This window comes from Hylobates moloch, unplaced genomic scaffold (assembly GCF_009828535.3).
Source record: "Hylobates moloch isolate HMO894 unplaced genomic scaffold, HMol_V3 SCAFFOLD_13, whole genome shotgun sequence".
NCBI classification, from domain to species: Eukaryota; Metazoa; Chordata; class Mammalia; order Primates; family Hylobatidae; genus Hylobates; species Hylobates moloch.
Window position 1 is genome coordinate 30,894,173 of NW_026652288.1, and position 143,517 is coordinate 31,037,689.

General features: G+C 46.1%; 3 protein-coding genes and 1 long non-coding RNA gene across 6 annotated transcripts in view; 2 read left to right on the forward strand and 2 right to left on the reverse strand.

The window, feature by feature from the left end:
• GALNT14 (polypeptide N-acetylgalactosaminyltransferase 14) overlaps positions 1-5,703 on the reverse strand; it is a 231,735-nt gene extending 226,032 nt beyond the window's left edge. The window contains exon 1 of one of the 2 annotated variants that reach the window (XM_032172611.2): positions 5,224-5,703. In XM_032172611.2, the coding sequence (XP_032028502.1) occupies positions 5,224-5,352 (129 nt within the window). In that variant the 5' untranslated portion in view covers positions 5,353-5,703. The remainder of the gene's footprint in view (positions 1-5,223) is intronic. The other variant, XM_032172613.2, reaches the window with a different exon arrangement.
• A 34,776-nt stretch (positions 5,704-40,479) lies between these two features.
• Positions 40,480-82,862, reverse strand: CAPN14 (calpain 14). 2 transcript variants are annotated; one of them, XM_032172614.1, is made up of 22 exons: positions 82,803-82,862; positions 70,350-70,626; positions 68,193-68,262; positions 67,270-67,388; positions 66,999-67,135; positions 65,594-65,768; positions 64,604-64,666; positions 62,367-62,452; positions 59,517-59,591; positions 58,243-58,406; positions 56,957-57,120; positions 56,443-56,451; positions 54,317-54,522; positions 53,362-53,398; positions 52,798-52,854; positions 51,457-51,514; positions 48,325-48,389; positions 45,938-46,006; positions 45,172-45,247; positions 44,452-44,568; positions 44,012-44,067; positions 40,480-42,134 (listed from the first exon to the last, which is right to left on the reverse strand). In XM_032172614.1, the coding sequence occupies exons 2-22, from the start codon at positions 70,572-70,574 to the stop codon at positions 42,108-42,110; spliced, it is 2,055 nt and encodes a 684-aa protein (XP_032028505.1). In that variant the 5' UTR covers positions 70,575-70,626; positions 82,803-82,862; the 3' UTR covers positions 40,480-42,107. The 2 variants fall into 2 exon arrangements, with proteins under 2 accessions (XP_032028505.1, XP_058282789.1); XM_058426806.1 differs by lacking the exons at positions 66,999-67,135; positions 68,193-68,262; positions 70,350-70,626; positions 82,803-82,862 and having other exon boundaries at positions 41,473-42,134; positions 67,270-67,292.
• A 1,165-nt stretch (positions 82,863-84,027) lies between these two features.
• Positions 84,028-94,406, forward strand: LOC131381013 (uncharacterized). Its single transcript, XR_009209408.1, has 3 exons — positions 84,028-84,061; positions 91,074-91,125; positions 94,154-94,406. It is a non-coding gene; the product is annotated as an uncharacterized LOC131381013 (long non-coding RNA).
• A 4,842-nt stretch (positions 94,407-99,248) lies between these two features.
• Positions 99,249-133,004, forward strand: EHD3 (EH domain containing 3). The gene is made up of 6 exons (XM_032172616.2): positions 99,249-100,201; positions 111,260-111,436; positions 114,852-114,949; positions 125,960-126,372; positions 127,003-127,167; positions 130,812-133,004. Exons 1-6 carry the CDS (start codon positions 99,975-99,977, stop codon positions 131,337-131,339), a joined length of 1,608 nt encoding a protein of 535 aa, XP_032028507.1. The 5' UTR covers positions 99,249-99,974; the 3' UTR covers positions 131,340-133,004.
• The last annotated feature ends 10,513 nt before the right edge of the window (positions 133,005-143,517 follow it).

The window sequence follows — 143,517 nt, forward strand, 5'->3', positions numbered from 1 at the left end:
AAAGATCCCTTTGCCAAAATAAACAGGGGCCAGACTGCCTTTGTAGGACTAACGAATTAGCCACAAGATTAGAAATGATGGTTTACGAGTCATGCAGCTGGAGGCCACAAAATTCTAAACCTCCCCAGTTGCTCCTAGGGATAACATGACTATTGTGAAACCTAAGATTGGCGCTTGAGATATTTTTCAGATCCTATACTGGGTGGATCAGCTAGTGCCACCCAGATTGATAAACTGGCCCATCTGGTCTTGTGGCCCCCACCCAGGAACTGACTCAGAGGAAGAGGACAGCTTCGACTCCCCATGATCTTATCTCCAACCCTACCAATCAATACTTCCCACTCCCTGGCCACATACCCGCAAAATTATCCTTTAAAAAAACCCAGTCTCTGAATTTTTGGGGAGACTGATTTGAGTAATAATAAAACTCCAGTCTTCCATTCAGCCGCTCTGCGTGAATTAAACTCTTTATTGCAATTCCCCTGTCTTGATACATTGGCTCTGTCTAGGAAGCGGGCAACAAGAACCCGTTGGACGGTTACAAAATTCCCTGGACAGAGTCCAATATGCACATACCGAGCATGAGTAGATTAATAGGGTCTCTCTCTAAAATTCATGACTTTTTTTAATGAGAAAAATTATCTACTAAATGAAGAATAAAATATCAGTGTCATATACTTAAGGCATTGGTGGGATGCAAATGTTACAGAAAGACAAGCTATTTTCTAATGGTGTTTGTTATATTTCTAGTACAGCACCAATACACTTACATGGGCCAGAGGCATTTTATTCAAAGCCTTTACATTTCCAATACCTTCCTCGAAAATTACCCTCAGGCCTACAATTCTTTTGCTTTTACTAAGCCCTAAGCACCTGGACTATATTTAGTTTCTTGGAAATAAGAGACAAATTTGCTGATATTTTTAAAATTTTAGTCAGTTATTGTATGATTCTCCAAATGGCAAACAAATGATAGGAAGAGAAGAAATTAAAACATTTTTCAGCTACTTTTAAGTGACATAGTATTTACCATTCAAATACAGTCTGAATTAAAACATTGAATTTGTTACATGATTTTTCAGTTAGAAATTAGAGCTTTGCTGGATAATTGGGGGGGAGGCAATAAAAGAATGAAATTAACATTAAAAAGTCAAATTTAAAGAACTCTTTACTTGAGCTATTAATAGAAAGAACCAGCCCTTCTTGAAACTAAGAAAAAAGTCTAATAAATTTCCTTAAACCAGGAGTGTAGCATGCCTTCTTCACTTCACTTGCACTGGGGCCCAGCAACCAGAGATTTCATTTCATCCCGCCCACTTTGGAGATCCTGTCACTAGGTGAGTGGAGACATTTCCTAAGACCATGAGGAAAAGAGAACAAGGGCCTGATGGCCCAGAACCAGAACCTGCCTCTCCGAAGGCAATCTGCTCCACAGAATCTAAGGATCGGGTGGTTCCCCAGGCCAGGAGCCCTTAATACAGATCTCTCCAATCTCTACACCTTTCCCAACTTCTCTGAATACATTCAAAGGAAGGGAGCCCACTCCTCTTGCTTTGGAAGAAAAGCTGACTCCCTCACCCATGCTGGGAAGATGCCTAGAGGCCTGCGCAGGAAGAAAACCTCGCCAAGGCTTCAGCATGTCCAAGGCAAAGAGCTGTCCCCATGATCATATGCTAGGAAAACCTAGAGCACGGAACTCACTCAAAAACCAATTTTTTTCCCTATGATAGATAGAAGTCTCATCTGAATTCCTACTGTTGAAAAAACAATCTCTGCCCTGGCAAATGGCCTCCTAAACCAACGCCTCTGCAACCACCCATCACAGGGACTCTCCTCATCAGGGTGTGCTCCGTCCAGTGAGGGGAGCCTCCTGTGCCCCACATGGTGCCTTCCAAGGGCAGGGGTGATGTCCGTCCGCACTAGCTCCTGCCTTAGCACCTCTCTTACACAAACCCCCTGGGAGCTCTCCAAGGGTGAGGATCTAGGGATGAGCCACGGGAGCTCTGGGAAGTGGGTGGGGAATTCCTGCTGTCAATTCAGGCAGTCTCTGGGTTTAATGGCATGGAAAAAGCAAGCAGTGGGCAGTTTCAGGAGGGATCCCATTCCATTCTTGTCCTGATGCTGCCACTCGGACAGCTTGGTTAGCTTGGGCCAAATTTTTCACCTCCTTAATGTCATCTGCATAAAAGTACTATCTTGTCTCCCTTGTGCAATTGTGAGTATTAAATGAACTAATATACGTAAATGGAGTCTGTGAATTTGTAAAGCACTATAGAAATGCTGGTGGCTGTTATTTAATATGCACGCATAGGCTCACATGGGTTAGGTCCATGAGCACACTCAAGAAGAAAATCATTTGACCATATTTACATGGAGCCAACCAAACCACAATCGACAGACTTGGTATTCTTCATCTAGCTCCCAAATGCCACCCATCAATAGGCTGCTTCAGAATCACATGCAGCCCTGGTAAAAACAGTAATTCTAGAACCTTCTCCCAAACTCAGAGTCATAATCTCTGTAGTAAGCCCAAAAATCTGCATGTTAATGGAGCTCTCCAGGTGATTCTGACATGCAGCCAGGCTTTGGTACCGCCTGTGCTCCTTTGGACATGTCATACAAATTTCCTGTCTATATCAGTCACATGGAATAAAACTGTTGTGGCGTTACCTAAGGAGTCTCTGTCTTTCTTCCTCTCTTCTCAAGTACATACACACTAAGATACAGAGTGACATACATACAAGGGAAAAACAAGAAGGAGAAAAATACTAACAAAAAAAAAGAAGACACCTAATAGGTGTCAGGATTTTCTAAGTCTATAAAAATTCATGGTTATAGAAGGATACAGAAAATGAGGAAAAGAAGGAATAAGATGTTAAGACAAAAAGCAACTGGTTCAAAACTAGAAAACCTCCTCTTTTGTGACTACACAGTACGATGTCCTGACTTCTGCTACTAAACCACTCCCCACCTCAAAGTACCACTAATTTGTTGGTAATTCTGCCTCATCCAGGAACTGCCTCATCCCCACCCCCATGCCAAAGGACAGGGATACAGCGTGCTCATCATAGCAGCCCCCAAACCCAGCACAGAGCCTGGCATACAGCTGCCTGTGATAAATGTGTGCTGAGCACACGCCAGGATAAGAGGCAGGAGAGGAGGAGGGACAAAGAGTGCACAAAGAAGGAAACAGGTCTCTTGTCCCAGATCCCTGGTGTAAACTAAGAATAAGCAAGCTTAAGGTAATGAGGGTCGAAGCAAAACAGAGAAAGTTCATGTCCCTGCAGGCATCATGAACTACATCACAGGGAGCAGAACCACCTAGGGAAAAAGAAGAAAAGCTCTCCAGATCTATGGGCAGGGGCTGAGTGAGAAAAGTGATCTGGTGCTATTAAAGGCGGTTTGAAGTCATCAATCTGGCCTCACCACCTCACTGCCTGACCCTTTCCAAGGGTCCTCCTCACACCCACAAGATCCTACCCCACCCAGCCCCTACACACCTCCCTAGACTTTATCCCTCCAACCTCCACACACTTTGTGCTCAAATTATGCCAAACTCACACAACGTGCTGTGTCATTCCTCTGAGCCGGTTTCGTGCAGTTAACCTCTACCTGGAATGCCCTTTCTACCTACTGACAAACCTGTTTATCCTTCTCAGCTCAACCCTGTTATGTCCTCCTCCTCCAGGGAGCCCTCAGGCTCCCATGACACCCAGTGCACTGAACCATCTTAGCCCTATGCATACCTCACATCCTGGTCCAATGATGAGTGAACGCCTTTCCCCCCAGAGAGTAAATTCTATCTCTCTCTACCCATAGCACCTAACGCACTGCCTGAGCACACAATAGATGCTAAATAAATGCTTGTTGAAATCAACAAAGCATTGGCAAGATTCCAGAACATAAGTGCTAGAAGACTTGGTTAAAAAGGGGAAACCGAGAGGCAACTTGATATACCGGAAACCCTGCGCGTGGAGGTTGGAGTTCAAACCAGTAGAACGACTTAAGGTAAGTGACTTAAAGACCCTGAACCTGTGTTTCTGGTCTATGAAACAAGCATATTACCACCCAACTCCTCCAACTACTTATGAGAAAGGCACCTACTATGCACCTGGCACACAGTAGGCCCTCTGTACTGTACTGAACTGGTGAGACGCCACCTCCCACCCACATCTTCCTGTTTTTCAGTCTCCCATTTCCGACCATAAGCTCCTCCAAGGCTTTTGCCCAGGCCCCTAGATGACTGTTCTGGACCCAGTTTATAAAGATTGCCTGGCTGGCCAGGAAATCCCCTAGAGGCCTCCTTCGGTGTCCCCGGGCCAAATCTGTGAAGAGAAAACGAAAGGCTCCCATGTCACGAAAAACTATGATCAAATAAATTATTATGCCTTTTCTCCTACTGATCTGCCTTTTGTCAACTGATTTTCAGTGAACCTTCGGAGAGCCACGGGGAAGTTTTCCGTTTGCCCCTACAGGGCTCTGAATCTGAAGGTAAGAGTGAGCCTATAGGGAGAACCTTCTGGCTCCCTCACAGGAACTGACTGGGCAGGAGTTGGAAAAGCCACTTGGATTCCCATTTCCGCAACTCCCCGCCAATACCAAGGCGTCTGTTTTCACAGGCTCTTTCGTGGTGTTCTGGGCACATTCAACTTCCAATGCAGCTGAGAGGGTCGGGAACAGTTAAGAGAACAGGAGTGGCAGCCGCCCGGGAGGCTGCAAGGCGCTCGCCCGCAACGCACAGGCGCGCGCGGCGCACCCGGCCTCCGGCCTCCCCAGGTCGGGCCTGGCAGCTGCGGGAAGGAAGTCAGCGCAGCCGCCACACTTCGCCCGGGCGCTGGCACCGGCCGGCCGTGCCGCCCGACCCGACCGCCGGCGACTCTCTGGCAGCGCCCGGAGACCGCCAGCCCCTGGGCCGCCCGGCCGCAGCGCTCCCTCCGCCCCGGGACCCTAGCGCCGCAGCTCAAGTTGGGAGCCCCGCTCCGCAGGCGAGCGCGCGCCCACCACCCACACCGACTGCCACTTACGCACACCGCGGGTCCGGAGATGTCCCCGAGCGTTTTAAAATCCAGAAACATCACATGGTAGCCACATGCGGCGGCTGTTACCTGCTCGCAGCACCCAGACCCTCCCCCTGGTTTCCCGGGAGCCAGCAAACCCGGCACGCGGGCTGCGCGCCCTCCCGCAAGCCACTGCTCCGCGCCAGCGCGCCGACAAACCGCCTACCTTAGGGGTCTGCACTTCAGGTCCTGTCGGCACCTCCAACTTCCTCTTGGTTACCCAGAAGAACAGCAGCACCGTGATCCAGAGCACCCCGAAGACTGGCAGAACCAGCCGACGAGTCAGGCGCCGCATGGTCCCTTTTGCCGCTTACTCTCCGCGGCGCTACGTCCCTGGGGCACCCCCCGGCGGTCAGGGTTGGAGGGGCAGGAGTCCTGGCGAGCGCCTCGCTCTGGGGAGCTCTAGACCAAGGATCCGGATGGAGGGGCGGCAGGATCCTGCAAGGCGCCCTTCCCGCTTCGAAAAGAAGCAAGCCTGGGTGGGGGGCGCAGGGCGACCCGAAACGTGGCAGGGAAGGACTGAGGGCAGCCAAGCTGGACGCCCCCTCCAGCGGGAGAAGCGCGGTGGCTGCCGAGATGTTCCCCACGCCGCCACCGCGGCTGCCGCCGCTGCCGCCGCCTTGCCCGCTGCCGCCGATAGGGAAACTGACTCGAGCAGCGAGAGGGAGGAATCCGAGGCTGTGCCAAGCACCCTGGGAGGAGCACGAGGGCGGAGGGAGTGAGCGGGGAGGGCGGGCCCCACAGACAGGCCGACTCAGAGCTAGCCCAGGTGGGAGAGAGCTGGGCTCTGAGAGGGGGCGCTACCGCCGCCCGCCGACCGAAGCGCTCGGTGCTGTTGCGGGGCCGCCCGCGCCGAGTCCTGGGCGCAGCTCCCAGACCATCGTGGGTTGGGGCAAGGCGGGGCGGGGCGGGAGCGGTGCACTGGGGATGCCCGCCACCCCCAGCTGCCAGCTGGGACCCAAGGGCCGGCCCGCGCCAGGCGGCGCTGTGCCTGGGAGGACTTTCCCGCTCATCGCGGGGGCTGCACGTGGCGCTCAAGCCGGGGTCCCACCCTCAATGTGCTCGTCCTACCACAGCCAGCGCTGGGATTCCAGGGCGCCGGCAGGGCTGCTGCCCCAACCCCGCGGTTCACTTGCCTGGCCACTGAGGGCCAAGGCCGCGTTCAGCCAACTCTCCAGGGTGTTTCTGTGCCTGCCTGCAGGTGCCTGGTAACTTTTTCTGCTTAATGGAAGGAAAGCTGAGCTGGTCTAAATTTAACTTTAAAAATACCCTTTAAAAAATTAAGGCGCAATTATCTCCCATAAAGGTTTTCTCTCTCTGTAAGCATCAGGGCTTTGTGCTTGCAAGAAAAGAAGTCCAAAGTTGGAGCAACCACTTGGTATTCTTGGAAAGTGATCCTGGGCAGGAGGATACTGGGTGCAGAGGGTGATCTTTCAAAAGCCCCTTTTCCCAAGGGACTTTGGGAATTGCATCCCCCTCCCACTTGCAGATTAAAACCGCTTGGATCTAGAAACAAAGGAAATTCTGACTCCAATTCCCATGTAGGCTCAAGTAGGCTGGAATCACGGCCAGATCACTGACCAGAGAGTACTGACCTAGCTGTCACACTCACTGTGTGAGTCTTGGGTTAAGTCATTTACCTTCTCCCAGCCTTCGATTCCTCATCTGTAAAATGGAGGGAAAATACCTCTTCTGACAAGCAAATGAGTAGTGGTGAAAACTGAATGCAAGGTGCTGGTGTTAATCTGAGCACTCAAAGTGGGGAAACCTTGCTCTGTCCGGGGAGCAGAGGCAGCGGGAACCGTGCCATTTTTGTTGGAGGGTTGCTTGCTTCATTGAGTTTCTTGGGGAGGTGAGAATGATGCACCCACTGTGGCAGCCACCATCCTCCCTGCCCCTCTCTCCCCATAGAGCTCAGTGTAGGGCAAGCGCCCATACCTCCGCGCAGGTGAGACAGCTGTAAATCAGGGCTCTGGAATTCCTTCTTCAATAAGATGTCTCCCCAAAGACATGTACTGAGAAATGGAGGCGTCTACTCAAAGCCTCCTGTTTTTGGTACCTTATCTTTCAGCCACAGGGAAGTCCTGCCTCGACCTCAGAGAGTTCTTGACTGGACTGTAGATAAGAAATTTGGGGTTGGGAGCCGCAGTTGAAATTAAACAGCCCAGAAAAGGTGAGCAGTGTTGCCAGCCCTTTCAAGATTTACCTCACACAGAACCCCAGGGTTGATCTAGCATTTGCCTTTATGAGAACTCTGCACACTGAAAGGTGGGAGTAGGCTCCCCAGCCAATGCTTTGTCCCAGCAAAGGCCCAGGTAGATGACCATCATGGGAGGGTTAGGGGAAGCAGCAAGATAACTCACCTCTGCAGCATCCCAAGCACCTTGGACCTCTTTCAGGAGCCTCACCCTGGACCTGCAGGTTCAGGCCTGCAAAGCGTTCTGCTGCAGGCTCTGCAGGGGACCCCCAGGCAAGCTGCTGAGCTGCTGTTGGCTCCAGGCAGAAGCTGCAGCACAGGAGTCCATTGCTCAGCGCTTTGTAATGCCGCTTCTGAGTAACAGATGGCAGACAGTTACACAAGAACACCGCCAAGCTTTTGAGATGGTACGGCACCACCACACTGCTCACCACACTGCTGAGATGCTGAGGTGCCTCATTCTGACTGTTTGGCATATGGGGAAACTGAGACCCTGGGGTGAAGGCAGCTCCATGCAGGGACTGCAATGTCTCGGAGAGTGGGAATTTCCTTCCAGGAATGATTTTCTTCTCAAATCATTATTTTGTCCTCTACTCAAGTGAGGAAGATTTCCTGGGCCTATGGAAGCTGTCAAGGGAATCCAGTTTTGCTAGGTGTCATTAGCTGATCCATCCAGAGATCATATCAGTTTGGGTTGTCAAACCAGTAAACGTCATTAGGACTGAAGTAGATTTCAAGTGGGACTTCAAACATCTGGAAGTGAAGTGAGTGTCCGTGCAGGGCCTAGTTCTGTAGGTCTCTCCAGGGACCCAGTCTATCCAGGGGTCCCCCATGCTCAGGAATATATTTGAAACTCTTTAATAACCAGCTTTAAGCCTGGGCAATATAACGAGAGCTTGTCTCTAAACAACAACAACAACAAAAAAATAGCCAGGCGAAGTGGCAGGTGACTCTAGTCCCAGCCACTTGGGAGGCTAAGACAGGAGGATTACTTGAGCCCAGGATTTTGAGGCTGCAGTGAGCTATGATCTCACCACTGCACTCCAGCCTGGGTGATGGAGCGAGACCCTGTCTCAAAAAATGAATAAATAAAATAATAAGCTTAAGTAATGCAGAGTATGGTTGATCCCAGCGGGGGATTAGCTATCATTGGCGATTAATCCAAGTTACTTTTTTCTTATCACAGCCAATATGGGGAGGAAAAGTTCCTAGCAAAAGATTTAACTTGGCAGGAAATGAAAAAAATAAACACTCTGAACTAGGACTCTCCTGGTGCCCTAAAACAGATCTACCTCCTCAGTCTTGATATTGTTGAGCCAAGCTCCTCATTTCTCTGGGTCTGTGGTTTCCCATCTGCAATGTCATGTTCTCTCAAAGACCCTCCCAACTGACGCACTTAGGGTTCTGACCTTTCTTGTCCTGGATCAGGACCTTCTTTACCACTCCTGTTGTTGGTGAGTTCTGTGTAAGCTGTTCTCTCCTCACAGCCGAAGACATTAGAGAGCAAATTGGGTACTGGAGCAGATGTGAGTCATTCATGTTAGTATAAAAACTATGGAATGAAACCCATTATGGCCCGGAAAGCAGTGTAAAGCAGCATATGGAGCAAATGCAAGCTGGAAGCAGGAGGAAGCTGTGAAGTCCGATGCATATGCTCTGCGGCGGCTTTTGCTGTGGATTCTCACACTTCGCTTCTCGTTTCCTGTAGCCGTCTCCCCGTCATTCTCGCTCAGCCCACTGCAGAGGCTGCAGCCTTTGTTCCTTCTGGATCAGATTCTCCGAGTCCCTCCTCTCTGCCCACTGCATGACTTCAGGGAGGCTGTGTGTGCGCGAGTGGCTGTGTGTGTGCTTCTTGCCATCTGCACGCTTATTAGACCTGTCACAACCAGCGAGACACCCTCTGTGCCAACCTAATGAAATTTCACCCACAGAAGCCCAGACAGTTTTCTATTGAGGTCTTTACCTCTTCTGGGCCATAGGGAAAGGTAAGCGGTAGCAGGGCAGATTGCAGCACAGTGAGAAGATGAGCCGCACGCGTGCTGGCCCAGCCCTGGCAGGGTTCCCCAGCAGCAAAAAGAGCGGCAGTGAAAATTCAAAGATCTGTCTGTCTTTATTCCACAGTCATACAGATACAAGTCTTTGGGCTGACTCCTGCAGTTGACTCTGTTCAAGTTCTCCACTGTAAATAATACATCAGCTCCCCTTTCCTCTGTGTTCCTCTCCATTTTCCTTGCCACTGTAGATCCTGTCAAAACTGCATGTCCTGGGTCTCCCGCAAGGCTTTCTTATAGAGCGAGTGATGGAATAGTTTAAACCACGTGGTGAATGAGGATGAGCTATTACCAACCCCTTACCTCATCTTTCTGCCACATTGGTGAATCTTTGTCAGAAGAATAAAGCCAGCTGGATTTTCCTCTCAGCTTTGACAGGTAGATGGGTGGCTTTATCTAAGGGATCTGACAGTCACCTTTCTGGATCTTTCTCTTTCCATTAAACAACTCCTTTCACCAGCCCACTACCCTCAACTCCTCTCCCTCCTTTTATTCTTATATTCGATTCCTTGAAAGGGATCTATATCTTTGCATTTCAAAAGCCTGCTTCTTTTATTGTTTGAAATGCCCCAAACTTTCTTTGTTCCTCACCCAAATGCCAAGTGTAAAACTTAATACTGCTACAATGATATGTCTTTGCTGTTTGTGTAAAGTGGTTTGATCTTCAGTGATGGTGCCCTGTGGTGATCTGAGAAATTTCCCCCACCTCCCCCCAGCCCCTATAGAATATGCAAAGTTCTAGCATGAAGGTGCAACCCAGTTTGCCTAAAGAAAAGTAAAAGAGACCTGCGCAGTGGCTCACGCCTGTAATCCCAGCACTTTGGGAGGCCGAGGAGGGCAGATCACCTGAGGTCAGGAGTTTGAGACCAGCCTAACCAACATGGCGAAACGCCGTCTCTTTTTAAAAATACAAAAATTAGCCGGGCATGGTGGCAGTCACCTGTAATCCCAGCTACTCGGGAGGCTGTGGCAGGAGGATGGCTTGAATCCAGGAGGCGGAGGTTGCAGTGAGCTGAAATCGCACCATTGCACTCCAGCCTGTGCAACAAGAGCGAAACTCCGTCTCCAAAAAAAAAAAAAAAAGAAAAGAAAGAAAAAGGAAATTATTTCCCTTGAATTATCTAGAGGAGACTCTGAAAGAGGGCAGCACAGGCAGAAGAAATAGAAGGATCTAAGGACAGATGTCACTCCCCAGGTCCCCAATTTCAGACAACCAAATCTGAGAGCCACTTGCATTATCTCTGACAAAGACAGTCTTTCCTGTTAGGCTTAAGCTTAGAGGCATGAGTGAAAGGTAGAAGTGGGCAGGAGATCTCAAATCCAAGAAGAAATAGAACTGTCATGGGGCATCTCCAGTCTGGCTAGGACTTCAACAGCAAGAGGAGCCAAGCATACTCCAGGAGTGGACCTGGGACAATCCAGTATAACCTCTAGTGACTGACAGCAGATTTTGTCATCAAGTCACTACCAGATATTGCACATTGAGCAGGGTGGCTTTATGCTCCAGTTTGCTTGGGAAATTCCTGGTTTATTCTGATTTTTCTGGCATAATTATTATACTGCCTCATTTTACTTTCAAGAAATTTCTATTTTAGACAATAAATTAGAGGCCACTCTAATCAGCAGGAGGACTTCTGGTGATGGTTCTAGAAGGAAAATTGCTTTTCTTAGATGAATAAAAATGTGGGTTTGCTATTTAAGTTGTTTTGTGTGTGTGCTGAGCTTGGGATACTCTAAATGTTCATGTGGGGCATTATTCTAAGTAAACAATAGTCAAGATGCTTATCCAAAGAAGAGACAATTTGGACAAATGAAGCCAGCTTTAAGTAACTAAGGAAGTAATTAGGTTGTGCATATCAGTCAATGACAGTCTTATCCTATCCACCCAGCTGAAGATGTTTTACCCACTTTGCAGACCATGGAAGCAGCCAGGTAGCAGCACACTGTTTCTTTGAAGGGCAGGAGATTCCTGACACCAGACTCCCGTCATTCTTCCAACAACCTCTTCCTCTCACTCACATACCTACATGGGCCATGAAAGTAACATGAATGAGTGAAATGGGATAGGGTCGGGGGAAAAACAGCATAAACACAATGACAACAATGAAACTGCTATTCAAACTTCATGTTGAGGACACAGTAGGGAGTAGTGGAGTCCACACTGGACTAGGAAGGAATCAGCTCCAACTCATCATTGCCAGTGCCAGTAAAGTGTTGCCAGAGTTTTCCAACCTTTCAACAAAAGCATAAGTCCAGATGATGATGTGAAACCTCCTTGATTTTAGCTGTCATCAGTTAATTCAATCACCCCCACCACCAGCCCACCAAAACATTGGATGAGCTAAATAAACACGTCTGCAGTCTGAATCCAGCCTGCTGCTTGCCAGTTTGCAACTCTACTCCAGCCACCAATGTTTCCATAAGCACTGAAGTTTTCCCGGTTTCCATCTTCTAATGTGGGAACAGATCTACCCAGCTAGGACAAAGGGGAAAGAGTGCACCAGATTATATTAGGAGGGGCCTTGGACTCTAACGTAGTTCAATACTCCTCATTTTGTAATTGAGAAAAGTGGATCCCAGAGAAATTGCACGAAGTGCCTACAGCAAGATGAGTTCATTGGTAAACTGTGGGCTATAACATATCTACATTACCCAACATTGCTCCCAAGTGACATCCCTCACTAGGTTTCACAGGACAAGTGAATCAGGGAGCTGAGGCATTTCTACGGTGGGGTGGGGAGGCTGCTAAGCCCAGAAGTTTCTAGGTAATGAGCAAAACAATGAACAAAGACACTGTGACCAAGACTCTGGGCAATTTGCTGTGATGAATACAAATAAATAAGGCCTATTCCAGCTCTTCTAGAAAATGTAAGCTGGTGATTTGAACAAAGGCTTGAGTGTTAAAAGATCTGGTCCTTCTTCTTGGGTTTCTGTTGAGTAATGTTCAGTCCTAGATAGAGGCGCTTCAGTCCACCTGAGAAATAGCTACATTGCAACAGGAAAGTCATTTTTGCAGCTCTGCACTGCACCTGTCTTCAGTTTCCCTCTCTAAGTGCTGTGCAAATGTTAATTAAACATAGATTATTTGAGAAGTGCTTTCAGCGTTTGAACTCAACGGGGCCGCGTCAGATGATGATATTAGTATCATTCCCCTGTTGGCAGAATGCTGTTTTTTAAAATAAAAACTCTTTTCCTTTCACAGTTTTTGCCACACAATTTATTTTGCCCATCCTCTGGCTATTTCACCTTTTGTGTCATCATTTTCATGAGACAAGTGAAAATAATATTTCTCTTATGCTCCAAAGAGCCAAATCCCTTTTTCTAGCTTGATCCGAAGAAGGCCAGTTGGAGCAGTAATGGGAAAACACAGTCCAAGTGTAAATCCTCAGGGAGAAATAATGCATCTCTTTGGGGAAAAAAATAGCTTATACTTATGAGGTAGGAGATTTTCTATTTATAAAGGTTTCCTATTTCTTTCAATTGCCAGGATAACTGCATTCCAGAAAGGTTGGGCTTCTGCCGTATAAGGCAGAACTGCTGTCTTAGATCTGGGATGTAGATTTAAAAATGATGAGTGACAAGCATCCCTCTCCATGCCCTGGACCACTTGCCTGGGGGTTTTAAAGCAGAGTAGATCAAAGGGTTAAAATCCATTACCCAGAGAGATGGAAAAGTTCCTCTCAGTGATTTCTTCCCCCATCACTGCTCTCAGGCCTGAATTCCAAATTGATTTCCTTAATAACTATTAAAGATCTTTTTAATTAAACCAGGCATCCTCTTCCTTAGCAAACTTTTCTTGATGACATCTTTGGTTAATTAAAGGTTTAAGCTGCAAAGACATATTACATAAGAACAAGGGAAGCTGCTTTATGGTGTGCCGGTGAAGGATCCTGCTGATTCTTGCTGCAGAAACCAAGGCCAAGCCAGACAGCTGCTCTTGTTTTCCTTTACAGCATTTCCTTTCTTTTAGAGGCCCCAGAAAGTGTTAATAACAAAAATGGTTTGGTGAGTGGGGGTTAATTTTTCTGTTTCCTGAGGTTCAATTTCTCCTTTCATGCTTGCCTGGTAAGTGTTCATCAAGTGTTTTTCATTAAAAACATCACTCATTTTTATCACGATTCACTGATGCTGACAAAACGTTTTTACCTTTTCATCCAAAATTCCTGAGGTAGTTGATACATTTGGTAATCAAAGAATAACGAATAAAAACCTGTTTTCACCCATCAATAACATGCAGCCACCTCTGTAACAGAATGTACCAAGTTCTAACAAGAAGGAAAAATCATATTTTTATATATATATATGATTTTGTGCATATATATATATATTTGTTGTTGTCATTGTTGTAAATTACCCTAATTCATTTATCTTTTTCTTTTTCCTGGTTCATTTTTTTTCTGCCAGGACCCCTATTTTAAAATGGTAGAACAGAGTATGGTGTAGAGAATGTAACTATGGAATAGAACTTTTCTTCATGAAATGCTAAATATCTCTTAAATTGGGAACCAAACCCATGACCTTGACTTTGTTGTCATCATAGTTTAAAACACTGGGTCTCAAACCTAGATATACATTAGAATTTTCTCTTGTTATTGCTAAGAGTCACATGCCACTGCCTCACCCTAAGCCTGTTGAAATTTTATGGATGATGTCTCTAGGCACCCAAGTTTGGGAACCACTCATCTAGTCAATACCTTCAAGTCCAATCAGTTCCACCTGTAGGCCTCCCTGGAAATGGGAAAGATGGCATACTGTTTCAATATTTCAGTCTAACAGACAAATCAGACTGTCAAAACAAAGCAAAGGAAAATAGAACATCACCAGTATTGCAGAGGAAAAGTGGCTCCAATTCTGACGAGACATCAAGGAGGAAATTTAAAAGATTTTCTTTTATTTTCTTCTTAAACTGGAACCAGGAGCATAGACAATCCCATGTCATAATTAGTCACATAGAGAGACCACTCGCAGACTGTCACTGGTCACGTGTTCTATAGCTCTACATCAGTGGTTCTCAAAACAGAATCAGTACCACTGGAAGAATTTATTTTACAGGCCACTTTATTATAAAAATTCTCAAACATATGGGAAAATAGAACAATAGTATATTCGACACCCACACATGTAATATACCTAGATTCAAAAACAGTTAATGTTTTGCCATATATATGTACGTGCCCACATGTGCATGGGTTTATAATTGCTGAACCATTGAAAGGTAAATTACAGATGTCATAATATATAACACTTAAATAATAACCCTAAACAACCCAGAAGTACTTCAGCATGCATTCCCCAAATTAATAACATCTGCCAACATAAGCACAGCACCATTATCACACCTAAATGAATGTAAAATAATGTCCTATGATCATATAACACCAATTTATAAGAAACTTAAAAAGACAAAAAATAAAAATAAAACAGCAAAGTTTCCAGGGCCAGATTCCTAAAATCTTTGATGCAGTTAGGTGATGCTTCACAAAATGCTACTGTACATGACTAACTAATGAAGAATGCTTGTCTTTCCAGTAACTGAAAAGAAGTTCATTTTTTTTTTTTGTACTTGAAAATTGCTTGGCTATTTGCGTGGTACTTAACAGTCACAATTTTATTGGATGCTCTTAGTGATGCTACCCTAAGAGAGATAGAGTGATGATAAAACTGGGGCCCAGAGTTATTGAGACCAGCCCAGGTTTTCTAGGTAGCTAACAGTGGCGCCTGGATTCCAACACTGGCGTAATGGAAGGAACACCAGGCTGGGAGTCTGAAACCGGAATTCTGGTTTTCTCTGTGCTCCTAACTCTGCCTATGTGATTTGGGGCATTGGACCAAACCTCTCTGGACTTTCATGTCTTCTTCTGAAAAGTGAAGAACTAAATCAATGGTCTCCAAGAGACTTTCTATCTGGATCTTTCTTTCATTCAATATATTTCTGACTTCTTTACTAAAGCTCTTCATTCATCTCCATTTGTTCCCGTAGCAAATTTATACAGGGGCTTATTGAGTCATAAAGGAAATACCCAATATTAGAATATTGGTGAGAAAGACATGAATTTGACGAAAATCTTACCACTTGCTATGGCCAAGTACAGCAGAATGCTGTATGCATGCTGTCTTAAGGCAGCCCATTAGAGAAAAGAGTGAGTCCCTACAGAGATACAGGAGCCCAGGCCTCCTCTTCCTTACTCCCTTAAAGGAAAGCTGCAAAAATCGAAGAGCATATCCCTATCAAAGTCAACAACTCCTAAACATAAAGGATAAGTTCCATTAACTACTCCCATTTCTTTTCACAGGTCATCCCTGCTTCCCCAGCCTTCCCTGTATTACAAGAGTTCAGTGTTTCCCCAAACCTTTACCAGGTCCATTTACATCTCCCAGCACTGGTCCACCACAGACCCAAGGGCTGGTGGGTAAGGACCAGAGCTATTTAAAATTCTTCACTTGGGGAGACTTTCATTTCAGATGTGTTGTGTGAATTTTTTACAACCAGAACAAAGTCATGCATTGCTTTGTGATTAAAAATAAATAATTAAAACCCTTGACAGCTGATGGGTTTTTCTTTGGACTCTCAAAGACAATCTCCAGGGTGCACCAAATGACCCTGCAGTTTTCACTAGTGTGTGGGGTGTGTGCGTGTGTGTGTGACAGAGAGAGACACACACACACACACACAGAGAGAGAGAGAGAATTCGGGGCAGAGAGGTGGTATGAGATCCCATTTATACAAACTGAATGGAAATGGCCCACTGATGCTAATACAGCAACAATAATAATGTTTAAACCCTTAGATATAGATCATGTGTACATTAAGAGGCAATATGAAAACTAAGGTTAGAAAATCATGGCAGAAACTGGGCCAGTAGTGGAAGGCGTGAGAGAAAGATGTGGAGTAAAGAACCAACTGTCCTACTTCATATTATCTCTCTCTCTCCTTTCTCTCTGTATCTCTCCTTTCTCCTGGCCTCCCATGACCTCTTTTATAATATCGTCTCTCCCTACCACACATTGAACCCCCTCATAACTTCACTCATGACACGCCCCTGCCACAGGTTCTCTGAAACAATAATGGTGCTCATTGAACAGGTTCTTTCTTCAAAAGTCCTCTTTTCTCATTAGGACGTTCACCATCACCAGCCGACTTTGTCCTTTAGGGATAGAATTTGCCAGCAGTCAAGGTGACCAGCTGAGACAAAGCCCAGCAGTGACAGAGGGGAGTTAAGATCCAGAGCTTTCTCTCCACAAACGAGTCACACTCCCTAGGAAGGAACCCTCATCATGGAGAGCAGATCAGGCTGTGACCTTATGAATCACCGGACTGATGCCCTGATTCTCCAGCCTGCCCTCAGGAGGTCTCTGGTTGGTCTGGCTTCAGTGACATCTCCCCCTCCCACACAGGATCAGCTGAGATGGTCACTGTCCCTCAAAACAATGGAGCTGGAAAGGACACGTTTTAAAACCTCAGGACTGAATAAAAGGCATTCAGAACGATGAAGGTAAAGAGGGGCCAGGCAACGCCAGACAAAAAGGTGGTGCTGAACACAGTATGGAGTCAGCTCAGCTCATAAGGGCTGGAGTCAGAGGCTAGAGTTCTGATCCAAACTCTGCTATCAACTGACAGCAGACTTTTGCCAAATGACTGAATCTTTCTGGCCCCAGTTTCCCCAGTTTGGAGTTGGCCAGAGAGACCTCATTTTCTACCCTGGGATTTGCTACGTATTAATTGTGTGACTTGAACATACTATGTAACCTTTCTAGTCTCAGTTTCATCATCTGGTATTAAAAGTATCTTTTTGCAGGGTTGTTGTCAGGCTTTAGAGATAATGTATGCCAAGCACCTGGTACTGAAGGTAATCAATATACTAGTCATCCATTACTGTTGCTCAGGACTATGTGATGAAGATGAAGCTATCACTTGCAGGGCAACCATCATATCTTTTGCACCTTTATACCCTCACATCTTAGTGACAATGTTGGGCATATTGAAAATGCTCAACACTATGGTTTTTCAATAACATCTTAAAAAGTGAGCATTGCCTTCCACTTTGGCACCCCTGCAAGAGGAAATATGAAGTGGGCTCTGGAAATAGAGCACCAACCCCACCTCTCACTGACTATGTCACTGCTGCAGCTCTGGTGGGCATGTGACTTTTGTTTGGCTGCCTCTATCTGAGCCACTTTCTATCTTGGGGGAATTCCCCCACTTTGATGAGAGACTGAAACAACCTTTGCCAACAGAGTTGAAAAATACCAGCTACTTCCTTTCCTAGCCTCCCTTGCAGCTAAAGCCCAGATTTATACTCTGCCAATCAAGCCTTGGCACCAAACTTTTTACCTTAGAGCTGGTGAGACAAAAGAGAAGTGAGACTAGTGACAGAGTAAAGGTCTAATTCCTGGTGCAAAAGAAGCACAGTGCTGGCAGCAAGAGCAGAAGCAGTCCAGCGGAGTTCCTGAATAGAAGTGGCAGTGGTGCAGATACTGGCATGCAGTTCTCTGTGAGAGTAGCCGTGGTTCCCTCGTCACACCAGTTTTGCAGTCCGGTGTTAGGATCCCCTCTGGAAGCTTAGCCCTGGTTCTCTGTGAGCACCCCAAAATCTTTTTAATATTCTGTTCCTGCTTTATCAGCCAGACAAATTTTCAATTGCTTGCAAATCAGCATTTTTTTTTCAAGACAGAGTCTCGCTCTTTTGCCCAGGCTGGGATGCAGTGGGGTGATCTCGGCTCACTGCACCCTCTGCCTCCCAGGTTCAAGCAATTCTCCTGCCTCAGCCTCCTGAGTAGCTGGGATTACAGGTGCGTGCCACCACGCCCAGCTAATTTTTGTATTTTTAGTAGAGACAGGGTTTCACCATATTGACCTGGCTGGTCTCAAACTCCTGACCTCATGATCCGCCTGCCTCAGCCTCCCAAAGTGCTGGGATTACAGGCGTGAGCCACCGCACCCAGCTACAAATCAGCATTTTTTTTTTTTTTTTTTTTTTGAGACAGTCTCCCTCTGTCGCCCAGGCTGGAGTGCAGTGGCGCAATCTTGGCTCACTGCAAGCTCCGCCTCCCGGGTTCACGCCATTCTCCTGCCTCAGCCTCTCCGAGTAGCTGGAACTACAGGCGCCCGCCACCACGCCTGGCTAATTTTTTGTATTTTTAGTAGAGATGGGGTTTCACCGTGGTCTCGATCTCCTGACCTCGTGATCCACCCGCCTCGGCCTCCCAAAGTGCTGGGATTACAAGCGTGAGACACTGCGCCCGGCCAAATCAGCATTTTTTTAAATTCATCAAGGTACTGAATCTCTCTGAAGCTCAGTTTCCTCATCTTTAGAAAGGGGTAAATTCTTTGGGCATAGGAGATAACATATGTCAAGTGTCTGGCACCAGGGTACTTAATACATATTATTTCCCTTGAACACAAGCGCAGCAGCAGTCATAACCCCCAGCTACACCACTGCATATATTCCTTGCTGACATTTGAGTACTTGTGTGCCTCAAGGATCCATGTAATTCTAAAGAGTTCCCATTTTATTGGTTGGTTTTTTAGCTATAGTGAGATCATAAAGCCAGAAATAGATCAGACCCCAGGTTTACATGTAGAATCATTCAGAAACATCAGAGTAATCTGTATAAACTAAATCCAAGAGGTGGACCAGCTCTTGCCCTCAATTCAAAAAATCACAGCTCACATCTCCATGTTTCCCTGAACGCTCCAACCAAAACGGAATGACCCTGGCACAAATAAATGCTCTTTTAACGCTTTCAGTAATAATTCTTTCCAGTTTCGAGATTTGCTAACACTGGAACAAGAAACAGCTGCAGAGTTATTATCTCTTGGCATCTCTTTCGCTCCCAGACTGGGTTTTGCCCTTGTGAAGGCCCCTGTGCTGCAAGGACATTGCCATCAGGTGGTGGTGAAGAGCCACACTCTCTGACTAGGGAGCCCGGGCCGGAATTCTAGGTAGCTCATAGCTAACTGCTGTAGACCCACCTTTTGGGTTTAGAAATGGAATCTGTTAGCTGCAAAAAAGGAAAAACCCTCAAACTTATGCTAAAAGGGACAATTCATTAGATGCGTGACAGAGTGTCTTACAGTACCCAAGGGCAGTAGGATGGCCAGATGTTGAGATTCCTGTCTCCATTTCTCTAGGACTACGTGAAGCTTGTCCCTAATCCTCTCAGCCACCCACTTCACTCTTTCCCCTGGATGTCCACATGGATTACTCTCCTCTTTCACCTTCCTGCCCTCTTTATCTGAAATAGCAGCTTCTCAATCTCCTCAATCTCTATTGCCTTAGCAGCTTTATTTTCCTTCATAGCACTTATTACTGCCTGAGCATATAATATGTTTATTTATTTCTTGTCTCTCCTTTGCCTCACTAGCATGTAAATTCCATGAGGAAAGGAACTTTGTTCTATTCACTGTTGTATCATCTGTGCCCAGAAGAGGGTATAGCTTACAGAAGGGACTCAGTAAAACTTTTGAATAAGGAATGAATGAATGAATGAATGAACGAACGAATGAATGAATTCTCCTTCTCTCTAGTCCTATTCTCTGTTTCTGGGTTCTCATGAAAAAAAACAAAAAAAACAAAAAACGGCTGCATAACACTAAGTCACTGTGACTTCCTTTCTCATCTTATCCAAGCTTTCAATACTAACTAATTTACTTTCTTAGAGTAAAATCTTGAAGACAGAAAGTATCTAACTGGCTTAGTGCAGCTTACAAAAGAGTTCCTTTGGAGTGCACCAGAAAGCTTATGGTTCAGGAATAGGGCTCAAAGCACTTGACAGCCAGGACTGTGGGAAAAAATAATTTGCATCCTTAAGTAAAAAACCATTATGTACTTTTTTGTGTAAAATAAACTTAAGAAACCATCAATAATCTTTGGAGAACTTGGACAATCACAAATTATTTTTGTTATAACACACATACACACAATTAAACCAAAAAAATTACACGAAACATACATGTCTGTGTCTTTCTTCCTGAATTCCTAACTTTCTATCAGAGCCCTTCTAAGTGGATCTTTTCAGGATCCCTGATTAGAAGGCTAGCCTCTACATGGGGTCTGAACCCTAACTCTGCAATTGAGCCTCACCTGTGATTGACTCTTGATGCTGTGGTTTCCTTTTCTCCAAAGGCAGCATTCCAATATTTAGCTGCTGGTCTTCTGGTTGATTATGAGATGAACTATTTTCATCCATCACTGCACCCACACCCATTATCTGTGTTTTTTTCCAGTTAGCTTTAAAATGAGACAAAGCTTCTACTTGGCTGTAAAACTCTGCGTTTCTCTTTGACCCATTCCTCACCAAGAAGCAAATTATTCTAATCAGTTTTCTCTTCTGTTAAGCTAATGTTGGGTGCGATCACTGTTGCATTAATTAATTAACAGACTCTTGGTCTCGTTGCCCTGGCAATGCCCACCAAAGCAGCAGAACCTTTCCAACAGGAGAGCACATCAAGCAGTCAATGAACTGTTTTCTTCACATGTAGAAGCCAAGCGCACAGAGCACCTGCTACAGAAATGGGCTCCCAGGGCATGCTCAGGAAACACTTGCTGAGCAACATGTAGGCCAGCAAAGTGGGTGCTGAGTCTGCAGCCTTGAACATCGGAAGGCATTTAGAGCTGGTGGCTGACACTGTCCAAGGGGAATAGCAGCCAGTGTGATCTTACAAGAGCCTCAGTGTGGTACCAATCCCTTACAAATCATCTAGAAAAGCATGGAAAGAGGGCCTACAAGCCCTTAGGTAAGGCCAGGCTGCCATGGGGAGGAAAACCAAACCAATTCATTTCCTGGTCATTTCCACTACCAGTTCCCAAGGCTCAAAGAAGAGTCTCCACTTGGGACCTTGGTTTTGGGGGCTCCACCATAGCATTGTTCCTCCGTTGCAGGGCATTAGCCTGACTCACACTAGGTCAGATGTCCAATCAGGAGAATCTCTCTGAGTCAAGTGTGAGTAATGGAGAATGCCACTGTATACATACCCACAAGAACTAACTTTCAGCTTACTTACAGATGAGCATGATATTTCCGGCTCATTTCTTCCAAGGCTGTGTTCTTGGTTCCTTTGGGAAAGTTGGGCCTTCTCAGGCACATCCCCAATTCATGTTGAAATGATTTGCCCCATTGCATGTTCAACCACCAATTGCTTCTCAAATTTCTTTTGAATATAGAGAACAGAGAGGGATACACTTAAGCTAAGCTAGCCCACTTAAAGGAGAGTTTATTGAATGGATACAGAACTCAGTTACTTGACCCAGCCAGGCAGGCCTCTTGGAAACAGAATCCAAGAAACTAGCAGGCCCAGGGCCCAAGCCACTGCTCTCCCTGATGCAAACAGTCCTGCATCTCTGCCTCTCTCTGACCTGGGCTATCTTCTCTCTGCATATCTGCTTCCTCACCCCTTGTTTCTGCTCCCATAACTTCAGCTTGGGCTTGCCTTGGAGCCAATTCTGGCCCCATTTCTATATACATCTTAGGCTCAGGTTCTGATAAATAACTCTCCTAGTTCCTCGCTATTCTGATTTCAGATTTTAAGAGAAGAAACTGGATGGCTCACTTCTGCTCAGGAAACTGCTCTAGACCAGGCAATCGTATGAGAAATAAGGGACAAGAGCACATTGCAGTTATGACTGCCTTGGACAATCTCCTTAATTGGGGCTGCCGGCAATTGCCTGAGAAGGAAGCTTGGTTGTGGGCTCAAGAACCCCCACCTATGTCAATGGCAGCTTCTGGGATTAGAATCTCTTGATTTTTTTTTTTTTTTGAGATGGAGTTTCACTCTTGTTACCCAGGCTAGAGTGCAATGGTGCGATCTCGGCTCACTGCAACCTCCACCTCCCAGGTTCAAGCGAATCTCATGCCTCAGCCTCCTGAGTAGCTGGGATTACAGGCATGCGCCACCACGCACAGCTAATTTTTGTATTATTAGTACAGACAGGGTTTCTCCATGTTGGTCAGGCTGGTCTCGAACTTCCGACCTCAGGTGATCAGCCCACCTTGGCCTCCCAAAGTGTTAGGATTACAGGTGTGAGCCACCATGCCCAGCCATTCTCTTGACCCTTTTTATTTCCTGTAGTCTCTGGGTACTGCTGCCCTTCATTCAATTCTTCTTCCATGTTTTCTTTTCACCTTTTGAACATCCTTTTCCAGAATGTGTTCTTTATTTTCCCATCACCTCCCCGTTCCAAGCCAGATCTACTCTTACATTCTACGTTTAGGTTTCAGTGTTGAATGGAGGGTATGTGAGCTCAATCAAGAAACTCTACATCTCTCACCCCATCCATTCCTCCACATTCCACTTACCTAATCACAGCAGTCACCGTCTCACTCTCTGAAACACTGTGTCTTCAAAATTCTCATCGACATAGTACTCTAGAGCCATCTGTTTCCTGAAGTCTGTTCCAGAAGTCATTTTTCAGCAAAATTTACTTTCTTAGAATATTTTAGGACCTAAATTTAGTGAAGATAGTTGTATTGCAATTGATCAGTATAGTTCCTGAGTCCAAGTTAAGCCATGAACTAGTGTTCACAAAATTTTCAATTCTGACTTATTAACTAGAGACCGGTTGCCTAATTCTGATTCCCAGGACATAATGAAACCAGATGCTTTCTGAATGGGTCCAAAATGAGAGCCCCAACTCAAGGTAAAAACTGCACATTCTTTATCCATCATTCACCAAATGTTTATTTATTCATTCACCAAATGTTTACTGAGCAACTGGTATGTGTTAAGTCTTACCAGCTTAGGTGAAGAAGACAGAGTGAACAAAACAGACAAAGGCTTGCTCTTATGGAGATAAACATTAATGAAGTATCTGTATTACTGATCTCAATCCAGAGACCCTACACCTCTCACCCCACGCTTCCCTTCACACTCCACTTACCTAGTCACAGCACTTACCTTCTTGCTCACTGGAAAATATTTGTCTCCAAACCTCACAATGACATAGTACTTTATACACATCTGTCTACTGAGCTCAAGAGGAGACTTTACTAAGCAAGTGAGATTTGTACTCAGTGCTGAAAACAAAGTTAGCTAGTCTAGCAGCTGGGATGGGAAGAGAAATCCAGGCACATGCAAAGGCCCAGTGGCCAGAGGAGGCATGTTGCCTTCAAGAAATTGCAAGGAGATCTGAGTGAAAGGCCATAACACAAGATGAGATTGGAGAAGGAGGGGAGGCAGCCAGACCCAACAGAGCTCTCAAGGTCATGTTAGGAGCTCTAGGCTTTACCCTAATAGCACAGAGACGCAGTGCTGTTGAAGGGTTTTAAGTGGGAGTGCAGGCGAGTAAGGAGTACAGAGGCATGATGTTATCACGCTCCTGTGTTCAAAAGCCCCCTTTAGCCACAAAAAAGGAGCAATTTTTTTTTTTTTTTTTTTTTTTTTGAGACGGAGTATTGCTCTGTCGCCCAGGCTGGAGTGCAGAGGCGTGATCTCCGCTTACTGCAAACTCTGCCTCCTGGGTTCGCGCCATTCTCCTGCCTCAGCCTCCCGAGTAGCTGGGACCACAGGCACCCACCACCACGCCTGGCTAATTTTTTGTGTTTTTAGTACAGACGGGGTTTCACTGTGTTAGCCAGGATGGTCTCGATCTCCTGACCTCATGATCCGCCCGCCTTGGCCTCCCAAAGTGCTAGGATTATAGGCATGAGCCACCGTGCCTGGCCAAAAGAGAGCAATTTTCTAGAAGGGTCTAGATTGGTGCGGACAGGCCAAGAAGAGACTAGCTTTTTGGTTAATAAAAGCAAGATAATGGAGCCGGGACTGGAACAATTGTGGCTGAGATGGGAGAAGGGGATGGATTTGTGAGATATTACGAGTAAAACCATCAAAACTTCTAAGCTGCTGAGAGAGCAAAGGCACATAGGTAAGAAATGATAGAATTAACCCACTTTAAATGACATAGAGAAACTGGTTGGAGCAGAGGGCAGTGTTAGCTTTAACTAGGGAAGGCTTCATAGAGGACATGGCATTTGAACTGAGACTTATTGAAAGATAGATTTGGACATGCTGAAATGCAGGGAGGGAATGGGATTTTCGAACTTCCCTTGGGAATATGTTTGAAGGTTCAGATGATAGGCTGTTGCAGTAGTGTACTTTATACATAGCCCTCTAATTGCCATGAGGGGTAAAACTTGAAAAAATACATCAGGTAATACTGAAAGTGTACAGAGGTACTCATTTGATATCTGCCAGTGTGTGTTGGTTACCTCTTTTGCCACAGGCATTGTGAGTACACACAAGTTGACACCACACAGGCCATGTCCTAAAAATGCTTATGGTCCAAGCTCATTGCTTTTGCAGCCCATGAAACAGTCTCTAAAAGCAGAATTTGAAAACCACTAGCATCAATGACACCTAGGAAGCTTGTTCAAAGTACAGATTCCCCGACTTCTCCCAAGACCAACTGAATGTGGCTCTGTAGACCAAAGGCCCAGAGTCTTCCTTTAAAGAAAACTCATAGGGGGTGCACATGCCTCCTCAAGCTTGAAAACGAGAGTGAGAGACAGAGAAAGAAACAAGTATTTTAAGAACAACCATGTTCCATATGTGACATTTACATATTATTTTAATTATCCCAATGATATACCATGTTTATATTATTATTATTATTATTATTATTATTATTTTGAGACAGGGTGTCAATCTGTTGCCCAGGCTGAAGCTCAATAATACAATCATGGGTCACTGCAGCCTCCATCTTCTGGGATCGAGCCATCCTACTGCCTCAGCCACTCAAGTAGTGGAGACTACAGCCACATGCCACCATGCCTGGCTAAGTTTTTTTTATTTTTAGTAGAGACAAGATCTTGCTATGTTGCCCAGGATGGTCTCAAACTCTTGAACTCAAATGATTCTCCCACTTCAGTCTCCCAAAGTGCTGGGATTACAGGTGTGAAGCACCATACCCTGCCTAATGATTATGTTATTATTTTTATTTGACAGATAAGGAAACCTTGATACAGAGAAGTTAAGGGATTTACCTAATGATATAGCTCAAATATTATAGAGATTTTGAAGGTGAGATCTCCTCTCTCACAAAAGAAATTTTTTAAAAATATAATCTAGCACTCAAAAACTGAGAGCAGACCACTATCCTTTAGTTCACCAAGAGAACAACATTGGTCCACATGATGAAAATGTCCCCAGGGAGATGTATTTGGATTTCCCCAACACAAATAATTAGGTGTGATTTCTATGATTGTCTCTAGAAGAAGGGAAAAGGAAAGGAGAGATGGAGCAGAAAGAAGAGGAGGAACTGACTTCCAGACTGGGCAACTGAGCCAGGTGGAACTGAAAGTCACCAGAAGAGTCACACAGGAAATTTACATGGGCTCACGTGGCAAAGTCATTGATTTGCATGGGGAACTGCCCCTCTAGCACAAAGACTCAGCTGGAATTTAGTGGGCTTGAATCGCAGATCCAACAAAGCCACTTCTAACAGGGAGAAACAGCAAGCAAAAACATCAACACCCTTTCTTCCTCCTCCACTGCCATTTAAATATAAACTTCTAGGTCAGGCGCTCCCTGGTTTTTCCTGGATTGCAGAGCATACCCAGCAAAGCAGGCACAAACCCAGAGAACCAAATCTGCAATTAAGCCATTGGGAGTTATGTGGAGAGGATCGCCAGGTAGAATAAACAGGCCCCAGGACTGGAACAGATGAGAGCGGAGGTTTAATTCCGCTGTGCCGGGGAAGATTGGCAAGCATGTCCCAACTGAAGCAGATCATTGCAGCGGAGGTAAAATATTTCATAGGATATTTTCAGAGGGAAATGCATGCAGGGGAAACCATTCCAAATTTTTTTTTAAATCTTTGCATTAACAAACTAGGTAGGAGCATGTGGGTAATTGATGCATATGCATGAGAGCATAATTAAGAACTATAAGACCTGGAAGATTTTCAAGCTCTATGGCAATTATAAACTATGAAAAAATACCCTTCCTTGGGGTTTAGGGCTATTATTCAAGCATCTCCTCTCATTATGGTAGCTGGAACTTACATAGTACTGTGCAGAAACGGAATAAACAAACAGAGAGCTGTCATAAACTAATAATGATTCCTGGCTTTGTGCTTTTTTAAGACTCTTCTCACACATTATCTTATTTGATCTCTGTATGTATCAGATTCCTATTGCTGCTACAACAAATTACTACATATTTAGAGGCTTAAAATAATATATTTTTCTCTTACAGTTCTAGAGCTCGGAAGTCCCAAATGAGTCTTACGGGGCAAAATCAAAAAGTCAGCAAGAGTGGTTCCTTCTGAAAGCTCCAAGGAAGAACCTATTTTTGCCTCATCCAACTTGCAGTACTTTACTTTTGACCCATTCCTCCATCTTCAAGGTCAACAATATAACATCTTCAAGTCTCTCTGTTTCTGTCATCACCTCACCTTCTGCCCCTCTAATCTGCCTCCTCTTATAAGGACTCCTGTGATGACCCCAGACCCACCTGAGTAATCCAGGAGAATCTTCCCATCTCAACATCCTTAACTTAATCACATCTGCAAAGACATAGCCACAAGTTCCAGGGATTAGAACATGAACTTCGTTGGGGTCCATTGTTCAGTCTACAACACTACAGAAATCCTATGAAGTAGATACCTAAATCCAGTTTTTCAGATGAAGAAACTAAGATTCAGAGGGCTTCTTGACTTGTGTCAAGAACCCTTGTGGCCTGTGTTGGGGTAATTTTATGCGTGTGCCCCTTTAATATTTACTGAGTGCTCTCTCTGTGGCAGACACTGCACTACACAGTGTAGAGGAAAGTCTACCTTGAGAAGCTTCTATACTAGTGAAAAAAGTAAACCGTTATTTAAAAATTCACTTAGATATACACATACTTGTGTTGTAAAGGAAAGGAATGGGGTATTAGGAAAGAAAAATAAAAGAGCGGTCATTGTGTAAATTTAAGGGTAGGGAGGTCAGGGAAAGCCTCTTTGAAAAAGCAGTGTTTATGCCAAGACCTGGAGAAGCATAGGAGTAGATTGTCAAAAGGAAATGGAACAGCATTTGGTTCTGAGGGAACAGCAAGTGCAGATACCCTTAAGTGGGGAGGAATGTGCAACTTCAAGAAGAGCAGCATGGCTGGAGTATGGTGAGTAAATGTCATCTCCTCCTGGAAGCCTTCCTGGCCCGGGCTTATGAGCGTTCCTTGGGTTTGCATGACCCCTGACACTCCTTATCAGATCACTGTGCTAATTCTAACTCCCTGGCTATGTGGGACTCCTTGACTAGACTGTGAACCACAGAGAGCCAGGACGGGATCTATTCATCCCTGAATGCCAGTCTTGCACAGTTCCTGGCATAGAGTAGGTGCTCAATAAATACTCATTGACTAAATGTGTGAATGAACAATATGCAGATCCCTCCTTCCATAAAACTCCCTGTGCTCAAGTGAGATCAGGCCACAACATGACTGACACTTACAATTCTGCTGTGCAGAAAAAGCATTACTCCTTATTTTTCTCAACAACTGATCTGATCTCCCTCCAAGCCTCCCCTCCTCTTCTCAATCCTGCTCTCCATCTGTTAGATAGTGTGGGGGAAAAGACAGTATTTAGTGAATCCAATTCAAATTTTAGTGTATCTATTAGCAGCCTCTTTACATAACTTCACACTCTTTGGTTTACTCAGTCTTTCAGATTTCTGACCCTTTCTCACCCAGGTGGAAGCCAGGAAAATGAGGGGGGCTCTTCAGCTTGTGATGCAGCATCCCCCAAAGCCCCTGCCCAATAAAAACTTTGAGTTCTTCCATCTTTGAATGAAAGCTGTTTGGAGACAAGAACTGTGTCCTGTCAGGTACTATGGATAGTAAAAAAAAGTATGGAATGAACCTCCCATGTTTCCTATGTTATCAATATTATTATTAATTATGAGTAACAGACCACGTCCCAAGAGAGTCAGCACCCTGGGACTAACTAGTAAAAAAGATTAAAATGGCTGGCAAAACAATTTTTCTTAATCTTGTTCCCCTTACCTGTAAAACAGGAGAAGAAATGCTGCCCTGTCCTACTGGGAAATATTCTAACTGTGTTCAGTTTACAAAATCATTGTGAAAAAAAAACATGTTGGGGAAGGAAGATTTAAAAATACAGAAAAGTAAGCACAACCACCCAGCCCCCTACCCCACTGCACCCCAATATGATTTATCCTCCCAACATTGTCATTTTGCTATAGATCAAGATCCAACAGTCATATCCCAATGATTCCCCCCAGATTTCTAGAACTTTCATGTCTTCTGATAGTGCCTCCATCTCCAACACTGACTCTCAATCTTCCTGATTTTGTTACCTTAAGCAATATACTTTAATTTTCCCTGCCTCAGCTTCCCTAGCGATGTCACTATTGTTAGAGATAACTAAGTGAACCTGCCATGGCACAGGTCAGAGGGTAGTTGTTCAATGCATGTCAGTTACTTCCAGGTTGGGAAGCCTACCTCCTCTGCACTCAGGTCATGTTCCATGAATTCCTTCCTCCAGCCTCTGCTCTGGGCCTGGAAGGCCTTGCCATCTGAGACTTCTCCAGGAATCCTTCCCCTCTTCATAAGCCCAGGGCAAGTTTCTCTCCACAAGCCGTGTCAGTATTAATTCTTCAGCCCACACTAATATCTTCCTTGCTAAATGCTTACTGCATCCATTCTAAGCAGAACCACACATTTCAGGGCTTAATTCTCTTCCATTAGTTCCACATGCCTTGTTTCCTCAACTCGCTATAAAACTCATGAGGACTATGTCCTGGACATCTTAGTGCAGAGAAGCCTGAGGGAGCCTAATCCCCACTCGTTGACTGGCAGTACTGTGGATCCTTCTGTCCTGGGACCCACAAACTCAAACAACAGGCTCACAACATCAGAGTCCATCAGCCCTCAATCACACGGGCTCCGGCAGCAGTTGGAGGCCTCTCTCAAATGGAGAAGGTGGTGAGAAAGCTGATTTGCCCGCAAGTAAATAGCTGTTGTAATTATGGAAGATTATTCTCAACAGACCAGCAGACGGAAACCAATTTGCATAACAGACGCGGTTATTCATGGAAATGTTTGTGATTTGTCTACCAAAGCAGATGAAGACCCTAAATTAATGTGTGTATGCCAGCGCCAGTAAACCAAACACTCGCTTCTTTATCCTCTTCTCTACAACATACACACATTGCCCTCAGGTTGAATTCAGCACCTTCAGATCCACTTTCAGGATTGGGGGAACAACCCCTGAAGAAAGCCCAAGTTCCAGGGAGAAGGGCAGGAGGAAGCACACAGACTTGTATAAACTACTTGGCATTTTCCATTGTGCTGGAAGCTCAAGGTTGCCACTGCCTTTCTGATGCAAATCTTGTAAGAGTCTGATGAGTCCTGCAAACGTAAGACACATCTTAGAGCAGGATGGAACAAACCAGAACTGACAGAAGTTGTCTGGTAAGTTCTGAAACACTAGTTTTCACATACATCAGAATCACTGAAAAAGCTTTTTGTGAAAACATGGATTTTCATATCGTGGCCCCAGAATTTCAGATTTAGTGCTGAATTAAGGTGCTTCCCTCCATGCCCAGGGGACAAGCTGTTCTAAAATGCCACCAACACAAAGTTATCTGTAAACCTGAGAAATATGACATGACGCAAAAGTGCAATGTGTTCAAATGAAACCAGTGATCTACGGATCCTGGAAGCTGACTGGACACAAAAAGATGTCCAGGCATCTTACAACATGTAAATTTACCCAAAGGCATGGAGTCAACTCTTTTAAACCAAGTACTCAATTAAGTTAAGAGCCTGGTTTTTAAGCAAACTGGCTCCTTCATAGACCACTTTCCTTAGGAATGGGCTTTAGTAGTGAGAGCTCTTATAAACAATTAAGAGACCAGGCTACAGTGAACAAATAGATAATCTCCAAATGAAACTTCTTAAATATAGGGTTTTAAGGGGGAATTCACACTTGAACGGAAAGACCTAGGGTTATCTTTAAGGCTTTGTTTCTTCTAAAGATTAGCTCTTAAATGCCTATTAACATTTAATTTTTTGCTTACTTTAAAAAAAAAAAGTCTTTGTAAGGAGATGGAGGGAAAGGTTTCAGTTTCAAAATTCCAAACTCTTAAACTCAAAGGATGGCTCTGCTTAAGCTCCATATACACTTTCTATTGTTTCTGGCTTAAAGGATATTTATATAAGCCTCCATGAGCTCCCGGCAACATTAAAGGCAGCAGCTATTAGTTAAATAAACAACACATGTGGTGCTTTAAGGGCAAGGCAGTCTTCTGGAAGCGCTTTGATCAAGCCTAATGCGAATCCACACTCCTGATAGGGATTAACTGTCTAAAAGGAAATCTTCGCAGGAGTAAATTCTGCTGTGGGAGTGACTAGGAGTGAGCCACTCGGAAGGAGCCATTCGAGAAATGCAATCAACATAAAATGAGGTGTAAACCCGGACAGGGTGGACTGCCATGAAAGGACGATGTGTTAAAATGAAGAAGGTGATGTCATGACAAGCACAAGCAGATGGATGAAAGAAGCTGACAGCTGGTCACTATGGAGTCTTCGAAAGCAGAGCTCATTGTGCTTGTGAAGGGCTGGCCAGGGGAAGAAGGCTGTGCACATCTGGCAGCACAGATATTTCATCACTGTTCTGCAGGGGATCAGGCTTGTCTCACTCCTGGGTCCTTAACTCTGTTTAGCCATCTAACAATGTGTTTGCTTTTCCAGGTACCCAGGAATGGCCCTTCTTGGAGGGCAGACATAAATATCTGGTCATGTTAAAGGGGCATCCTTCATTGACGATTGATTGATACATTACAAGGATATGAACAGGACCAGTGGGGACCCAGTTTTCCAGAGGCTAGTCACTTCTGGGTGCCCTGATCTGGACATCTGTGAGCACCTGTGCTTGAGCTGTGAAGTCCCCATCACAATATGGCCCCTCAGAGGCTCAATCAGATACTAGATTGCTTCTCTTCCCCACCTCCCCACTGTTTCTTAATAAGGGTGGGGTTATTTCTATACTCCCAATATGCTTTGTCTAAAAAAGCATTTGAGTGCATTTAATCTATTTTGTAGAAAGTTGCAAAGGCAAGAGGAGAGATGCTGAGCAAATCCAAGAAATGACTGGAAATTGGCTACTGAGACCATTTGGCTGGGCAGGATGAGGATACAAATGTGAGATGGAGGGAAAACATTTCAAATATGAAACATGAGTGCAGTAAGCATCTGAGAATCCTATTCTACGGCTGAGTTTTCTCCCCTATATTATGAAGGTGGAGACACTTAACTGATTTAGGAATAACTGGCCATGCCTAGTTCTGTCTTCCTATCTCCTAGAAGGGAGCAGCCACAGAGAGCCCCTATTCTGCTCTGCCTCTCTGGGGGAATGCTCCTCCCCCTGCCCCAAGACCTCTTTCCAGGCTGGGCTGCATGGCTGATGGGGTTTGGAATTATCAAGCCCACATGCCCACTTGGTTAACAGACCTAATGCAATATCACTAACTTGGTTCTATCAGTAGTAAAAATAGTATTTGAACTTCAGTTTTATTTCTCAACTTATTAAGTGTTCTTTACCACCACACACTCACAGGAAGAGATATGTGATTTATTGAGGACCCCAACAGGTTTTGCGGAAAAATCACAGGGTTTGAAGCTAGGAGTCCCATGTTTGAATTCTGACTCCATCACTTCCTAGTCTAGGAGATTGGGCAAGTCATTTGGCTTAGCAGTTCTCCACAGGTGGTTTTTGTACCTGATATTCCAGGATCCTTTTGGGGGCCTGTGAGGTCAAAACCATTTTAGTAATAGTACTAGGCTGTTATTTGCCTTTCTTGTTTGTTGGCATTTATGCTGAAGGTGTGCAAATCGAGGCAGTGGAACCACACCATACCACTCATTGTGTTCTCTACCACTACCCACTTGCAGCAAAAAAAAAAAAAAAAGCCAATTTCATTTCAGAATGTCTTCAGTGATGTAGTAAAAATGATTACTTTTATTAAATCTCAACCCCTGAATACATGTCTTTTCAATATTTTGTTGTGAGGAAATTACACATAAAGTGAGCAATTTTGTAACAGAGTGCTTCTGTTGAGAGCCCTCCCAGGAACAGCTATCCTCAGCATCTAGAGGACAGATTTCTAGCAAGTTCTGCAGCATAGCACCACAGTGGCTTCCCTGCCATTCCATGAGCCACACCTCTGCCATCTGCAGTCAAGTCTGGATCAGCTCTAAGTAAAGGGCAGAGACCACTTTCCTGGTCACTGTATCTCAGCTGTAGGGTAGTGGATGCCCCGATATCTGCTATTGTATTGTTTAGCATCCCCCTTTCATTTTACTATCTAATCCCTCATTATTGCAATGCTCTGTGTAATTTTAAAGTCTTTATATTAAACTTCCTTGTTCAACTTCCTGTGTGGTTTCTGTCTTCTGACTGGACCAGGTTGATGAGATGGTTTCCTCTACAAGGAGCCTCCAGGCTGTCCCTGTGTCTAGCAGTTCCCTGAATGTTCATTAAGATTCTGTGGTAGCAAAAAAGAGATTTTTAAAGCCCCTGATCAAGGGCCTGGTCTTGCATAGTGTGAACCTGGGTGGAGAACACCTTGTCTCATTCACCGAAGACCCCATTTGCTTCTTGGGCTGTATCTCTTGTGCCCATTTCTTCTCACAAGATGAATGAAAAAAAAAAATGCCTTCCCAGCTGCATGGGATAAAGCTAAAGCTGAATAGTAGCTCTGAAATTGGCTAAGCTTCTTCTTTCTTCTGCTACCTCTCTCAGGTCCTTCCTGAAGATGAATGGCTGGAGTGGGATAGCTTGGCCGGCCTCGACACTACAAGCTGCCCCTCTCCCCACCACACTCAACCTGGGCTTCATCTGGGTCTCTGATGGCATGAGGTGGGGTGGTGCAGCCATGAAGATAGGAATTAATGGCAGACTTGATTGGAAAGACACCACCCAGGGCCTTCTGGGGTTCTAAGAAACCAGAGAAAGCCCAGGAAGAGTAGGTCGTGAGGACCTGTCACTGCAACTAGAGTAGGTCACTTATTAATACATTCTCTGAACTTCTTCCCATTTCTACTTGTGCCAACATTTCTTTTGCTAACCTACCAGCTCGATTTCTCTGAAATGCCCTATGTCCTGTTACAACCACTTGTCTTACAACCACCTATCGCTCTCCTGATGAGTTCCGGTGTAATGCTCTGTCCCTTTCCCATGCTGCTCCTCCTCCCTAGAGCATCCTCCTTTCCCTGGATACGGCTAAGCTTTCAGGTCCAGTACCACATCCTCCAGGAACTCTTCCAGGACTCTAAGGTTGATCTGAGCACCCCAGGTGTATTCCTCACACCATGAACTGGGCAACCAGACTGCCATCTCCTTAAAGACAGGAACTGAATTTTCATCTCTATGCTAGGAGCTAGCTCAGTGCCTCTGTGCCTATATTTTTTAAAGAAAAAAGTACACAAATAAAAAAATAAAGGACTACTTGTCTTCTCTGTGCTTGAAGTTGTTCAACGCATGTCTGCTGCTACTGGAGGCTGGCTAAATGTCATCAATACTAATGAAGAAACCAAGGCACAAAATGTTTCGGTGACCTGCTTAAGTCACAAAGCCAATAAGTGACTGAGGCTGGACTCTAACAGGTGGCTTCCCGTGGATGACATTTGGAGGAGCTACAGGAGGGTGATGTTCTTGGAACATAGGTCAGGCCGGCCAGGAGGGCATGAGGGTCTGTCAGGTGGTTGCTAAAATTACTTCACTGTCTGTCCTTTTAGGACTAGGGAGGGAAACCCAGGGTCACTGGGAAGCTGTCCTTGGCATGTGGCCATAGGCATTGCTCAGTGTTCTCTCTGGGGGGTGGTCCACTGTGATGAGGGCTGGTGGGAAGGGGGACTAATAGGCCTTATCAGAGGAACCAGCAGGGACTCCCTCCCCCTGCACCCTCACACACCTGTAGACACAACACTCACATCTCAGAAGCCAAGCCAGACAATTGGAAGCAAACAGCTCTACTGCCCTGAGCTCCAGCTCCCAGGTTCTGGCCCCAAGTGTCATGCGGGGAAATGACCTTGCTGTAATGGTATCCTCCACGTCTACTACCAACTAGCTGTTCTGGTGACCAAACAGATGGGCTCAGAGACCAAAGGGGCTGAGATCACATAGGTGATAGGTCAATTTAAAACATACAGCAAGAAGCATGGGGAGAGGGACAGGGTAGGACAACACACTTAGAACATTGTACGAGAGGACAGAAGGAAAACATATGTCACCCTGAGTCATGCCATGCTTACATGTCCTGAACTCCACCAGCACTTCCTGTTCATGGTGTGATTATAAAAACCAGAGCCGAGGTCTGAGCAAGGGGCACAAAAGACGGATGGTGCCTGGGGCCTAATCCCATCAGAGAGACATGGGACAAGTACAACTAACCACAGATGTAACTTGTCAATTTATCTACTGAAAGCCATGGGTGTTTATCTGTATTTCTAGGGTCTCATAGCATTGCTAATGGGTGGCTCACTGAATATTGAGTGCCTCATGGGTCTCGCGTGTGGTTGATGTATCCTGAACACTTGGTGCTTCATGTACCTCATGTATATTTAGTGTGTGTCATGAATATTCAGTGCCCACTCAGCTCCTTCATCCCTTCCTATCTGTGCATACACACACATACATCACATCCTTTATCTATGCCTAGCATGGCTCACAAGCCATTTGCTTCTACTCTTAATTTCAACTATCCTCTTGATTTTTTTTTTTATTTACTAGAGCAGAATCCAACATTCCAAGCCCAGCCAGTGCACATTACACCAGGTCTGTTTACTAGAATAGTAACCCCCAATTCTGAACTCCACTTTGCAATCTGCAAAGGTCTTTCACACTCATAATCTTATTTCATCTTTGCCACCGTCCCATGAGGCAGGAGTTAACATCCCAATTTGGAAGATGAGCACACTAAGCCTCAGAGGGTAAATGACTTTCCTCAGGCCACAAGCACACATCCATTTGGTGGCAGAGAGGACATGTGCCCCAGTCCTCTGGCCCCCGGTCAAGCGTATTTCCAGTTTTACCAGCCCACCTCTGGGTTATTTTCACTCCCTCAAGGACCCCCAACTCTTGTAGCAGAACTTGCAGAATTCAGACCTTTTCTTCTGGCTCCTGAGCCTGGTACAGTCTGATCTGAAGAAGCTATCACTTCTGGTACCCTGGGTATAAGACACACACACACACACACACACACACACACACACACACACACACACACCAGAGAAAGGAGCTGCAGCAATGAGCAGGCCTGAGCAGCAATCTCACAGGGCCTATTCCAGTCAATGCCTGCAGACCTCACTGCATGGTCTTTATTCCACAATGGGAGTCCACAGGAGGCTTCCCTGCAGCTCTGTCCCTTTGGAAGCTTATCTGCTTAGGCAGGAGGGCAGCAGTTTGAGCAGAAGAGCATCCACACCCTGAGAACACCATAGTCCTATCAGCATTAAACCCCAGGCCAAGGCACTCTAACAATCTCTGAGTCCTCCCTTGTCAAGGAAGCCAAGGACCACGGAAAGAATGTTCTGTATGAGTCAACCAGCAAAGCTGCACCCAGGGATCCCAAAGCCACTTGAAACAGAAGCAAGCGTTTGTGCACGAGACAGCCTTCCGCAGGGCCTGACGCAGAGCCACTTCTCCAAGAGTGTGCAATACTAAGGGTGAAGGAGTGGAGGGGGCTGGCCTGGGGTCCCACAGCCTGGGCCACCAGGGCTGCTTGTGCGTGTGCTGCTGCTGCTGCTGGCTGCACAGCCTCTGCAGAGCTGCCTCTTGCTGTTGCTGCCAATGACCCAAGGGGTCTCGATAGCTGGACGAGAGGAATATCACACTTGGTGAGACTCCCCCTCAGGTGAGACTTGATGTGAGGCTAGTGGAAGTCAAACTAAAAACAAGGATCACTTTACTTATATCATTTGGCCAAAAGATCCCTTCTGGGAAATGATTTCTTTGTGTAAAAGTCCTCAAATAGATGTTTCCAAGCAGAACTGAAGCTTGGATTTCAGGCACCAGAGGATGGTAGCCCCCAGTTTTCTCTGGTTCTGAAACCCCTTGGCTTCTCCCCTATTGAAGAAAGGTCCTCCCAGACCATTGGAGAGTGGAGGTGGGACTCTCCTGTGGAGTTAACATGGTTGTGAAGGGTAACAGTGAACCACATATTGAGGCCCGGCATGATGCCAATCAGCTTATGTGTGTGATGGCACAAGATCCTCACAGGGGCCTCTGGACCATAGAGTCGAACACTGGTGACTTGCCAAAGGTAACTGACACAGCTGGACTTAAGCAGGCACCTTTGTAAAGGCCAGCCTGTGCTCTTGGCAAGTTTGCTATCTCCAGCCAGATGCAGATTTAGAAGTTATACAGTCCAATCCCTCTAATAGCACACATTGCTTTTTGAAATAGATGAATTCAGAAGTTAGGGAACTTGTTGAAGCCTCCACGGATGGCTTTTAAGAACCAAAAGCACCAGACCCCTTGTCAAAATGAGGCCTGCCCTTTCCATCACCCCACCCTACCTGTCTCGAGCTATGTGGCTTCTGACATAATTTTCTTCTGCAAGCAGGAGAAACTATGCAAGCCCAGGCTTAAAATGAAGAGGAAGACAGGAGTCAGCATGGGGCTTAACAACCAGGCCTCTCTTGAGCCTGGGTCTGGCCTAGGACCACCTACCTCCCCCACCACTCACTCTGTGACTTGCGACCTGAAAGAAAAAGGTTCAGGAACTTGACCCAATGGTTGATCCTCCCAGGAGAAGGAATTCTGAATGGGTAAGAGAAAGTGATGCCCTCGTATCTTGAATTTCAGGATATGAAGAACGTGTTCAGAGGGCATCTGTGATGGTTTGAACTGCCCCTTCAGTCAGGATCTGCCATTTGGCATAAGAATGACTCTAAACTTTAGGCCACCAGAGAGGGACCCTTTAGTGAGAAGTCACATGTCTCTTTAGGCAAACCTTATATATTGATATTTTCAGTTAGCAACTTGAGTAGAGACTGACTTTTTAAATGACAGGATTCAGCTGAATTACTTTAAAGTCATTCATTCATTAAATTGGTAAATATTAAACATGAGTTATGTACTAAACCAGGTGCTGTGATGCCAGGATGTATGGGCTGGGTGCCGCTATATCCCTCAAGGAGATGCACTTAAGCTGAGTGCTTAAATAAATGAAATAAATTTCAGAAACAAATGTAATATATAAAATAGAGTACAGTACATAAATTAAACACTAGTCAGAAAAAAGAGGCAAGGAGAGACAAGTGAATCCATGTGAGGCTGAAGTTGGCCTTTTGGGCTGAGTCAGGCTGGCAAGGTACTCCATTAGCCAGGGTTTCCCAGACGAGCTTGTGCTGAAACTGTCATCTGTGGTCCTGCATTTGGAAGACGCCCTGGTGTGGGGATCGTGCACCACCTAGCGTTGGCATAAGCCACTGCACATACCACAAAAGTGGGAAGGAAGGTGCCCTCCCCACAAAGAAATCTGTGGAGCGCACTGTTTTTAAGTGCACTGCCAAATGCCATAAATGCTGACATATGTTATCTCATCTAGCCTGCATTAGAGCCCTATGAGGTCGATATTGTCATCACCATGTGACTGATGAAGCTGTAGAGATTCAAAAAGCTTAAGCTATTTGATCAAGGTCCCCTGAACTAAGGGCCAGTGTAGGGAATTGAACCTCCCTCCCACTGTACTCTGTTAACTTCCTAGCCTTTCTGGCGTAGAGGAAAGGATTGGGCGTCTCATGACCAGGCTTAGAATTCTTGGATGATGGCTCAGCCTCTCAAGATAGGACCCAGACTCCATGGCAGATCCCGCAGGGATCAGTCCTTGCCTGCCCCAGTGGCCTTGGTTTTCTTACAACAGAGATAATTTCCAGCTTCTCTGAATCTCTTGCTGTGTTCCAAGCACTCCGTTTCATCCCTTGCTTTAGTATCCTCTTTTTTTTTTTTTTCACGTAGAGTGCCATCTGTCTGGGACATCACTGTCCCTTTATTTTCCTATCTAGTGCTTCTTTCCCTTAAGATGGTTAAAGGGAAACCTGCCAGGAAGCCTCCCCTGGCCCTCTCAGGTTGTGCCAGATGCCTCTCCTCTGTGTTTCCACAGCACTGTGTGCATTCCCAGGTCACACTGCACCACAGACCACCTGTCAGTCATCTCCCACCCCCCAGGAGACTGAGCTCTGTGTCCCCAGTGCCTAGCAGATGCCTGACCCATTGCAGGAGCTTGATAAATGTCTTCAGGCAAATGAATATTTGAATGGCTGGATAGATGGGCAGAAGGATGAGACTGGCCCAACTGGCCTCAGCATTCCAGGGTCTCATCAAGTGCCCTATGCTGGCCAGCCAAGTTCACCAGCAGAGCCAGCCAGGATAGAACCCTAGGGCGACAGGATTCACCTAAATTACTTACAAGTCTAGTGGAGAAAGATTGTGTTCTAGACTGTATTCTTACCCTGCCTTCTCACTGTTAGTGTCACTTCACTTCTAGCTCACAACCTAATTCCCAGCAGTTTCTGGAACAACTGCTGGTCAGTACTCAGTCTCTCGGGGTTGCTTGGTCTATGGTCCTGAAAACCCCTAGCTGGCAACCTGGAGCTCTGTTGAATAAATGGGCTGCTTCTGAGGTGAGAGGGAAGCAGAGGACAGAGCTTTAATAATGAGATGGACACTTTCTCAGAGGTCCCTGCCCCTGAGTCCCTGCATTGGAGACTGGAGTGGCCCTCTTGGTGCCCCACTTCAAGGAAGTAGTTTGATACATTCAGAAAGAGGATGTGGAGGAAGATGAGGAAAACAGAAATAGCGCATAAAACCATAGGTGTTTCACTATGTCCTCTAAAAACCAAAATAAAAATAAGTAATAGTAGCTGTAGAAATTACTTGTTCTACCTAAGGGGAAAAATTGGAGCTTCATTCATTGGGTGCCTACAGCCTGCTGGCATTATCTAATCTTCACAACGACCCAGGGATGGAGGCATTTGGGCTCCATTTTACAAATGAATAAACTGAGGTCCAACGTCACACAGCTAGAATGCATCTTCTCACCTCTCCTCTCTTTCATTTCTGTTGGATTTTGTAGCCCCTCTGTCCTCAGGACACTGGAGAAAAGATGGTAACCCAGGACCTGAGACCAGTGACCCCAAAGGGCCATCTTTGCAGAGATCCTAAGAGTTTGATACACAGCCTGCTTCTCCACGATGCCCACTTTTACCTACTCATCACCCACAACACTCATTTCCTCCTTTCCTTCATTATAAATCTAAATACATATACTTCATTGGGGAAACATCAGGTTCAAAATCCTGGAAGCCAAAATCATTTCTCTAACTCAATACAGCAATGGCAGGAAAACAGTGCTACTTACAGTCAGCCAGGAACTGCCTTGCTCCAGGCCACATCTGCAATCTAGAAGGTTCTCTTTGGATAACCGAAGTTTTACACAAAACATGAAAGAAGAAACAAAACCAGGGATAAATAAATGGTAGGTATTTTCATCCCCTCTTGTTCAGGTAGAGTCCTGTTTTCCTGAGATTGTGACAGCCTGGAACAGGCCTCACTTTGATATGCTCTCCCTGCGTGGCCTGGACTTGACAACCCAACCTCTGGATTCCTTGACCTCACCCTCCTTGGCACTGGCAGGTGATTCCTCGCTCCTCCTTGGCTGCACTTTCCACTTGTTCTTGTTCATGGCAGACTTTCTGCTTTCGATACTCCAGAACTGCTGATGCTCAACTCCCTGCCCTTCAGCTGACTTCACCCTGGTGCTTGCCCAGTTTCTCCTGCTCCAGATCTCTATTCCCCCCACCACCACCTGCTTCCCCTGGAGTGACAGAAGATGGGGAAGTGAGGTAGGAGTGGGGAGATGGCTCTGCCCCCTGGTCTTCAGTACTCAGTTTTGGGGGTATAGGAGAGAATCTGGAGGAAGGGGGTCAGCAAAGACAGGTCATCTTTGAGTTGCCACAGTGCAGATACCTAGACTCAGGAGAGTGAGGCTAACACCTGAGTGATGTAGGACCGTTCAAACCACCCACTGAGAAGCCAGCAGAGGGGCTCTCAGGTTTAATCAATGTGGAGATAGATCTATCTGCACCAACACAACCAGCACACTATAGTCTAAATGTCATGAATAGGATCATGGTGTCACCCTCCCATCACCCAAAAATATCTCCAAAACTGCCTTCAGGTGCCAAGGCAAAATTGTTTTATTAAAACAGCTATTTGCAATGGCAGATTTTAAAGGCAAAGATACAAATAAGTAGATGGATATAAAAATCTGTAAAAGGCTATAAATATATGATCATCATTTATAAAAACAACAATATCTCCTGTATCTGGCACTTTATGGAAACCCATTTTACATTTTATCATTTGGAATAAATGAAGGGTTTTTTTTTTCCTAAATAATATACTTTCCTACCCCTTAAACTATGCTTTCAAAGTGCTCCTTTCTTTTGGTACAGTACCCATCTGACAGGTGCTCAAATCGCCTTTAGTTCTCTGCCAATGGACACACTTTTATCTCTTCATTCAGCTTCCTTCCTGAGTCTGCTATGGAGTTGGAAATAAAACAGCCATGTTTGTTAGAATTGTTTGTAAATTAAGATTAAATAGAATACAGGTTGAGTATCTCTTAACTAAAATGCTTGAGACCAGAAGTGTTTCAGATTTCAGGATATCTGCATTATAGACTTGTTAGTTGAACACCTCAAACCCAAAAATTCAAAATCCACAATGCCTCAATTTCCTTTGAGTTTCATGTCTACTCTCAGAAATTTTAGATTTTGGAGTATTTCAGATTTGGGGTTTTCAGATTTGGGATGCTCAACCTGTAGTAATAAATGGCTCTGAGGTGCTAACTTATGAATAAATTGCACAGACTTTGGAAAAAGGCCATTGTTCTGGTTTTGCACCTGTATTCTGGGTTGGGAGGGATGACATAAACAAGGTGTATTGTGGTAGTTCAAAAAATCAGATATACCAACCACCCGCTGATTGACTTTATAATTTAGCATGGGTTTGTTCTTGTTCTTTGAAGTAGGTAGACAGAGAATTTCTGGACGGATTTGAAATGGATCTGATAGTCTATATATCAAGCAAACAGACTGACACCTGTCACAAGAAGGAAGCCCTTTGAGAACTCAGGTGTTTTAAATCTACTAGATTCCCCCAAATCCAATCATATGGAGATATTGTCAGAAGAAGACTACCCCATGATCTCAGATGCCAGAGCCAGCCCACCCCAACTGGACTCTGCCAATGCTCTTATTGTCTGTGTTTCTGAAAGCCCACTATATCCCTGACCCCATCCCCAAAGAGCTGAAACTTAGCCTATGTCTCTATCAATTTGCAGATGCTGGGACTAAATGTCTAAGGATGTATCATTCCCATTTCAGACCTTAAAATCTAGATGATTACCCCACATGTGAGAACATGTGGCATGTCTAAAGTCACTTGAGTTTGCAGCCACACAGGCAGTGTTGTATAGAGGCTAACCACACCAGCTCTGGAGTCAGAATGCTTAGGCCATGTCAGGTAACATCTCCGCTTGTGACAAGGTTGTGGCCTCAGGGAAAGATGGCTAGATTTTACAAATCTGAGGCAATCTTTACTTCCACCCTTCTCTTTCTGCATGCTGGCCATGCATGGGGAGAGCTGCAGAAGAGAAACCTTCCCAGCTGAGAAGGTGACGGCTGGTGAGGCGGTCCTGAAGATCAGTAAGTAGGGTGGGCATGGGTTGGTCTCAGCCAAAGGCTGCTCTTGGGCCACATGCAGAGTCTTCAGTGAGGGGAGGTGAGACTCAGCCTTCTCAGGAGTACAGTGCCATCGTCATCCACTGGACATGTTGGGAAAGCAAATGATGGTCAGTTCAGACGCACGTCTCATCTGGGCCTCCCCACCCCACACTCCTGGGGAGCCGTGGAGACAGAACATTAATGGATGGTTTAGCCAGAGGGACCCATACCATCCATTAGGAAGTATAAATCAACCTGAAATATACTCAACCTTGACTTCTCACGGTGCCTATGAATGATGACAGCCAAATACAGACTGATTCTGTATTCAGTTCTCAATGAATTTTTTTTTCCCATGAATTCAATTTGGCATGCTCGTGCCAGCTCTGTGCAGGTGTGCAAACTGGCAGGGTAGCAGAAATCCATTAAAGCATATTCTACATGTTTACATTTATGGGCACCTTGGTCTGACAGCTTTATGTGGGTGTGATGAACAACCCCTCTAACTCACATAGAGGGGACCTCTGGGGAAACCACTCCCCAGGCCAATCCCTCAGAATGATAAAGCTGAGAATAGTGAAGTTACCAATGGTGTCAGAGAAAGCCTCAGCGTGAAATCCAACAAGGTGGCTGCCATTCCCTGCAGACCTTGGGTGGTCCTGATCCTCATTGAACCAGAGATGGTCACAGCTGAAGGCAATCTCAGAGACCACCTAGTTCCACTCTTTTCACCTGTGGGGCAGCTGAGGCCCAGAGATTTAATGTAATTTGCCTAAGGTCCCACAGCTAATTACAAGAAGCGTTGTGGCTTCAACCCAGTTCTCAGACCCCAGTGCAGTTCTCTTCCTGTGATAGCTCTTTGCCCACTGGACCCTGCTCAGTTTTGGGCTGTCCTATTTCGGGTGCCACATTTGTGTTGTCATATTCTCCCAGACCTGAGCCTGCCACTATGGAAGGATTGTCTGGGATCAGGAGTGATGCCCCAGCACTCAAGTGTGGGGCTAAGCAGTTCAGGGATAGGCCCTGAAAATTCTGGCCATTGGCCCTCCAGTGGAATCCCACTTGACACCAAATCTTGGAGGGATTGAGGGGTGACACAGGCTGCAGGTCCCTACAGCTTGGAAAGCAATTCCATAAAATGGTCATTTGACATCAAGAAAAATTTTCCAGCTTTGACTGAATCATTTCTAAGAGGCCATATCAGAGGAAGGGTTGCAGAATAAAAGAGCAGAGGATTGAACTCCAGACTCCAATGTCCTCGCAATGAACATTACATAGCGCTACACCTGGCAGCTAGCAGCTGCTCAATAAATCAGTGCATTTTGAATGATCAGGGAAGATAATCAGTTTCATACATAAATTTGTCTTCTAGACATAGCACCTCATTCATTCAACACATCCTGCCGTGTCTGCAAAGTGATATGAAAGAGGAGGAAATGGGCTTGGCCATGTGACTTGCTTTGGACAACAGAATGACTTGCAAGCTTGCCAGATTGGAGCCTTGGTTTCAGAGGCCTACCGTGTTTAAGCTCGCTTTCCTGCGTTTCTCCCATTTCCCTGGGAAGAACAAACCTAGGCAGAGTTTCCTCAATTCAGGTACCCAGCAAAACCCTCAGCCAACCCACAGATATATGAGCAAGCCAGCTGAGATCCACTGACTCCCAGCCATGTGACTCGGAAGCTAATAAGTGCTTGTCATACATATGCTGCTGAAGTTTTGTAAATTTGTCACATGGCATTATTGCAATCAGAGTTATTGGATACACCTTTCATATGTGCCTGGCACAAACTGGGCGCTCAGAAAATATTTGATGGGTGAATGAATGAATGAATGAATGAGTGCAACGAATGTAGTGCTCAATTTCAAATTCAGCAGAATAACGGGTCCCCAGAGCCCTTCTCCTTCACAAGAGCATGGTCCTGCAAAGGCCACCTCTACCTAAGATGACATGAACCACCCCCTTGGGGCAAGTCTTACCTCTGGCTTCTGGAGGTATATCCCTTTGCCATCTTGGGTTAAGTTTTGGAAGACATCTGTGAAAATGCAGCAGAAAGAAATACAGCTAATGTGTGTATTGGAAACATTATGAATTAGTTCCTCTCATATATCTCACCTTAACCACATCCATTCTGAAAACGAGAGGGAACCTAATGTCAGCCTACATGTGACCACATGCAGCCACACCTATGATAAGTGAGCCACTTCAAGCCTTTGTCTCTGGAACAAGGCAGGAAACAAATGAGTTTGGGTATCTGCAGCCAGGGTTCACAGGCACTTGGCTGGAGGTCCCCACAGCTTCCCTGGTTTGCTGTTTCTGAGATGGCGGCTGTCCTCCCTTGTGCTTAAACTAGGGACAGGTGGGAAGTCATGGGGCAGCAGAGGAAGACCTGGCCCTCCCCAGCTTCCCACCGGCTCACCCTCCATGTTCTCTACACGCAGCATCAAGTGGACGAAGCTGACAAAGTCCATCTGGAGGTGGGGGCCGCCGTAGCGGATGAGCATCAGCTGACAGATACCATCACTGAGCACGATTCCTGCATTGAGCATAAGCTCCTGCTGTGGATGTTGGGGGCTTGCACCCAGCTCCCCTCCTGCCCAAGGCCCCTTCAATTGTCCCTCCAGTTTAGGGACCTGAATCCTGATAGCATGGAAATCTCCTTTTATAGGGTTCATTCTGAATTGTTTAATTGTTTAACCAATTTATTTTATTTAATCCCTACTCCTCACCCCTGTCTGTTAAGGCAACCAGCATGAGGCTGTTTTCATCAAGTATGTTACTGGCCTTCAAGGAAGGAGGCAGTCTGCTAAGTGCTCAAAAGTACCTGCTTGGGAGCCCAGTAGTCCTAAATTTAAACCCCAGGCAATTGAGCTTCAATTTCTTCCTCTGTGAAGTGAGGATTATAACAAGGTGGTGTTGAAGATTAAATAAGAAGTTGAATGTGCCAACCCTCCATCAATGTTGGCTAGGATCACAGTGACAATCATAAAAAATGTTTGTGTTGATTGCAGATCTACGTCTTTGAGAGTCACACTGCGTATCAGAGTTACTTCAGCATGCCACACGTCCCCTCTCCTCTGCCTGATGAGTGTGCACCCTGCCCGTGTGTGCCCACAGCTGCAGCTCTTCCTGTGCCTACCTGCCTCTCTCATGGCAGCATGCAGCTGCTCCCAGTTCAGGTATCCTGACCCATGGTCTTGCTTGTGGAAAACCTTCTGCAAAGAACCAGATAAGAGGTTCAGGAAGCCAGGCATTTCCAAGCACCATCTGAGAGCCCCTGTGTGCCCCCTGTCAGCACCGCAGAGGGGCTGTTGAAGATATCTGAGGCTCCACATGCAGGGCCTGCTACCAGGATAAGAATATGGCAGAGTCCATGCTGGTATCCTACCACCTCATGTTTCCTGCAGAACAAAGCTTCTGAGAAACAGAAAAGTCTTTTCTCATGGGGTATAGACAGTCTTGGTGTGGGTAAATGTGCTTAATGTGAGCACACTATCCACACTTTAAAGTGATTCCAGCTTTCTGACTCAGGAGACAAGTGGGAGAGATGTGAGTTGTGAGCAATGATTGGAAGAGCAAGAAGGAGCAAATTTATGAAAGACTTTAAATGCCAAGTGTGCCAAGGAGTTTGGACTTTCTCTGAAGCCCATGGGGAGTCTTAAAAAAGCTTTTTGTAAGGAAGCAGCATGATCAGATATGTGTTTTGGAACTTCAGGAGACTACTGCGACCAGCTTTCTGAGTTTGGAAGAGACCAATGGAGGAAATGCTCACTGAAGGCAGAATAGAGAAAGTCTGGTGAGTTGGATATAAAGGGCTGCAGGGGAGAGAAGTATCTTCTACAGCTTTGCAGAACTGCCATTCCTATACCATTTTCCAAAGAGGTGTGGTTAAGACTTGTTCTTACCTGAGAGAGCTTCAGCTGCTTCCACAGGTCCCTGAATTCCTGGATGCTCATAGTACCCGATGCATTAAGCTGATTAATAGGTTAAGGTAAAAGTTGCCAGGGAGAGTTCCATCCATGCTTTGGAGGCAGTGATCAGCCCTCCACAAAGTGATGTGCAATTTGTGGATGGCCTCATTCAATGTCTGATCATGTCTGATTTCATCAGTTGGCCTCACTTCGCTGGCCAGTCCAACCCAGGGCTCCCTCACTCTTGCTAGGAAAAAATAGAATGAGCCCAGAGCATAGCAGCACTGGGAGAAGTGATGATGATGGAGGTGATGATGGTGATGACCACAGCTAGCATTAAGTGAGGCAGAATTTTTTTAATGCTATGAAATGTTATCTTTTATTATCATTAGTGGAGTACCAGTAGTATTAATAGATGGTGATATAATTTTAATATACTTGAAGTCTTTTACACCTAAACATAAACAAATTAAATATGACATACCCCACTGCCTCTTCCTTTCACTCCTACTTTTTTTCTTCTTAGCATCCTTTATTGAGTTCTTTATGGGTACATGTGCACAATGTGCAGGTTTGTTACATAGGTATACATGTGCCATGTTGGTTTGCTGCCCCCTTTAACTCGTCATTTACATTAGGTATTTCTCCTAATGTTATCCCTCCCCCTGTCCCCCACCCCCCGACAGGCCCCAGGGTGTGACGTTCCCCACCCTGTGTTCTCATTGTTCAATTCCCACCTATAAGTGAGAACACGCAGTGTTTGGTTTTCTGTCCTTGCGATAGTTTGCTCAGAATGATGGTTTCAAGCTGCATCCATGTCCCTGTAAAGAACATGAACTCATCCTTCTATATGGCTGCATAGTATTCCATGGTGTATATATGCCACATTTTCTTAATCCAGTCTATCACTGATGGATATTTGGGTTGGTTCCAAGTCTTTGCTATTGTGAATAGTGCCACAATAAACATACGTGTGCATGTGTCTTTATAGCAGCATGATTTATAATCCTTTGGGTATATACCCAGTAATGGGATCACTGGGTCAAATGCTATTTCTAGTTCTAGATCCTTGAGGAATTGCCACACTGTCTTCCACAATGGTTGAACTAGTTTACAGTCCCACCAACGGTGTAAAAGTGTTCCTATTTATCCACATCCTCTCCAGCATCTATTGTTTCCTGACTTTTTAATGATCACCATTCTAACTGGTGTGAGATGGTATCTCGTGGTTTTGATTAGCATTTCTCTGATGACCAGTGATGATGAGCATTTTTTCATGTGACTGTTGGCTGCATAAATGTCTTCTTTTGAGAAGGGTCTATTCATATCGAGGCAGGATATTTTGACATGGCCAATTTGATGTGATTTAAATTTTAAAAACAGTAACCTTTTTTTATTATTATTTTAAAAACCAGCTTATGGAAGGAGTCAGGCACAGAGTGGCTAATGATGCCTTTTACATTTTTTTAAGTTTAATGATTGGCTTTGTAAACCATGCCCAGATACCCCTAGCATCAGAGACATTGGGTCAAAGTACCACCACACCCCATCTCTGTTTGAGCCCTCGCCATGAATCCATCACTGGGTTACACACTTCACCTGTAGCAGGTGAGGTCAGCATTAACGCCCCCATGTTCCAGGTGATGAAATGAGCACTTGGAGAGGGTCTGATCTTGTTCAAGTTCATACAGCTGGTGACAGAGCTGGACCCTGCCCCATGCCTGTACACCTAATCCTGCACTGTCTCTGAGTTTCTGCAGACTGTTTTTGTTTTTACAACCCCCCTTAGGCTATCTATTCAATATGCCTCTCCATAGTATGGATGATCAAACATTGATTACAATTATCCACTTAGAAAGGCAGTGTGTTTGCTAGAAAAATTGCAGGGCTGAGAAACAGGACAGCTGAGTTTGTGGCACGTTGTTTAACTTCCCTGAGCCCTAGTTTCCTGATCTGTGCATGGGGGCAGCCACCACCCAGTTATTAAATGGAAAACATAGGGCCCCAGGGCTTTTGTAAAGGCTCTTGTAAACCTGGAGAGCTGTTACTAACCACCACCTTCTAGCTGCCTCATCCTCATTCCCAGGAAATGAAATTATTGTGATGGATGGCTAATATTGGTCACCTATTAGATGATACCTCTGACCCCAGCATTTTACCTGTATTATCTCATTTGCATTCCCACATTAATCCTACTAAGTAAGTTTCAACACTCTCTCCATGCTTCAGATGAGCATCTGGATGCATAATGAGGCTCAGTGACTTGTCCAGGATCCCACAATTAGCAAGGATTGGGGTTGGGATTCAAATATACTCTGCCTAGCTCCAGAGTGAAGCTCTCAACCAAAAGCAAGCATCCACCCACAAACCTGAAAGGATACGTCCAGTAAGGCCAGGATCCCCTGGCAGGCTTCCAGGCTAAAGAAGGGCTGTCTGCTCCCCAGACCTGTGAAGGAGTGAAAGAGTCCACATGGGGGCTGGCTTCAGGTCTGCACACCCCTTTTCTGAGCAGAAAGAGGCAGTGTTGTGTGGGCCAGCTGATGACCACCATGTACGTGGGCTGGGAAGAGTGAAAACGGAAGGCAGCAGAGAGACGGGGGTGATGGTCGTTCCTACACCCATGGAGAAAGTCAAATGCTGTAGGGGACGCCTGGTATGGCTTGGATTTGCTCACACAGAGGGCCAAATGAACATGCCCTTTGTACCTAGGGAGGGCCAGGATCATAGAATCAAACTCCCAAATCTCAAAGAGATCCAAGAGGTCAACTTGTTCAAGCTCCCAACCAAATTGGGGGATTCTTTCCTCAGGTTTCTTGGTTTGTCTTTCTTTCTTTCCTTCCTTCCTTCCTTCCTTTCTTTCCAGATGGAGTCTCATTCTATCACCCAGGCTGGAGTGGCACAATCTTGGCTCACTGCAACCTCTGCCTCCCGGATTCAAGCAATTCTCCTGCCTCAGCCTCCTGAGTAGCTGGGATTACAGGAGCGCACCGCCACATCTGGCTAATTTTTTATATTTTTGGTAGAGACAGCATTTCACCATGTTGGCCAGGCTGGTCTCAAACTCCTGACCTCAAGTAATCCACCCATCTCAGCCTCCCAAAGTGCTGGGATTACAGGAGTGAGCCACCACGCCCGGCCCTCCTCAGGTTTCTTGATGGATGGTCTGTCAGTTACAGTGCTCACTTTTTCACATGAGTGAAGAACTTCAGTCAGGAGAAACTTCTTTCATTAAGTCCAAAGGAACCTCCTATAACAGTGGCTCACTGGTCCTAGTTTCACCTCCAGAAAAGCATAAAATGGTATTTGTCTCTTCTTTGACTTCTGCTTTCCCTTCTAAACATCTGAATATTTCTCAAACTACTCCTCAGATGCAATGGTTTCTAAACCCTTGACACCCTTTTCTGAGCCCTACATTTTGCCAGTATCTCTTTGAAATATGGTGCCAAGATTTGAACACAGTCCTCCAGATGCAATTTGATTGAACAGAATACAGTAGACCTATCACTTCCAGTTTTCAGTCAGCATTTCCCAAATTATGTTTCAAAGGAGATTTTCTGCAGAGAAAGACTTTTGTGGTCAAAGAAATGTGGGATACTTTGCATCTATTGATGCTTTTCTTCATTCGCCATGCACTTTACTGTATGTCAGGTACTAAAGACCCAAGTACAATCGACCACAGAAGCTAACCACTTTTATTTCATGGAACACTTACTAAACCTCTTGGTTTCTAACATTTCCTGGAACACAGTTTTAAAAACACACATCTAAATGCTCCCATTAAATGCAGCCTGAATTTGTATGAGCTTATTTAGCAGCAACCTGAAACAGTTAGTTCATGTTAGCTAGAGGTCAACTAAATTAACCAAATATCTTTCACATAAACTGCCAGAAAAATGAGGTCTCTTCTGTTAAGAACTTGCGCTACCATTTTAAAATGGTCTATATCAAAATGGCAGTGGTTTATTACCTTCCTGACTACATTTCATCTTTTTAGTTTGGGCACAGCTTGTTGAAAACATTCTGAATTTCAGTTCTGCTATCTATTATATTAATGATTTCTCCCAGCTTTGTGCCATCTGCAGCTCCAATAAGCCTATATTCCATGTCTTCTTCCAAGACATTAATAAAAATTGGGGAAATGAACAGGACCAAGGGCAGACAGAATCTAAGAACTCTCATCTAAACATCTAAGCATATAGACTCTTGCCTGTAACTGGATAGAATTATCCCTCTAGTTTTATATTTGTATAACTCTTGGGAATGGTGATAAGATTTGTTGTAAATACATCTTTTATTATTATTTTCCAACCCACATTTTATCATTTATCACGGGAGACTCACCAAATATTTTGCCAAAATATACAGTATTTCTCTGATCTATCCATCTAGAACCCTCTCATAGGACTAAATGAAAGCAATTTGTTGATAAATGCTTTGGAAAACCATTTTGTATATATATGCAATCAAGGCCTTTAAAAACTTATAAATGTGCACAAGCCATTGCTTCTAGGTGATTTCCCTAGAATTAGCCTAGAATTTTTTTTCAGCCGGGAAGGGGAGTCTTAGGTTCTACAATTCCTAGAGTCTTTCCTTCTGGCTGTTTTACTGATAACTGAATTTGGCTTTGAGAAGCCTTCTGCAAATTCTTTCAAACTCTGAATCACACAATAGCCTGGACTGTAATTTGTCTGGATTTGAAATCTTGGCTTCATAGAAAGAAGCAATCATCTAACTTTGGCAGCAAATACTCTGGTTGTTTTATTTTTTTACTTTGAAGTTCATTCGTCTCCCTGGAGAAATCAGCCTATTTATTCTGTGTTCTTCTCACTCCAAATATATGTATAAAATATTTTATATGGACTGTAAGCCTTTCTAATAATTTATCCCAGGTTTCATATGAAAGCCTCTGTGCTACCCATTTGCAATTCTTCTAAGTGGTGTGCTCTCTCTTTCCAGAGTTTTGTTGCCTGAATAATTTAACATGAGTTCATCAGACAGTTCCCTGGGTAGGCTAGTTAATACTTAATATTTATATCCCAGGTTGAGGAAACGGGTGCAGTTCTTCCACATGGAATTGATATGCCAAGAAAGAGGTACTCAGTTATTCCTTTCTGACTAGCAAAATGGCAGGACTCTTCATTTTCACTGCCATATATCTCTATACCCAAAGTAAGCAAAATAATAATAACGATTTTCAAAGCTGCATAAATTTCCCTACTGCTTTTTCAGATCACATAATCCACCCTTGTGTAAAATATAGCCACAGTTGAGACCAGTGCTCAGTAATTCACACATCCCACCAAGGGAAAGAGAAACAAAGCCAGAGTTTAGAAAAGTTGCATCCCAGCTGGGCGCGGTGGCTCGCGCTTGTAATCCCAGCACTCCCGAGGTCAGAGTGAAGACCAGGGGAAACCTTTTCTATAAAATACAAAAAAGGTTAGCGGGGTGGTGGGCCCTGTAGTCCAAAAGTTTTATCCCCTCTAAGTCGTACAGAATGGCTCTACAACACTTACTTGACCAGGTCATCTGGTTCAGGAGGTTCTGCAGTTGAACTGCATTAATTTCTGGATACTGAATAGAAAGCAGATTGGCAAGAAAAAATAACTGTTACTGAAGGTTCATTAGATGGCAGAGGGATCATATGACTGGCCATGAAATTAAACTGGGATTTCCTAAGAACTTCACAATGCTTTTTAACTGGGTGCCAACCCCAGAGAACCCTGGCAGGGCATGACTTTTAAGTAGGCTTTAAGAACAGTGATTTTCGAAGGTGCTATCCAGGTGCTGCTGAAGTTTAGCCAACAATTTGGTTTGAATTTCATTCTCAATAAAATGTCATCAGTCAAAACTTCAGATTTTAATCTTAGAGTTTATTAAAAGAAACTCTTTATATGAACATTTGATTTTAAAATATATCAATGAAATATAAGTATCAAACATCTGAATTTTTAAAACTGAGGCATATTCATAATATGCAATTTTTAGTTGTTTTATATAGATTGGGATTCTCTATCAGACTTCATTTGATAAAAGGATTGCAGCATCAAATGTTTGGAAACCACTGGTATGGAGGAAGACTTTAATAAACAATACACATAGGATTCTGATTTCTCCTCTCCAGCTACATTAAACAAAATTCCAGATGGGCAAGGCAGGTAAATTGTGACTTTAAACCAGGAGTGTCACTAACATAAGGGGCTCATGTTCTCTGGTTTAGTGACATTGCTCAAATATCAGACCCCAGATTTCCAGTATGTTTCTCACCCTATTCCTAAGTGTCTTGCAGGTTCGGAAAGCGTGGCCTCCAGAGCCCTGCACTCACACCATTAGCCCTTGCTGGACTCATATCTGGGTCAGCCCAAGGGAAGAAGCCACAGAGACCAAGTGTGTGTCCCAGGCCCTCCCCCTTCTTATCAGTCCCACCCCCTCTCCAGGTGACCACTCAAGGGCCCCTTCTCCCTGGGCTCCCCTCCAGTGGCCCTCCCCAAGTCCCCTAGAGCTTGTCATTGTCATGCTCTGCACCCCCCACCCCCTGTCCCACTCCCAATTCTGACACTGTACTCTGCTATATCCTATTTTCTCAGGGATGAAAGATTAAAGTTGCTTTCCCTACAACTAATCAATGGAGCTTCCAAGAACAGAGAATCTTTTTACAGGAGCCTTCTAGACAATGGCTTTACTTATTTGTCTAAAACGTGAGGACTTTAATAGAAAGTGGCAGTTTGGGGAATAGGTAGCCTTAAATCACAGTTTCTATGCAGCCTCAAGCAGATGCAAACCTATACTTTATAAAATGATAAGCTCCACTTTGTCCCCTGCTCTTCCTCACCCCCCGCCACACCTGTTCAACTAACCTTTTCAAAGAATTTGGTGAAGAATTCATTCTGCCTTTCATTTTGGTCTTCTGTCTCCTATAGGAAGAGACACGTAGAAAGACATAATTATTCACCTGTATAAATGGACTTTCATGCACACCCTAATGTCTCATGGCTTCCAGGTTTCTGAAATCCATGAGCTTGACTTTGCATTGTCTTTAATTTCACACCATAGCATTTACAAAAAACCCTTGCTTCTCCAATTTTCCCTGACTCTGGGGAAATCACAAACAGTGAAATGGACAAAAGAAACACCAGATAAAGAGAAGCAGAGGAAAGTAGAGATGTAACTCATACAGCTGGGGCTCTGGACCATCAGTGACAAGGACCTGATCAGAAGGGTAGTTCTCTACTCTTTGTTGGTGCAAAAACAGCAAAGCCCAGGTACTGTTAGGATATAACAGGTAATGTTTGCCACAGAACAGGGTCTGTAAGGATCTGCATATCTCCTCCCCTGACTCCTGACTCCTCTTGAAGGGAGAAACCCAACATCCTGGCTTGGAAAGCAGTCCCAGCCATATGGAATTCCACCAGACTACTCACCTTCAAGAAGACAACACCAGAATTGCTGCCAATTTCACTGAGAACAAATAAACAAAGAAAAAACCCAGAGTTTCCTCTTGGGAATTTCTTGGCCAATCTTCCCCCTCTCCTGGGAGCTCGTCTTCCATGTTCCTTCACTGAGGCACCACGAGGGCCCGCCCAGCTCTCACACCTCACTTCCTGTTTCCCCTTGAAGGTACATTCCAGCCATGTGCACAGCACACTGCTTGTAATTCCCTGCACCCTCATCTAACTAGTCTTAAAAGATGAGCATGAGACTTAGTGGTCTGACATGGCAGTGGGGCCTGCCTGAGATCAAGTCAAACTACCTGTGGCCAAGACATAAAAAACAAACAAACAAAACAAAACAAAAAACACAAAACCTGGCAGGTAAAACAATCGTAGGCAAAATAATATGTTTGGTTGGGATATGTGCACATTTATTCAACTGGATACAGTACTAGAATGGAAGCCTGCTAGTTCATGACAGCCTCCCCTCATTTGAACAACCCCTATGCATCTTTTAATAGTCACCCCCTCCCTGAAGCCACTCCTGCTTCCCCCAGGACCGTAGGAATTGGCTCAAATTCTCCTCCTTGAGGCTCTTGTAACACCCTGTACATATAAAATGCTTACACTGGATGCACTGGAAGATCAATAACTGCTCACATATCTGTGTTCTTTCCAGACCTTGAACTTCAGGAGGGCAGAAGCCATGTGTGTTTTATCTTTTTCTCTCCAACGTCTAGCATGGTGTTAGTTTGTGAGTGGAAGGAGGGTGGGAAGGAATGGGAGGGATGTTCTCCATGCAGAAAGTCACCTGGTCTCCTGCTCTCCCCATCTCTCTTCTGTCTCAGCAGCAGAGACCCTGGTCTCTGCCATTTCCAACCTTACCCTCCTTGACTGTCCTCACCCAAGTGGTCCCCACCCTCTAGGAGAGACCTTGTGTCCTTACTAAAAGATGTGCTTCCTGGAGAAGACCCGGAGGATGAACTCTGACTTCTGGTGGGCCTCCAATGTGCAGGGCACAATGAGGTACATCCCTGGTTCCAGACACAGCTCCTGACTCACTTCTTTCTCCCTGAGAAACCTATCAGGCTGGCTCAGAGGAGTGTTTCTCTGGAAGAACTCGGGGGGCAGTCTCCTCTGGTCATCATGGTACTGTGGGTAGAGGACAGAAGAACAGCAATGGAGGTGATGACCCAGGGCAGTGGCCAGGCCTGAGGCCCTCAAAGCTCTGAGCCAGGACTAAGGTGGCCCCTGCTCTGCCAAATCCAATATGCCCTAGTGGAGGACGAAACAAGTGGGGAGGAAAGGAAAAACCAGAATATGTGTGTGGAGGGCTGCACCTTTGCTGGAAGCTATCAGGGACTACATAAACACGTGTCATTTCATTTGACTTACCTTAAAAACAACACCAGCACTAAATGACGTGAGGAATGTCCCTGTGCCTTCCATTTTACAGTTGAGGGCTCTGAGGCTTAGACAGGTTAGGTCATCTGCCCAGAGTCATCGGCTGGTTACAGTCCCAGCCTGATGGGAATTAAGGATAGCTGAGTTCCAATGCTTCTGTTCTTTACCCTTCCTGATGCTGCCTCCATGTATGTGATGTGGCATGACTTATGGTCACAGATACAGATGGACCACCACCACACTCCCACTTACACCACACAGCTACACACAGATAAGCTGGACATTCCGCATCAACTCAGGGAAAAACACCCTTGTAAAGGACAAAGAGAACTGGACAAGAGCTCAGAAGACCCGAATCAGGGCTCTGGTTCTGACATCTGACATTTCTTGGGTATCTGCTTTGTTTTATCTGATTCATATTCTCTCTCTCTCTCTCTCTGCATCCTTTGTTTCTCCATCTCTCCCTATTTTTCTCTCTTGCTTCCTCTCCCCTTTGTTTTCACTCAGGGCTGTAGAGGGAGAGGGGACCCACACCAGGATCCTCTCTCCAGTTTATACACAACTGCTAACAAAGATATCACCCACCCACATAAACAGATATTTAGCAAATTCCTCAATGTTTGGGAAATAAAATACATATCCTGATGATGTAGGCATTCTTTTCTAACACAATGAGAACTAGGGAATCATCCAATTGCCCTCTTTGCCATGGGCTACTAGGAATCTCAGAGCTAAATTGTATAATGAGCCATGGTAACTGTCCTGGGTTTAGTTTTCGTGGTAGAAGCAACTGCCTACCTAGCTCTCATCCCTTTGTTATTTTTTAATGGCTTTGAAATTTTGTAGCTGATTTGCAGGTTTCCTCCATTTATACTTTTTTATTGTAGGTTGACCCAAATTCTATTTAGAAGTAGGCATGACATAAATAACTTTTTCTTTTTAAATTAATAGACAAATTTGAGAGTGTTCAGTGTTCCTGCGAGAAAAACAACAAAAAAAGACCCTGCGTAAAATGGTTTCTCTACAATAATCCTTTTACTTGATTCAATCCAACCTGAGAAAAGTAAGCGTTTTACTCCTGTTTTCTTTGGGAAATAAAATAATAGCTGCCCCCCTCAGAAGCTGGGATTCCTTGGGCCTTCCTACCTGACCCCTCCTGGCTGCCACAGCAGCTGATGCACGGAAGTGTTCTTGTCCCTCTGCTCATGCTCCTGCCACATGTCCCCAAGCCTTTGTCCCTTCTCCCTAGGGAGGTGGGCTGCATGGTCTTTGATGTCCTGTATGTTTTAAATCTATTTTATTTTGGGTTTCATAACCCAGTCAAGATTGTAATTTATCATCTTTCCTATGCTGTGATGGTCTTCAATACTAGCCCTAGGTATTTGTGTAGGAATTTAATAAATTCTAAAATTTATTGCTTCTATGCTAGGCTCTAAGACTTTTCGACAGATGCAGGAGGATCTCTTGGGGGTCTTTGGATAAAAAAGATTAACAGATGTGCTTTACTTTCATATACACACAGGCAGTGGGCAGACATTCTCATCATCAGGAATTATCATAGCTTCTTATGCAGTATAAGCCTGCTCCAGTCTAACTAAATCCTGTGGAGGCTTGGCCACATGTGATATCACCCCAAAATACGGCCACCCGGTCAAGTGCAGAACTCACCTTGTTCATCTAAAAAACAAAACAAAACAAAAGAGAGATCTCATTAGGCAGGGAATCTGGCTCTTTCATAAACTGAAACCCGAATAGAAGCTGATATACAAGGCCCTACCCAGAAGCTCTGTCCCCTCCCACAAGACCTGCTGTTCTATCAGTGACATTTTAATCTATCATTGGAAATTCTGGAAAAGAGGGAGAGAAAGAATGCTTGGCTTTTGGGGAGAGGAAAAGGAAGCCAACATTGATTATACTATGTGCCAGGCACAATAACAAGCACTACCACATAATCCTCTTTTATTCTACCCTTTGCCTAAATATCATTGTAGAAACTGATGGCCTAGTGCAAGAAGGTGACTTGCTCTAAATCACATGTTCCTAAAGGACAGAGCCTGGATTTGAAAACCCAGGTCTGTGAACAGAAATAGATGGTGATGAAGACAAGAAACAGGAAGACATGGTAACTGTTGGTGACCCCCATGGTTGGTCCCATGCTCCTGTGGTTCAGAGGTCCACCTACCCTATAGATGTAGAAGCCAATGGAGAGGAGAGCCTTCTGCCTGTGGCACCTGTGCCTGGGCTTCTGCAGCAGGGACACCAGCACGCTGCAGGGCCTCAGGGATCTCCTGCCCTCCTCAGGCCTCCAGACAGACAGCAGGAACTGTGGGTTCTTCCAAAATGTGTCTGGAGCAGAACACAGCAAGGTGAGAATGGGCCCCGGATCCCCATGCATCCTGCTTGCCAAACACTAAGAGGTGAACAGTCTGAGGACGCCTCTGCCAGGATTGACACCCTGAGGCCCATTGGGACAGAGTCGGAGTCCCTTCAACCTTGGATCTACGCCCTTCCACCTTGCTCTTCCACCTGGAGGCCTTTATCACCCTAAGGCCCATCGGGACAGGGTCGGGGTCCCTTCAACCTTGGCTCTCTGCCCTCCCACCTTGCTCTTCCACCTGGAGGTCTTCTCCAGACACACTGACTGGAGTTGTTCCCACCACTGTAGCCTCTGTGTCTTGCTCAGTGCCTGGCCCAGGTGTTATACCCCACAAGCATGTGCTACCTGAGTAAGCAATTGTATTAACTCCCTGGAGAGGTGACCATGATCCTAGGGGCCTTTGCATTTTAATAGATGCAAAACCTTAGCTTAAGGTCAGCTTCAGACTTCGAGGGAAATACTGTGTCAAAAGGGGGACTCCAGAGCTAAGGCCACGCTGGCCTGCTGAGGTCACACCCCACAGGCCTTGCCTTCAAAAGGGATGGCTCACTATCTCCAAAGTGGAGGAAGGGACAGGGTCACTAAACCTGTCCCATCTTGCGAGTCCAGACAGGTTTGTCTCCCATATCTAGGGAGCCTGGGAAGCGCTGGCTTTGTGTTTCTCCCAGGCTCCAGGTGAGAAGGGCCCTATACAATTTCTATTTCAATCCTGTCTAGTTATGGGGTGGTTACTTCAGTGTTTTCAGTGGTCTTGTCCTAAAACTAAAAAAGATTCTCCCTTGCCCCTGCTTTTACCATGCCTGTGTGCCTGTGACCCCCAGTGCTGACTGGGACAGGGCAACCCTCTGGGAAGATGCAGCCCCACAGGCTGGCAGTTTGACTGAGAGGACTCTGCCTTGGTGCACACTGGGACCAAAGGTGCCCCGTCTTCCCTGTGGTCATAGCCCAGGGCCCCAACACACAGTGAGGCAAGCAGAGCCTCCTCCCCACTCAGCCAATGCAGAATTTGTGCTGCACCCCTCTGTGCAGTCACCCTCACACCCCCGCCCACAACCTCACCCTGAGAGCCTGGCTCCTGTGCACATGCTCACCCTGCAGCAACTGCCTCTGGCCACCAGCTGTGCTCCGCTTCTCCCATCTCCCCTCCCGCATGGTGTACGTCCACTTCTGGGCCGCCTCCTGGCTCAACAGGCCTGGGGTCAGTTTACAGATAACCAGGAGCACGAAATGTGTTTTAAAGTCCTGCAGCATCATCCTGTGGAGAGGAAGAAGGAAAAGCACAAAGAGATGGACCAGATAACGCCTAGTCATCAGGACCCATGGGGAGGGTGAAACGGAGCAGTGGGCATCCCAGCCCTCTCATGGACAAAGACACCAGCTCTTGTGCAGAGCTGAGCTGGCGATGGGCACATGAGCTGGGGCTGGCTAGATCCCTGTGAGGGTCCATCGTGGGGAGTTGGAGCTACTGAGAAGCCCCACCCTCTGGGTGGAAGCAGCCAGCCACATGGCTGACTGGGGGAGATGTTCCAGTTTCTGGAATCATGGTGATAGCAGCTGAATTAAGGCATAGCTAACTAGTTATTTGTTTTATCTACAAATGTTCAATAAGAATTACATATCAGTTCTTAATCATTAATTCATGAAGATCTTTGCCCCTACTTGCTAACTTGTGGCCTGCGACACTATTTAAGCTGTCTGATGCTCAGTTTACTTAACCATAAAGTGGAAAAAACAGGAATTTGCAGAGCTTGAGTTCAGTGAAAGACCTTCCAAAGGGAGAGGGCGGTGGCAGGCTGTACTGGATGGTTAATGGGAGCAGTCCTTGGAACGAGGGTTGACATTCACAGTAACAGTGGTGAGCAAAAGCAAAGGAGAACTGATGGGTCCATTTCAGACACCTAGAAGCAGCATCAGCTCAGGATGTCTTGGTGGCCTTTCAAAAAATGAGGTGAGCAGCTCCAGAGTGGGTGGCAGTGTTACTCTGCTCTAGAGGGCATTGGTCGGAGTCCTACCCTATGACGAGACTTTGCAGTCTCTTCCTACCTCACGGCCTTTTCAGGACAAAAAAGGCAAAACCTGCTTTGAATATATTGAGCAAGAGAGCAGAGAGGAAGCCAGAGAGGGGGAAACAGGCTGGCTGAGCCCTCGCTGAGCTCCACCCTAGTGGCCTCTACTCTCATCACAGAGACAGTGACTGTTTATTTATAAGCACTGTTTGTCCTGCTAGACAGTGAGCTCCTAAAGGGATGGTGCCTTACTGATCTCTGTACATGAGGTTGGCACCCATGAGGCATCCAATAAATGTCTGCTGGATGGGTTTTCAAATGTAGGCCAGGACATTTGTCCAAGTCCCCAAGTCCAATACCAGAATTCTCCGTCATTGTCTTTCCTCAGAAGCAGAATCTTCTCCTTGGGGCTCAGCAGCTCGCATTTACTTGAACTGAAAATAGAAAAGGGAATGAAAACCTTGCAGGGAGCATGCTAGAAATTCTTTAGTAAAGGCTCTATAGTGTCATTATTTATTATTATTTTCATACTACTTCAGACAACTAAATTTCCCATTCCATATTATACAGTAGCATGAACATTAATTGATAGCTTACTATGAGCCAAGCACTGGGCTAGATTCTTGACATACATTATTTCATTCAAGGCTAACAACAACTTTGTTGTTCTCATGTTAGAGAATAGGAAATTGAAGTTAAGAGAGATTAGGTCATTTGCTTGAAGTCATAAATCTATTAAATGTCAGAGCTAACATTTGAACTTGCATATTTTCGAAGCTCATCATTCAAACTTCTACTTCTGGCCACGAAGGAGTAAGACTGTCCTGACAGCCTCCTACCATCAAGAAATAAAAATGGGACAAAATATAAGAAACTGTTTTCAGATATTGGACAGCAGGCATCAGGGGTCTGTGATCCCAGGAGGCTGGAAACAAATGAAGTGAGCCCTAACATCACCTAGGCTTTCTTCCTGAAGGTAATTTCTTGGCCAGTGCTGTAGGGAGAGAGACTCAAAAAAAGAACGTAATAGTCTGGCTGAGTGGAGGAGAGAGAATCTGGAGTTTGGGGAGATCCAGACAGCCAGAATTTGCTGGGCAAAGTATCTGAAAGGAGGGGGCTACATGAAAAAAAGGAGTTCCAGGAAACTTCATAGGGGTTCCTTTGCATCTTTGGCTGAGCTTTAATCTGTGCTTTCTTAAAGTGAAACTCCCCAAGACTGGACCGTAAGCAGGACACAGTGCTGGGAATCTCAGGCATTCCTACCGGACAGAGTTAAAAGACTTTATTTATTTATTTACTTATTTTTGAGACAGACTCTCACTCTGCCACGTATGCTGGACTGCAGTGGTATGATCTCAGCTCACTGCAACCTCCGCCTCCCGGATTCAAGCAATTCTCCTGCCTCAGCCTCCCAAACAGCTGGGATTACGGGCACATGCCACCACACCCGGCTAATTTTTGCATTATTAGTAGAGACGTGGTTTCACCATGTTGGCCAGGCTGGTCTTGAACTCCTGACCTTAAATGATCTGCCTTCCTCGACCTCCCAAAGTGCTGGGATTACAGGTGTGAGCCACTGTGCCCAGCCAAAAGACTTTACTGAATACATGGAATCTTTACTAGAGATCCCAGAGGGTCTACAATTTAGTAGTGGAATCCAATTATCCCTGAAATAAAGGTTTGTCTTGACCTTCCCTAAAAGTGCTTAAAAACTTCAAAGAATCAAAACAATCCCTAAGCAATGTAACTACCTACTTAAAAAAAAAAAAAAGTCTAATATTCTTTAAAGAAATACAATAAAATTCAGTACTCTGAAACTAAAATTTACAATGTCCAGCATGCAATAAAAAGTTATTAGCCATATGAAGAAGCAGGAAATATGATCCGTGACCAGGAATAAAGAAACAGTCCATAGAAACCGCCATAGAAATGAGAGAGATGATAGAATTAGCAGATAAGGACATTAAAACAGCTATTATAAAAGTGCCGCATATTCTCAAGGATGTAAAGAGAAACATGGACATAAAAAGGGGAGAAATGGAAGATCATCTCAAGTGAAATTTCTAGAATTGAAAATTTAATATTTAAAACGAAAAATATGCTGGATGGGATTAACAGCAGATTAAACACTACAAAATAAAAGCTCATCATTTTAATATTCACTATACCTCTGGATCCAAGAAATTAAGAAGCTTGCCTAAACTAAGATCACACAGCTAGGAAGTAACAACACTGTAATTTTACCCATCATCTATCTCTAATGTTAGTGCTTGTTCCTCTATGAAAGAAACCGCCACCAGCAACAATATGATGCTAGATTTCTGTAGCACGTTAAAATTTATGTATTTCTTTGGATGACATTTTCCCACATAGATCCAGTTCCTCTAACAACTCTGTTTACTAATGTGCAACAAATATAATGCAGCACATTCTGTCAGGAGGAATATTCAACTTGTGTTTCTAAGCCTTCATTTTTTCAATATAAAAATGATTAAGTGACAATGTGTATATGGACATGTTTGTAGACTCTAAAGACCTGTAAAGGATTAAGTACTATAAATCTTCATAATGACAGAACGAAGGACTTTAGGACTTGACCTCCCTTTCTGCCTATGCCCTACAGCCAGTGTCTAGCCTGCAAAACCCGCATTTCTTTAGGGCTGCCATTAGGCAGAAACAACCTAAATGTAGGCATCTAATCAGAATGCCCAGAGGCTACTATATGTAACCAGAGTGTAGAGTCCAATCCAAATCTGTCTACCTTTGACTCAGCAAACCCAGGAGTGTACTGAACCATGCCAGGGAAAGACACTGAACCAAGGCACCAAAGACCTTGGTTGAGTCATGCTGTATGACCTTAGGCAATTCAATTAATCCAAGTTTCTCTATTAGTAAAATGGGGATAAAACTATCTACTTTGTAATAACGTTGTTTGGGGGATTAAATGAGATAATAAAAATTCAAAAGGTTTAGCACAGTGCTGGCAAGCCCTCAAATAAACATTAGCTTTAATTATTACAATGAAAGAGAAAGCAGTCTGTATACCATAAAGCATCTTATAAATGTGAGGGATTGAGCTTCCCAGTCTGAAGGCCTCCAGATCCAGCCTAAGACCAAAGGAAGCACACATTTGAATCTGTGTGCAAATGGCAGCCTCCTTTGCCTACAACTACTCGTTCTCGCCCCTCCAAGATGTCCCCAAAGTTCACCTGTCACTCCAGTCTCCTTTCCATTCCACCTTTCCCCAGGGGTTCCGTAGCTTGACGAGATATTCAGGTCTATGTTTGCAGGTCACCTGCATAAAACGAGAGGCAGTTTAGGTGGCTGGGCTGAGTGCAAGCATTCCAGAGATCTGAGTGACACTTGGGCCTGGAGCTGAGCACCTGCAGTGGAAAATCATAGGCCCAGAGAGAGCTGGTAGAGGAGAAAGTGGCTCTGCTTCTTGTACTTACAAGCTGTGAGACCTAGGGCAAATCACCTAATCTCTCTCTGTCTCCATTTCCCAATCTGTGAAATAAGGTCAATAGTCATACCTAAGATAGTGGGTTGAATGGTGATCTTCCCTCCCCAAAGAGGATACATACATTCAGAACCTGTGAACATGACCCTATTTGGAAAAAGGATCTTTGCAAATGTAATTAAAGTAAGGACCTGGGTTTGAGATAATTCTGGATTAGGATGGGCCCTAAATCCAAAGACAAGTGTCAGAAGAGAAGAGGAGAGGACACAGAGAAGGTCACGTGAAGATGGAGGCAGAGACTGGAGTTATGTAGACCAAGCCAAGGAACACCTGGAGCCCCTGGAAGGTGGAGACGGCAAGAAGGGATTCGATTCTTCCCCAGAGCCTTCAGAGGGAGCACGCCCCTGCTCACACCTTGATTTCAGACTTCAGGCTTTCGGAACTGAGAAAATTAATTTCTGTTGTTTTCAACCTCCCCCGCCCCCAACATTTTATGGTAATTTGTTGTGGCAACCCTAGGAAACCAGTAGACATTGTGAAAGGAAAATAAATCTTGGGACCCCAAAATCACTAATCTAAAGGGAAAAGTCAAGTTGGGAACTGCTTAGGGCAAACCTGCCTCTTATTCTATTCAAAGCCACCCCTCTGATCACTGAGATAGATGCATATCTGGTTGCCTCCTTTGGAAAGACTAACAGAAACTTGAAAGAATGCAACCATTTGTCTCTTATCTACCTGTGACCTGGAAGCCCCCTCCCTGCTTTGAGTTGTCCCACCTTTCCAGACAGAACCAAATGTTCATCTTACATATGTTGATGGATGTCTCACGTCTCCCTAAAATGTATAAAACCAAACTGTTCTCTGACCACCTTGGGCACACGTAGTCAGGACCTCCTGAGACTGTGTTGCAGGCACGCATCCTCAACCTTGGCAAAATAAACTTTCTAAATTAACTGAGACCTGTCTCAGATATTTGGGGTTCACGACCTACTCAGAGTAGTGCTGTGAGGATGAAATGAGTCCACATTTGTAAGGCAGTTAAACAGCATTTAGCACACAGTAAGTGCTATATAAATTTTGTTAATAAATATGGAAATAAATTAAAAGCTCTGGGCACACAGACCAACACAGTTGTAGGAGACGTAGAAGGAAGAAGTTAAGTGTGAACTGAGTCCAAGAAATTTGAAATAGAGTTAAAGGAAACTGGAAGACTTGGGAGGAGTTGGGCCCTCTAGAGAATATCAGAGGTTCTTTAACTTAAACTTGCTGACTTCTTGTCTCCATGCTTTGCTTACATTGCTCCCTCCACCAGAATGCCCTTCTCGCCCCATACAAACCTACCCATTACAAGGACCAACTCAACGTCAACTCCTCCGTAAGAGACTTTTCTGACTTCTCCCCAACCCAACTCGATGGAGGTCTTTTCTCCTATCCATGAATTCCTAAAGTCTTTCATCTACACTTTCTTCTCTCAGTTTCAACTTTGCTTCCTCCTCATTTTCAGATATGGTTTGTGACCATACCTGACTGTAAGCCTTTTGTAGGCAGGTCCTGCCTGGTGCATCTTCCTCTCAATGCCTAGTAGAGCTCAAAAGATGGATAGCAATGGAGACTGTCATATGGAGACTGTCATAAAGAAGCGTGTGAGAGAGGAGTAGAAATTTGGGAGGGAAGAACCAGATGAAATGGTTGTTCTTGGCAGCCCAGAGTGAAGCAAAGTTCAAGGAAGGGTTGTGAGGTACAGCAGGGTGGGAGGATGGTTGGCTGAGGGCTGCCCCAGGGGATGAGGTTGGGATGATGCATTGGCGGTGGCAAAGCCTGGACCCACCACTTCACCCCAGGAAATAGATGCCAAGGCACAGGGACCGACTAAAGACTTTGCCCACTCTCCAGATGGTGCAGAAACTAAATCCACCAAGATAAGCTAGGGTCCAGAGAGGGAAGGGCAAGGCTGAGAGGGAAACCGAGGGGCCAACCTCAACCCACCTTCCTGATTCCTGTGAGAGTATAGGCATGGCCTTCCACCAGCCCATTCTCCAGAATCTTCTCCTTCTGCAGAGATAAGAGAGGTCCTGATCAGTCTTCTGTTATGTACAGCTTATTCTTTGAGTTGTGGGAAGGCTGTTTGGCTGAAGCAGGAGTTTATGGAGAGAAGTGTGGGAGATAATCACACGGTATGGTACATTGCAGTTTTCAAAGCTCTTCGGTATCCATAGTCTCATTCCACCCTCTCAATAAGTGAGCCATTCTGCAGTAATCATGTCATACCCTCCATTTTACAGAGGACAAACTCTATTTAGAGTTGTTGAGTCAACGTGTGAGGTGACACATTTGGCCATTAGTGAAGGCAGGGCTGAACTGAGGGCTTCCTACTCCTGTTCCATTGTTTAAATTGTTATCAAATAGGAAGTGGAAAGTGCCTTGCATGTAGCTGGCACTTAAAAATTGTTAGCATCCTTCTCTGCACATCATCTTCTTTTTCCTACTGCCTTGCCTGTCCTGAGGCCCCAACACTGCTGCTCTGGTTTTTTTGTTTTTGTTTTTTAAAACGGAATCTCTCTCTTGTTGCCCATGCTGGAGTGCAACGGTGAGATCTTGGGTTACTGCAACCTCCTCCTCCCGGGTTTTAGTGATTCTCCTGCCGCAGCCTCCCAAATAGCTGGGATTACAGGTGACCATCACCATGCCCGGCTAGTTTTTGTATTTTTCAGTAGAGATGGGGTTTCACCATATTGGCCAGGCTGATCTCGAACTCTTGACCCCAGGTGATCTGCCCACCTCGGCCTCCCAAAGTGCTGGGATTACAGGCATGAGCCAATGCACCTGGCCTTGCTGCCAGGTGTGAACACCAGGACCTCAGCAGTAGGAGCTGGGTGGAGGTCCTGAGCCTATACCCAGATGAGGGTAGTGGTGGTAGATGGAGAGCATGGGTGCAGGAGAAGAGGCACATGGGTGCCAGTGGCAGCCCAGTCTCACCCCTGAGCGGGTCTGGCAGCCAATGAGGGTTCTGTTGTAGGTGGCTTTGATGAGGATGTCCCAGAGGTTGCCATGGGCTTCTGTCAGGTTGATGGTCATTGTCACCCCTCCAGTGAAGTCTACAAGAGCTTCAGACACCTGTCCTGACTGCAAGTCTTCATAGGAACCAGAGAGCCTGGCCAGGGAAGAAATAAACATGAGAAGAAAAAAGTATCATGAGTATTTATAATTTTATGTGGCCTCGGCATCCACTTTTAAATAGGAGTTTACTTTTCTCATACCAAAAGCAGAGCTCAGGCAACCCTGACATAGTTTCCAATACCACATCCACCCTGAATGGCTCCAGCTGGTGGTCATAGATAAAACTTAGAGGCATCTCTCCTGCCTAGAAGACTGGGAACCTCTCTTTCCCACCACTTCCTTTAAATAGACCATTCAGACGTTTGCCTGAGAACTTAGTGACTGCCTGTCACTCACAGCGAGATCTGGAACTAGTGCCTGCTTGCTTTGAACCCATCAGTTAAAGCTGCTTGCGGGAAACCTGTTGGGACAACACCCTGGACTCAAGAAAAGGTATGTGTCCACCACAGGTCCATTTTCTCTTTCTGCCTGGGCCCCCTGACCTCCACATGCATGTGTGCGTGTGTGTGTGTGCATGTGTGTATGCGTGTGTGTGTGCACGTGTGCGCGCACGTGTCTGCGCGAGTATGTGGGTGCGTGCATGTATGTGCATGTGTGTGTGCGTGTGTGTGCATGCGTGTGTCTGTGTTTGTGTGTGTGTGCATGTGTGTGTGCGTGCGTGGTGTGTGTGCACTCCATGCATGCCAAGTACCCTCTAGAGTCTGTAGGTATGAAAAACTCTTAAACTTTCATATTGCAGTTGTGTCGTTGAAGCTGTGCCTACAATCCGACCTCTGATGATCAGGCCGCCCCACAGGGACCCAAGCAGGTGGATCCCCTGCTGCTACTCCATCATCCAGGCCTCTTAGCTGCTGGGGACAGCAGTGATCAGCTAGGTTGAGAGGGTTTCATTCAAAACAAAAGGAAGGGGCATTTAAACTGTAGATTAGATGGTCCGAATGAGAAGCAAAGCCTTTGCTTAGGTTTTCTTTGGCTGTATCTTGCTACTCCTTCCTTCCATCCCAGGAGCAAAGGAGAGAATATACACTCAGAGCTCCTATCCCCCTTAATTCCATCCATTAGGGAAAGGCAAAACTCTTGAATGCAGGTTTAGATGAGGCGACCCCTACATAAAAGACTCTGAACACATTGTCACTTCTATGTCGGCTAAGACATGCCTCAGGATCTCATTTCATAAACTTTACCTGACTCCACTCCCCTCCCTCAACATTGAGAGAGACAAAAAGAAGCGATGGGAAGGGGGATATTTCTGCCGGTTTCTTACTTGGCATAGGCCTTTTCCAGAAGTGCTCCCCAGAACAAGTTCTTGTAGGTGGAGGAGACGAAGACCAGCTGGCCAGCCTCATTCACAGGCAGACGGTCATCGATCACCACAGGAACCCAGTTCCTGTAGTGCCAGAACTGGAGGGAGAGAGTGGCCCCAGGTGAATGAGGACTGCTACAGATGGTGATCAGCCCAGAAGGTGAAGACATGGTCCTCCAAGAACCCTTTCCCTATGGCTCCCTCTGGGCCGAGGACCCAGGAAGACACTCACCCAGAACCGGAAGATGCCAGCATACTTCTCAGTGAAACTCTGATTCAGGGGAACAACCCGGCTCAGGATGTCCTGGTGCAAGGTCAGAGCTTGCAAAGCAGCCAAGAACCAGCAGTCTCCTAAGTTAGACAGCACACAGCATCTGCATGAATCTACTGGGGACTTCATGCCTGCAGGAAATGCCCGGTCTCAATGGCTACCCTCTCTGGGCTTGTAGCCTAGTTTAGGAGAAGGGAATTATATACTGGGAAGGCGGATGATGAGTGTGCAGTGGTGGGGCTGGGAGCATTGGCTGAAATCCAACCTGACCCCAAAACCAGAGCCATGTTCCTGGACCAGCTTTTAGATTCCTGAATGCCCTATCCTCAGGAATTGGGACCTCAACGCCACTCTCTTTTTCCAAATCTTGCCTCCGAAACTGATTTATGTACTTCTGGGAAAGCCTCAACCCTTTGGGACTCCATTTCCCTGTCTGTGAAATGGGTATCACTGGACTTGGTTGGGCCTTCCTTGATGACCAATTTACTATTTTAGAAAGGTAGAGTTGAGGATAGATCTGCTTTGATCCTATTCTGGGGAGGCTAATGACTGCTGTCTCAAGAAGGACCCATTGTGGGAACTAAAATAGAGTGAGCACATTTTCCAAACTTAAAATTTAGAACTGTAAACTGGTAATGAGGACTATGTGAGGACTTAGGCAGGGTATGGCATTCCCACGCATCCCCAGAGGACCAGTTTTTATAAACCTCACGGCAAAGAACAGAGCATGTCCAGGTAGCGTTCAGGGTTTGCCAGTGAATAGCCATTTTGGGCCTGTCTCCAGTGGGGGTCTCTGGCTTCTCTTCTTTATCATGCACTCCGTCTTGGCCAGGCCTGGCCAGCAGGCAGCCTGGTGTCTCTCTCCCGGGGCTGTGCAAACTTACCTACCATGCCCTGGCACAGATCCAGCCTTTTGGCCTTGGCAAAATAAGACTGGGGATTGCTGTGCAGCTCCTGGGGAAGACAAACAGAATTGTCATTCTGACCTAGAACAAAAAAGCTCCTGGAGCTACAGTGACCACGTTTTCCCATACCCCAAAACTGGACTTATGGGGACAAAGATACAGAATATACGTGTGATCAGTGCTATCTCAGAAGATCTGGGATACAGAATTCTGTCCTTTGTATTTCTCATTCCTTCTTATAGCTCGTGTAAGTCAGAGCCCTGGAGAACTCTGTGTAGATATTGAGAAATAGCACTGATACCAAAAATGCCTTTTCTTAGAGTTTCTATTAAAAATGGAAACACTTTTATAGGAGGTATTTTCAGTTTTCCTAGGTATCTTCTCTTTCTCTTTTTTCTCCCCTACTCCTCCTTCTTATTCCTGACCCCTAATATGATGGTCTCTTTGGCTTTTCCTGATGAGATGCAGCCTGTGGTGGGGTGGTAGGGGGGTAGTTTCTGCTCCGTGGCAAGATTTATATTCTCAGTCTTTGCGCGGACACAGTTTCCCCAAGTCAGGTGTAGAGCAGAGTCTCTATGTCAGCAGTTCCCAGGATTTTCTGAGAGAAGTAGGATTTTGGCTGCCATGTAGTTTAGGAGGCTCACTGCAGAATTTTGCACACAGTAGGGACTTCATAAGTCTGGGGCTGCAGGTATCGATGGTGATGGGTGAGTAGGGAAGAGAAAAGGAAAGTCTGTGGCACATGCTTTACACTTTACCCTGTTTGCTAGCCGTGTTCCTGAAATCTTGTATGTAAATCAAGTTTCAGGGAGATGGATTACATTTGAACACATTAAGAAGTTGCCTTTTAAAGGAATTGATGTATTTTATAGAGTGAAGAATACTTTTGTAAAGTGATTAATAGCTTCTTAATTTACATGTTTCATGAGCCTGTTTTTTGGGGAGGAGGTTGGAGAGATGTTAAAATTTATCTCTCTGGCAGATGGTATTGGCTGTGACTCAGGAAGCCTTGCCATCTCAGATGAAGCTAAACAGTACCTTGATATATTTTTGGCTATAGCTGTTCTGCATATTTCTGGGCAGGACTGAGGGAGGGCTACATCTTAGACCACTCTCAAAATCACCCCTGGTTTTCTCCATCTGGAAAGTGAGAATGTGGGAACATACCCATTCCCTTCTCATGGAGATCAATGACAGTAAGACCTGGTGTGATATTGTGAAATATATATTTGGTCTTCATTTGCTCAGTTTTCTGACACTCAGCTCCTAAAACCTTGGGAACCTCTAGAGTGATAAGAGTGTTCTTTGTATGCTAATGATTGACTGGTGACTGGTGGTCCCTAGGTAGCTTCAGGAGAGGGTCTGGTCATTGGAAAACCAAGGCAGAATTAGAAGGTTGGGACTTTCAGCCCCACACCCTGATCTCTGGGGAGGGGAGGGAAACTGAAGGTTAAGTTGATCACCAAAGGCCAATGATGTAATCAATCATGCCTAGGTAATAAGGCCTCCATAAAAACCCAAAAGGACAGGGTGTAAGGAGCTCTGGATATCTGAACACATGGAGGTCCCTGGAGGGTGGCACAACCAGGGAGGGCATGAGAGCTCTGCACCCTTTCCCCATGCCTTGCCCTATGCATCTCTTCCACCTGGCTGTCATCTGCATCCTTTGTAATACCCTTTATAATAAATCATTAAATGTAAGCGAAGCATTTCCCTGAGTCCTGTGAGCCTCCCTAGCAAATTAATCAAACCCAAGAAGGGGATCATGGGAATCACGGTCCTGATTTACGGCTGGTCGTGAGAAGTACAGGTCACAACCTGGGACTTGTGATTGGCATCTGAAGTAGGGGCAGTCTTGTGGGATGAACACTCAACCTGTGAGATCTGACACCGTCTCTGGGTAGACAGTGTCGCAATTAAATTTCATTACAGAATACCCAGATGGTGGCCACCAGAGAATTGTTTGGCATGTGGGGAAAACCTCCTACACATCTGGGGTTAGAAGAGTGTGTTGTGTTGAGTGGAGAGGAGAGAGTAGGAAAAAGCCTGTTTTTTTCTCCCATATATCTTAGGCGTAGTATCTGAAAGCCTTAAACCCTGGGGCAGGAGGGTCTGGGCTGACACATTTTGCCTCACCGGGGGCCTCTTCCACTGCAGGCGGGGTGGCAGCTTCTGCAGCAGGGAGCCACTGCCGATGGAGCTCAGGGTGGCCGGGAAGCTGGTGTCTTCAAAGAGGCAGCCATTCCTCAGGCACTCTGCCAGCAGGGCCTCAAAGTCCTGTTGGGGTTGCTGTGGAGAGGCCCTCCTAGAGTACCTTGGCACCAGCTTCCATCCACATCGGAAAGATGGCCACAGAGACATGGCAGGTGGTGGGTACAGTCCTGTGAGTCTTCCTGAGGAGTCTCTGCTGCTCCTGAAATGGAGAGAGGATGGTCAGTTTCCTCACTTCCTGTTTGTGCTTTGCCATTGCCACAGAGAGGAGGGGAAGGATGGAGAGAATGGGAGCGGAGAAGTCAGCTGGTGAGAAAGAGACAGAAGCAGGTGGTTCGATTTTGTCCCAGAGAGTGGGTGTCCTTGAGCACTCGCTCAAGTGCTTGAGGACCTGGTGGGAGATCAGGGATCTTGTGGCAAAAGCCTACAGAAGGGAAAGGTCTCTCAAGCCTCAGGGCTGAGTCCTGGGCCCCTGACTGCACCAGTGTCACAGGGGTCCCTTCTGCTTAGTGGGGAGGCAGGAGAAGAGAAGTAGGAAGCTGGAGCTCAGTACCCTTGCCCAGAGGGTCCTGTGCCTGCCAAGGTAGTGGGGAGTAGTGGCTGCCTGCTCAGGCCTCCACCAGGCCTCCCAACTCCTGCCTCCCAGCTACAGACACACAGCATTCCTCCTGCTTCAATGTCCTCCTTATTCTTCCCTGCAAAACCTCCTCCTACATTATCTTTATTTTTTTTTTAATTTTTATTTTTTTGAGACAGAGTCTCATTCTGTTGCCCAGGCTTGAGTGCAGTGGTGCGATCTCGGCTCAGTGCAACCTCTGCCTCCCAGGTTCAAGTGATTCTCCTGCCTCAGCCTCCCGAGTAGCTGGGATTAGCAAGGCCGCAGGGGGTGCTGGGGGCCAGCAGACCCCGCGCAGGAACCTCCCAAGGACGTCTCTCCCATCCCGGGAGCCCCCAGCTGTGCTCTGGGTCGGGGGTAAAGCCCCAGGCTCTAGCACAGGGCGCGTGGGTGTCTCACAGAAGGCCCCCATGGGTGGTTGCAGGCCCCAGCAGGGCTGCAGGTTGGCGTGGGCAGGCCGACAGTGCATCAGATACAGACCCCCGCTACCACACCCAGCTAATTTTTGAATTTTTAGTAGAGATGGGGTTTTGCCATGTAGGCCAGGCTGGTCTCGAACTCCTGACCTCAAGTGATCCGCCCGCCTTGGCCTCCCAAAGTGTTGGGATTACAGGCATGAGCCACCATGGCTGGCCTACATTCTCTTTAAAAAGTAATCCTTCCTTGAAGACTTTCTTGCCAATGTAAAAGGCGGAAAAAAAATCACACGCACATATTTTGGCAAATACCAACAGTTGCCGGTACGTGCCCATTCTCCCCTTTCCCTTGTTAACAGAATCCCTGTTTTGATAACCCAGCTACAAAACTTGATTTCCTGAAGCTTCTTGCAGGACAGGTTGGCTACACAATATAGTTTTTCATTTTACAGTTGCATAACCACCAATCTTATCTAGCCCCACCCCCACCCCGACCCCCCCATTTTTCAGGTGTTACAACTGAAACCTGTCCATTCATTCACCAAAAATTTTACTGGTAACTTATTTGTCAGGCTTGAGCTAGGCACTGCTCACGTAAGACAGTCTGGGCCCTCATGGCTCTTACAGTTTAGAGAGTGGGAGAGCGGGAAGGGTTAAATGATCTTCCTGGTGCTATACAGGGAGATTTTATAAGGGCTGTATCCAGAACCCAGAGCCCTGACTCCCATAACAATGTTCAGCTCTCAGTGCTACAAACTGCCTATTATATCCAGCACAGTGTTTGGGACAGAATGTATACACACTAAAAGTAACTCACAAACATGCTTATACCGAGTGTGAGTTCTCCCTCATGGCTGTAGAAGTGACCTGGGGTCCTCTCCATTTGTCAAGGTCCTGCCCATCCCCCAAAGTCTAACTTGAGTCCTTTCCCCAGGAAGCCCTCCTTGAGTGCCTGGAATTCGCTGAGATCCCCTCATTCTGTCTATTGACCCATTGTCTACCTCATTGGGCACCCTGCCGTCTTGGTGCTTCTCAAATTATCACTAGTGAAGGGCCTATGTTCTTTTATTTCCAATTTGTCATAGAAATTTAACAAAAATGAATAAATATGAACATAAAATTTTAAAAGATATATAAAGTCAAGCCCCTCTTTAAGATTTTTTCAGGTCAGGTGCAAGGGCTCACATCTGTAATCCCAGCATTTTGGGAAGCCAAGGTGGGCAAATCACTTGAGCCCAGAAGTTCGATACCAGTTGGGGCAACGTGACAAAACTTTGTCTACATAAAAATACAAAAATTAGCTAGGCATGGTGATGCATGACTGTAGTCCTAGCTACTTGGGAGGCTGAGACAGGAGGATCACTTGAACCGGGAGGTAGAGGTTGCAGTGAACAGAGATGGCGGCACTGCACTCCAGCCTGGGCAACAGAGCAAGACTCTGTCTCAAAAAAAAAAGTTAGATTCAACAAAAATTAAATTAAATTTAAATTATTTGATCAATTGCTATAAAAGTTTCTAAACACTTGCTCTCAGTTTTGTAGGTAGCTCATCAAGCACTGCTAGTGACCAGTTGGTGGAGTGGCCCCACTGTGATTCTGCTCTGAGTGATGTATGCACAGAAGCCTCTTCTGCCTAATGGCTTTTGAATCCTCTGCAGGATTGGCACTGCTAGAATGTTGTTTGTCTCACACCCTTACCCCTGAGAGCTGAGGGCAGTCGATTCCTGGCTATTCTTATTTGTCACGGGTGCCTGTGTACTTCCTGGGGGAAGACCCAGCCCTCTTCTAACCCAGGTCACAGAGACTCAAAAACTGTTGCTCAGGTCTTGTGTTTTTCTCTGGAGTTTTTTGTCCTAATGTGGATGAGTAGGCAAAGCTTCCCCCAGGCTTATCCCATTTTCTTCCCAAGAAGTTTCTTCTACCACCTGTACATTTGTAAACAAACTTGAGGCCTCACAAAGGCAACGTCTCCCTTTTTGCCCCTTCAAGCCTTTACAACAATCCTTTACTGCTTGTCCTGTGAAAAATGATAGAGGGTCCCCTGGCTTCAGAACCTCGCTCAGGCTCATGCCCTCCTTACCAAGTGCTGGGTCATACTTGGATTCCTCTTCAAGCCTGCAAATGCTATATCTCGTGACAAGCACAGTACATCATGGGCTCAGAAGACAAAACGCCCATCACAGGTTCCTCTCACCCTCCAAAGTTTAGAATGAGGCCACACGTGTGCGTGCACACACATACACACACACACACAATCTTATTTTTAAATAAGTATTCCTAAGTCACCTTAGGGAGAATATAGGCCCAGATGAAACCAGTTGGCAGTTCTTGCATGTTTCCTATATATTACAAACCATGGATGAAATTGGCTCATTTCCAGATTGGCACAGCTCTCTACAAAGGGCCAGATGGGTCTAGGTCACATTTGGAAATTCATTTTGACTATTGTAAGTGAGCAGCGTTGGAGCAGATCCACAAAATAAGACTATACAAATAGATAGGTGAAGGCGAATGGGGCTCAAGCTATTTAAGAATGTGCAGCCTAAAAGCATCCTCCAGGGGCCTCAGCGTTCTTTCCTTGGCTCCCCATAAGCTGCTAGGCTGTTCTGCAGTGGTTTGCATGTCAGCATTATTATTATTTTTTATTAGAGACAGGGTGTCACTCTGTCACCCAAGCTGGAGTGCAAGGACACGATCAAGCTTACTACAGCCTTGAATTCCTCCGCCTCAGCCTCTTATGTAGTTAGGACTACAGGTTCATGCCACCATGCCCAGCTAACTTTTTTTTTTTTTTTTTTGTAGAGATGAGGTCTTGCTATGTTGCCCAGGCTAGTCTCTAACTCCTGGCCTCAAGCGATCCTTCCACCTCAGCTTCCTAAAGTGCTGGCATTACAGGCATGAACCACACTGTGCCTGTCCAAAATTTATTTAGACTCAGGAAGTAAACAGAGAGTCAGGCTTTGATCTTCACTTCTTCCATACTGGCTATTCTCCCCTTATCTATAGATGCTGGGTGCTAGGAAGGGTGTTATGATGGTGAGAGGTGTCAAATAACCTGGTGCTCAGATAACCTAAGTGCTTTGATCCAAAGGAGGAGGCCTTTGAACGCTAACTGGCTTGTGACCATCAGGAGCATCACCAGACAAGACACCTGGGGATACACCAGCCAGCAGCACAAACTCCAAACCCTAATCCTTATATACAGGCAGGGTTCCTCGTCTCTCCTGATAACCCTCTGCCTATTTAATATGTTAGTGTTTATTAAAAGGTAAATGGGAACATTTTAAATGTGGGAGAAGGAACAGACTGTAGATACACCTTGTGTCAAAATTTACTCCTTCAGTTGGGTCTCAGTGGTATTTCAGTAGCCAGTGTGAGCAGGATGACAGGAGCCAGCTGTGCACATCTCTTCCCAAGTCTTTATTCCATCATGCCATGTTAATACCTTGTAATTGGCCATCGTGGGAGTGTCCACACCATGGAAGGGGTAAATGCTACAAATCAGAGCTACTTGGCCTTTTAAAAAAAAAAAAAAATTGAGAGCTAGTTGTTGAATATTACCAGCGCAGCACTGGTCAACCTTAAGACAGCAGATTGCCTGGTCCTATGAGGTTGTCCACCTGGAAGTTTCCCTCTTGTCCAGGAATATAGAGTCCATAGCCACAGGTGAGAATCTGTGAAGGCTTTACAAAGGGTGGTCTTACAACTCATTCAGAAAGAGAGGTTGATATCAGTGAAAACATTGACTCTCACAAACTGGACAGAAATGAATACTAAATCTCTGCCATTAAAAGTTCAGTCAGGGCCGGGAGCAGTGGCTCACACCTGTAATCCCAGCACTTTGGGAGGCTGAGGAGGGCGGATCACGAGGTCGGGAGATCAAGACCATCCTGGCTAACACGGTGAAACCCCGTCTCTACTAAAAATGCGAAAAAAAATTAGCCGGGCGTGGTGGCAGATGCCTGTAGTCCCAGCTACCCGGAAGGCTGAGGCAGGAGAATGGTGTGAACCTGGGAGGTGAAGCTTGCAGTGAACCAAGATCGCACCACTGCACTCCAGTCTGGGCGACAGAGCGAGACTCCATCTCAAAAAAATAAAAAATAAAATAAAATAAAATAAAATAAAAGTTCAGTCAGACTTCAGGTTTTTATACATTTGTTCTAATCACTTTAAAGTCAGGAGAATTAGTTTTCACTTAGCTATGAGTTGACTTATTTTCATTTTAAAATCCAAATAACATATTTACTGCAGAAAAATCAAGGGAAAGAAAGGAAATATAAATTACCCATATTTCCACTACTCAGTGATAGTCATAGTTAACATTTTAATGTATACTTTTAGAGAAAATGTTTTATGCTTATTTTTCTAATGAAAGTGAATATAGTATTATACACTGTGTTTTATACTTTTTTTACTTGACAATATCTAATGAACACTTGCCTTTGCCAATAAGTTGAATATACAAGAACGTATTTAATTATTGCAAAGCATGCCAAATCATAGGTCAACCAAAATTTATTTTTAAAATCTACTGTTTCTGGAATTTCATGTTATTTCTTCTTTTTCACTAAACAGTGACAGTATTACTAGAGTTTAACTATGTCTTTGAGCACATCCTAATTATTTTCCTAGGATAAATTTGAGCTAGAATGAAATTTATTTAACCTAAGAAAAGATATTTACTAAAAAAATCTAGAGGAACACCATACTTTCTGAGGAAAGATAAAAGATACTTCCTTAAAATAAACAGAAGATAAGAATGGTGATTACTACCATTCTTAATAACTTTTAATTGTAATTCCTAGTTAAGCCAATAAAACAGAAAGAAAAGAAAGAAGAAAGAAAGAAAGAAAGAAAGAAAGAAAGAAAGAAAGAAAGAAGGAAAGAAAGAAGGAAGGAAGGAAGGAAGGAAGGAAGGAAGGAAGGAAGGAAGAAAGAAAGAAAGAAAGAAAGAAAGAAAGAAAGAAAGAAAGAAAGGAAGGAAGAAAGGAAAGAAAGGACAAAGAGAGAAAGAAAGAAAGAAAGAGAGGGAGGGAGGAAGGCAGGAAGGCAGGAAGGAAGGCAGGAAGGCAGGAAGGAAGGAAGGAAGGAAGGGGCACAAAAGTCAAAGCAAAAAAATGACTATTATTCACAGAAGAAATTATTTTACATGTAGAATATCTAAGAAAATATTTTTTAAAAACTATAGGAAATAACAGAATTCAAGAAGGTCAGTGAATACAAGTTAAATACACTATACAGAAACTCAGTGGTATTCTTTTTAAAACAGCAAGAACTAACTAGAAAATGTATTAGAAAAAAAGATCTATTCTTCATAGCGACTCAGGTTACTAGTTTGAGTAACCTGGTGCCATTAATCAAATACAGGAGTCAGTTAGAGGTTCTGTGAGCAAAATGATTTTAGATATAATCATTATAAACAAATACACATCACCAATGAAGTTGTGTATAGATCATGGCCCCAATATTATTAAACGCGCATGCACGCACGTGCGCACACACACACACACACGATGGGAAGAAAACATATATAAATAAGATTATGAACTACCTCTGGATAATGTGACTAAGACATTTATTTTACTTTATTAGACTTTTCTATATCTTCTGGACTCCTCGATTAATATGTATTACTTCTATCATGAGGAAAAAAATGTGTTTAATAAAAACACAATATTAAAAAAAAGCAAGTCAGTAGTTACCTGGGGCTAGGAGAGGGAATTGCTCGGGAAGGAGTGCAAAATAACTTTTGAGGTAATGGAAATGTTCTATATTGACTGTGGAGGTTGCATCTGTATATTTTTTCATCAAAACTCAATGAACTATGCACAACACACTTGAAAACATGGCCAGGCACAGTGGCTCAAGTCTGTAATCCCAGCACCTTGGGAAGCCAAGGCAGGCAGATCACTTGAGGTCAAGAGTTCAAGACCAGCTTGGCCAACATGGCAAAACCCCATCTCCACTAAAAATACAAGAATTAACTGGGCGCCGTGGCGGGCGCCTGTAATCCCAGCTACTCAGGAGGCTGAGGCAGGAGAATCGCTTGAACCTGGGAGGTGGAGGTTGCAGTGAGCTGAGATCCCGCCACTGCACTCCAGCCTGGGTGACAGAGTAAGACTGTCTCAAAAAAAAAAAAAAAAAAAAAACCATGTGGTACATGTTTATTATATATAATCATGCCTCAATATAGTTGATTCAAACTAAAATTTTAAATTTATATAGAAAAACCAGGGGATCTGTCTGATTCCTGTCCCACTGGCATCATCATGATGAACTACTGCCTTGATTTGGAATAATAAGATCTGCCCAAATCCTGGCTTTCTTTGGTGGTGGCTACTTTTTCAACCATCTCTGAAGCAGTTGAGAATTGTGGGCTCCATTTTAAAGTGGGAAAAACTGAGACTCTAAGAAATAGGAAGGAATTTCCCAGGAATTTCACCAGAGTACAAAAACAGGAACTAGTTCCCAGGGGTCCATTCAGTGTCCTGAGTCCCTGCCCTGACGTTCAGTTCATTCACATGTTTACTGAACACCTACTATGTGCTAGACACTATGTCTCAGACTGGGAACGTAACACCTGGCCTTTGATCAACCTATAGAGGTAGAGTCAGGTCTCTGGAAAGGAAGCAAAAGAAATAAGTACCATGCACTCACGCACATGAACCTGTAAGAAAATCCTCCTGGGGGATGATGGATTTCCAGAGAACTCTGTCTGGCATCTTGCCACAACCCACTAAGTTGTCTCAGGCAAAATTGGAGTAGAAACCTAGGCTCTTTGTACAAGACTCTGTCTACATGATAAAAAGCACCGATTGAAAAACGATCAATTCCCTCCTCTCGACAGTCGGAACAAAAGAACAAGACTAACTATAGGCTTTGCCTGATTTATCTTGAGCAGGGATTGTACTTCTTTTGTGTAATAGGCGGTGTGCAGTGGCCATAGAGTGCTAGCTTTGGAATTAGAAAACCCAGAAGGCAAGTGGGTTTGCCACCTCTTCCCTGTGTGCCCGTGCGCTGACTCCTCTATCCTCTCTGAGCTGGCTTCCTCACCCTCAATATGGGATGACATGTACTGTGCCTACTCTCAGAACTCAAAAGAGATAACCGTGTGAAAAGACTTGACAAAAGTCTAAAGTAGGAGTTGGCAAACTACAGCCTGGATAAATAAAGTTTTACTGAAACTACAGCCACACTTACCTGTCTGGTATTGTCTGTGGCTGCTTTCACATTACAAGAGCAGAGTTGAGTCATTGCCACAGAGTCCTTAGGGGCCACAGGCCTAAAATATTTACTATGCTGTCCTTTACAGGCAAAGTTTGCTGAGCACTGCTCTAAAGCACTGTTTAACCAGGTAGATTGCTGTTGCAGGGCTAGGCACAGGGGTAAGCTCCAAGTAGGAACTCACAGATTAAAATGTGGTTGGTTGAATCCATCATTAAGAATTTATCTTAATGAAACAACTTTATCTCTAATTGATTCGTTGACTTTTTAATAGACCCTTAACATTTACAGTTACATTCATGTCTCAAAACACTTGCAAATGTGGCCTGCAGTTTCTCTCTGCTAAAGTTTCGCATCTAATCCCTTATTTAGATGTGATAACATCAGGCATTCCTGGGCAGTTTTCAGGTAGTTCTGTGGTTACTGATTATGAACAGGAAAACAGCATATCATGTACATATCATGACCTGTTCGTAAAAGATGAAATGATTTTGTAATGTTAATGGTTTGAAAGCCTTTAAATTGTTTTTCTTTTACTGTTTAGACATCTGTCTGCATTTAGATCGAGTTTCTAACAGAAAACCCAAAGCATGATTCTTCATTTATTAGAGCAGACATTTGCCTTTCAGTAACCAATGACGAATGTGGCCCAACTATGAGTTCTTGAAGGCAAGAATGGTATAGGCTTTTTTTAATCATTCAGATATGATCATTCATGATATAGTCACATAATACCATGAATAAACAGATGCTTGATAAATGCTGGCCAATTGACTCACTGACAGAGGGATGGATGTTTCTTCACTTGGAAAATGTGAAGAACAATAAAGCATGCCCTCCCCTCCCCTCTTATGAAGCTGAACTGAGATAAAGGAAGTTGAAAACTTCCTGTGAACTGTCAATCACTTGGCTGCTCTTCTGGTGTCTGATCACATTGCTAGGGCCTGATTTAGGTTGAGGGAGCCTCTTTAACATTCTTCCCCTCCAAAATGCCCATCCAGGTTTGCCTTAGGGCTCCTCTCCTGGGTGGTATGTGGGATCTATGTCAAAGCAACCTGGGGAAGTAAAACCAAGGTCAGACCTAAAAGAAAAAAGGAGTCTCCAAAGGGAACATGCACCTTGGGAGAAGGTGGGGGAGAAGAGGCAGGAAGTTCCTTAACTGGCAATGCTGTGGTGGGCGTCCCCTGGCCTGACTGCATGCCTCTATGGAGGTCTAAGAACTTGGCTGGTGGAGCTCCCTACTCACCCCCAGCTGCCCCACTTCCATTTGACTTTATGAGACACTGCATAGCCACAAATCTTTTCAAAGAAGACTCCCTGGAGCATGGGTGTGCACCTTGAGTTGCCATGATCTGCACACAGCTTTCCTTGAGCAAAGGAACATCCACTCGGCCTGTGTGGAAGTTGCACCCTGGCGTCACTCATTGCAGCTGAACCAAATATGAGGCTAGAAGGAACTTAGTGGTCATCCAATTCAGTGCCCCCATGTACCGACAGGACCTCTGAGCAGTTCCAGGGAGTCATGGCCCACTCGGCCTGACTGTTGAGGGAGCCCTGGGGCATCTCTTCTTTCTGGCACAGGCACATCCTCTTTGTACAGCCTCCTCCTAAACTACAACTTCAGTGCAGTCACTCTGTTCCTCTCCAGCTGCCCTGCTCTGACACTTTCCACCCCAAGGGGTAGCGGCACCCTAGTCTGAGAGTCTTCCCCTACTCTTCTTTTTCTATCCATTCCCACACTTTTAAAGAGCCAACCCTTCTGATTTTTCAAAACAAAATATCAAACGATTCTGAACATTGGACAACACATTTGGATAGGAAAGAGTTTTAAAGCAGATGTAAATTCGTTCCTTTTTTTTTTTTGCAGGGGCATTTGCATCTTTAGAGAGTCATGGAATTTGAGCTAGATGAGCGGTCAGACTGAGGAAGCTCTTCTCCTCCTCTGATCCTGCATTTACCATAGGACTGGCCATTTCACATCACACCCTCAAAACCACACAGCTCATGGCCAAATGGCCAGGCTCTTGGTGTGTTAGTTCCTTTCTGTGTAAACAAACCCCCACCACACACCCTCTGCTCTGTCCAAACTTACAAAGGAGATGTCGCTTCCTCCTGACCCCCTCTGCCTCAAATCTCCCTCATCCTTCAAAGCTCAGGGCAAATGTCCCCTCCTCTCCAGAGCGTTCTCTGGAAACCTCTTGTCTTCTCCTTGTGGGGCCTTCCTGCCCTTCGCTCACACTCATGAACTGGGGAGAGGTTGCTGGTTAACAGCCCCCTCCTCTCCCAAGCCCACTCCTGGGCTGGAAGACTTGGCCAGTCATTTTAGGCTCTAATTAATGCTACTCTAGAAGATCAAGGTATGCAGTGAAAAACCCAGGCAAACTTTTGGAAAAAGTAAGTCAATTAGAAACATCTTTAAAAAAAAAAAAAAAGAAACTATTTGACAGTAAATACTATAGCTCAACACATACAAACTATATGATACGATTCCATTCCTGGTTATTACCCAATAGAAATGCTTAAATTTATGCACCAAAAACATGTACAAGAATACTCACAACAGAAATATGCAAAATATCCCCAGATGAAACTACCCAAATGTCCATGAACATGTATAAATATTAATAATAGTGATATCCATTTATACAATGAAATACTTCACAGCTCTGAACAAACAAGAATTACATGCTGCAATACAAATGAGATTCACAAACAATATTGAGTAGAAAAAATCCAGACACAAAAACTCTTTGATTCCATTTACATAACTTTCAAAAGTGACAAAACCAATCCATATGTTAGAAATTAGCTTAGTGGTTACCCTTGAGGTCGAGCAATCTATCACCAAACCAATTATACCACTGATAGTTACATCAATTCCATTCCTTTTCTATAGTTTGTTTTGATGGTCAGGAGAGAGATTTACAAGGGAGTTTGAAAAGTGGGAGAATCAATTCATTTAAACAAGGTTTTATTGCATACTTCCCCATGGGCCAGGCATTGCCCTAGATGGTAGGGTGTGTACAGGATGGATTAGACAGAATTTCTGCCCTTGAGGAAGTCACAGTCCAACGACCAGGCTCACACTCTAGAAACGGCCCTCACTCTTCAGCATGAGGTGCCCACTCTGTGAAATGGCCAGTACCTAACTCATCCAAGAATTCTCCCCATAGAAAGTCAAAGGTACCCCTCACCCTATCAGGCCTGGAAGATGTACCCAGGCTGAAAAACTTACGTACCACCCACCAAAACATTATCACCCTGTGCCTCTATAAGAGAGGGTTATAAGCTGAACTGAGAGCCAACTGCCTCGCTCCGGAGTCCTCCAGAGCCTTGATAAGTGACTTCCAGTGTCCATAGGCCAGCAGACCACTCAGACAAGAGCAATTTCAAGATTTCTAGTCTAGGCAAGGGCCGTGCCAAGCACCACACTGACAGCTATCATTTGAGGCACAATTTCACTCTTACAGTGTGGTCACCGTCCCAGTGTGTTCTTCACATCTAATTTCATAGAGGAAGTCAGCCCAACCTCACTGCTTATTAGAACCAGAGAGCAGTCGGCCTTCTTGACTCTGAGGATCCCATAAGGCCTCAGTGATGAGCTGGCTGCCCCCAGATTCCTTCTCACCAGGAGGCTCAGGAGACCACTGGGATAGCCTGTGTTCTGGGAAATGACAGCACCTAGCAGCATATAACTCTACCAAATGACTTCGAGAGAAACCAGAGCTGGAGGGACCTCAGAAATTACCCAGGCCCAAAGATACTCCCATCTTTTTTTTTTTTTAATGAGGAGATTGGGGCCAAAGGGCTGAAGTCTATTCCTCAAGGTCACTCAGAAATTACCCAGGCCCAAAGATACTCCCATCGTTTTTTTTTTTTAAATGAGGAGATTGGGGCCAAAGGGCTGAAGTCTATTCCTCAAGGTCACACTAACAAGTGATGGCAAAACTGAGGACAAAATTGAAATCTCCAGACTCCAGGGCTTTTTCTGTATACACTCACCTGCAAAGCTCAAACCAGGAGAAGCAAATATGTTCCTCTCACCTTCTAAACCCAGACCCTGTAGAGTCTCATAGGGCCTCCGGGCTAACTTGGACCCACCCTTGGAACTAAAGAAATGTACCTGCACAGGAGATTTTGCTTCTTTAAGTGCCTGAGCAGGCTCTAATCCTGGTGCAGTCAGAAGCATGCAGCCTGAGACCACCTCTTATATATGGGACCTTTCTACACATGGCGTTTGGCCAAGAATTTGTGACCCCACCTCCCAGGACCTTGGTTCATCCCCATCGTGTGTTCTCTGGAAGGGAGTGGAGTACCCAGGGCTTTGTGACTGGATTACACAAATCCAATTATTTCTTTAGAACACCACACAGAGAAAGCCTGTTCCAGTAATGCCTTAATGAGAGAGAGTTAGTCATCTTCTCACTTCCAACCCTGGGGTGTGACCTAGAAAAGCATTTCACTGCAGGAGCACATGACCCCACTTGCTCACCTCCCCACCACTCCCAGGACACCAAAGAACCAAGACAGAGATTTCTGTACATCCCTATGTTTAAACTAACATTGACAGAAGCCTGGAAAATATTTTCAACAGGTGGCTGTGGGTTTTCTTTTATGGTTGTCAGAGTCTGATGCAGCCCTCAGGGACGTTTCCTGCTAAGGAGGAAATTCGTGGTTCATTTGTGCTATTGAGATCGCTCCCTCTTCCTTCCCAACCTACTTTCCAAATCCCCCATTTTGGCCATCTGGGACTCAGAACATTGACCTCCCATTGGTTGCCTCCTCACAGTTCACCGTGGGTCCCGTTGCTCCAAATCTGGTTGTTCTTCCCTTAAGCATTTCCTAGCCCTCCTGTGTTTGCTCTAGACTTCTTCACTCCCTCCCCACCACCATCCCCAAATTCTTCTCCTAGGCTCCCACCACCACTTGCACAGATTTTCATCATAGCAGCTTAGTCGGTTCCGGCTTTCCTGCCTCCACACTTGCACACCTAGGATCCCCAGAACCTAGAACCATGCCTAGTACCCAGGAGGTGCTCAATATGTGTCAGTGGAATCAGAGTCCCTTCCCTGTGGAAATCCTCTGTCCTCTTCCTCCCCACCTGCTTGTTGGCCTTTGCCTTGACTCTAATCACTCCAACTCAATCATTTTGTGTGATTATCACTCCACCCATTTTATTAGTACTGATAAATTAACTAATATTGATAACAATAGCCAACATGTTTTGAGCACTTATGACATGCCAAGCACAATGCTAAGCACATTGCATGCAGAATCTCATGGAATCTTCACAACTTTGTGAGGTAGTGCTATTATTATCCACATTCTACAAAAAGAAAACGGAGGCACAGCATGGCAACTCGCCCAAGATAACCACAGCCGGTAAACAGCAGAGATGGGGCTAAAGTCTCAGGGTGTCAGGTTCCACTAACTTTTCCTCATCTTTGTCAAGGAATTGTCTCCCTGCCACCGTCAAAGCAAATCCAAAGCTTTCTTCCTGAGCTAAACGCTCTTTGGAGCCTTCCCCCTGCCTCATGTGACAAATAGCCACCCTTCCTCGCACGGGACTGAAGGTGTTATGGGGATAACAGAAGCGGTGGATTTGGGTAGACCATTATTATTATTGATCTGTCTCCCAGACATAACCTTTTCATTTTCATCTCTTCATCCTGGCCCTTAGTTATCTTCCCCCTTCTATTCATCATCGTTTCAGGGGCTCCAGGTGGGGGGCTTCTGCTCCTCTTGGGACAGCACCTTGCACCTGGCACAGGGCTGGGCTCACTCTATCTCTGAGTTGTTGTTATGGTCATCACCGGGCTTATCATAAATTGTGCTGCGGATTCACAGAGCCACCCAGATGCAGAGGGTAAGGCCCAAGGGCCATTTCCTCCCATGACAACTCTTGAAAGTTATTGTCCTGGGTGACAGGAAACAGATGGCCAGGGAGGCTCACTAGCCTTGCACAGCAGCACTGTGGCCTTTTGGCATCACAGAGGTCATACATCCCTTCCCCAGGCTTCCGATTGTCACCCAAGACAGACCAGTATGCCTGAGAAAAAGGCGGTGAAGTCAAGTGCATCTGGTGATGAGCCTTCTGTCTCTGCAAGGCACAGGCAGTCCTGACCCACAGTGGGCTGTGGACCAGAAGTGGGTTGGCAAGTTTGTGATTTATGACCAGAAATTTACTTTCCTGTGGAAACCAGATTTTAGGAGTGGTGAATTTCCCAGAAAGGCTTTGGTGGGCTTCACAAGCTCAGGAGCAGTAGAACCAGAGCACTTGCTAGAGTTCTAAGTCCTGGAGGCAAAGAAGAGGGAAATGTGTTCCTCGGCTAGTGGCGCAGTGGAGTATTGGAGAATGAGGGTTGGCTTGAGAGTCAGAAACACAGATGCAGGTTCACTAACTTTGTGAAGCTGGGCAAGCCATTTCCTCTTTCTGGGACTCAATCATGTGAAACACGGTTGTGATCGTCATCTCTCTACTTTCTGTTACAACACATTATGATTCTGTTTGGGACCAGCCTTGAGCGAACATTCAAAGGAGGTCAAATGCATCTGGGGCACCTTCAAATGTCCTACTTCCCACTTATTCTAGAAGAGTCCAAGTGCCCTAAATAATCTGCTTCTCCCACAAACCTAATTGCTCTCTAAAGTTTCTCCTTCCTTTCCCTCTAATCAAAATTCTTATTCCTTCAGGGTACGGGAAAGCAATCAAATTGAATTCCTGACGTCTCACTACTGTGTGAATAGCTTACAAGTCCTTAACCTCACCATACTATTTGCATTTTTTAAAATAGAAAACTCCTTTTCCAAATGAATCCCTGATAGTTGGAATTTGGGGCACTGAAATAAAAAGTTAAAAAAATCCAGTTGAGGAATAAAATAAGTACTGAGATAGTAAATAATGACTGCTCCAAGGTGACCCTTCATGGGCACGCAGGTTATTTATGGGGTTTCATTAGACTCACGTTAAGGAACAAGTAAAACTGTTTTGTATCCAACACAACTGTAAATAAGAAAAACTACTGAAATGCCTATGGCTAAGCTCTAACCATTGATTCTCCCTTTTGCCAATATAAGGGTAAAGCGAGAAAGTCATGGGGTAGCATTACCCTGGCCAGGGTTACTTCTGGCAGCCCCACAGACAGGGGGATGTCAGGCTGTGGTGGCTACAGCAGCACCAAAACTTCATAAAACTAACTGATAGCCAGGCGCGGTGGCTCACACCTGTAATCCCAACACTGGGGGGCCGAGGCAGGTGGATCACGAGGTCAGGAGACCAGCCTGACCAACAGCCTGACCAACATGGTGAAACCCCAACTCTACTAAAACTACACAAATTAGCTGGGTGTGGTGGCACACATCTGTAATCCCAGCTACTCAGGAGGCTGAGGCGGGAGAATCGCTTGAACCAGAGAGGCAGAGGTTGCAGTGAGCCAAGATCATGCCACTAACCAACAAGTCATGCTCTTCCTTGATGTTTTTTTCCACCTGATTTTTGTTCGTTTGGTTATACATTTTCAAAACCAGGATCCAACAAGGAAAAGAGAAGGGCTTTGATTTGTGAGTGGGAGAAAGGACAATAACAAGTTCAGAAGAATGAAAGGAAAAATTGATGATCCCATATATAACTTTCAAGCATTAGAAATTTATCCAAGAACCAAGATAATAAAAAGAGGCTTTGTGGGGTAGCTCATAAATGAAAAGTCATTGCCATGGTTTCAAAGTAAATTCCAAGACCTAAGTTATTAAATCTTTCACATTCACAATATTTTTAGAATGTCATAGAAAAATATTCTTTAAGAAATTCACTATGAAGTTTGAAAAATAAACACAGACAAGCTATTTTCTCAACAGAAGGGTGTTTCCCTAAGTTATCAGAGAGCTAATTAAAATTTCAAGAACATTTATTCATAACAAATAATTTGAGTGAACTCTGATTGACAAGGACTGCTCTGTCTGGGGAGGGCTTGGGGACAGCGCTGTGAGCCATGCCAATCAGGGAGGCAAGGCAGGTACAGTGCATGTTTCTTATTTTCTGCCTCTATTTTAATTGTGTACTTGGCATTGTTTAATGGGTCCAAATCAATATACTACTAAGGAACATATTTCTAACCATTCTCTTCCTGACCCTTTCTTTGTTCCTGATATCATTTTCTCCAAGTGTCTCACAGTTTTACCTTCGTTCATCTGCCTTTTTGGGGTTTGGTTTTTTTGGTTAAATTTTGGCTTTGTTTTCCTCCTGACCTGTAAACTACCTATCTTTCTTGGCAGAAAATGTATTTGGATTTGCCATTATGATGCTCATGACAGGGAACACTGATTGCCAGGGAGAACAGCGTGGTTTCTGCATTTCCTTCCAAGAGACAGTTGCAAGGCTTCTGTTTCATGTCATTGGGGTATAGTTGGAAAGACGCCCTGATGGTAAATAAACCATGACTAATTTCAAGGATACAAAAGTGAGTAAGACATTGCGACTGATGCCCAGAAGATGCAAGAAAAGAGGTACAAAGTACCCTGAAGTCAGCAGCACCCCACCCAGAGTGAGGGCTCTAGCACAGTTGCCAACGTAGCAGCCCCAATTCCTGGGAGTTTTTCACACACAACCCTCTGAAGCAATGTATCTAGCATGGATGTATCAGGTCTGCCAGTCAAAGGAATCCCTCACCTTAACAATTATGTCAAATAGCCATCCTAAGGCTTGCATTATCTTAAAATAGAGGAATTCTCTATATACAGAAAATAACACACTTTTATGGAGTTGTGTGCGCAAAAGTTTTCAATAGAACACGGAAGAGACTTATATTGAAATGCATTTTCCTCCTACGGTTCCATGGAAAGGTTTATCTGTGCCTTTCAAAGCATAAAAGACCAAACTTCCCCTCAACTGAAAAGCATGATATCTAGTAAGTCTTTGAGTCTGGGCTTTTTAGAAAGAGGAAGCAGCTCTGAAAACATTAGTTGCTTAGGTGGCCTTCATACCTGGGCCTCCCGAACACACAGCACCCTTCACTTTGACCTGCCCTCTCTGGAATTATGTGGAGTTTGCATCCTAGAAAGAGCTTACGTTTGGAGCCAGATTAGCCTGCGGTTTGACCCCGATGCTACTCCTCACTAGTTGGATAGCCTCAAGATAGCAACTGACCTCTAAGAGCCTCAGTGTTATCATCCACAAAACGGGAATGATAGATACTTTATATGATTAGTGGAAAAATTCAATTTTTTGTTTTGTAATGAATATAAAACATTTAGTCCAGGGGCTGGTACATAATATGCACTCAATACATTTTTTGAGAATCATAATTGTGATTATTCACTAATGATTGTATTTGGTGCTTACTGAGAGGTTTTTGAGAACCTTTTAACCCCTTGGACTTGGTGTGATTGGTCTATAGGATATCCAAGTGAAAGTGTCAGAAATAGATCTGGAGTTCAAAGGCATTACGGAGTGAATGTTTGCATCCTCCCAAAATTCACAGGTGGAAATCCTAACCCCCAATGTGATCACATTAGGAGGTGGAGTCTTGTGGAGGTACTTAGGTCATGAGGGTGGAGCAATGAATGGGATTTATGAATCGGAGTTATGAATGGGATTAGGGCTCTTATAAAAGGGACCCCAGAGAACTCTCCTGCCAACTTTCTGCCATGTGAGGATACAACAAGAAGTTGGCAACAAGCAACCTGGAAGAAGGCTTTCACCAGAGCCCAGCTATGTTGGTGCCCTGATCTTGGGCTTCCAACCTCCAGAGCAGCAAGAAATAAACGTCTATTGTTTATAAGCCACCCAATCTACAGCATTTTGTCATAGCAGCCTATACTGACTAAGACAAAAGGAGAAGTGTAAACTGGAGACAGGAATGTTTAAGGTTATCAGCATGCAGATGCAGAAACGGAAATCTTGCAAGTGGGCAATATCACGGTACTAAATTGATTATCTTTGGCTCACCCTCTATCCAGAGTTTTCACCAGCCCATGTGACAGCCCTCAAATGTAACTTTCAAATTTTTAGCTCCTTAAATTATTCACATAACACAGTTTAGTGTGACCAGTTCCCTCACTGTTAAATATGTCCCATCAGACCACATCTGGAGCACATCAGTCAGTTCAACATCCTACCCTTCAGAAAGACAGTGACACCTCCCCTACTCTGCCTCATTTTAAGTACTAAGCTTCTGTTTCTTTTTCTTTCTTTCTTTCTTTCTTTTTTCTTTTTGAGATGGAGTCTTGCTCTGTCACCCAGGCTGGAGTACAGTGGGGCAATCTCGGCTCACTGCAGCCTCCGCCTCCCAGGTTCAAGCGATTCTCCTGCTTCAGCCTCCCAAGTAGCTGGGACTACAGGCGCCCACCACCACGCGTGGCTAATTTTTTGTATTTTTAGTAGAGATGAGGTTTCACTATGTTGGCCAGGCTGGTCTCGAACTCCTGACCTCGTGATCCACCTGCCTTGGCCACCCAAAGTACTGAGATTACAGGCATGAGCCACCAAGCCCGGCCACTTCTGTTTCTTTATCTGGGAGAATAATGACATTTTGAGCTGTCACTGTGCAAATGAAATGAAGTCATCTATGTAAGAATACTTAACGTAACACCTGACATATGACAGGCTCTCCATCAATGTTGACAGTCATTTTTTCCTATGTTTGTTTTCATACAGCCTGAATCCCATCGTCATTTTTCGCAACTACATCTCGGTATTGATCCACATTGCGTGTGTCATCAGTTAAATCTCTTGTCTCTTTAACATGTGAATTCTGTCCCATCCTTTAAAGGAAAAGCCTTTTGAGAAGAGACTGGGGCAGTGCTTTAGTATTCTTGTGGCTCTCAGTAGAGAACTCCTCAAACTGACTGCTTGCTCCTGAGACTCTTCTACGGTCTCAGCTTCCATTGATGGCACCACCATCTACCCAGGCTCCCAGGAAAGAACACTCAGTACATAACACACATATACATTTACATATGAAGGCTTCCATATACATACAAATATATATGTCTGTTAAAGCTGAGAAGATACTACATACCAGATGCTTTGCTTTGGTAGAATATTTTTTTTATCCAGCCAAAAGGAAAAAATAAGTGTTGAAAGAGATCATCACGCCCAAGCCAAGGGGTGAAGAAGTTGAGGTGGGGAGAGAAAAAAGAATCCAGACAGGTACTGGGATATCATTGAAATCATGAACAAAACAAGAATGTTCACAACTTTGTTATTTTCAACATTGTTCCAAAAATTCTAGCCAAAATATGAAATATGCATTATAAACCAACATAGTATTAATAAAAAAGAAAAGCTCTGGTTGATAATCTTTATGTAAGTAGAAAAACAAAGAATAAACTAAAATAAGTAGTAAATAAAATAACTATATATATTGTTTAAATTAATGGGATTCCTATATATAACAATAACCAGTTAGAAGGTACCATAATAGAAATATCTCATTTGTAATAATAATAAACTATAAAATATCTGAGAATAATCAAGGAATGTTTTTGACCTATTTGAGGAGAACTATAAAAAGTTTATAGAGACATAAAAGATCTGTGAATAAATAGACAGTCATGTCATACTCCTGGAGGGAAAGATTAAGTATTAAAAATATGTCATTCCTAAAATTAATTCACAGTTTTAATGAGATTCTGATTAAGAGATCCCAATAATTCTGTTTTGTAGGAGAGAGAAGAGACAAGGAGAAGGTAATTGGCAAAACATTAAAATTAACTTGGATTAGACACAGGCAAAAGATTAATAAATGTCCTTACTGTAAAAATTAAAAACTCTTTCAAAACAATAAGAAAAACACTAAATGCTTTTAGAAAAATGAGGAAAAAAATAGACAATCAGAAAAATATAATTGGTTAATAAACAATTTCAAAATTTTTTCATAATAAAATATATACTGATTTTTAAAAGTCTATCATTTCTCACTTCCCAAATTGATGGATATTTTAAAATAATAAGCTTTAGATTTTTAAATTAGAGATAACTACATTTTAATAAAATGAAAATATTTTAAAATAATAACATACAGGGCTGGAGTGAGAGAAAAAATGTAGGAACTCTGATATCATTGTGGTAAGTATATAAATTGATGTGCCTCTTTTGGAAAGCAATTTGGTGATAAGTATCAAAAGCATTAATAATATTCCCAATAATTTCATTTATTAAATATATACAAAGAAAATAAAACCATGGATGAATATTTACGTACAAAAATGTTCATCATTCAATGATGATCACAGAAACAGAATAGATAACTCTGAAATAGAACTTTTATTATTGTTGACAATAATTTTGCAAATGACTTATCTGTCCATTATTGAATATAGTTAATTAGATTACAGAATTTCCATATGGCTGAATATTAGCATTCATTTCAATTTAATTATTGGAATATTTTTTCAGGATATGTAAAAACACTGGTGGTATGGTGTTGACTGGGGGAAAAGATCAGATGGTAAGTTAAATATAAGTGCACAAAAGAAAAGATTGAAGCCAAATTACCCCCAAGTTTTCATAATTACTTTTCAATTGGAAAACACAAAAGACAGAAAGAGGGAGAGGAGGAGGAAGACAATGATGAAAACAAGAAGAAAGTGAGAATATCTAAGAAATTTTAAAAACATACTAGTAAGGGAGGGCGACTATTCATACCAGATATTAAAATTTATCAGAAGTTGTTGTAATTTAAATAGCATAATACTAATTTAGGCAAACAACTCATGGAAACAAAATAGATAACTCTGAAATAAGGATTATGTTATCCAATAATTTATCTTTAAGATTTGACAAATCAAAGGAGAACAGAAGATCACTGAACCGAACCGAGAGAACTAGTAAAGAATGCAGAAATAATTCCTGATACATTATCACCCCAAACTTTAATATCCCACTTTGTCTGCCTGTGTATTTTTAAATAACCCACGCTCATAGCTTCTGCCTTTATCAGGTTCTCTGTGCTCACAGACATTTTTGCAGTCATAGACTTATCTGTTATAACATATAGGGTTATTATAATTGGCCAACTACAGGTAATTCACATTCCTAATCTTGCTGTTTGCTTGTCAAAAGCCACATCAGGAATGGTTCAACTTCAGTGCCCGCACCAGCCCTGTGCAGGGTTAAAAGAGAGCTTTTCTCCTCAAGGTGCTTCCTCTATCTCCCCTGGCAAAGAGACAGACGCGTAAACAACACTTACAGCCCAGGAAAGATGCTCAGGAACTGGTGCTGGTCCTGGGGTCCTTCAGCATGGATTTTTCTGCTTTTGGTGTTTCTCTTACCCAAGCGAAGCTGTTGAGTGGGATGGTGCAATCAAGATCCTGCTGGCAAGGACAGACTGATATATTTGGGCTTGGAACTAATAACGTGTTTCTGTTTTTGCACTGATCAAGCAGCTCGAGCCCAAAGTGATGGCTGCTCACCTCTGGGGGCCTCTTGCTCATCTCCCTCTGATATTTCTGTACCACCCACCTGCCCATTCCCCTCATATCAGCTGCCTCAAGGGTTCACTTATTTTTTAGAATTCAAGGGATTTCGGTAAGCTGCCTCTCACTTTTTGTGGACTGAGGGGAAAGTGAGTAGGATGATAGCTCAATCAAAGATGCCTGTGTGGGCAGTTTCCTACCTCTCTGCACCTGAGTTTCCCTCCGGGAAACATCCCTAGCTTCCTCTTCAGGATTGCCATGAGGACTAGATGCCCACGCTCTGGAAACACATGTGCTACAAAAGCAGACACTGACCATAATTAGGAGATTTTCGAATTATAGGTCACATCTTGCAGGTAGCAAATGTCTTGCCTTTGGAAGTTGAGGTTCTTAGAAACTGAGCTGTGGAGGTTCATCAAGCGGGCATCTTATTAAAACCAGATACACACCGCTGCCTCTCGTGGTGTGGGCTTTCCTCTGTGTAATGTTGGGTTTCTCAGGTTAGCTCTGCTTCTGCTGCACCTAGGGATGAAACTGACTTTCTGCCGAGGACAGCTGATACGTATGAGAGAGCTGCATCCCAGCAATTAAGTAGCTGTGGTACCGACGGTATGAATGGGGAGCGTTATTCCCGGACAGCCCATCAACTAGACTCAGACAGACCCTCTTTATTCATCTCCTTTTTGGCTTATAAACTTCCTGAGCACAGTTCCCTCACCTGTGTATTTTTATTCTAGACTTCCCTTTCCTTGTGCACGTTCAGTACTCATTCATCCAAGGGGAAAGGGAACTATTTATTAAGCGCTTACTATAGACTTACAAGAAACGTATCAGGTCCTTGACCTACATTGTTTCATTTTATCCCCACAACAACATTGTGAAGTGTCACTGACACTTTTCTGCCTTTGGTGTTTCTCTTACCCTGGTTTCACCGATGAGGACCTTGTCATAAAAAGAGGTTTTAACTCGGCCTGATCTCATCAGTAGGAATTGGCTGAGCTGATGCACTTTCGCCTCCAACTGAAGTAAACAGAATGAGTACAACACTGCGTCAAGCTGAAGACGTGCCCTGTCTAGTTGGAAGGCAAACAATTTAAACATGTAATTATAGTAACATGTGATGAATGCGGTAACAGAGGTTTACGTGGGGTAGCTTGGAAGTGGAGAGAGGGGCACAGCCTTCTTATGGGAGAGCTGATGACTCAGCTCTTCAGAGGGCAGACCACCACACACTGAGCCTTAAGGTATGAGTGGGTGCCCACCAGGCAGAGTGTGGGGAAGGGAAGACTGAGGCTGAAGACAGGGTGTGCAAAGGAGCCCACGTGGTGAGGAGTAGGAAGCAGCTGTGGGAGGCATGCATGCGAGCGTGGTTGTAGGCAGGTCACTAGGATGCAAAGGTAGTTGGGCCAGGTTGAAAGGGGCCATAGATTCCTAAGATTGTGGACACTTGGTCCCATTTCCCGATTCTTCTAACTCCCCTAGCCAGGGCTCAAACTTGTATTCCAGGTTGCTGCTACAGTTTCCACCTTCTCCCTTTACTTCTGGCCAGACTCTGGTGTTGTGGATGAGAAAGGGAAGTGTCTGTATCCATACCACCCTGAATGCACCTGATCTCATCTGATCTTGGAAGCTAAGGAGGGTTCAGCCTGGGTTAGTATCTGAGTGGGAGAAACAGAAGAGATAGAAAAGTCTTCGGTTTCGTAGTGTCATCCCCAAGAACCCAGAGCAAATGCCACAGATATCATTACTAACAATTATATTCCTTTGAGTCAATGAGCCATCCTCAGTTAAGACACAAATGAACTGAAAGAAGTTGCTCACTAACTTATTAGGTGCTAGCTTATTAAATAGCTTATTAAATATTACAGCTATTAAATACTAAGCTTATTCAATAGTTTATTAAACAGCTCGTTGAATAGGATATAAGGCAGTGCCATGTAGTGGATAAAAGTAATAATGATTAGAATATTAAGAGCTAAAATATACTGAACACTCTCAATGGCACTTTACATGCATGGCCCCTTTAATCCTGAAAAAATGCTATTGCCATCTTTATTTCAGACACCAGGGTGCTGAGGCTTGAGAGTGAAGCCACGTTCTCCAAGCTCACATAGCAAAGACATGGGGACACCAGGACTCCATCTACTGTAGGTTGTCTGACTGGGAACCCCCACGCACCTGGCAGGTGACAGAAATAGGAGGCATGTGCTGGGTTTGGAAGAGACACCTGGTGGGAGAGAGCCCTGTGGAGCCAGATGGGGCTGAAAACAAATGTTGAATGGGAGAAAAGTCAAGTTCCAGGGGCACTACATGCAGCAGGATATGCTTTTTAGAAAAAGTCCAAAAACACTAAACCTCAACAATATGTTCTTTCGGCTTGCATTTGTGTATAACAGTAATTAAAAAGCAAGGGAACAACACACAGTAGATTCAAGATAGGGGTCTCCTCTAGAAAGAAGGAGAAGGGGCAGGAGACAGGGTGGGGAGGAGCACATAAATAGATGTAAATTACTGCTAATTTTTCTAGTCCTTGGTTTGAATGATGGGTTCATCAAGGGTCCATTACAAAAATATGTGTTAAGTTTTTTAAAAATATAGTAAAAGAGCCAGGTATAGTTTGTCTTGAACCACAATTATGAAAAAAATTCCAACTTTGTGCATCCAAGGATCAGATTTTTTTAAATAAAGGATAAAAGGAATAAGAAATGAACAGCCAAGTATTCACTATCAAATTTGAGAAATAATAGCCTGGCCAACATGGTGAAACTCCATCTCTATTAAAAATACAAAAATTAGCCAGGCGTGGTGGCTCATGCCTGTAGTCCCAGCTACTTGCAAGGCTGAGGCAGGTGAAGAATCTCTTGAACCCAGGAAGTAGAGGTTGCAGTAGGCCAAGATGGCGCCACTGCACTCCAGCCTGGGTGACAGAGCAAGAACCCATGTTCAAAAAAAAAAAAAAAAGGAAAAGAAAAAGAAAAAGAAAGAAAACAGTGTATATATAGTTGAAGCTCCCTGTGTACCCATCCCCAATTCCATTTCCCTTTTTTGTCCCAGAGAACACCCCATTCCTGACTAGTGTTTTATGTTCCTTTGCTTCTCTTTTTAAAAACTTCAATGCACACATATGCATCCATGAACAACAGATAGTGGTTTTTGCATGACCTGAAACATTAATGAAATTGTATGATTCTATGCATAACAGCCTACTTCTGGCTTTATTCACTCAACAATATATTTTGGCATAGGTAGCACCACTTCCCTCATTTTTCTCATCTGTAGAGTATGTATTTTTTGTAACTTTTATTTTAGGTTCGGGAGTACATGTGAAGGTTTGTTATATAGGTAAACTAGTGTCATGGAGATCTGTTGTACAGATGATTTCATCACCCAGGTGTTAAGTCTAGTACCCAATAGTTCTTGCTTTTTGTTCCTCTCCTTCCTCCCATCCTCCACCCTCAGCTAGACCCCAATGTGGTATATATTTTATATGAATGTGGCACATTTATCCATTTACTCGGTGAAGGACATTTAGTTGTTTATAAATTTTTGCTGCTACAAATAACGTTGCCATCAACATTCTTAGACTTATCTCCCTATGCACATGTGCAAGAGTTTCTCTAGATCACGCCTTGAAATAGAATGGAAGGACATAGGTCATAGGACATGCACATCTTCAGCTTCACTAAGCAATGCCAAACTGTTTCCCAAAGTATTTGTGCCAGCCTGCACACCCATCAGCATTTTATGAGAGCTCCCATTGCTCTACATCCTCACCAACCCTTGGTATCATCCAACTTTTTATTCTTGCCATTTTGGTGGGTATGGAGTGTTAGTGTGGTTTGGCATTTCTCTAATTACTAATGAGATGCAACATCTTTTCTTGCGTTTATAGGACATTCATGTAGCCTCTTGTAAAAGACATTTTTGTGGCTCTTGCCAAGTTTTTTTCTATTGGAATGTTTGTCTTTGTTATCAATGTACAGGCATTAATTCTATATTCTGGATGTGCTTCCGTGGGTTTTTGTGTATAGGAAATATCTTTTCACTCACTTTTGTAATTTTAGTTGAACGAAAGTTTTAAATTTTGCTAGTGCTAAACTTCGTTTTTTTCATTTTTCAGTTTGTACTTCTGATGTCTTGTTTAAAGAATTCTTCCTGACTTTGTGGTGATATATATATGCAATCTCTATTGCAACTTCTGTATATATCAGGCTTCCAAATTTCCTGGCTATTTACAGTGTCGTTATTCTATTGGTCTCTGTGCCAAAACCATCTTAACCACTGTAACTTTATAATAATGTCCACTAGGGCAAGTTCTCTTCACTTAGTTGTTGCCATTGCTATGTTACTCTTGTCTTCTCTTCCCTGTTCTCCTTTTTCTTCCCTCCTTCCCCTTCCACCTCTCCCTCTCCTCCTCCTCTTTGTTCTTCTTATCTTCTTTCTTCTCCTGGAATATCTAAGCTTTTTTTTACTATTGCTCTATATGTTATACATTTTAGAATCACCTTGTCAATTTCCACGGAAAATCTTATTTAGATTTCGATTTCAATCATATCTCTCAATTATCGAATTTATCAATCATGTTGTAAAGAATTCACATGTTTGTGACATGGGATCTTTCCACAATGGAACATGGCATGTCTCTCCCATTTATTTAGAACTTCTTTAACATCTTTCTATAAAGTTTTATTATTTTTCACATAAAGATTTTGCATATCTTTTGTTAGATTTTTCCATAGGTTTTTGTTTTTTGAAAACAGTATCTTTTTTGAATATTATCTTTTATGACATTTTATTGCTAGTCTATAGAAATGCTCCATTAGTTCCTTTTTTAAACAGATAGATTTCAACTACTCAAGACTGAGACGGGAGTAGATGTGTCAACAGGCACTCGGTAAATTAGATATGCGGAACAGACATTCAGCAGTAGACAATGGCATGGCTGTACTGATTACAAAATTCTTGAAATATTTCCATAATGGGGCCCCTTGATTTCTTTCCTGTCACACTGGCCATCCTGACCTCTCTCCGGGGACAGGCTCAGACCACTCCAAGGTCCAGACACCACTGTATTAACACCAGGCATGGCATGGGGCCACAAGCCTTGCTCCACTAGGAAGGCCAGTGTCTGTTCCGGGTGTTTGATTCTCATGCCTTGTGAGTTGTTAAATATCTTTAATATTACTCCTTAGGTTCGTATGTTGGTAGTAACTAAACACGAAGGGTGAAATATTAATCTGAGTGAATTCTCAACAAGAGGTGATCAGTTCTGGGGTTCAAGGAGGGAGTCAGGAGATCTGAGATGTAACTAAGGAGATTCTATTCAGCACTGGCCTCTGATAATCCCCCCTCCCCTGAAATCCTTGCAGCTTCACCATACTCCTCTTGAAGCTCCTGCAGGCACTTCAAATGCAACATGCTTTAGATTGAACACATTATCTCTGTCTGCTAAATCAGCTCTCTCTCTGCCTCTCCTAATTAGTGGAAGAGCTTCTCCGACGATCTTATCTCCTGTGGTAGAAAATTCAAAATCACCCTAGACTGAGCCTCACCCTTATGTCCTCTTTTTTTATCACATACCAAGATCTGACCATTCTATTCCATGAAAAAATCTTTTGAGTCTGACCTCTTCTCCAATCCCACTGCAGCTGTCTCCTAAGCTTTGGAATAGTTTCCTAAATGGTCTCTTGGCCTCTATATTAGTCTGTTTTCACACTGCTATGAAGAAATACCTAAGACTGGGTAATTTATAAAGGAAAAAGGTTTAATTAACTCACAGTTCTGCATGACTAGAGAGGCCTCAGGAAACTTACAGTCATGGTGGAAGGGGAAGCAAACACGTCCTTCACAAGGTGGCAGGAGAGAGAAGTGTGAGGAGCAAAGTGGGAAGAGCCCCTTATAAAACCATCGGCTCTCACGAGAACTCACTCCCTATCATGAGAACAGCATGAAGGAAACTGTCCCCACGATCTAATCTCCTCCCACCAGCTCTCTCCCTAGACGCGTGGGGATTATGGGGATTACAATTAGAGATGAGATTTATGCGGGGACACAAAGGAAAACCATATCAACCCCCAACCTCTTTTGCCCCTCCGACACTGCTCTTGGCATTCCAGTTCCTGCCTGGTCCATAGCCTACTCCTTCTTCATCTGTGGAAGAGAGGGTAGTGGGAGTCATTAGCCTGGGCAGGGAGGAGTGCTTTATCACTACACTGTTTAGAACGGTGCCAATACAAAGCACGTCAACTTTCAGCCAGTTTATTATTGGGTTTAAACTCTCTATACACAATGCACTGCTTTTGCCTACACCTGGACAGTGTTCCCACTCACTCTCCTTAGTATGATGCTGGAGATAATATGATCTGCCATGAAGGTTAAATAAAGCAATGTTCACTGAGAACTTAGCCCAGGCCGCTGCACATGCTGAGCATTTTGTTAATGTAACAATGATTAGTAATAGCATTGTTATTGGTTCCCCATCTCTGGCAAAGCCTTTCATGCTTGGCCTCCCTCACTCTCTTCCACCTTCCTAAACCCTACACTCCAGCTATGTCAAACTGTTTACTCTGCCTTGGACACACCAAGTTCTCCCATGTTCCTCAAGCCTTTGCAAATGCTCCTTACGCTCCTAGAATAATGAATGTCGATTCATCATTTAGCATCCAGCTTACAGTCATGCTTTCCATGAAGCCTTCCTCAAATTAGCCACACAAAAGGAGTGACTCCTCCCTGTATTCCCATGACCCTCTGCACATGCCTCCTCTTTAAAGCCTGCTTTTACTGGAGTTCCTGGAAGGAGAGTCTGTTCAGCACTCATCTCTGTATCCACAGTCACCAAAATTGTATCTGCCCCATAATAAATGCCCAATACTTGCAGGGATTTTGCTTGTTGGCTTGTTTTGTTTTGCTGGAATGAATGAATAAATAAACGGGAACGATTTTGACTTCACCCTAAGCCTAGCTAAAAGTTTGGGTAGTGACAGTTTTGGTTATTTTGTGTAACCTGATAGTGGATCCTTCTTTCCACGCCAAAAAAAAAAAAAAATCCCCCAATACTAGAGTACCTGTTTTCCTAGGGAATTGACCTCAGCAACTGAAGGAGAGGCGATTCAAAGCAGGGAGGGTGACGAATAGGTCAACTTTGTCCTCGCAGCCGTCCCTGAGAGGGCGCTGTTCCCAAATCGAAGCCCCAGAGGCGGAGACTGAGACACCGGCACTCTCCCACTGGACTGGGTCAGCATCCCTCTCCCCGCGCGGTCGCAGGTCTGGAGCTGAGAGACTGCCCGCAAACATGGCGGCGCCCTGCGCGGCTTCCCGTCGCCGGGACCGTGGGGCCGGCCGTGCCTTGCCAGTACTAGGGAACTTCCTCCGCGCGCCGGCTTCCTGCCCAGCTGGCATTTAAACCAGAGCCTGGGGCTGCAGGATGCTGTTGCGGATGCGGAGCTGTCCGCGGGCTGGGCAGCGTCTCCGTCTCCCCTGAGCCGCCTCGGTCTGGCAGGAGCGGAGCCGAAGCATCCCTTGCTGCACGCAGGGCAAAGCAGGCGAGGGCTGGGGGCCGATCGGGGACCCCGGCATCTGGCAGTTTCCTTGCAGGTTCGACTTTAATTGCCAAGATTTCACCCCTCCTCCTCCAGCCCAGATTATTTATCCTCCCTCCGGCCTGGGCTGCTGGATGCAGCAGCGGCTGGGCTTGGTCCCAGGAGCAGGGAGAGTGCGCTCCCGGCCCTCCTAGCCGCGTACCCTGGCCATGGTGCGGCTGAGCCCCGCGCTTGGGTGAGGCGGCGGCGCGGCTCGGAGCCCGGCGGACCGGTCCTACGGGACGTCTTCCCCTGAGGAGGAGTCTTCCCCTGGGGCTGCGTGCCGGGGGCGAGCGGCGGCCGCGATGTTCAGCTGGCTGGGTACGGACGACCGCCGGAGGAAGGACCCCGAGGTTTTCCAGACGGTGAGTGAGGGGCTCAAGAAACTCTACAAGAGCAAGCTGCTGCCCTTGGAAGAGCATTACCGCTTCCACGAGTTCCACTCGCCCGCCCTGGAGGATGCCGACTTCGACAACAAGCCCATGGTTCTGCTGGTGGGCCAGTACTCCACTGGGAAGACCACCTTCATCAGGTGAGCTGGCCCAGGGTCCCGGCAGCCCACCCCGGAGCCCAGCGCCTAGTCCCTCCGGTTACTCCTGGTACTCCACCCCTGACAGGGGACCAATGGGAAGCCTTCAGTTGAGGGCCCTGAAGAGATCTGTGTTTGTGCAGGCATCAAAATCTTACCCCACAATTTTTGCTGGTCCCCCTTCCCATTCTGCCCAATACCCGTCCACTCTACTTGGCCCTTGGCTCTAGTGGTCAACCTGAAGTATTCAAGTGTAAAGCCATTCCTGGTCTCCCCATCTTATGGATGATTAAACCGAAGCCCAGGAGGCACAATGGAAGAGCTCCTGGTCTCTGGAGCACCTTTTGTTGATGGGGATGTCTTACGTCTTCACTTTTTAGCAACACATCATTCACGGGCAGAACCTCTTCCCTTGCTTTTCAGGGGGCTTGGCACTCACATGGGGGCCTCACAGTTGCAGCTGAGTTCTGATGGGTGCAGGCCTGGGAACGGACGTGCCCTGGGGATGCTACTTGTTCTCCTTTTATCATTTCCTTCTCTAAAGCAGAGCTCCTGTGTATGTATCTTGGAGACTCAACAGAAGCTGAGTCCAGAAGCAGAATTTTTTTTTTTTCCCCTTTCTCTTATTTGATCTTAATGGCTCAATAATAATATTAAAGACTCTTAGGGGTGGAAGGGAATTGGCATTGTCTCATCCAGTTGCTGACTTTGCAGGTGAGATAACCGAGGCGCAGAGAAGTTAAATGAATTGTGCAGAGCCATCTAAAGAGTGGGCAGCAGACCTGGGATGTAAGTCCTAGATGCATGTGAGGAGATGCTTGGCTAAACGCCTGTAACTCTGAGAATGAGTCATCCATTCCCTTCAATTACAGAATCCTTGGGCTGGAGGGAGGCTCAAGAAGTCAGTTTGTTCACCCTGCATTCAGAGAGGTCCACCAGAGGCCCTTCTTATCTTTAGAGAACAGGCTTCACCCCAGTCCTCAATCCTCCCAACTTCAAGGCCAGCCATTTTTCTTGGCCTCTTTTACAGCCATTCCAAACTGTTGAGAATGCTGTGGCCCTCTGTCTTAAGAGTTAGGCTCCCACAGCCTGAGAATGAAGTTTGGTAGCCCCCCAAAGTCAAGCGTGTTCATCTCCTGCAGAGGGTTTGGAAAGCAGGGGTACCCTTGTTCCTATTCCTTGGCTGTTGGAGCATCCATAGCATGTGAAATGCTGTGCTTTGTTTGGTGAGGAGTGCAGAAAAGTTAGCAGTCTAGTTACTAATTTTCTAGGTACTAATTTTCTCTAACATTGACCTTGTAATGCCAGCCTTCTGAAAGTAGCACCATGCTAATAGGTCATGTCTAAACACAACACCACACTGAGTTTGTCCTTGCAGAGTGCACAGCCTAGGGCTCAGCAGCTTTGAGAGGCCAAGTGATTTCTGAAGGAGTTTGGGAGGTGATGGGCCTGTTGGCTCTCGTATGTTTTATATTGATAGAACTGCAAGAGGCCTTAGAGATTAATCTAATCCATTGCTTCTTAACTTTCTATCTTTAGAAACATGTACATACATCCCAAATTTGCATATAATGTTGGGGGTCCAAGGGCCATCTTTGGACTTTAGGGTGGGAACCCCGATCTAAGCCATGCCCCTTGTTTTATTAAGCACCCATTGCTGCCAAAGGCACTTCAGAGCTGCCTGGGTTGCCTGCAGAGTTTCCTTCGTGAGCCCTGGCCTCCACTTGGCCCATTCATGCCTCAAGGGAAGTGCAGGCCATTTGCAGATGACCCTTGCCCTCTCACAGCCTTCCCTGGCTCTCTACACATATGGTATTTATAACCTTTCATACATTATCTGTAGCTTCTCCTTCCTGGTGTACAATCATTGACAAGACAACATCCATGCCTTAGCATCTCCGGGGACTCGCCCAGGGTCTCGGCTATAGGAGGTTCCCAGCAGACATTTTGCAGAATGCGAGGGAAGATGGGGAGAGGTGAGGATCCCCAAGCAGCAGACAGGTTTAAGCGCCTTTTGTCTGAGACACTCTCCCGGCTTTGCCTGAGTCATCACTGGCTGTTAACTGGGTCTAAGAAAGTGGCAGAGTCAAATTGCCACAGATGATTCCCTATCTGAGGGAGACAGCAAGACCGGGAGAGGCAGATCCCTCTTCTTTCTTATCCTCCATGTGCAATAGTTCCCTCTCCCCACTCATGTCAGCAACTGAATTTAGCTCATGTGTCAAAAGCTGTCTCCCCTTGAGGGAGTGTCAGCCAGCGCTGTAGGAGGGGTCGTACCACAGGGAACCCTCCAGAACCAAATCATGTACTTTTCTTCTTTCTCATAAAATCCAATAAACAGTTGTTTTTAATTGGAAAATATAGAAAAGAATAAATTTAAAGAAGAAAAAAGTCACCCATAATCCCATGACCTAGGAGAAGCTATTTTAATTTACATATAAAACATATAATTTATATATAAAATATATTTCCAGTATTTGTACCTATTTTATAGCACAGTTGAGATCATGCCGTACATATAATTTTGTATGCTGGCTTGTTTATTTTTGTTTTTGTTTTTGAGTTGGAGTCTCACTGTGTCACCCAGGCTGGAATACGATGGCACAATCTCGGCTCACTGCAACCTCCGCCTCCTGTGTTCAAGCGATTCGCCTGCCTTAGCCTCCCAAGTAGCTGGGGTTACAGGCACCCGCCACCACGCCTGGCTAATTTTTGTATTTTAAGTAGAGATGGGGTTTCGCCATGTTAGGCAGACTGGTCTCGAACTCCTGACCTCAGGGGATCCACCCACCTCAGCCTCCCAAAGTGCTGGGGATTACAGACGTGAGCCACTGCGTCTGGCCAGGTTTTCTTACTTATAGCATGAACATTTCCCATGTTATAAGCATTATTCGTAAGCATTATTTTTAACAACTGCATACTATTTCACTATTTGTATATACAATTATTCATTTAACTAATGAATAATAACTAATGAATAGCATTGTTTTTAACAGCTGCATACTATTTCATTGTGTGTATATACGATTCTTCATTTACTTAATCTACTCCTTTTGGACTATTTCTAATTTTTTGTTATTGTAGAATAATTCTGAATATCTCTGTGCATAATATTTTTTCCTATATTGTGTGTGGGGGGTTTTTTTGTTTTTTTTTTTTTTTATAGATTCCCAGAAGTGGAATTGCTAGGCCAAAAGTTGGGCAGAGTTTTGTTTAAATTATTTTTTAACTTTAAAATTTTTGTATTAAGAGGCATATTTTGCGGTTGTTTTCCGAGAGGGTGAGTTGACACTGCATCCCTTCCCCAGCGCGACTAAGGCTGCTCTGGGGTGGATAAGTGTGTCCATGCCTAGGTCTCAGAAGGCCTCCTCCCCTCCCTTCTCCCATCCCTGCTTCTCGCCTTGATTCTTGTCTCCATCGCAGGCCTGAACCTGTGAGGGGCCTTTTCCTCGGAAACAAAGGCTTGCCTCTTCATTCCCCTAGTTCTTGGCATTTTGCCCCTGAGGGTCCATCCACTTTCAGTTATATGTGCTTGCCACGGGGTCTGTTTCTTGTCTCAGGAAGAACACACAGAAAAGGACATTCTTCTAATAACTAATTAATGTGCTGTGATCTCTGCCTGAAATAACTTCCCTGTCCTAAGGCCCGGCAACACAGAGTAATAAAATAAACAGTAAATTGGCTTGGCGGCTGCCCTCTCCAACACAGGCTGCCTCTTTGGAGTACAGTAGCTCTGTGTCCCTCTGGCCCTGGCAGCATTTCCTCCTGTCTCTGCTATTCTTCTCCCTTTGCTATTTCTCTGCCTGGCATGCAGCCTTGAATCCCTCCTTCCTTAGACCATCTGGCCCCTGGTCACTCCTTCTTGCTGCCTACTTCTGTGGCCCCTTATTCTGCAGGTAGTGGAGGTGAGTAGCTGGCTGCTTCAGGGCTGAGGAAGGCCTGAGTACTTCCATGGGCCATGAGGGAGGCCTCCCTGGGCCTTGGCAGAGCTGAGATAGAGGCTCTAGTGTATTGGCTTGTGGGGCCTGGGGCTGCAGAGCTAAGTTGCCCTGGGCTCCATAGGAAGGCTGGGCTGGTCCCGAGGGTTGCACGGACCTTCTATCGTGTGACTTGGACCCTGAGGCATGAGCACATGGTGGGGCTGCTGGGATGGGAGTCCACCGTGAGGGCTACTGAGCTGGCCCTTTCAGCTTCTCCCACTTCAGGAGACTCCGCAACCTCCCACCCCAAAGGCGACTTGGCATTTGCTGTGGCTGCACCAGCTCTCATCACCACCCTGACATCCCCACCCCAGGCATTACAGTGCCACTGCACCGGGAAAGACGGTTCTCCAGAAAGCCGAAGGAATAGAGTGAGAGGGCCACCACCCCAATAGACCCACTCACTGCAAAGTCCATCCTGCCAGGCACAGCCCCTGCACCACCTTCAGCCCTGTCTACCCACCAAGGCCAGGCAATGTCCTGTGTCTGTCAGGGTTCTGATCTGCTGGGTCTCTAAATGGGCCTGGATGAAAATCCACCTGCTTCTTACAAGGCCTAAGTGTTACACAAGGAAGCAGAAGGCCTTAGGCCAGAGAAACTGTGTCTGCGTGCCTCAGCCTGACTTAGGGGCTGCCTTGAAAGTCAGGTGCCTGGCAGTCATCAGGAAAAGCATTTACTGGGAGGAGAAAGACCTTTGGGGAAGGGTCTCCCTCCCATTCCCATTGACAGTGGGACAAAGGCCATGGAACACAGTCCAAGTCAGCAGAATCCAGCTCCACCACTTCCTGCCCAGAGACCTGCTTAGGAAGGTCTGACAGAGGTCAGGCCACCTCCCCTTTCTGACCCGCAGTTTCCTTATCCATAAGATGCGAATAGTAATAACCGCCTCACAGCATTACTGACCGGATTTGGGGGGGGAGGCAGAACCAGTTTAGCACCAGCTGTGCTCCAGGCACCACGTATGGGACTTTATCATTTCCTCTCCTCTCTCAAGCTGACTCTCTAACATGAGACTTAGAGGCAGGCTCTCAGGAAGGTGCAGGAAGGCCCTTCTCCAGCACGAAGGGAAGGGCTGGAGAAGGGGCACATAGCTGAGCTCTGGGGACGATGCCGGGTAGTGCCCTAGGCGGGCTGGCCTGTCGCAAGGAGGCTGGACTGTCTGGCCACCAGATTCTCCTTCTTGCTGGAATCCCTTCGTCACATGGCTGAGGGTGCTTTCGACAGGGCCAATTATAGCTGCTCCAGGGAACACGGAGCTGACTCATGCCTCAACTTGGCTGTGGAGCGTCTCCCATCCACTTCCTCGCTTGTGTCTGTGGGGTGCGTTACAGTCTCCCTCAAACCCCATGAGGCCGACAGGGCGAGTACTATTATCCTGGACTCAGTCTGTCCTGTCTCCCCTCATTCTCGTGCATCCCCATCTCCACTGTTCCCACCCTGGCCTGAATTAACTTTTCTTTTTTCACACTGCTGTGGGAATGTTTTCTCCTGGCAACAGAGGCGATCTGTATCGCTTCCCATAAAGAATCAGTGCATGAGATTCCTCAATAGATTTTTCCTTTCTGGACACAGTGGTGGCTTTGTTACAGGGGCACCCGCTTCTGTAAGCCATACCCAAATGTCCCTGAGAATTTACCCCACCCGACTGTGCTGCCTGGACTTACTGGTGGCTTCATTAGACTCAGTGTTTCCCCAGACCCATGTGTGGTCAGCAAGTTTTGGGTCATGTGGGTTTAGCAGGACAAACCCTAGGCCCTTGCCTGACCACCTCGGGCTGCGGCCCTGTAACTTCCCCGGAAGCCACCCTGCTAGGCTGGGAAGCCTTCACTCATCTGCTGAGAACACCATGTCCCTCTCAGGGGTGGAATTTGAGACGCCTGTGTAAGAATGATCCTTCATCACTGCTGTTTGGCGCTGTTCATTCTGGGCATTTTTGAGGCTGCCCAGAGGCTGGTTCTTTTCAGCCCTCTCTATTTCAGCTGTCCCTGGAGCCTTTGATGATCCCTACTTCCCGCAATCCACTGTCGCTGCTCCCTTGCAGAGCCCTGCTTAGGGCTTCTCATCCACACACTCACTAGGTCAGGTGCCCGGGCAGGCAAAGATAGATGGGCTTTCCCAATCAGCATGGAATCTTTCTCATGAAGGGTAATCTTGCCCGACTGTTTGTAAATCCAGAAGTGTCCTTTTAGAGCCCATGGAGCCAGGGACCTGCTCTGATCACATGATAGCAGCAGCTTTGCGATGCCACATCCCAGTCACTGAGGCCAAGCAGGGAACCCCACGGCTGATATTTACAGAGATGAGTACACTCCTGCGTTTGTGGGCCTCAAAGCCTCACCTCTCCTCCAAGGCCTGGCCCTGCCTGCCACCTGCCAAACCATATTTCTTTGTGGCCTTCTTGTCCCATTCATTGTTCTAAAAGGGAGCTCAACCCTTTTGGCCTGTCCCTAAAGATGGCTGCATTTCCTGGTCAAGGCAGGAAAGGAGAGTGAGTATCGTGGTTAGGAGCATGAACTCCAATCCAAGTGCCAGGTTCAAATCGTAGCCTTGTTACTATTTACTGAGTGCATCACCTGGGGCACATCGTTTAACCTTCATCTCCTCCTCCTTCAAATGGAATGATAATCTAGGTAATTTAAGGTACTGGTTAAATGCTTAACTTTTGCAATGAATTTAATCCCCAGAACACCCTGTGAGATAGGTTTTCTTATTAGGTCCATTTGATGAGGAAGAGCATAGTGCTGACATCATAGTATGTGGGAAGGTGAAATGAGATAATCCATGGAAAGTTTAGAACAACGTCCGGCACGTCGCAGGTACTCAATCAGTCTGAACAATTACCCACCATGTTATGGAGGGAGGTACTGAGGTTCCCTGAGTTAAGTACCCCCTGGAGACCATAGCCCTCAAGGTTAGAGAAAGCAGGTTGGCTGGACCCAGGCCACTGAGATTCCCAGCTTCTCCCAGGAGGCCCTGAAGGAGAAGATATTCTGAGAAGGCAGGAAGTGCTAGCCAAGGGTACAGCTGTTAGGATTCACTCTCATCACAACCTCGGTGCCAGCTTTCAAAGTGATCCTCTGAGCAGAGGAAATCCTGCCCTCGCACTCTGATTATTGAACTGGGATCTGGAGGATCAGGGGCTTCCCAAGACAACCTGAAACCCATCTGTGCCCTGTGTGGCGGGTGGCCTTTGGACAGGAAGGCTTCAACTCTCAGCAGATCAGCAGCTTCCTCCAGGGCTGGCTGCCGAGGCTCCTCCTTGGGGACAGAGCCCATAGCAACCTGACTTTAACTACCATGGAACCGCAGAGTAAATTCACAGCTCAGAACGCTGCTCAAAGGCAAAAATGGGATGTTGATGAGTGGGAGGAAGCCCTGGCAAGCCTCCCTGGCCACCACCCCTCTGTGCAGACCAGGCCTGCTGCTGCAGTCCACCTGTGCTGGCCCACCTTAGGGAGTCACAGGATGGGCAGAGGGCTACGGCATGGGCCCTGGAGATGTGGCGTCTGGTACTAGCTCTGCTCTGTCGGCCTGTGAGGCAGTGATTTCCTCAGGGTAGAAGACAGTTGAAGAATAAAGGATTTGGTCAGACTGATGTGGGTGTGGATTCCAGCTCTGTTACTACCTGTTTAACTTTGAGAAGCCATGTAACCCTTCTAATCCTCAGTTTCCTCGGTGCCTGCCTATCTATAGGGCTGCTGTGAGAACCAAAGGAGATGCAGTTGTGAAAATATTTAGCATAATATGTGACACGTGGAAAGGCTATGGAGTGTCAGCAGTTACTTCAGTCAAATGAAAGGCTGGGTCCAGAGCAGGTTACCAACACTGGCTGGACCTAGAATGAGCTGGGTAGCTTGGAGAAGTAGCAGTGTCCAGGGCCCTACTCCTGATAGAGCAGTGAGCACCTCTGGGGAGTGGGGCCCAGACACCAAGAGCTAAAGCCTCACAGGGGGCTGGGATGTGCAGCAGGCTGAGGACCACCGACCAGGAGATCTCCAAGTTTCTTTCCCAACTTAACAGGGCCTCCTGGCTCTTCCCTCTGTGCATAACTACAAGCCCCCAAGATTTAAAGCAGGAGGGGGATTCTCAGCACTTGGGAAGAGCCCACCTCAAAGGTCTGCATTTGTTGGGCAACATCTCTTAGCTCCTGTCCATCAAGGCCTTGGAGGATGCCCCAGAGCTCTCCTCTGGCCGGTCCCAACCCAAGGTAGTTCTGAGCTCCTTTCTTCAGCCCAGCCTCATGCTGCTTGGCTCAAAGCTGTTCTGAGCTCCTAGAGGTCTGGCTGGTTCTTAGAGGCATTCGCATTCCCTGGCTCACCATGTGCCTCTGCTCTTGGCTTCTAAAGAGGACCATGGAGAGGGGTAGGGGACTTTGGGCTCTCACCATCCAGGCCCAGAGAACAGCAGAGGGTCACCTGCCTTCCGGGGCCACAGCCAGAAGCTCAGAGGAACAGTCCACTCGCCAGCCCCCTGTCCTTTCAGGAGTGGCCACCAACAAGGGGCAGAGCCATGTGGGTTTGAGTGACACCGGTGAGTACCACCCAGAAATGCATCCCTCAGGCAGCAGATCAGGGAACAGACTTTTAGAACAGAAGGCACCTGAGCTATCACATTGTCTAGCCTCTTAAAGGGAACAGAGGATAGGCCCCAGAGAGGGGAGGGGGCCTGCCTGAGGCTGCACAGTGGGTGAACAGGACCAGATCTTGGACCTCTGGCCCCCTCCTGGCCCACACTAAAGGACAGAAAGAGAACATGTTAAAAACCATTCCATAAAAATAAACAAACTCCCTTCCTCTTCTTCACCTCTCTGGTTGGGATAAGGTGTAAACTCCCCTACTGCCATTTGTCTTCCATCTAGGAAGAATTGAAATAGTTCAAATTTCAATTGGTAAATTTGAACTATTGGTTAAATTTTAGATGGCCAGCAATGTAGCCATTAAATTAGCCAGTAATAACCCATATAATGGAATTCTACGTTGTCATTAGGAGGAATAGATCTGTCCTGCTATGTCCTAAATATATTAAGCATTAAAAAAAACACGTGCATTGATAATATCCACGTGTTTTCATCACAGGATAAAATCATCACAGGATCTGTACATTCCTGCCTACACACATTACAACATCCTTCATGGTTACAAAGCATGCACACGTTGTGGGGAGGGGTGTGTGTATGGGTGTTGGGTGCAGAAGGAAGGCATTGACAGATAAAAGGTAACTTTTTGACAGCTATTTAGGTAGTGCAGGTAAAAAACCAAACACATATTTAAAAACATAGCACAATATAATCTCTATCTGGGAATCCCACCATATACTATTACATTTGTAATGAAATTGCCTAATACCTAAGGGCACAAGGGAGGACGCATTTGTTGAACATATCTGTTTTGCCAGGTACTATACAAGGCATTTTGAATGTAGTCTCTTCTTTGAAAGTTGGAATTAAATGGATAATGACAAGAACGATAGAATGAAAGGTGTGCAGGTTGCTTCTATGCTAAAAAATAAGATCAGGTGGCTGGGCGCGGTGGCTCATGCCTGTAATCTCAGCACTTTGGGATAGGCCGAGGCAGGTGGATCACCTGAGGTCAGGAGTTCAAGACCAGCCTGGCCAACATGGTGAAACCCCATCTCTACTGAAAATACAAAAAATTAGCCAGGCATGGTGGCGGGTGCCTGTTAATCCCAGCTACTCGGGAGGCTGAGGCAGAAGAATCACTTGAACCTGGGAGGGGAGGTTGCAGTGAGCTGAGATCATGCCATTGCACTCTAGCCTGGGTAACAAGAGCGAAACTCCACCTCAAAAAATAAATAAATAAATAAATAAATAAATAAAATCAGGCCAGGCATGGTGGCTCACACCTGTAATCCCACACTTTGAGAGGCCAAGGCGGGCGGATCACCTGAGGTCAGGAGCTCAAGACCAGATTGGCCAATATGGTGAAACCCCATCTCTACAAAAAATACAAAAAAAATAGCCAGGCATGGTGGCAGGCATCTGTAATTCTAGCTACTCCAGAGGCTGAAGCAGGAGACTCACTTGAACCCGGGAGGTGGAGGTTGTAGTGAGCTGAGAACACGCCACTACACTCCAGCCTGGGTGACAGAGTGACATTCCATCTCAACAAAATAAATAAATAAGATCATAAATGTGTAGATCTGTGTGAACACTTAATAACATAGTACTTGTATGCATGGAACATTTCTAGAAGGATACAAGATACAAAATACAGATACTAGAGGTGTAAGATAGGATGGAGATTCATTTTTCTTTCTTTCTTTTTTTTTTTTTTTTTTGAGACGGAGTTTTGCTCTTGTTGCCCAGGCTGTAGTGCAATGGCGTGATCTTGACTCACTGCGACCTCTGTCTCCCGGGTTCAGATGATTCTCCTGCCTCAGCCTCCCTAGTAGCTGGGTTTAGAGGCGCCTGCCACCATGCCCAGCTAATTTTTGTATTTTTAGTAGAGACGGGGTTTCACCATGTTGGCCAGGCTGGTCTTGAACTCCTGACCTTGTGATCCACCCGCCTTGACCTCCCAAAGTGCTGAGATTACAGGTGTGAGCCACCGCTCCCGGCCAGAGATTCACTTTTCATAATGTACCTTTTATATTGTTTGTATTTTGTATCATATATGAGCTATTTTTATATTAAAGAACTAACCGGTTAAATAAAGACCTATGAAAAGCCAGCAGAGTCTATGGAAGGTTTAGTTCTAACCATGCCTTTGTGTGGGTACTTCAGCAGGTTACCTTCAGTTGTGGAGTCTGTAACACTTTGTGTAAGAATCATTTCAATCCATGCTTTGTTTCTTAGCCCAACCTTGCTCCTTCCACCCCCACCCACCAGCCCCCAACTGATTGAGAGAGGGAAAAAGATAAGGACCAAAAAACAGAATATTTTAAGTTCAGCTGAAATTCCACCTCCTCTACAAAGTTCTTTGGACTTGTTATCCAGCAGGCATTTCTCCCAGCCATGAGATCTTGCTGCTGTGGCCCTGCCCTCCCCGCTGACTCGCATGTTGTCTGCCATGTTGATCTTTGAGCAGAACACCTGCATTAGGACTCTGCTCCTTCCTGCTAGGTACCTGCTGGAACAGGATTTCCCAGGCATGAGGATTGGGCCTGAGCCCACCACAGACTCCTTCATTGCGGTGATGCAGGGAGACATGGAGGGGATCATCCCTGGGAACGCCCTGGTGGTGGATCCCAAGAAACCCTTCAGGAAACTCAATGCCTTTGGCAACGCCTTCTTGAACAGGTGAGTGTGGAGAGGAACGCAACACTTTGGGGTGCTCTCTTCTCTTCTTGGAGTGTGGGGCGTGAAAGAACAGTAGGCAGGGGCTTGGGAGGCTTGGTGCCTAGAGCCTCCTGTCAATCTTTCCATACCTAGATTGTCCCTTGCTTGCTGAGAGTGTAACTGAGTCAGTTGTAAGATGCAGCAGCTGCAAATGCTGGGCTGATTCCTCCTTATCAGGGAGCAGAGAAGGATACAACATTGACTTAGGTCACATTCCCCTACCCTGCATCTACCCCTAGTGAAAGCAGAGGAGGATGCTCCATATAGTTCCCAGCATTTGCCTAAACATGCAGTGGTTGGGATTTGTATCCAACTGGAAGGAGGCAGACGAAGGTTCTTTTTTGTTCACGGATATTGTTCCTACCTGGTGGGAAGAACCCTGGACTTAAGAGGGAAGCCTTGGGTTTGAGCACTAACTCTTCTACTAAATTAAATGACCTTGCACAGGTCACCTCTCTTCCCCTCGGACAAGTTCAGCCTTGCAGATACCAAGATTGTCGTGATGATTTGAATGGAGAAAGCTCTAGGAATGCTTGGCAAACTAATCTGGGCCTTCACGTTAATTATTCTGTTTAACCAGAATGCAGGCTGATCCCCTGCTCACACTTATTTCACTTATAAATCCAGTTTCACATGTGCATGGTAAATACTTTGAAAATAATTTTAAAACTACTTTTTCTAATTGGAGGTGTTTAGAGGTAATGAATACAGGCTTTGCCTTCAGGTAGACCTGGGTTCAAGTCCTGCCTAATACTGTGGCTCTTGAACAAGTTACAAAACTTATTTGTTTCTAATTTTTCCCACCTGTAAAATAGGATAATAGGAGTTAAAGGAGAAATAAGTGGGATAGTGAACAGAAAACACTTCGTGCCTGGCACATAGTAACCAACAGGTTAGTTAGTGATAGTGTTATGTCCTGTTTCATTTGATTCCTTAATTGTTTAGTGAATGGAATAGGCATCTGCTGTGGCCATTTTTCAGTTGTAGAAGTTGAGGCTCATTGCCCAAAGGATTCTTGATGTCTCTTATCCCAAATAATTTGTGTGTGTGTGTGTGTGTGTGTGTGTATGTGTGTGTGAGATGGAGTTTCACTCTTGTTGCCCAGGCTGGAGTGCAATGGCGTGATCTCGGCTCATTGCAACCTCTGCCTTCCAGGTCCAAGCAATTCTCCTGCCTCAGCCTCCTGAGTAGCTGGGATTACAGGCATGTGCCACCACGCGTGACTAATTTTGTATTTTTTTTTTTTTTTAGTAGAGACAGGGTTTCTCCATGTTGGTCAGGCTGGTCTTGGACTCCCAACCTCAGGTGATCCACCTGCCTCAGCCTCCCAAAGTGCTGGGATTACAGGTGTGAGCCACCGTGCCCAGCCCCAAATAATATTTTTTATAAACCTATGAACTTGTCTCTGACCTTTCTTGTAGTGACGTGGAGTCAATAACAGTCTGAGACAGGGACGGGGAGACGACCACATGAATGAAATGTGGAACTGTGAGTGGCCAAGGTGTGCACCCAGAGTAGGGAGCAGAGGAAGGGTCACGCTGAGAAATCTTGGGAACTTGGCCTGGCAGAGAGAGAGGCCCAGGCATGGGGCTTGGTTTATGTCAGGAATGAAGCTGAGGTCCGTTTAGGAAGAATGAGGAGGTCATGGTGGTAAGGTGCAGTGGGGCAGGCATCCTGGAGTCCAGGGGTGTCTCTGATAACTGGAACTGAGTAAGGAGGTCCTGGATGCCCAAAATGCTAAAATGCATAAATGGAGGGGGTGGGATGAGCATGATTCAGGAGAATGAGTTGCTGGAGCTGAAGAGAAGCAGGGATATCTGAGCAAGGGGGTAGGCGGTGAATTTGATTTTGGACACATTGAGTTTGCAGTGTTGGTGAGTCAGCTGAGGAGCATCGTCCTATCTGAAGGCAGCGAGGAGGAGCTGGACCCCAGGGGAGATGAGGGAACAGCCAGGGGGAGACAAGAGGAAACTGGGCTCATCACATGAAAGGAGTACAGGTTTAGTGGTTACTGCCATTTTGGGATAATTGTGCTTATAATGATATAGTGTATTGTATTATATGTAATAGCGTATAGCCTATTATGATAACAGAATTTAAGTGATTGCCATCATATGCTGGGTGCATTGCTGAGAGCTGAGCGCCCTTATGTCATTAATCAAACCCAGCAAGTCTCATTAACTCCATCGTTAAATTTATTGAAACCAGGAAGTGTGGGTGAGGTTGGGTGGGGGTGGTTTAATTTGAGTAAAGACACCTCTTTGAATATTATTATCTTCATCTAGAAAGTGATAAAATGTAAATAATCCATTCCCGCAAATGTTGTGTGTTGTGTGAAGAAAATATGAGAGAGAAAGGAAAAAATATATAAATCTTTACAGTGGTTCCTTTTTTTTTTTTTTTTTTGAGATGAGGTCTTGCTCTGTTGCCCAGGCTGAAGTGCAGTGGCGTGATCTCAGCTCACTATAGCCCCCGCCTCCTGGGTTCAAGCAATTTTCCCGCCTCAGCCTCCTGAACAGCTGGGGTTACAGGCATGTGCCACCACGCCTGGCTAATTTTTGTATTTTTAGTAGAGACAGGGTTTCACCATGTTGGCCAGGCTGGTCACGAACTCCTGGCCTCAAGTGATCCGCCCACCTCAGCCTCCCAAAGTGCTGAGTTTACATACAGGTGTCTGCATTTTAAGCCAGCCAGGCTTGTGATCCTCTGGCCATAGCACCCAGCCTGTTACCTTGCACAGAGTAGGGCTTCAGTTACTGTTGAATGATACCCCATTTACAAATGAGGACATAAACAGAGAAGCACAGCCACTTTGCCCACGAGGATCAAATCAGGAGGATCCCCAGACCCTGACTCTGTGCAGTGATGACTTGGGACAGACCCTTGAAGTCCCTCCTGCCCCGCTAGTCCCTAGGGGCTCATATGAAGAGGAGCCAGGGGGTCTTCAAATTGACTGTCTAAAGAAGCTAAGGTTCCTAGAGAGGGCCAAGCTAAGTGGAGTTATTCAAGGCAAGGAGGTAGCTGACCAAGGAGAAACTAAGGACTTGGGGCTGTAAGAATTAAACCCAGGCTTTGATCACACATGAAGACGGGATGTTGCTATGGAGTAGCCCTGCTTGCTGGTCACACAGCATTTTACCAAACACACCCGGGTGCAGGGCGCTCTAACACTGGATGTGGGGAGAAGCAAGAGGACTGGGGTTCAGCCCTGGGTCAGCTGTCAGCCATGCCCTGAACTGGGCAAGCCCATGGTGAACTAAACCCTTCAGGATGCACCTGCAGCTCACCTGAGAGAGACAAAACAGGTGGTTGGAGTCATGGGGCTGGGTCATGAAAGGTGGGCAAGTACTCACCCAGGTTACCTCTGCCCATGCAGGTTCGTGTGTGCCCAGCTACCCAACCCTGTGCTGGAGAGCATCAGCGTCATCGACACACCAGGGATCCTCTCCGGGGAGAAGCAGAGGATCAGCCGGGGTAAGCAACCTGCCTGAGGGGTGTTGGCTGTGGGCTCCATGGTTCTGGCATGTTCAGTCTCTTACATACCAGAAGAGAAGCACCTAGGGCCATGCTGTCCCTTGGCGAGGCGGCACTTCTCCTATGCTGTGTGGGATCATTTTACCTGGGGCAGTCCTAGGCAGGGGTTGGGAGAGGAATTCAGGTCCACCGTAGCTCAGGAGACAGCTGGCCTCAGTCTTCTCATCTGTAACATGAAGACATCAATATCAGTCTCACCTCATTGGGTTTATTCATGCTACAAGAGGCACCTTCCATGGCCCTGACCCTGACTTGCTTCTTAAGTTCCTGGGGAGCTTGCAGCTCTGCAGGGCAGCCAAATGCATACAGAGAAATTTAGCTCAATGGTATCAGTGCTCTGAGTCACAAAAGGAGGGAACCAGGTAGTAAAGCACTTCGAAAACTGTTGACTCCAGAAAAATACGGGATAATTGCTCATTAAAGGAGGCTGCCTCGTATGGTGGTTAGAAGACAGGACTCTGGAGTCAGGCTGGCAAGGTTCTAAGCCTGCCTCTGCCACTTCCTAGCACAGTGACCCTCAGCAGGTTTCTTTATTTCAGTTACTTTATCTGAAAAATGGTGTAGGGTGGCGGGAGCAGGTGGGGTGGGAATAGTACTATCCAACTTATAGAGTTGTTTGAAGATTAAAAGAAATGCTTAAGATAGAAAGCCTTTTCTGGTTGGCACATAGCAAGTACCTAGTAACCATGAGGGATTATAGATTATCATCATCATCATCGTTGTTTTCTTTTTTTTTTTTTTTTGAGACAGAGTCTCACTCTGTTGCCAGGCTGCAGTGCGGTAGCACGATCTCAGCTCACCACAACCTCTGCCTCTCAGGTTCAAGCAATTCTCCTGCCTCAGCCTCCCAAGTAGCTGGGATTACAGGCATGCACCACCACACCCAGCTAATTTTTTGTATTTTTAGTAAAGACGGGGTTTTATCATCTCCTGACCTCGTGATCTACCCACCTTGGCCTCCCAAAGTGTTGGGATTACAGGCAGGAACCACCGCACCCGGCCTGTTTTCTTTTTTCTAACTCTAAAATGCTAGGCAGATGCTGTCAAAAGCTAAAAACAACTGCTCTGGGCCCCCACCCCCAGCCTGTCCTGCCACAGTTTGCTGAGTGTCCTGCATAGCCCCCTACCCTCTCTGTGCCATGTGTTGTATCTCTGGCAAGAAAATCAGATGATGCCTCGCCCACCCCAGTATTGGAGCTAGTTGCCAGGGCTGGAGCCACATCAGCACTCAGAAGTCAGCCTGTGGGTAAGGGAGGGCTTTGAACTGCTGGGGATCTTTGGGAAGCAGCTAGAACTCTTGCTTGAATGGACCTAGGTAGGTGACTGTCTGCATGTGCCTTCACCCTCTGTGCTCTGTGGCTCTGGCTGGGACACAGATCTGCCCTGCCCATGTCTGTGCCACCATAGTGGGGCCCAGAAACCTTTGCTCTTTCTGCAAGAGCATGGCCTGCCCAGGACAGCACTGCTCACTCTAGATCCCTAAGAGGAGAGATCACAGCCTCATAGTGTGACAGGCCAGTGCTCCTGCAGTTGTGTATTGACGAGGCCCAAGTGGTGCAGGCCCTTGGCCCAGGTGCAGGCCACTAGTGCCAAACCTGGGCTTCTGTCTAGCGCTCCTGTGAGCTGCCTTGGTGTCCTCTCTGCAGAAAGCAGCTCTCTTCTGATGAGGGCAGGTGTGTGGTACAGGGCCAGGCTCGGGTCTTTCAGGCTACACTATGGCAATGTGTGAGCTGCCATCGCTGGGAGTGGAAAGGGAAGACAGTGAGAGAGGCCCTTCAGGTCAGCAGCCTGCTCAAGGGCCAGGTTAACCCCAGTCAGCCCTCCAGGGAAGACACAGCCTGGAGTCCTCATCCTGTAGCAGGTGGGAGGGAGTGGGGAGGCTGAACATCCTGAGAGGAAAGCCCTGCCCTCCCTCCTCACCACCTCTTGCTTTGCTTAGGAGGTGAGACCTGGGGAAGAAGAGGGGAAATGAAGCAGCTGAGTCAGGAGGGACTTGGGAAACTGTGTTAGCAGTTCCTGTAATTGGTGGCCTGTGAATTCTGGGACATCACAGTGTCCCCTGGGAAGGGGGTCTTGGGAGACTTGATCTCCTGGCTCCCTATCTCTGGGCTGTATGGTGGAGGTGATAGGGAGCTGGAACCCCTGGCCTGGGAAAATGGGGATGTCTGAGCCTCCCTCCTTCCAGCCGGCACGCACGCTGTAAGCGCCTGGCTCCCTGTTCAGGGCCCTGTGGAGGGACAGCACGAGTGGTTACTCTGTCTTGCTTTGGTTTGTTTCCCAGAGCACCCCCCTTCTCCTAACCCACCTATTCCCAACCCCAAGTGGTTCATCTGGGGTTCACCCTGCGTTTAGGCCTAAAGGGGATTTGCTGTTTCACTCAGGCAGCTCAGGACTCCTCCAGGAAGGCTGGGGAAAGCCACCCCTTCCCAGTGTGAACTCCCTGGGGGACGTGCACATGTGCACCTGCAAGGCCAGTGCAGCCTGACCAGCGGGTCCAGAGAGGCCTCCAGCCTCTGCAGTTTCCAAGGACACTGTACTAGGAGTTCAGAGTTCTGCGCTTTAGAACCTGTGTGTGTCTCAACAGGTCACATTTTCACTGTCCCCATGTCTAACAAGGGGTAACGATATGCACCACACAGCCTTCTTGTGAGGTCCATAGACCATATGAAAACACAGGCCATAGCCCTGGGTCTGGATCACCATGAGCTACCTTCCTCCCTCCCTCCCTGTCAGTTGACACCACCTATCATACAATCCCAGAGTAATCTGTGTGAATAGTTTCCTTTGTAGTTGTGCAGTGCACAGCCTGTGCACCTGTATGTGGCAGGCTGGTTCCCAGGGACTCCTGCCTTCCTCAGTTCCTATCCTATTCTATTCTTTTCCTATTTCTGTTTTTGTTGTTGTTGTTGTTGTTGCTGTTGTTGTTGTTGTTTTGAGATGGAGTCTCACTGTGTCGCCAAGCTGGAGTGCAGTGGGCAATCTCAGCTCACTGCAACCTCTGCCTCCTGAGTTCAAGCAATTCTCCTGCCTCAGCCTCCTGAGTAGCTGGGACTACAGGCATGTGCCACCACACCCAGCTAATTTTTGTATTTTTAGTAGAGACGAGGTTTCACTACCTCTCTCCTGCCTTTATCTTTGGACCCCAGTGACTGCCTTAAGCAAATTAGGCCCTTGGTGTTCTTGCCTGCACTTCCTAATGCCTCCCACCCCACATTGACTAAGCCCCAGGTGCCCCTACCTCTGGGAGAAATGATGGCCCCAGGAGTGGCTTTGCAGGCCAGTTTATTTTCTGCTTTCCTGAGTCCAGACTGTAAATGCAGCTGCTGGCAAAAGCAGCCTGCGTTAAAAACAAGAGCTAGAACTGGGCTGCTGGTGCCTGGGGCGGTGCTGACCTCAGCACCCTGAGGAGACCAGGATAGTTGGGGGAAGGGTGTCAGACACCCTCAGTTATCTGTGGCTCACCCCAAACGAGGAAAGTTTCCAGGGTGCAGGGCCCAACATCTTTCTTTCTCACAATTGGCCTTAGAACACATAGTTGCAGTTTAAACTGACACACATAGACCCTCCCCCACCCATACCTCCTTTTACGCACACACCCACACCCACACATGCATACACACTCCTCATACATATATCCCGGACATATACACAACTCCCCTCTTCCCCACAGCAACCCTCCCACCACCCCACACACACACACACACACACACAAATATATGCATAGAACCAAACTTGCTTTCTCATGGCTTCTTGCCTGGGGCTCCAAGAGCTCTGGGTTTGGCCACAGAGCAGACTAGGTGCTTCTCGCCTTACTCCAGCCAGCCCAGGCCAGGACCGGACACCCTCGCTCCCTGGGAGAGTCCTGCCAACTATGTCCTACACGAGGGCATCTAGAGCCTGAAACTCAGCCCACCTTCTGCTCACTGAGCCTCATACCTGGCGCAGGGCTGTGTCTCACCAGGTAAAAAGGGGCATGGTTATCAAGTCGGCACAGAGGCCCCTGCTGGCCACATTAGACTGCCTTTTCTGCAAAGTGAGCTGCTTCCCAGGGCTCCACGACCTCAGGCTTCACAGGAAGGAGCGCTTGGGCCCCAGGCTGGACTAGGGCGGCAAAGGGTCATCCTTGCTCAGGGTGTGGACCCTCTACTGGGCCTGGGGCGGGGTATGTCTTGTAGGAAGAAGGGTGGGGTGCCCAGGAAGCTGATTCTGGGAGGTCCTGGGCCAGCACTTGTCTCTGGATGCAGATGCATTGGGCTGGGCAGGGGAGGAAGACAGGGAGGTGGTTCCTGGAAGTGGCAGGATGTGCCCCAGCCTGGCTCATTACCGGGAAGAAGTGAGGATGCAGCAGGAGTGGGAGGGTTCCAGAAGGCTGAGTGTCCTGAGCTTAGGAACCACATTTCCTGGCTGCTTCCCAGCTAGAAATCCCCGCAGGCGCCACCTTAGGAAAGCAGGGTGGGGCTTTGTGCTCACATCACAGACTGCACAGCTTGAAGCTCCTCCCCACAGGCCCCTTCCTGCACAGGTGAGCTCAGTAGGGCCAGAGCAGTTTGAAAATTTGCCCGGATCACACATCTAGATTGGGAACTCTGGTCTCCCTATTCCTGGTCCAGTGGCTTCTCAGCACATTATCATCACCTGCCCAGGAAGAGCACAGGGGGTAGGAATGAGGGCAAACCTCTCATCTCCGAGTTTCCTCTAGGGGTCCTTAGGGCTCAGACCTTGGCAGGTCTGGGCTGATCCTTGCAGCCTCACATTCCTAGCCCATCCACGGCACCCTCATTGGAGCACAGCCTGCACTTAAAGGCCTCTGGGTCTTCCCAGACTATGTGCTGGTACAGGCATGCCTGTGTGGGCGCTCCCATGCCTGGGCAGAGCAGCCGAGTCCTGACGCCCTTCACAAGGCCTTGCCAACCATCTGCTTGGGCCGCTCTTTGCCGTTACTTCTGGGAAGCATCTAATGTGGCATTTCTTCACCATTGTCAGCCAAACTCTTCCCACGTTTTGGAAATTGATGGCTTGTTATTCATCTTTTGCTCAAATGTCTTTAATTTTTGACAGATTTTTTTGGAGAGGGATGGGGTTTTGTATGTACCCACCACAAGTGAGTGCCTGGTTTGAGGGCTCAGGCTCTGAGCTGCAGGCTCACATGGTTGTGAGCTATTATAAAAAGAGAACGTGGGTTGCAAGTCAAGGAGCTGGGTTCCAGGCCTGAGTTTGCCACCACCTGGCTGTGTGAGCTTGGGCAAGCCCCTTAATCTCTTTGTGTCCAGATTCCCTGTCCTGTAAGATGTGTATGCCCTACTTACCTCCTGGGATACAGACAATTATGAAGAGCAAATGAGGTCATGTGGCTGGAAACCCGAAGAAGTATGCTGCCCTGTGAGGGCCCAGGCACTGCATGTCAGACCACGAAGGAAGCTGGCGGGTGAGGTAGGGGTGGCTTTCCTTACTGTGTTTGTCTGATTGATTTCCTCCTGCCTGGCATTACTTCAAAGTGCTTTCTTTCCAGTCCTCTGGAGCCTCGGATTGGAGGGGACCACAGATCCCTGCAGGCTGCCCAGTCTCCAGGCCTGGAGCTGGCTGACTAGACCTCTTAGAGCCAGCAGACTTGTGCTATGAAGTCCAGGAAGGGCAGCTTCTCTGCTCTGTCTATTGGGGCTTGAATCTCCCCTCACTCACCAGTCCATATTTCATGAACCCTTGGGCTGCCGCAGGTGCCCAAGACCTACCATTGTGGGTCTCAGAGCCATTGCTGGGACCAGAGAGGGGAAGGGGGCCTGTCACTGGCCATGGTGCTCACCGCAGCTGCTGAGGCAGTCTGTGCTGTCAGATCTTGTTGCCACGGCTCTACCACAGAGCCCTCATTCAGCTCTACCACAGATCCCTCATTCAGTCATTTGTTATCCCTATTTTGCAGCTGAGAAAATTGAGGTTCAGATTTGCCAAATAAATGAGAAAGCTAATCCTATACCATTCCCTTTTTCTTACTGGGTCCAGTCCATACCTTTGAGATACCACCATTCCTAGATCTGCACCTAAGTCCAGGCCAAGTGAACAACTAAATATCCACCCTGCAGATGACACAGGCTCGAGGTTAGCCAGGAGCAGGGAGGTCAAGCTTCAGAGCAACCCATGGAGTCATTGCTTGATGGTCATGGTCTTCACAGCCACAGCCAGCTGGAAGCTTCTGGCATTACTGAGTCTGTAATTGGATAGCAGCTTGCCAGAGCAAGTAGGAGGCCTCTGCTTATAAAATCATAGAAAGAGTTCCCAGAAGCCCTTGGCCTATCCTCAGGCAGAGGCAGACTTCACACAGGCATCCCCGAGGCCTGTAAGACAGCAGTCTGCAGCCTCTCTCTCTTGCTGTGCCTGCAAAGGGTCCCTTGTAGCTAATCTCCATCCATCCTATTGTACTCCCCACCCTCACACCTCTGGTCTCAGACGCAGAGAATTGTGAACTGAGAAAGGAAGCTCGGAGGTTGTCCAGCTGAATCCCCTGATTTGACAGGCAAAGAGACAGAGGACTAGAGTGGGGAGATTCTTGCCCAAGGAAGCATGGTAAGTTAGTGGCTAAGCAGAAATGAGAGGTGGGCTCACCCAGGCCAGTGCTCCTCTGGTGACCCCTACAGAGCACATCCCATCTCATAGAAACTAGGGCTTAGAAGGAGTGCTTTACAAAAAACAGCAGGGCAATGAGAACAGCCAAGGTCACAGCTCAGCAGTTTAACCTGCATCCTCTGATTTGTTTAGATCCTCACGATAACCCTACGACTGAGTCACCGATTCCTCGACCATAAAACTGAGGCCCAGAGATTACTCATTTACTGTCTCCCAGATGCCAAACGTGGAACAGGGCTCCCATTTCAGTTCCATTCAGCAAATACTGATAGTGCACCTGCTGTGTGCCACACACCGTGCTGGGTGCAGGGGAAGCCCAGAAGGGTGAGGTGCTGCCCCTGCCCTGTCCAGCTTCCAGTGCACTGAGGATTATTTCAGTGAGCTGAAGAGCAGAACAGAGGCGTGCATGATGCTACAAGACCACCGAGGGCAGGGACAGGGATAGGCAGGGGTCTATCCTGTTCTGGCAGCATGGACATATTGCTGCCCCTCAACCTTTGCAGACACAGCCTTCTCTTACATCGCTGGTGTCATCAGGGATTGCAGCAAAGTTGCAGGGACAGAGCCTCTTCTCTTCTCTGCAGCTTCTCTGGTGTCTTTGTTTTCCCCAGCCTGGTGGAGGCGTGGCTACAGTGCAAGAGTTGAGTTTGGAGTTCAGGTCTTGGCTCTGACCCCCAGCATTGCATGGCCTTGGGCTCTCACCCTCTATAAACCTCCATTACCTTGTCAGCATAGGACTCAACACTGGCTGCCCTGGCTGCCTTAGCCTATTCTGAGCCATTGAGCCAATGCATTGGGGCTGAGATTTGCTGGACAGGTGAGAGGGAGCTGCAGCTCAGTCTTGGTCCTCCCAGCAGCCCCTCCTGTGGCCTGCACTGCCACAGCTAAAATCCAGATTGGGGAATAAGGAGCAGCAGAAGGCCAGAGGCCTGGCAGGGAGTTGTGGAGGGGCCCTGCTTCCCTCCTGCTGTGAGCTGTTTGTGGAGGTGGGGGTTGGGGATTTTCTTAGCCCTCTGGCCCCTCCCCACCCACAGCTCTGAAGGAGTGCCTTTGGGAGGTGACAGCAGCCTTGCCATGTGCTGTGCTGAAGGGAAGATTAAAATAGGCTGGAGCCATCCCTGGGGAGGGAAGGAGGGACAGAGGGATGTAGGAAGGAGGGGAGTAGTGCAGGCTGCAGGCTTCGCCTGGAGTGGGAATGCTTAGGCCTCCCAGGCTCCAGTGAGGAGCTGGCTGTGCCTGCGTGCCAGGGAGGGAGGGAGGGAGGGAGGCAGGGAGCGGCCAGGTGCAGAATGGCTGGATGGCTGACAGCTGGGTCATCTGGCCTCATGACTCGCCAACTGTTTGACTCTCTCCTCTCTGAACCTCAGTTTCCTCTCCTCTCTGAACGATACTCCTCGCGCTGCCTGCCTCAGAGCATGTTGTAAGGGTGAAATGAGATAATGACATGAACATCTTACCGTCTGCAGCAAGCACTGAACTTGGAGTTGGAGGCTAGGGGTCCTGTCTCATGGGTGGTATTGGCTGAGTCACTTAACTCATAGAGTTTGCGTGAACATCTCCGAGGGAGGGTTGATGATGCCCCTGCCCACTGGGCAGAGCAGCCTCTGAAGCACTTTCCTGGGCCTTGTCTCTGAGCTGAGACAGGGCACCTGTCTTCGAAAGAGAAGGCAAAATCTAGTTCACACCAGGCCCTCAATGACGCATCAATCAGGGACTATCCTCAGGATGGTACCTGGAGATACTGGGCCAGCTCTGCCCCTTCCTGAGCCTCGGTTTCCCTATCTGTAAATCAGGAAGTTGGACCATTGACTGCTAAGCTCCTTGTAGCCTCATGGGTCTATGCCACAGGAGCAGGGGGAGAAGACTCATGTGTTAGTTGAGCTGTATATTAATTGAGCAGCTGACAGATCTTGGAGAAAATCACATGGGAATGGGAATGCTTGGAAGCACTTCATTTACCAAAGACGGAGAAGTTGAAAATGGAGTAGTACTGGTATCTGGGTAACCAAAGGAGGGTTTGACCTTCGTTTGTTTGTTAGAATTCTCTTACAGCCACCAGAGAAACATTACAGGGGTCCTCCAGGAAGCTTTAGGGCAGCAAGTTTTCCTGACCGTGCTGATCCCATCCCTCTACCCCCTGTGGCAGTGCTTCCACATGTCCTAAATATGTACCCCACTGGGTGTTCACTAGATGCCACAGGGTGGGGGAAAGGCTTTTTAAACCTAGCTCCATTGGCTCCATTCATCCTCATCCCCCACCCCATCGATGCCTGCTACTTAGTCTGAAATGACAGCCTTTGAAAGTGAAAGCCAACACAGTGCAGTGGTTCATAGCACTGACTCTAGGGCCACCTTCCTGGACTTGAGTCCCAGCCCATTGCTTACCAGCTGGGTGACCTTAGACAAGTTCCTTTATCTGTTTGTATCTCTGGTTACTCCTCAGAGAAGTGGGGCTGATATTAGTGTCTAATGACCCTACATAGAGTCATGGTGAGGATTAAAGGAATTAATGATTATAAAGTACTTAGGTCAGTGCTGAACACCTTTTGAATGCTATTGTTATTTTTATGGGCCAGTGGTATTCAAAGTGTGGCCCTTGGACCAACAGCATCAGAATCTCCTGGGAGCTTGTTAGAAATGCTCTGCGCCAGACCTACTGAATCAGAAACTTTGGGGATGGAGTCCAACCATCTGGGTTTTAAGAAGTCCTGTGGGGGCTTCTGATGCAGGCTAAGTCAGGACCCCTGTTACTGACAATCAGAACTTCTTAAGTCTGACTCACTCACAAGGCAGTTGCCTGATGATCTTGCCTGGTCTCTAGCCTCCCTCTGTGAGGCAGGGCAGGCTTTTTCCTAATGATTTGGTTTCCCATTCGATGGTGGCAATGAGCTTTGGGTCCCCAGTGTGTGTCGCCTTGGAACCCTTGTGCTATGGGGAGCCAGGATGGTTGATCACTTTAGTGCCCAAGAAAGGGCTCCTACCTCAGTGCCAGAGGTATGCCATGGGGGAGTGGCAGGAGGCGATGCTGAGAACCCTGCTCAGACTCAGAATGGGAAAGCCTGACACCTCCATCCTCAAGCCACTGCTGCTGCTCATGGGCTGTGTGCCCTTCAACAAATCACTTGACTTCTCTGAGCCCCACTTCCTTATCTCTTGTCTTCCTATTTTATGTAAGAGGAGCCTGAGACACAGAGGTAAGACCCACTGGGGCTCTGGGTGTCAGTGAATGTATAGACTGTTGGTCTACCCTCCTGCTTCAGCCCCTACTGGATCCACAGCTACTTGGCATTGAGCAGAACAACTTCTTTGGGGCTCCTGTAACCAGTCTGACCTAAAGCAGCTTAGTGCTAGATAACCAAGGTGCGGGTGGCCAGAGTTCCAGTCACATCCTAAGGAAGAAACCCCTTGTGGTTTCAAGAGTTGGGAATTTTGTGCTGCAGCTGATTACAAAGGAAAGAGCCTGAGTGAGAACAAGATGTTTTTATAACAAGAATTGCAGATTTCTTCCAGACCAGTGACAGGCATGGTCTGAACCATCATCAGTATCTACTTTTTAGTGTTTCATTGTTTTCAGACCTTAGAAAGAATTTCTGAGTCTTTGTGTCAGATTAGGTGTCCAGACTTTCTTTTCCAGCAGGCTGCTAAATACAGTAAGCATGGATAGGGGGGCTGGATAGTGGCTGTGCCTTATGGAAATAATGATGTTAATAAGAGTTACTAGGCCAGGCACAGTGGCTGGCTGGGGGCAGTGGCTCACACCTGTAAGCCCAGCACTTTGGGAGGCCAAGGCAGGCAGATCACCTGAGATCAGGAGTTCAAGACACAGCCTGGCTAACATGGTTAAACCTGTCTCTACTAAAAATACAAAAATTAGACGGGCATGGTGGCACATGCTTGTAATCCCAGCTACTCAGGAGGCTGAGGCAGGAAAATCGCTTGACCCCAGGAGGCAGAGGTTGCAGCGAGCAGAGACGGCGCCACTACACTCCAGCCTGGGTGACAGAGCAAGACTCCGTCTCAAAAAAAAAAAAAAAGTAACTAGCATTTACTGAGCACCTGCTAAGTGCTGGATTCTAAGAGTATTTAATCTTCATAGTTCTATTAATTAGGTATTCATATTATTTTAGTATTTAATAGTATTTTTAGATGAAAAAATTCTGCGAGACATTGAGTAATTTGCTGGAGTCCAAACAGTTAAAATGTGGAGGAGCCAGGATTTAAACTTAGATCTGACTCCCAAGACTGTGTTATTTCTATCACACCCGACTGCTTCTCCAAACCCCTACCCTATACCCTAAAGGCCCCAGCCCCTGATTGTCCCTCTGCCGGCAGGGTATGACTTTGCAGCTGTCCTTGAGTGGTTTGCCGAGCGGGTTGACCGCATCATTCTGCTCTTCGATGCCCACAAACTGGACATCTCTGATGAGTTCTCAGAAGTCATCAAAGCCCTCAAGAACCACGAGGACAAGATGCGGGTGGTGCTGAACAAAGCTGACCAGATCGAGACGCAGCAGCTGATGCGGGTGTACGGGGCCCTCATGTGGTCCTTGGGGAAGATCGTGAACACCCCAGAGGTGATCCGGGTCTACATCGGCTCCTTCTGGTCCCACCCCCTCCTCATCCCTGACAACCGGAAGCTCTTTGAGGCTGAGGAACAGGACCTATTCAGGGACATCCAGAGTCTGCCCCGAAATGCTGCCCTGCGCAAACTCAACGACCTCATCAAAAGGGCCAGACTGGCCAAGGTGAGGCAGCCTCCTGGGAGGTGGGCAGCTTAGGCAGGGGCCGAGAGTTTGGGGTCAGCTGCAGGAGCTGAGGGTTGCTGCCTCCAACAGCTGGGCTGGAGAGTGTCCTGCAGCCAGTACATCATGTGTGTGACACCAAGGGGCAGGACAGGGTGGGAGCCATGGTTACAAGCTCTGGGGTCAGATGGCCAGATTGGAACTGACTCCATTGTTTACTGTCTGTGGGATTCCCAGCTTTGGCAAGGCCTTTAGTCTCTCTGTGCCTCTGTCTGCATCTGTAAAATGAAGGGGTTGTTGGAGGATAAAGTGAAATAGAGTCTCAAAGCCCTCATCACAGTGTCTGGCACCTTCAGAGATGCTCAGCAAATGTCAGCTGCTGGTATTGTCTTCAGCAGCAGCAATATGACCACCTCACCCTGCCTTGACCGTAGCTCCCCACAACCTCACCTTGCCCGCATAACATAGAAAAACAGCATGGAGGCATGAGGGTAGAGGTAAAAATCATTTCAAAAGTAGGAGCAGGAGGAGACAGGAGGGATGTAGGGGAAGAAATGATGTGAGAGCCATCCTAGAAGGAAGGGACTGTCCAGGGTCTTGATGTGAAGGCTTCTCTCTGGCCCTGTTTGTCAGGTCCACGCCTACATCATCAGCTCTCTGAAGAAGGAGATGCCCTCGGTGTTCGGGAAGGACAACAAGAAGAAGGAGCTGGTGAACAACCTGGCCGAGATCTATGGCCGGATAGAGCGGGAGCACCAGATCTCACCTGGGGACTTCCCCAATCTGAAGAGGATGCAGGTAGCGAGAGTTGGGGGCTCTAAGACAAGGGACAGTGTCCCGAGAGCTGGCTGAGCAGCCTGAGTATGGAGGAGGCCACTCTTGGAGCTCCCCAGGGAGAACCCAGCCCAGAATCTGCAGGCAAGGCGGTGGCCCTGGATCTGCACTCCTAGCTGGGCCATCACTGGCCCAACAGGGGCCGTGTCTGGGCCTGGGGAGAAACACAGAGCCCACCGCCCCAGTGGTGCAGGTGTGTTAGATGATGTTGGGGGGCTGACACCTCCAGTTAATGACCTTCTCTAGTCACAGCCACCACAGGCTTGACATCCCCACCATCTCTGGTGCAGTGGGATGGGTCACCTGACCAAGGTTCTCCAGGCTCTTAAAGTGCTCGAGTTTACATCTGAGGTCCCCCTTGTGAGCAATTTGGGACACGAGCTTCGGGGAGGCAGAAGTCCACACGGGAACTCATCATCTTTGGGTCACGTTGCAGATGCCTATCTTGGGCCAGTGGCCATCACACATGGTTTCTTATGGTTTTCCCCAAAGCACTCCTCAGAGGGAGGCATTTTTCATCTGCCTTTTTACAGAAGAAACAGAGGTCTCAGCATTTTCTGAGTGTAGCATTCACATAGGCCACAAGCAGAAAAGCCAGGAGCTGTGCCCAAAGGTCCAAGCAGGAAACCACAACATTGACTGGATCCTCTGTGAGCCTCCATCTCCTCATGTGTAAACTGAAGCTACAAAATCACGCCTTATACAGGTGTTGTGAGCATCAGTGAGATAATCTTTGCAAAGCCCTTAGCACAAAGCCAGACAGACTATGCCCTTAGTACACAGTAGCAAATCAGTAGGTGGGCAGAGGGAGGTGGGTGCTGAGCACAAAGCACCCACCCACTGTACAATGTTTGCAACTTCTTATGATTCTAGAATTAGGAAATTAGAGGCCAGGCACAGTGGCTCACGCCTGTAATCCCAGCACTTTGGGAGGCCGAGGCGGGCAGATCACCTGAGGCCAGGAGTTCGAGACCAGCCTGACCAACATGGCAAAACTTCTACTAAAAATACAAAAAAATTAACTGGGCATGGTGGCAAGCACCTGTAATTCCAGCTACTCGGGAGGCTGAGGCACAAGAATCACTTGAACCCAGGAGGCAGAGGTTGCAGTGAGCCAAGATTGTGCCACTGCACTTCAGCCTGGACGACAGAGAAAGACTCCATCTCAAAAAATAAAAAAATTAGGGAATTAGAAAAATCAAAAAATGGCAGCCACAGAAGCACTTAATAGATGCTGTTGCTCTTGTTTTGATCTTTAGCTTGGGACTCAGTTTCTCAGTTCAAATCTAGGTTTTTCATAACATCACTATAGTCCTGAATAGGCATTTTTAGTTTCCTATCTGGCAAAAGAAAAAGAAAAAAATACACATTCCAAGTATTTGGAATTTGTTCATGTGTCCATTTGTTCATGTGTCCATGCATTCATATAACCACCTACCACGAGCCATTCACTAACCAGCATTGCGTTTGTTTTGCGGGTTTCCCGGTCCTTGACTTGGAGCACTTCAGCTCTTCGCCTCTGCTTTTGTTAAGAATTTAATGATTTGTAAGCAACATTTGGGAAAATAACATTTGAAAGGGACCCTAAGACCCCAGTTTTAATGTGAGGAATTCTTTCAAAACAAAGATTCTCACCTCATTTGTTTGACAGTTCGATATTCTGTTCTGCAGTTCAATATGCTGAATCCACAATGTAAACAGCTGACCTGTGCGCGTGTCCATGTAGGGTAATGGGAACACTCACCATGCCCCCTAGTTGATACTGGGACCGCTGCATGGGAGCCCACCAAACACACCTAGATGTGAGCAGGCTGGGAGAGACAGGAAGAATGAGAGGTGGGAGGACCTTGGGATGTGATGCTCTGAGTGGGGAGAGACAGGGCCCTGTCTGCTCCTCCTCCAGGAGGCCTTCAGCCCTCAGGCCTTCCTGACTCAGCCCCACCCTAGGAGGGAGGTGAGAAGTACCCAGGCTAACACTTGCCCTAGAAAGTTGTGGGTGTTTTTTGCATTTTTCTGCAGCAAACTAGCTGTGCTTCACCCTGTGTACTGGCCTCTTCCCAGCCTCTGGAAAGTTACGTGGCCAGAGCCAGGGTAGGAGCAGAAAGCTCTCACCTTGTCACCCTCTAGAGGCCATGGAGAAGTTGATGTTCTAGACTCGAAAACTTTCAAAATTGCAGAGACCTGCAAAGTGGAAGATACTTCTTTTTTGGTGTGGTGCGGGTTGTCATGTGAAGGCAAGGGGAGCTCTTTCAAAATCGGCATGCCCACCTGCCTGCCTGTGCCTACTGTGTCAAACCCTCGGGGGCAGTCATGCCTTGCTAATGACAGGGACACGTCCTCAGTAATGCATTGTTAGGTGATTTTGTCGTTGTGTGTGAACACCATAGAATGTATATACACAAACCTGCATCGTAGGGCCTACCACACACCTGGGCTGTATGGTATGATGACCTATTGCTTCTAAGCCACAAACCTAGCATGTGACTATACTGAAGATTGTAGGCAATTGTAACACAATGTGTTTGTGTATCTAAACATAGAAATGGTACAGTAAAAATACAGCATAAAAGATAAACAGTGGTACACTTGTACCGGGCACTTACCATGAATGGAGCTTGCAGAATTGGAAGTTGCTTTGGGTGGGCCAGTGAGTGAGTGGTGAGTGAGTGTGAAGGCCTAGGACATCACTGTACACTGCTGTAGACTTTAGAAGCACTGTACACTTAGGCTGCACTACATTTATTTTTAGAAACATTTTCTTTCTTCAATAATAAATTAACATTTCTACTTTACAGACTTTTTTTGTTTGTTTTTTTGATACGGAATCTCACTCTGTCACCAGGCTAGAATGCAGTGGCACAATCTCGGCTCACTGCAACCTCCACCTCCGGGTTCAAGCGATTCTCCTCAGCCTCCCGAGTAGCTGGGACCCAGCTAAATTGTTTTTGTATTTTTAGTAGAGACGGGGTTTTCACCATGTTGGCCAGGATGGTCTCGATCTCTTGACCTCGTGATCTGCCCGCCTCGGCCTCCCAAAGTGCTGGGATTACAGGCATGAGCCACTGTGCCCAGCCTACAAACTTTTTGACTCTTGTAGTAACAATTAGCTTAAAACAGACATTGTATATCTATACACAAATATTTTCTTTATATCCTTATTCTATAAGTTTTTTCTATTTAAAAAATTTTATTTTTTACTTTTTTATTTTTGTGTGTGCTAAAAACTAAGACACAAACACCCATGCTAGTCTAGGCCTACACAGGGTCAGCATCATCAGTTTCACTGTCTTCACCTCTACATCTTGTCCCACTGGAAGGTCCTCAGAGACAGTAACACACATGGAGGTGTTATCTCCTATAATAACAATGCCTTCTTCTGGAATTCGTCCTGAAAAATCCCATCATCAGCCCAGTGGGCCTTTATTCCCCTCCTCTCTCATACCTTCGTTTACCATGTGATGTCCATCAGCCGAGCCTCTAGGTCACACGTCTTTCGTTGTAGAAAGGGATCAGCTGTGAACATTCTGGTGTTCATAGGAGGCACGTGACAAATGGAGGGCTCTCCTTTCATTGTATCCTATCTTTATCTTCTCTCCTCCTCTTCCCAGGACCAGCTGCAGGCCCAGGACTTTAGCAAGTTCCAGCCGCTGAAGAGCAAGCTGCTGGAGGTAGTGGACGACATGCTGGCCCACGACATTGCCCAGCTCATGGTGCTAGTGCGCCAGGAGGAGTCACAGCGGCCCATCCAGATGGTGAAGGGCGGAGCGTTCGAGGGCACCCTGCACGGCCCCTTTGGGCATGGCTATGGGGAGGGGGCTGGAGAAGGTATCGATGATGCTGAGTGGGTGGTGGCCAGGGACAAGCCCATGTACGACGAGATCTTCTACACCCTGTCGCCGGTGGATGGCAAGATCACAGGCGCTAATGCCAAGAAGGAGATGGTGCGCTCCAAGCTGCCCAACAGTGTGCTGGGCAAGATCTGGAAGCTGGCCGACATTGACAAGGATGGCATGCTGGACGACGAGGAGTTTGCACTGGCCAACCACCTCATCAAAGTCAAGCTGGAGGGGCATGAGCTGCCCAACGAGCTGCCTGCCCACCTCCTGCCCCCTTCCAAGAGGAAAGTTGCCGAGTGATGGGGTGGGGGGACATTCAGACGGGCAAGTGTTAGAGGAGGAGATGGGAGCAGTGACTACACACACACACACACACACACACACACATGCAGATCTTGACATTGCTCTGTAGGTGAGAGAGGACCATGATGCCCACGTTTGCAGCTGATACTTGTTTGGGGACACCTCCAAGTTCTCGGGATTAGTAGAAGGACAAAAGCACTCCCAGGCCCCAGAGTCTAAGCCTAATCCCTCTTCCCCTCTCCTCGGCCACTCCCCAGAGACAAGACCTGAGGCAATTCACTTGCTGGCACAGATGGCCAACCACCTCCAGATTCCCCAGTGCCTCCATACCCGGGCTCTGAGCAGATGGAAAAGACTTTTCATTTAGTAGACAATTCACTTCTTTTTCTGTGCTTCCCCTACCTGCTTTGGCTTCCTAATAAGAAATCCATTCAGGAGCTAGGAGATCTGAGGGCGGGGGTTGCAGCTGCAGGGAGGAGAGGTGAAAAAGGAAGTGTCTTCTAGAGACATTGGCCCAGGAGCTCTGTTCTTTCCTAATCTAAGCCTCTGTCTTCTTCGGCAAACCTTGCTTTGAACTCTGCCAGTATTTCATTTTAAAGAATCCCAGAGCGGGAGAGAGAAGAGAAAAAAATTGATAGAGTGAGGAAATTGTCCTGTAGTCTACTGAAAACCAGTCAAGGTGGTTTTAGTCCATAGATTTTGTTAGATGTTCTTTCCACCTGGCCTGTGATGTTTAGATGTTCATACTTGACTCACATTTACCCAGCCCCTCCTGCGTGCCAGGAGCTATGTTAGGCACTTTATGTACATTATTCTATGTGGCCCTCACTGATGCCCCAGGGAAGTATGCATTAGCCTTCCCATTTTGCAGATGAGGAGGCCGAGTAGCCTCAGAAGGGTTTAGGCGACCTTCTGAAACTCACAGAAGTCATGTGATGGAGAGAAGATTCAAAGCCAGGGCCTCAGACCCTCACACACTTGTCTGTGCTATGATGTGTGCAGGATCCCAGCATTGATACCGAATGACAAACTATGGAGAATAAGCAAAGTATGCAGGCCCCCTGCAGCCTCCCAGGACAGGCTGGCAAGGGAGGAGGGCCGGCCAGGATTTGGTGGGCCATCAGTCTGGCCATCTGTCATGTCACAGAAGCAAACCGTGCCTTCTGGCTCTGCGCCCCATATTCCCAGCATCATAGACATCCAACAGCACCAGCAGGAGAGTGGGCTAGCCTGCTGGATGCTGTTCGTGCCTGTCCCTGCTCTGCCTCCCACCCAGTTGCCTGAATCATCCCAGCTCAGATGCAGCCACTGTCTCTTGTCAAGTGGGACCTCATGCTAATTCTCAGAAGGCTAACTTGAGAGGTCTGGAGCTTTGTTCCCCAGAGGGTCCCTAGGGACTCTGCAGTGTCCTTGGCAAATCCCCACTGTACTCAATGCCCTACATTCTCTTCTATGATCTCTCCCCTGGCTTGCTTCATGGCTACTGAACCAGTCACTTTGTATGCTATGCTCCTACTGTGATGGAAAACAAAATGAGCATAACTTATTTTATATCCATATTCAGACTATCTAGAGAATATTCTATGTATCTATGACGTGCTTACTACTGTAGTGCATTTGTTATTAGTCTTCATGTTAATACAGTACATTTATTCTTTGGTACCTGCCTGGCCACAGAGCATCTTTCAATGGAGGCTGAGGGAGAAAGTCTGGGTTCTTACTTGGGGTTCCTGGTGGAGTCTTTGGCTGGAAAGGGCTCACTGGGGCCACCCAATGGCCAGCATCCACAACCAGCTTCCCAGTGGGCTGGAGTTTGTCTAGGCTCAGTGACCAACCCCGGCACAGCTGGCGGGGCCACTGCTCCCTGCTCCTCTGGAGTGAAGATGTTCCCCAAGCCCCTAGGCTTCCTTCTGAAAATACACATTTCTATTTCACATGAAATGAAGGGCAGACAAAGGCCAGGCAAAGAGGTCTCACCTTCTCTGGAGAAAACCCTTGAGTGCCGAGTGCAGGTTAGGGACCATTTCTCAGCTCCACACCTTTCTTTGAGCTGAAGGAGAAATGGGAAGGAAATAGCAGAGGTAGGTGAAGTTCCTGTCTTTTTATAGGAAAGGGAGATGTCTGTTATCCACTTTCTTCACTGCCACTGGACACCCATGCCACTTTCCTGCCCTTCTACATACCCTGCCTCTCTTCCCTCTCTTCTTCTTGAAGTCTCCACCCAGGAGAGACCTGTGAGGTGTGGGAATTCCATGTTTGCACAGCTCCCATCTCCCTGGAAAGAGGAACTGATGTTTGAGGGGACAGATGTGGGTCACTTTCCCTGGCAGTGCCCTCTAGCCTTGCTGCCTTGGCTTTCTGACCCCTTCTAGGCTTCAGGGGCCTGGGAGATCTCATGCCTCAGCCCGGGAAACATTTAATAGGGAAAGCAGAGACATGTCATGTCAGCCCCACAGACAAGAATTTCTAGAGCACTTGTCCTGTTGTTCCTTGCCCCCACACTACTCAGTCTGGGCCATGGAATCTATCCAATAAACACAGCAACACCCTATACTACTGACCAAGCAAAGCTTGCCCCTGGTACCAAAGAGCTAAATCATGACCAAAGCGTGACATGAATGTAACCGAAATGCGGGTTAGTTGCTGAATGTATGCAAAGTCCCATGGATAAGAGTGAAGTCTGATACCAATAAAGCGAATGTATTCCGAAGCTAGCTTGCAGGAGGGGCACACAACGTCCTGCCTTTCAATGTGCCGCTTCCCCTTTGGAGCAGAAAGCATGCACTTTTATAAGGCAAGGGAGCAAGTGAGCAAGGGTCCGCCTGATAGCATGGTGCCTTATCTACTGGACAGTTGAGTCGGGCCTTCCTGGGCAAAAATAAATTTTAAAAGTGGCCAAGTAGGCATACTTTAGATATACCCTCCTAGTGAATGAAAGTCCCGAGGCAGCCCCTGGAGGGTGGGAGTTCCAAGGCAACCCCGGGAGGTGAAAGCTCAAGGAGGGCATGTTTTGGTCTGCAAATTGGCAGTCAATTCTGGAGGGCTATTTTGGAGCAGAGAGATGAACTTGCCCTGTAGGGAATGTCTAGTGAAGGGGAGATGAAAGCTTATATTTGCATTTCCCTTTTTTTGAGACGGAGTCTCACTCTGTTGCACAGGGTGGAGTGCAGTGGCGTGATCTCGGCTCACTGCCACCTCTGCCTCCCAGGTTCAAGCCATTCTTGTGCCTCAGCCTCCTGAGTAGCTGGGACTACAGGTACCCACCACCACGCCTGGCTAATTTTTTTTTTTTTTTTACTTTTAGTGAAAACAGGGTTTCACCATGTTGGCCAGGCTGGTCTTGAATTCCTGACCTCAAGTGATCTGTCCACCTCGGCCTCCCAAAGTGCTGGGATTACGGGCATAGGCGAGAGCCACTGTGCCAGGCCTATATTTGCATTTCTAAAGGGCTACCTAGGAAGTTGGGAATCCAGGAAATGGAAAAAAGAAGAGAGGGGGAAAAAAACACCTCTTAGAAAACTGGGGTGCTCATTTACATGAATATTTCCAGATGACACCACTGAACCATAGCAGGGCATGGGCCTAGGTGTGCAGAGTGATGAGAGGTTGCCCTGAGTCATCCCCACTTCCATTTGGTTCCAAAATCTGTATTTATGGGTTAACTCATCAGAATCTGCTGAATGACCTGAAGAGACTAGGCTTGTTTATTCTTCCTATGCGATGCTGTCTGGAGTCTATACATCCTCAATCCTTTATTTGATTTCTCTATCCATTCATCCATGGATCTTTTTTACATTCAAAAGATGCTGAGCACCTCTTACAGAAAACATCCTGAGGGAGAATATAGAGATTCATTCCTTGAGTCATTCGAAAACACTTTAAAAAGTCTACCTGAGTGTAGAGACAATTCTATATGGATCAAAGAGCTCACAGACTGGTAGAGGGGATGAGGCATTTATGCAAACACTGATAATAATGGTGAGGGAACATGAAAGGGGGGTGCTCAAGAAAGTCAGAAATGGCTTCAAACTGGGGAGAAGGTGGTCAGAGAAAGCCTGTAGCAGGGTGGGCACTGGAACTGAGAAACCATCTGGGGCCAACCTCTTGGGCCTGTTTTCTTCCTTCCTAATCTAAGGAAGACAGGCAGAATTTTTACATAAAACACAACACAGAGCATTCTCAGCCCACTAAATCATGACAGACTGAGAACCACTGAAGTATTTGTGGAAAAGCATCATTAGAATTTTGCCTCTGGGGACTGTGCTGTTTTTTTCATAGGCCATTTTCAAGTGAAAATTGTATTAGTATCTTTAAAGTTGAAATGTTAAGTGCCTGGAGGGAAAGAAAAATGGCGATGGAAGAATGTCAGTTATCCCGGCCAAGTGATGAGGACACTGGGGGCACATCACGGGCACTGACTCCTCATTAGTGCTGTTTACCACAGGTCGGTTCTCCTGTCCTCTGGCTCATGGGAGGACTTTGGTTTTCTCCCTTTGAAGTAAGTGAGCTGTGTGACTTGCTTTGGCTCATGAAGTAGGTGTGTAAGCAACGTGTCTCTTCCTTGCAGACACAAATGTGCAATTTGCCACATTCTACTTTTCCTGCCTCTCCAGGAATGTGTGTGGGAGTGAGTGTGAAAATGGAGCCTAAGTCCTGGGTCATGCTAAAACCCCTTCCCGACCTACACTGGACAGATGCCATGAATAAGACATAAACTCCATCATTTTACTGTTAAACCAATGATAGTCATGGGGCTGTTACCTGACATAGCCTATACCATCATGACCTGCAGACCTGGTAAGTCTTTCAATAGTTTAGCCCATGGAGCAAGTGAAAAGGAAAGAAAGTTCCTTGGAAACCAAGTTCCTGCCTTCTTAAGAACTGAGGTTGGCCAGGTGCAATGGCTCACGCCTGTAATCCCAGCACTTTGGGAGGCCGAGGTGGGTGGATCATGAGGTCAGGAGTTCAAGACCAGCCTGGCCAATATGGTGAAACCCCGTCTCTACCAAAAATACAAAAATTAGCCGGGCACGGTGGTGCGTGCCTGTAGTCCCAGCTCCTTGTGAAGCTGAGGCAGAATAATCGTTTGAACCTGGGAGGCGGAGGCTGCAGTGAGGCGAGATTGCACCACTGCACTCCAGCCTGGGTGACAGAGTTAAACTCTGTCTCAAAAAAAAAAAAAAAAAAAAAAGAAAAAAAGAACTGAGGTCACTGGAAGCTGAAGGGATGGGTGATTCACATGAAGCCCTTCAGTGTCTGAGTTGTATTCTGCGATATCCTAGCCCCGCTCTTCAATGTGACTTTTTAAGTTGGAGAACTTTCCACTTACAGTGTCAAATGTGAACAGGACTTGCCTTCTCTCTGCAGGAATGTAGGTACTAGGGATTGACTGGGTATTTGTCTGCCTAGGGTTACACAGGGAGGTATCCAGGTTGGAAAGAGTAAAACTACAATTCCCAGACTCCCTTGCAGCCAGGTTCAGGATGTGATTTTAGGTCCCGCCAACCAGATATACTTGTGGGAGATTGTGCTGTAGCAGATCATGCCAGAGGTGGACCCAGCAGCTATACAGCTGTAACAGCAGCTCTCTGGCTTCGCAGCTTCCTATACTTGCTCAAGAAGCTGGAAGTCTTGTTTGTGAGGTTGGAGAAACAATGGCAACACTGGTAGCAACCATCCGCCACTTTGTGTTTGCTCACCTAATGTACAGACTGCACAGAGGGGAGCTGGGCTGCAGCAGGAGAGGCTTCATGGAGGGTGTGTGTGTGTGTGTGTTTGTGCATCTCTGTGTGTTTGGGTCAGGTTGGGACACTACACAGAGGTGGTTTTTGCAAGATAATTGAAGATAGGAGAGGACATGGCAGCGTTTCTCAGAAAGAATGCTGCGGGGGAGTTTTCAAAGCAAGAATCCCTTCCTAATAATTAATTGGGATGAATATGTGCATGTTAGACAGTTGAGGCTATAAAATAAGGACATGTCAGAAGTAGCAGTTCTATGTCCTTCCCTTAGAATTTCATGAAGTGTAGGGTACCCTTCCCCACCCCAGGGCACATCACTGAAGTGTAGTGGTGGCAGCCATGGCCTGAGGGCAGGTCAGCACAGAAAAACAGCAACTCCACAGAGAGAGTCTGGTGGGAGCAGGTGCGTGGGCATCTGGTGACCTGAGTTCCTCCATCAGAACAAGCCATGGGGCCTCTCTGTGCCTCTGTTTATTCTTTCCCCAAGTGGGATCACTTCAGACATTTGGAGATATGAGGCAACAAGGAGATGGGAAAGTTCACCAACAATGTAAACACTCTACATGAGAGAGTTTTGTTGCCATGTGCTAGAAGAGGCATGCTTCAGGGAAGAGGTGAGAATCCTATACATGGGAAGGAAGGAAAGAATCAAGCCCTGTAAAAGTACAAAGGAAAAAGAAACTAGAAGAGATGTGGAGTTGGGGGATCCTGCCAAGGATCTGAGTGCAGCAATGCTTACAGTGTTGAATACTTGAAAGTTGCCCAGGGGCCTGGAGATGACCTGTGGGGAACCTGCAGCCCCAGCCTACTGTGGCCACTGCCACCTAGGTAAATGCCTATCCCAAAGTTCCTGCCTGGCTTCCCAGCCATCATGATCTGGTGCTGACAGGGGGCTATGGACACTCAAGGGGCACTCACTGGGGTGGGTTTGGGTATATCGCGGCATGACAGTCTGGTTACAGTGCAGACCACCTGAGAACTCCAAGGCTGATAGCAGATCTTCCAGTGTGTTGAACGCATGACTCTAATGGCAAATGTTTCTCTTCATTTGCAAAGTGTCAGGATCACACTATGTTGTAAAATTTCCTTTTCTGACAGCCAGTGCTTTTTTATAGCATTTCTTAAACCTCCTTGAAGACAAGGAGCTAAGGCAGTGGCAAATGCCAGATCACTATGGAAAGGAGGGGACCCATTACTGCATCTCAGTCCCATCACAGGCCAGAACTAGGATTTGGTTCACCTTTGAAAGAATCTCAAGCTTAGTGGCATCATAACATTGGTGAAATCTGACCTCAGTCTAGGTTTCCTTTCTCACAGGCCACCCCCTCCTGTTCTCCTGCCCATCCAGGCCCAGCTCAGGATGCCAGAGGACCACCCCTCTCCTGACTGGGCATTCTGTCCTCTCTAGGCCACTAATGCATGCATACGTGCACGTGCGTGCATGCATACACACACACACACACACACACACAGTCTCTCTCTCTCTCTGTCTCTGTCTCTCCCTCTCTCACACACACTCTCTCCATTCCCATCATCCATGTCTGCTTCATCCTACAGGGCTGAGTTTTGCTGTGGAACAGCTGGCTGATCTGAGGAACCAAGAGGCTGTATGTATGACCATGGGGTCAGATGCTGCAGCCCTGACTCTGGTCACAGATATGAGTCTAACAGGAGCCTCCTGAGCCCAGTGAGAGGGGTTCCTGTTAGTCTGGCAAGGAAAGCAGCAAGAGAGGAGTGTCAGGCAGGTTTTTGGACCTGACACCATGTGGGCACCTGCTTATATGCGGAATTCCCCTCCGGATCATCTCTGCTTCCTAAATGTCTCCACAGCTTTCTTGGCCATACAAGGCAATTCTCCTCATTCCAGAAAAGCCTAGTCTTCAGGAATATGCAATGGAATGAAAAGATATAACGCACTGCAAGGAACTCAGCTGGTGCTTCTTGCCCGCGCAGAGTAACCATTTCAGCCTCAAGCAGCTGCAGCTTATCCTCTTGATACCCTGGTGCATCCAAGAGCCACAGGAATTGAGGCCTGAGATAATGACAGCCTTGAACTCTTCAGCGACATTTCCTGGAACTTCTTGAGATGAACAGAAAACAAGAAAACTAACTCTGAGCTATAGCATTTGGCCAGATGTTACTCATCAGCCCTGGGGAGTTACTTAATGTCTAGTCTGTAATCCTGTTTTAGTGGTCTGTATAAAAGAAGTCCTCTTCATGCACCAAGGGTTTCAATCAGGCTAATGACTAGAAAATGACAAAAATCCTCAAGCTAGGATTCTCCAAGACCCAGTGCAAATATCTCCTCCAAGCAAATGTGACACCCCACTCCCACCATCCCTGCCATCTGCAAACCCCTAGAGCTTTGGAAGTGCCACCTGCCTGATGCCACCTTATAGCACTGTCACTTCCACACTTGTTTAATTCCACCTATCTAGATAATAAGCTTCTTAGGGGCACAGAATATGCTTTGCACAGAGCAATACATACCTTGCTACTTCCCCAGGTCCCCTATCGGGGTAAAGGACTTATTTATCCAGCTGCTCCACTTCAAGCTGTCTTCAGAAATTTCCCTTACCTGCAAAGATCTGCCTCCTCACTGCTTATGTCACACCCCATTCCCAGGGGCAGCTGTACCCAGTGACTGGTCAATGAGGGCATATGAAGGTCTGGCCCCCTTGCCCCAACCTGGAACAGTTCTGAAGGGACATCCCAGCTTCAGAACTCCTTATGGGGTCAGCTGAGCCTTTGTGATTGCATTAGAGCCCAACTGCTCCCTCTGCCCAATCTTGCTTCTCTTCCTTCCCCTTTCCAAGTGTAAAGCCAAAGGCACTCTCTAATAAAGGTTTTGCATGATGAACTCCATCTCAGAGTCTGCTTCCCAGGGAACATGACCTGCAACAGTGTCTATGCTCAATAAATACTTGTTGGCCTTAATGAACAATCAATTGCTCGATGACAAATCCAATCAGAGGATGGCCTGCTGGGGATTACTTAGCTGACCATGTGAATAGGTGCAGTGGTCTTGCCAGAAAATATGTACCACATGGCACCAGATCCTTGGCAGGCCACTTTGAATCACTGGGAGAAGATGAAGCCATGGAATGTGCAGGACTTCTCCTGTGAACGTGGCCTCAAAGTTACCCCTTGGGCAGCTCCAGCCAGAGGGTCACTCTTACAGAATGATGAGAAGGACCACAGGGCTCATTCTGTGCAGAATGAGACCATTGCTCAGATTGTTCCGCCTGTAGTTTCTTATTTTCTTAGAAAAGGCAAATCTCTCCTGTTATAGGACATGCCACAGCTCAGAGAGACAGAAGTTGGCAGATGAGAGAGAAGGCATCCTTTCCTGAGGTGCAGCTCCAGCCCCAGCTTTACATAAAGCAAGCATTCAAGGGAGGGACACTTCCTTAGAAATGAAATTGATGAAGATACTGCCCTTAAGCAGCAGCCTAGAACAACTGCATATAAAAACTGAGACTTTCTAACATTCAATCTAAAAGCCCCAATGACAAGGATGAGACAGTTTCAATTGCAGACTTGTAGGATACAAAAGATCAGTGGATGACAAAGAACGATGACAACAAAAGACCTGAGGGGGGTCAGGATACCCACAGCTGGTTTCAAAATCAAAGCGACCATGGATTGGCAGCAGGCCTGGAACACTGCTGGTGATAGGAGTCAGAGAGCAGTGCGGTTTCCATGATCAGTTGTCAGTGTCTTTCCTGACACAGACCCGGGGAACTGTGGCGCATTCACCTTAAGACTAAGGTTTCACCAGTTCCTCAGTGAAGAGGAGTCAAATTTAATATCAAACCCATATTGTATCTTATATATAGTTTATTATATACATAAATACATGCTGTAAATAGTTAATAGTTTAGTAAACCACAAAGATCTTATTCCATATTCTCAATCACTTTACCATCTTTGAAAGATCTTGAGAAAAAGAATTCTCTGCAGATACCTTTAAATGAATAACAACCTGGCCATAGTGAATTCCAATTGGTCTTCGTGGTGAGGATCCTAGTGGTTGGAGTTTGTAAGCAACACCCCTCATAGAATATGCCTTTGGAAATCTGTTCCTGATTGTGTATGGCCTAGGCTACAAGACCTCAGGATCTGGGGGCTGAACACGACCCAGGAAATCATCTTGTCCCCCCAAATCTCAGACAGTCACTGATGAAGTTCTGTCTCCTTGTTACGGTCCCTGGCCACTCACATGTCCAGACCAATTACTTCTGGATGCAGTATCTTCCAGCAATGACTGTTTAGTTATTATAATATTATGCCTTTGAAACATGCACAAAGAATTGCATCTGAAAAGCAGTTAGAGTCATATATTTGTCAAAACCCACAGAATGTACAACACTAAGAGTGAACCCTAGGGAAAACTGTGGCTTCGGGTGACAATGATGTGTTAGTGTGGATTCTATTGTAACAAATGTCCTTTCTGGAGCGGGATGTTGATAATGAGGAAAGTTGTGTGGGGCGGGGTACAAGGGATATATGGGAACTCCCTGTACTTTCTGTTCAACTTTGCTGTGAACCTAAAATTGCTTAAAAAATTAATGTTTGTTGGCCAGGCGCGGTGGCTCACGCCTGTAATCCCAGCACTTTGGGAGGCCAAGGCCAGGGGATCACCTGAGGTCAAGAGTTCCAGACCAGCCTGGCCAACATGGTGAAACCCCACCTCTACTAAAAATACAAAAATTAGCAAGGCATGGTGGCAGGTGCCTGTAATCTCAGCTACTCGGGAGGCTGGGGCAGGAGAACTGCTGGAACCCAGGAGGCAGAGGTTGCAGTGAGCTGAAATCATGCCATTGCACTCCAGCCTGGGCTGACAACAGCAAGACTCAGTCTCAAAAAAAAAAATTTTTTTAATTATGTTTATTAATTAAAAAAGAAAGAAATCATGATCCTTTCTGTCTGTACAGGTGGACTTCAATATCTATACATAGCAGTAAAGGAAATACCGTCTGGTATGAGCTCTGGGTCACTGGAGTTGGGTACTCTGGCTCCTTCTTTCCCATCAAAATAAAATTAAAAAATAATAAAATCAATGACTGCTGGATATTATGGTGAGAGTTTCGTGTTTTGAGCTGGAGTTTGGGGCCTGATTATTCGATTAATTATCTGCTCATCTGGGGAGCCCTTGGTTTCCTTGTCCTGTGAGCCCCTTCTCTGCAACCCACATCAGTTCTCTTGTTGAGAACTACCTTCCATCACGGCTAAGCTTTGAGATCATCATGTCCTATCATTTCCTTTTGTTGTTGGTCTCATTCAATCCATGTATGGAAAAAAATAACCCAGGATGACTTATTGTGGAAAGAAAGGGAGATAAGTCACGAGAAGGGAAAGATAATTTTTTTCTTCGAAGCTCAGGAAATGCAATTCTTTAGATAAGTTTTTTTTTTGTTGTTGTTGTTGTTTTTTAATGAACACCTTAATTTTCTTCCAATGCAAAAATAAAATATCCTCTGAAAGCCAAATGTATCATTCATGTGGCCCAAACCACAGTCATTTTTTTTTAGATAAAAAGGGCATATTTGTGATGGGGGAAAGCTGATCAGTTTCAGTCCACCCTCCCACCACTGTGAGCATTAATTAAGCAAGGATAAAAAGCAAAATAATCTCTCCAGTGCCCTTCCTCTGACTCTTCCCGCTGCCTGCAATGGTTTCATACAAAGTTATTTCAGTTATTGTAGTTTCTGGCCCTAATCCAGCATTTTTTTGGCCAAAGTATTGGGAACACTGCAGTGTCTACAGGGCTTCAGCATCCACAAGCATGCGTGTGTGTGTGTCTGTGTGTGTGAGAGAGAGAGAGAGAGAAACTCTGTGCATTTGTGTGTGTGCTTGCTTATGTGTTAACTGTTTTTATTCCATTTCTTTAGCAGTGCAACAGTTTTAAAGAGCACCTGAGAATGACTTTGCAACCACACTTTACCACAACCTTCCTATCCTGTTTCTATTAAGCAATTCCAGTTTTGGAAAGAAGACATTGAAAAGTGCCTCTGCTTGAGCAATTCAAAGATTCTGGACAATGTTTGCATATTATTAAACAGTCCTCTCTCAAGGCCACCAAGCCCATTACCAGTGCCTCTGCAGCTTATCACCTGGGCAGGTTATTGAACCCTTCTTTGAACCATATCTGTAAAATACAGGCAATTGAACCCACTGTCACAGGGTTCTCATGAGAATAAAGTGAAACAATGTCTGTAATGGACCTAGCACAGACGAGATGCTCAATACATTACAATTGACTTCCTCCCTTTCACCCCTTTGCAGCACTGGGGCAAAGGCATGGCACTATCCCCTTTCCTCCTGATGTTGCCTGCCAACAACCTCCAGCAGAAGGCAGGTAGGACACAAGCCCACTCTGATTGGTAGCACATTCCCCTCTTTTCAGCCCTGTCACAAGTCCAGTGACCTCTCC

Bases quoted from the DNA above. Each gene is read 5' to 3' on its own strand.
- EHD3 (XM_032172616.2), top strand. From the start codon at position 99,975: ATGTTCAGCTGGCTGGGTACGGACGACCGCCGGAGGAAGGACCCCGAG. The intron at 111,437-114,851 runs GTGAGTGTGGAG...CTGCCCATGCAG, and splicing joins GGCAACGCCTTCTTGAACAG to GTTCGTGTGTGCCCAGCTAC. The intron at 127,168-130,811 runs GTAGCGAGAGTT...TCCTCTTCCCAG, and splicing joins CCAATCTGAAGAGGATGCAG to GACCAGCTGCAGGCCCAGGA.
- CAPN14 (XM_032172614.1), bottom strand. From the start codon at position 70,574: ATGTCTCTGTGGCCATCTTTCCGATGTGGATGGAAGCTGGTGCCAAGG. The intron at 65,769-66,998 runs GTAAGAAACCGG...TTCCCTGGCCAG, and splicing joins CTGGAAAAGGCCTATGCCAA to GCTCTCTGGTTCCTATGAAG. The intron at 52,855-53,361 runs GTGAGTAGTCTG...CTCTTCCTATAG, and splicing joins CTGGTGTTGTCTTCTTGAAG to GAGACAGAAGACCAAAATGA.